This window comes from Electrophorus electricus, chromosome 12 (assembly GCF_041902795.1).
Source record: "Electrophorus electricus isolate QZ-2024a chromosome 12, ASM4190279v1, whole genome shotgun sequence".
Taxonomy (NCBI): domain Eukaryota; kingdom Metazoa; phylum Chordata; class Actinopteri; order Gymnotiformes; family Gymnotidae; genus Electrophorus; species Electrophorus electricus.
Genome location: NC_137508.1, coordinates 18,429,743 through 18,573,398, shown reverse-complemented (window position 1 = coordinate 18,573,398; position 143,656 = coordinate 18,429,743).

Below are 143,656 nucleotides of genomic sequence, written 5' to 3'. Positions count from 1 at the left end.
CTTATAATGCATTCCCTTTTAGTCTAAACATGATCTCTTGCCCTGCAACAGTGTTTAAGGTGAATACAAAGCTGTTTCATTGTGTGAAAAAGGTAAAGAACAGAGTTTCAAAGTAAAGATTCTTCTTATAATGCATTCCCTTTTAGTCTAAACATGATCTCTTGCCCTGCAACAGTGTTTAAGGTGAATACAAAGCTGTTTCATAGTGTGAAAAAGGTAAAGAACAGAGTTTCAAAGTAAAGATTCTTCTTATAATGCATTCCCTTTTAGTCTAAACATGATCTCTTGCCCTGCAACATTGTTTAAGGTGAATACAAAGCTGTTTTATAGTGTGAAAAAGGTAAAGAACAGAGTTTCAAAGTAAAGATTCTTCTTATAATGCATTCCCTTTTAGTCTAAAACACGATCTCTTGCCCTGAAACAGTGTTTAAGGTGAATACAAAGCTGTTTCATAGTGTGAAAAAGGTAAAGAACAGAGTTTCAAAGTAAAGATTCTTCTTATAATGCATTCCCTTTTAGTCTAAAACACAATCTCTTGCCCTGAAACAGTGTTTAAGGTGAATACAAAGCTGTTTCATAGTGTGAAAAAGGTAAAGAACAGAGTTTCAAAGTAAAGATTCTTCTTATAATGCATTCCCTTTTAGTCTAAACATGATCTCTTGCCCTGCAACAGTGTTTAAGGTGAATACAAAGCTGTTTCATAGTGTGAAAAAGGTAAAGAACAGAGTTTCAAAGTAAAGATTCTTCTTATAATGCATTCCCTTTTAGTCTAAAACACAATCTCTTGCCCTGAAACAGTGTTTAAGGTGAATACAAAGCTGTTTCATAGTGTGAAAAAGGTAAAGAACAGTTTCAAAGTAAAGATTCTTCTTATAATGCATTCCCATTTAGTCTAAAACACAATCTCTTGCCCTGAAACAGTGTTTAAGGTGAATACAAAGCTGTTTCATAGTGTGAAAAAGGTAAAGAACAGAGTTTCAAAGTAAAGATTCTTCTTATAATGCATTCCCTTTTAGTCTAAACATGATCTCTTGCCCTGCAACAGTGTTCAAGGTGAATACAAAGCTGTTTCATAGTGTGAAAAACGTAAAGAACAGAGTTTCAAAGTAAAGATTCTTCTTATAATGCATTCCCTTTTAGTCTAAACATGATCTCTTGCCCTGCAACAGTGTTTAAGGTGAATACAAAGCTGATTCATTGTGTGAAAAAGGTAAAGAACAGAGTTTCAAAGTAAAGATTCTTCTTATAATGCATTCCCTTTTAGTCTAAACATGATCTCTTGCCCTGCAACAGTGTTTAAGGTGAATACAAAGCTGTTTCATAGTGTGAAAAAGGTAAAGAACAGAGTTTCAAAGTAAAGATTCTTCTTATAATGCATTCCCTTTTAGTCTAAACATGATCTCTTGCCCTGCAACAGTGTTTAAGGTGAATACAAAGCTGTTTCATAGTGTGAAAAAGGTAAAGAACAGAGTTTCAAAGTAAAGATTCTTCTTATAATGCATTCCCTTTTAGTCTAAAACACGATCTCTTGCCCTGAAACAGTGTTTAAGGTGAATACAAAGCTGTTTCATAGTGTGAAAAAGGTAAAGAACAGTTTCAAAGTAAAGATTCTTCTTATAATGCATTCCCTTTTAGTCTAAAACACAATCTCTTGCCCTGAAACAGTGTTTAAGGTGAATACAAAGCTGTTTCATAGTGTGAAAAAGGTAAAGAACAGAGTTTCAAAGTAAAGATTCTTCTTATAATGCATTCCCTTTTAGTCTAAACATGATCTCTTGCCCTGCAACAGTGTTTAAGGTGAATACAAAGCTGTTTCATAGTGTGAAAAAGGTAAAGAACAGAGTTTCAAAGTAAAGATTCTTCTTATAATGCATTCCCTTTTAGTCTAAAACACAATCTCTTGCCCTGAAACAGTGTTTAAGGTGAATACAAAGCTGTTTCATAGTGTGAAAAAGGTAAAGAACAGAGTTTCAAAGTAAAGATTCTTCTTATAATGCATTCCCTTTTAGTCTAAAACACAATCTCTTGCCCTGAAACAGTGTTTAAGTTGTTCAATTTGGTTAAAAACAATATTTCTTGCTCTGAAACTATGTATAAACCAATTATAATGCGTGGAAACGTTGCCTCCTTGTGGTTAGAGGTGTAAAAACAGAGTTGCAATTACTTTCAAGGGTCACATTAGAACCATGTTAAAACAACTTGTTTCTCCCCTGTATAAACTCTTTTCACTTGAAATATGTGTTTTCTTAGGATATTGTAAGTTGTTCAGTTTGGTTAAAAACAATATTTCTTGCTCTGAAACGCTGTATAAGCCGATTACAATGCATAGAAACCCTGTTTCGTTGTGGTGAAACGTGTTCAAACAGAGTTGCAATTACTTTAATTGGTCATATTACAAACAACTTGATGTCCCCTTGTTATAAACTCTTTTCATTTGAAATATGTGTTTTCTTAACATATTGTAAGTTATTCAGTATGGTTAAAAACAAGATGTCTAGCTCTGAAACAGTGTTTAAGGTGAATACAAAGCTGTTTCATAGTGTGAAAAAGGTAAAGAACAGAGTTTCAAAGTAAAGATTCTTCTTAGAATGCATTCCCTTTTAGTCTAAAACACAATCTCTTACCCTGAAACAGTGTTTAAGGTGAATACAAAGCTGTTTCATAGTGTGAAAAAGGTAAAGAACAGTTTCAAAGTAAAGATTCTTCTTATAATGCATTCCCTTTTAGTCTAAAACACAATCTCTTGCCCTTAAACAGTGTTTAAGGTGAATACAAAGCTGTTTCATAGTGTGAAAAAGGTAAAGAACAGAGTTTCAAAGTAAAGATTCTTCTTACAATGCATTCCCTTTTAGTCTAAACATGATCTCTTGCCCTGCAACAGTGTTTAAGGTGAATACAAAGCTGTTTCATTGTGTGAAAAAGGTAAAGAACAGAGTTTCAAAGTAAAGATTCTTCTTATAATGCATTCCCTTTTAGTCTAAACATGATCTCTTGCCCTGCAACAGTGTTTAAGGTGAATACAAAGCTGTTTCATTGTGTGAAAAAGGTAAAGAACAGAGTTTCAAAGTAAATATTCTTCTTATAATGCATTCCCTTTTAGTCTAAAACACAATCTCTTGCCCTGAAACAGTGTTTAAGGTGAATACAAAGCTGTTTCATAGTGTGAAAAAGGTAAAGAACAGAGTTTCAAAGTAAAGATTCTTCTTATAATGCATTCCCTTTTAGTTTAAACATGATCTCTTGCCCTGCAACAGTGTTTAAGGTGAATACAAAGCTGTTTCATAGTGTGAAAAAGGTAAAGAACAGAGTTTCAAAGTAAATATTCTTCTTATAATGCATTCCCTTTTAGTCTAAAACACAATCTCTTGCCCTGAAACAGTGTTTAAGGTGAATACAAAGCTGTTTCATAGTGTGAAAAAGGTAAAGAACAGAGTTTCAAAGTAAAGATTCTTCTTATAATGCATTCCCTTTTAGTTTAAACATGATCTCTTGCCCTGCACCAGTGTTCAAGGTGAATACAAAGCTGTTTCATAGTGTGAAAAAGGTAAAGAACAGAGTTTCAAAGTAAAGATTCTTCTTATAATGCATTCCCTTTTAGTCTAAACATGATCTCTTGCCCTGCAACAGTGTTTAAGGTGAATACAAAGCTGTTTCATAGTGTGAAAAAGGTAAAGAACAGAGTTTCAAAGTAAAGATTCTTCTTATAATGCATTCCCTTTTAGTCTAAAACACAATCTCTTGCCCTGAAACAGTGTTTAAGGTGAATACAAAGCTGTTTCATAGTGTGAAAAAGGTAAAGAACAGAGTTTCAAAGTAAAGATTCTTCTTATAATGCATTCCCTTTTAGTCTAAACATGATCTCTTGCCCTGCAACAGTGTTTAAGGTGAATACAAAGCTGTTTCATAGTGTGAAAAAGGTAAAGAACAGAGTTTCAAAGTAAAGATTCTTCTTATAATGCATTCCCTTTTAGTCTAAAACACAATCTCTTGCCCTGAAACAGTGATTAAGGTGAATACAAAGCTGTTTCATAGTGTGAAAAAGGTAAAGAACAGAGTTTCAAAGTAAAGATTCTTCTTATAATGCATTCCCTTTTTGTCTAAACATGATCTCTTGCCCTGCAACAGTGTTTAAGGTGAATACAAAGCTGTTTCATAGTGTGAAAAAGGTAAAGAACAGAGTTTCAAAGTAAAGATTCTTCTTATAATGCATTCCCTTTTAGTCTAAAACACAATCTCTTGCCCTGAAACAGTGTTTAAGGTGAATACAAAGCTGTTTCATAGTGTGAAAAAGGTAAAGAACAGAGTTTCAAAGTAAAGATTCTTCTTATAATGCATTCCCTTTTAGTCTAAACATGATCTCTTGCCCTGCAACAGTGTTTAAGGTGAATACAAAGCTGTTTCATAGTGTGAAAAAGGTAAAGAACAGAGTTTCAAAGTAAAGATTCTTCTTATAATGCATTCCCTTTTAGTCTAAACATGATCTCTTGCCCTGCAACAGTGTTTAAGGTGAATACAAAGCTGATTCATTGTGTGAAAAAGGTAAAGAACAGAGTTTCAAAGTAAAGATTCTTCTTATAATGCATTCCCTTTTAGTCTAAAACACAATCTCTTGCCCTGAAACAGTGTTTAAGGTGAATACAAAGCTGTTTCATAGTGTGAAAAAGGTAAAGAACAGAGTTTCAAAGTAAAGATTCTTCTTATAATGCATTCCCTTTTAGTCTAAAACACGATCGCTTGCCCTGAAACAGTGTTTAAGCTGAATACAAAGCTGTTTCATAGTGTGAAAAAGGTAAAGAACAGAGTTTCAAAGTAAAGATTCTTCTTATAATGCATTCCCTTTTAGTTTAAACATGATCTCTTGCCCTGCAACAGTGTTTAAGGTGAATACAAAGCTGTTTCATAGTGTGAAAAAGGTAAAGAACAGAGTTTCAAAGTAAATATTCTTCTTATAATGCATTCCCTTTTAGTCTAAAACACAATCTCTTGCCCTGAAACAGTGTTTAAGGTGAATACAAAGCTGTTTCATAGTGTGAAAAAGGTAAAGAACAGAGTTTCAAAGTAAAGATTCTTCTTATAATGCATTCCCTTTTAGTTTAAACATGATCTCTTGCCCTGCACCAGTGTTCAAGGTGAATACAAAGCTGTTTCATAGTGTGAAAAAGGTAAAGAACAGAGTTTCAAAGTAAAGATTCTTCTTATAATGCATTCCCTTTTAGTCTAAACATGATCTCTTGCCCTGCAACAGTGTTTAAGGTGAATACAAAGCTGTTTCATAGTGTGAAAAAGGTAAAGAACAGAGTTTCAAAGTAAAGATTCTTCTTATAATGCATTCCCTTTTAGTCTAAAACACAATCTCTTGCCCTGAAACAGTGTTTAAGGTGAATACAAAGCTGTTTCATAGTGTGAAAAAGGTAAAGAACAGAGTTTCAAAGTAAAGATTCTTCTTATAATGCATTCCCTTTTAGTCTAAACATGATCTCTTGCCCTGCAACAGTGTTTAAGGTGAATACAAAGCTGTTTCATAGTGTGAAAAAGGTAAAGAACAGAGTTTCAAAGTAAAGATTCTTCTTATAATGCATTCCCTTTTAGTCTAAAACACAATCTCTTGCCCTGAAACAGTGATTAAGGTGAATACAAAGCTGTTTCATAGTGTGAAAAAGGTAAAGAACAGAGTTTCAAAGTAAAGATTCTTCTTATAATGCATTCCCTTTTTGTCTAAACATGATCTCTTGCCCTGCAACAGTGTTTAAGGTGAATACAAAGCTGTTTCATAGTGTGAAAAAGGTAAAGAACAGAGTTTCAAAGTAAAGATTCTTCTTATAATGCATTCCCTTTTAGTCTAAAACACAATCTCTTGCCCTGAAACAGTGTTTAAGGTGAATACAAAGCTGTTTCATAGTGTGAAAAAGGTAAAGAACAGAGTTTCAAAGTAAAGATTCTTCTTATAATGCATTCCCTTTTAGTCTAAACATGATCTCTTGCCCTGCAACAGTGTTTAAGGTGAATACAAAGCTGTTTCATAGTGTGAAAAAGGTAAAGAACAGAGTTTCAAAGTAAAGATTCTTCTTATAATGCATTCCCTTTTAGTCTAAACATGATCTCTTGCCCTGCAACAGTGTTTAAGGTGAATACAAAGCTGTTTCATTGTGTGAAAAAGGTAAAGAACAGAGTTTCAAAGTAAAGATTCTTCTTATAATGCATTCCCTTTTAGTCTAAAACACAATCTCTTGCCCTGAAACAGTGTTTAAGGTGAATACAAAGCTGTTTCATAGTGTGAAAAAGGTAAAGAACAGAGTTTCAAAGTAAAGATTCTTCTTATAATGCATTCCCTTTTAGTCTAAACATGATCTCTTGCCCTGCAACAGTGTTTAAGCTGAATACAAAGCTGTTTCATAGTGTGAAAAAGGTAAAGAACAGAGTTTCAAAGTAAAGATTCTTCTTATAATGCATTCCCTTTTAGTCTAAAACACGATCGCTTGCCCTGAAACAGTGTTTAAGCTGAATACAAAGCTGTTTCATAGTGTGAAAAAGGTAAAGAACAGAGTTTCAAAGTAAAGATTCTTCTTATAATGCATTCCCTTTTAGTCTAAAACACGATCGCTTGCCCTGAAACAGTGTTTAAGGTGAATACAAAGCTGTTTCATAGTGTGAAAAAGGTAAAGAACAGTTTCAAAGTAAAGATTCTTCTTATAATGCATTCCCTTTTAGTCTAAAACACAATCTCTTGCCCTGAAACAGTGTTTAAGGTGAATACAAAGCTGTTTCATAGTGTGAAAAAGGTAAAGAACAGAGTTTCAAAGTAAAGATTCTTCTTATAATGCATTCCCTTTTAGTCTAAACATGATCTCTTGCCCTGCAACAGTGTTCAAGGTGAATACAAAGCTGTTTCATAGTGTGAAAAAGGTAAAGAACAGAGTTTCAAAGTAAAGATTCTTCTTATAATGCATTCCCTTTTAGTCTAAACATGATCTCTTGCCCTGCAACAGTGTTTAAGGTGAATACAAAGCTGTTTCATTGTGTGAAAAAGGTAAAGAACAGAGTTTCAAAGTAAAGATTCTTCTTATAATGCATTCCCTTTTAGTTTAAACATGATCTCTTGCCCTGCACCAGTGTTCAAGGTGAATACAAAGCTGTTTCATAGTGTGAAAAAGGTAAAGAACAGAGTTTCAAAGTAAAGATTCTTCTTATAATGCATTCCCTTTTAGTCTAAACATGATCTCTTGCCCTGCAACAGTGTTTAAGGTGAATACAAAGCTGTTTCATAGTGTGAAAAAGGTAAAGAACAGAGTTTCAAAGTAAAGATTCTTCTTATAATGCATTCCCTTTTAGTCTAAAACACAATCTCTTGCCCTGAAACAGTGTTTAAGGTGAATACAAAGCTGTTTCATAGTGTGAAAAAGGTAAAGAACAGAGTTTCAAAGTAAAGATTCTTCTTATAATGCATTCCCTTTTAGTCTAAACATGATCTCTTGCCCTGCAACAGTGTTTAAGGTGAATACAAAGCTGTTTCATAGTGTGAAAAAGGTAAAGAACAGAGTTTCAAAGTAAAGATTCTTCTTATAATGCATTCCCTTTTAGTCTAAAACACAATCTCTTGCCCTGAAACAGTGATTAAGGTGAATACAAAGCTGTTTCATAGTGTGAAAAAGGTAAAGAACAGAGTTTCAAAGTAAAGATTCTTCTTATAATGCATTCCCTTTTTGTCTAAACATGATCTCTTGCCCTGCAACAGTGTTTAAGGTGAATACAAAGCTGTTTCATAGTGTGAAAAAGGTAAAGAACAGAGTTTCAAAGTAAAGATTCTTCTTATAATGCATTCCCTTTTAGTCTAAAACACAATCTCTTGCCCTGAAACAGTGTTTAAGGTGAATACAAAGCTGTTTCATAGTGTGAAAAAGGTAAAGAACAGAGTTTCAAAGTAAAGATTCTTCTTATAATGCATTCCCTTTTAGTCTAAACATGATCTCTTGCCCTGCAACAGTGTTTAAGGTGAATACAAAGCTGTTTCATAGTGTGAAAAAGGTAAAGAACAGAGTTTCAAAGTAAAGATTCTTCTTATAATGCATTCCCTTTTAGTCTAAACATGATCTCTTGCCCTGCAACAGTGTTTAAGGTGAATACAAAGCTGTTTCATTGTGTGAAAAAGGTAAAGAACAGAGTTTCAAAGTAAAGATTCTTCTTATAATGCATTCCCTTTTAGTCTAAAACACAATCTCTTGCCCTGAAACAGTGTTTAAGGTGAATACAAAGCTGTTTCATAGTGTGAAAAAGGTAAAGAACAGAGTTTCAAAGTAAAGATTCTTCTTATAATGCATTCCCTTTTAGTCTAAACATGATCTCTTGCCCTGCAACAGTGTTTAAGCTGAATACAAAGCTGTTTCATAGTGTGAAAAAGGTAAAGAACAGAGTTTCAAAGTAAAGATTCTTCTTATAATGCATTCCCTTTTAGTCTAAAACACGATCGCTTGCCCTGAAACAGTGTTTAAGCTGAATACAAAGCTGTTTCATAGTGTGAAAAAGGTAAAGAACAGAGTTTCAAAGTAAAGATTCTTCTTATAATGCATTCCCTTTTAGTCTAAACATGATCTCTTGCCCTGCAACAGTGTTTAAGGTGAATACAAAGCTGTTTCATTGTGTGAAAAAGGTAAAGAACAGAGTTTCAAAGTAAAGATTCTTCTTATAATGCATTCCCTTTTAGTCTAAACATGATCTCTTGCCCTGCAACAGTGTTTAAGGTGAATACAAAGCTGTTTCATAGTGTGAAAAAGGTAAAGAACAGAGTTTCAAAGTAAAGATTCTTCTTATAATGCATTCCCTTTTAGTCTAAACATGATCTCTTGCCCTGCAACATTGTTTAAGGTGAATACAAAGCTGTTTTATAGTGTGAAAAAGGTAAAGAACAGAGTTTCAAAGTAAAGATTCTTCTTATAATGCATTCCCTTTTAGTCTAAAACACGATCTCTTGCCCTGAAACAGTGTTTAAGGTGAATACAAAGCTGTTTCATAGTGTGAAAAAGGTAAAGAACAGAGTTTCAAAGTAAAGATTCTTCTTATAATGCATTCCCTTTTAGTCTAAAACACAATCTCTTGCCCTGAAACAGTGTTTAAGGTGAATACAAAGCTGTTTCATAGTGTGAAAAAGGTAAAGAACAGAGTTTCAAAGTAAAGATTCTTCTTATAATGCATTCCCTTTTAGTCTAAACATGATCTCTTGCCCTGCAACAGTGTTTAAGGTGAATACAAAGCTGTTTCATAGTGTGAAAAAGGTAAAGAACAGAGTTTCAAAGTAAAGATTCTTCTTATAATGCATTCCCTTTTAGTCTAAAACACAATCTCTTGCCCTGAAACAGTGTTTAAGGTGAATACAAAGCTGTTTCATAGTGTGAAAAAGGTAAAGAACAGTTTCAAAGTAAAGATTCTTCTTATAATGCATTCCCTTTTAGTCTAAACATGATCTCTTGCCCTGCAACAGTGTTTAAGGTGAATACAAAGCTGTTTCATTGTGTGAAAAAGGTAAAGAACAGAGTTTCAAAGTAAAGATTCTTCTTATAATGCATTCCCTTTTAGTCTAAACATGATCTCTTGCCCTGCAACAGTGTTTAAGGTGAATACAAAGCTGTTTCATAGTGTGAAAAAGGTAAAGAACAGAGTTTCAAAGTAAAGATTCTTCTTATAATGCATTCCCTTTTAGTCTAAAACACAATCTCTTGCCCTGAAACAGTGTTTAAGCTGAATACAAAGCTGTTTCATAGTGTGAAAAAGGTAAAGAACAGAGTTTCAAAGTAAAGATTCTTCTTATAATGCATTCCCTTTTAGTTTAAACATGATCTCTTGCCCTGCAACAGTGTTTAAGGTGAATACAAAGCTGTTTCATAGTGTGAAAAAGGTAAAGAACAGAGTTTCAAAGTAAAGATTCTTCTTATAATGCATTCCCTTTTAGTCTAAACATGATCTCTTGCCCTGCAACAGTGTTTAAGGTGAATACAAAGCTGTTTCATAGTGTGAAAAAGGTAAAGAACAGAGTTTCAAAGTAAAGATTCTTCTTATAATGCATTCCCTTTTAGTCTAAAACACAATCTCTTGCCCTGAAACAGTGTTTAAGGTGAATACAAAGCTGTTTCATAGTGTGAAAAAGGTAAAGAACAGAGTTTCAAAGTAAAGATTCTTCATATAATGCATTCCCTTTTAGTCTAAACATGATCTCTTGCCCTGCAACAGTGTTCAAGGTGAATACAAAGCTGTTTCATAGTGTGAAAAAGGTAAAGAACAGAGTTTCAAAGTAAAGATTCTTCTTATAATGCATTCCCTTTTAGTCTAAACATGATCTCTTGCCCTGCAACAGTGTTTAAGGTGAATACAAAGCTGTTTCATTGTGTGAAAAAGGTAAAGAACAGAGTTTCAAAGTAAAGATTCTTCTTATAATGCATTCCCTTTTAGTCTAAACATGATCTCTTGCCCTGCAACAGTGTTTAAGGTGAATACAAAGCTGTTTCATAGTGTGAAAAAGGTAAAGAACAGAGTTTCAAAGTAAAGATTCTTCTTATAATGCATTCCCTTTTAGTCTAAACATGATCTCTTGCCCTGCAACATTGTTTAAGGTGAATACAAAGCTGTTTTATAGTGTGAAAAAGGTAAAGAACAGAGTTTCAAAGTAAAGATTCTTCTTATAATGCATTCCCTTTTAGTCTAAAACACGATCTCTTGCCCTGAAACAGTGTTTAAGGTGAATACAAAGCTGTTTCATAGTGTGAAAAAGGTAAAGAACAGAGTTTCAAAGTAAAGATTCTTCTTATAATGCATTCCCTTTTAGTCTAAAACACAATCTCTTGCCCTGAAACAGTGTTTAAGGTGAATACAAAGCTGTTTCATAGTGTGAAAAAGGTAAAGAACAGAGTTTCAAAGTAAAGATTCTTCTTATAATGCATTCCCTTTTAGTCTAAACATGATCTCTTGCCCTGCAACAGTGTTTAAGGTGAATACAAAGCTGTTTCATTGTGTGAAAAAGGTAAAGAACAGAGTTTCAAAGTAAAGATTCTTCTTATAATGCATTCCCTTTTAGTCTAAACATGATCTCTTGCCCTGCAACAGTGTTTAAGGTGAATACAAAGCTGTTTCATAGTGTGAAAAAGGTAAAGAACAGAGTTTCAAAGTAAAGTTTCTTCTTATAATGCATTCCCTTTTAGTCTAAAACACAATCTCTTGCCCTGAAACAGTGTTTAAGGTGAATACAAAGCTGTTTCATAGTGTGAAAAAGGTAAAGAACAGTTTCAAAGTAAAGATTCTTCTTATAATGCATTCCCTTTTAGTCTAAACATGATCTCTTGCCCTGCAACAGTGTTTAAGGTGAATACAAAGCTGTTTCATTGTGTGAAAAAGGTAAAGAACAGAGTTTCAAAGTAAAGATTCTTCTTATAATGCATTCCCTTTTAGTCTAAACATGATCTCTTGCCCTGCAACAGTGTTTAAGGTGAATACAAAGCTGTTTCATAGTGTGAAAAAGGTAAAGAACAGAGTTTCAAAGTAAAGATTCTTCTTATAATGCATTCCCTTTTAGACTAAAACACAATCTCTTGCCCTGAAACAGTGTTTAAGCTGAATACAAAGCTGTTTCATAGTGTGAAAAAGGTAAAGAACAGAGTTTCAAAGTAAAGATTCTTCTTATAATGCATTCCCTTTTAGTTTAAACATGATCTCTTGCCCTGCAACAGTGTTTAAGGTGAATACAAAGCTGTTTCATAGTGTGAAAAAGGTAAAGAACAGAGTTTCAAAGTAAAGATTCTTCTTATAATGCATTCCCTTTTAGTCTAAACATGATCTCTTGCCCTGCAACAGTGTTTAAGGTGAATACAAAGCTGTTTCATAGTGTGAAAAAGGTAAAGAACAGAGTTTCAAAGTAAAGATTCTTCTTATAATGCATTCCCTTTTAGTCTAAAACACAATCTCTTGCCCTGAAACAGTGATTAAGGTGAATACAAAGCTGTTTCATAGTGTGAAAAAGGTAAAGAACAGAGTTTCAAAGTAAAGATTCTTCTTATAATGCATTCCCTTTTTGTCTAAACATGATCTCTTGCCCTGCAACAGTGTTTAAGGTGAATACAAAGCTGTTTCATAGTGTGAAAAAGGTAAAGAACAGAGTTTCAAAGTAAAGATTCTTCTTATAATGCATTCCCTTTTAGTCTAAAACACAATCTCTTGCCCTGAAACAGTGTTTAAGGTGAATACAAAGCTGTTTCATAGTGTGAAAAAGGTAAAGAACAGAGTTTCAAAGTAAAGATTCTTCTTATAATGCATTCCCTTTTAGTCTAAACATGATCTCTTGCCCTGCAACAGTGTTTAAGGTGAATACAAAGCTGTTTCATTGTGTGAAAAAGGTAAAGAACAGAGTTTCAAAGTAAAGATTCTTCTTATAATGCATTCCCTTTTAGTCTAAAACACAATCTCTTGCCCTGAAACAGTGTTTAAGGTGAATACAAAGCTGTTTCATAGTGTGAAAAAGGTAAAGAACAGAGTTTCAAAGTAAAGATTCTTCTTATAATGCATTCCCTTTTAGTCTAAACATGATCTCTTGCCCTGCAACAGTGTTTAAGCTGAATACAAAGCTGTTTCATAGTGTGAAAAAGGTGAAGAACAGAGTTTCAAAGTAAAGATTCTTCTTATAATGCATTCCCTTTTAGTCTAAAACACGATCGCTTGCCCTGAAACAGTGTTTAAGGTGAATACAAAGCTGTTTCATAGTGTGAAAAAGGTAAAGAACAGTTTCAAAGTAAAGATTCTTCTTATAATGCATTCCCTTTTAGTCTAAAACACAATCTCTTGCCCTGAAACAGTGTTTAAGGTGAATACAAAGCTGTTTCATAGTGTGAAAAAGGTAAAGAACAGAGTTTCAAAGTAAAGATTCTTCTTATAATGCATTCCCTTTTAGTCTAAACATGATCTCTTGCCCTGCAACAGTGTTCAAGGTGAATACAAAGCTGTTTCATAGTGTGAAAAAGGTAAAGAACAGAGTTTCAAAGTAAAGATTCTTCTTATAATGCATTCCCTTTTAGTCTAAACATGATCTCTTGCCCTGCAACAGTGTTTAAGGTGAATACAAAGCTGTTTCATTGTGTGAAAAAGGTAAAGAACAGAGTTTCAAAGTAAAGATTCTTCTTATAATGCATTCCCTTTTAGTCTAAACATGATCTCTTGCCCTGCAACAGTGTTTAAGGTGAATACAAAGCTCTTTCATAGTGTGAAAAAGGTAAAGAACAGAGTTTCAAAGTAAAGATTCTTCTTATAATGCATTCCCTTTTAGTCTAAACATGATCTCTTGCCCTGCAACATTGTTTAAGGTGAATACAAAGCTGTTTCATAGTGTGAAAAAGGTAAAGAACAGAGTTTCAAAGTAAAGATTCTTCTTATAATGCATTCCCTTTTAGTCTAAACATGATCTCTTGCCCTGCAACAGTGTTTAAGGTGAATACAAAGCTGTTTCATAGTGTGAAAAAGGTAAAGAACAGAGTTTCAAAGTAAAGATTCTTCTTATAATGCATTCCCTTTTAGTCTAAACATGATCTCTTGCCCTGCAACAGTGTTTAAGGTGAATACAAAGCTGTTTCATTGTGTGAAAAAGGTAAAGAACAGAGTTTCAAAGTAAAGATTCTTCTTATAATGCATTCCCTTTTAGTCTAAAACACAATCTCTTGCCCTGAAACAGTGTTTAAGGTGAATACAAAGCTGTTTCATAGTGTGAAAAAGGTAAAGAACAGAGTTTCAAAGTAAAGATTCTTCTTATAATGCATTCCCTTTTAGTCTAAACATGATCTCTTGCCCTGCAACAGTGTTTAAGCTGAATACAAAGCTGTTTCATAGTGTGAAAAAGGTAAAGAACAGAGTTTTAAAGTAAAGATTCTTCTTATAATGCATTCCCTTTTAGTCTAAAACACGATCGCTTGCCCTGAAACAGTGTTTAAGCTGAAGACAAAGCTGTTTCATAGTGTGAAAAAGGTAAAGAACAGAGTTTCAAAGTAAAGATTCTTCTTATAATGCATTCCCTTTTAGTCTAAAACACGATCGCTTGCCCTGAAACAGTGTTTAAGGTGAATACAAAGCTGTTTCATAGTGTGAAAAAGGTAAAGAACAGTTTCAAAGTAAAGATTCTTCTTATAATGCATTCCCTTTTAGTCTAAAACACAATCTCTTGCCCTGAAACAGTGTTTAAGGTGAATACAAAGCTGTTTCATAGTGTGAAAAAGGTAAAGAACAGAGTTTCAAAGTAAAGATTCTTCTTATAATGCATTCCCTTTTAGTCTAAACATGATCTCTTGCCCTGCAACAGTGTTCACGGTGAATACAAAGCTGTTTCATAGTGTGAAAAAGGTAAAGAACAGAGTTTCAAAGTAAAGATTCTTCTTATAATGCATTCCCTTTTAGTCTAAACATGATCTCTTGCCCTGCAACAGTGTTTAAGGTGAATACAAAGCTGTTTCATTGTGTGAAAAAGGTAAAGAACAGAGTTTCAAAGTAAAGATTCTTCTTATAATGCATTCCCTTTTAGTCTAAACATGATCTCTTGCCCTGCAACAGTGTTTAAGGTGAATACAAAGCTGTTTCATAGTGTGAAAAAGGTAAAGAACAGAGTTTCAAAGTAAAGATTCTTCTTATAATGCATTCCCTTTTAGTCTAAACATGATCTCTTGCCCTGCAACATTGTTTAAGGTGAATACAAAGCTGTTTTATAGTGTGAAAAAGGTAAAGAACAGAGTTTCAAAGTAAAGATTCTTCTTATAATGCATTCCCTTTTAGTCTAAAACACGATCTCTTGCCCTGAAACAGTGTTTAAGGTGAATACAAAGCTGTTTCATAGTGTGAAAAAGGTAAAGAACAGAGTTTCAAAGTAAAGATTCTTCTTATAATGCATTCCCTTTTAGTCTAAACATGATCTCTTGCCCTGCAACAGTGTTTAAGGTGAATACAAAGCTGTTTCATAGTGTGAAAAAGGTAAAGAACAGAGTTTCAAAGTAAAGATTCTTCTTATAATGCATTCCCTTTTAGTCTAAAACACAATCTCTTGCCCTGAAACAGTGATTAAGGTGAATACAAAGCTGTTTCATAGTGTGAAAAAGGTAAAGAACAGAGTTTCAAAGTAAAGATTCTTCTTATAATGCATTCCCTTTTTGTCTAAACATGATCTCTTGCCCTGCAACAGTGTTTAAGGTGAATACAAAGCTGTTTCATAGTGTGAAAAAGGTAAAGAACAGAGTTTCAAAGTAAAGATTCTTCTTATAATGCATTCCCTTTTAGTCTAAAACACAATCTCTTGCCCTGAAACAGTGTTTAAGGTGAATACAAAGCTGTTTCATAGTGTGAAAAAGGTAAAGAACAGAGTTTCAAAGTAAAGATTCTTCTTATAATGCATTCCCTTTTAGTCTAAACATGATCTCTTGCCCTGCAACAGTGTTTAAGGTGAATACAAAGCTGTTTCATTGTGTGAAATAGGTAAAGAACAGAGTTTCAAAGTAAAGATTCTTCTTATAATGCATTCCCTTTTAGTCTAAAACACAATCTCTTGCCCTGAAACAGTGTTTAAGGTGAATACAAAGCTGTTTCATAGTGTGAAAAAGGTAAAGAACAGAGTTTCAAAGTAAAGATTCTTCTTATAATGCATTCCCTTTTAGTCTAAACATGATCTCTTGCCCTGCAACAGTGTTTAAGCTGAATACAAAGCTGTTTCATAGTGTGAAAAAGGTAAAGAACAGAGTTTCAAAGTAAAGATTCTTCTTATAATGCATTCCCTTTTAGTCTAAAACACGATCGCTTGCCCTGAAACAGTGTTTAAGGTGAATACAAAGCTGTTTCATAGTGTGAAAAAGGTAAAGAACAGTTTCAAAGTAAAGATTCTTCTTATAATGCATTCCCTTTTAGTCTAAAACACAATCTCTTGCCCTGAAACAGTGTTTAAGGTGAATACAAAGCTGTTTCATAGTGTGAAAAAGGTAAAGAACAGAGTTTCAAAGTAAAGATTCTTCTTATAATGCATTCCCTTTTAGTCTAAACATGATCTCTTGCCCTGCAACAGTGTTCAAGGTGAATACAAAGCTGTTTCATAGTGTGAAAAAGGTAAAGAACAGAGTTTCAAAGTAAAGATTCTTCTTATAATGCATTCCCTTTTAGTCTAAACATGATCTCTTGCCCTGCAACAGTGTTTAAGGTGAATACAAAGCTGTTTCATTGTGTGAAAAAGGTAAAGAACAGAGTTTCAAAGTAAAGATTCTTCTTATAATGCATTCCCTTTTAGTCTAAACATGATCTCTTGCCCTGCAACAGTGTTTAAGGTGAATACAAAGCTGTTTCATAGTGTGAAAAAGGTAAAGAACAGAGTTTCAAAGTAAAGATTCTTCTTATAATGCATTCCCTTTTAGTCTAAACATGATCTCTTGCCCTGCAACATTGTTTAAGGTGAATACAAAGCTGTTTTATAGTGTGAAAAAGGTAAAGAACAGAGTTTCAAAGTAAAGATTCTTCTTATAATGCATTCCCTTTTAGTCTAAAACACGATCTCTTGCCCTGAAACAGTGTTTAAGGTGAATACAAAGCTGTTTCATAGTCTGAAAAAGGTAAAGAACAGAGTTTCAAAGTAAAGATTCTTCTTATAATGCATTCCCTTTTAGTCTAAAACACAATCTCTTGCCCTGAAACAGTGTTTAAGGTGAATACAAAGCTGTTTCATAGTGTGAAAAAGGTAAAGAACAGAGTTTCAAAGTAAAGATTCTTCTTATAATGCATTCCCTTTTAGTCTAAACATGATCTCTTGCCCTGCAACAGTGTTTAAGGTGAATACAAAGCTGTTTCATTGTGTGAAAAAGGTAAAGAACAGAGTTTCAAAGTAAAGATTCTTCTTATAATGCATTCCCTTTTAGTCTAAACATGATCTCTTGCCCTGCAACAGTGTTTAAGGTGAATACAAAGCTGTTTCATAGTGTGAAAAAGGTAAAGAACAGAGTTTCAAAGTAAAGTTTCTTCTTATAATGCATTCCCTTTTAGTCTAAAACACAATCTCTTGCCCTGAAACAGTGTTTAAGGTGAATACAAAGCTGTTTCATAGTGTGAAAAAGGTAAAGAACAGTTTCAAAGTAAAGATTCTTCTTATAATGCATTCCCTTTTAGTCTAAACATGATCTCTTGCCCTGCAACAGTGTTTAAGGTGAATACAAAGCTGTTTCATTGTGTGAAAAAGGTAAAGAACAGAGTTTCAAAGTAAAGATTCTTCTTATAATGCATTCCCTTTTAGTCTAAACATGATCTCTTGCCCTGCAACAGTGTTTAAGGTGAATACAAAGCTGTTTCATAGTGTGAAAAAGGTAAAGAACAGAGTTTCAAAGTAAAGATTCTTCTTATAATGCATTCCCTTTTAGTCTAAAACACAATCTCTTGCCCTGAAACAGTGTTTAAGCTGAATACAAAGCTGTTTCATAGTGTGAAAAAGGTAAAGAACAGAGTTTCAAAGTAAAGATTCTTCTTATAATGCATTCCCTTTTAGTTTAAACATGATCTCTTGCCCTGCAACAGTGTTTAAGGTGAATACAAAGCTGTTTCATAGTGTGAAAAAGGTAAAGAACAGAGTTTCAAAGTAAAGATTCTTCTTATAATGCATTCCCTTTTAGTCTAAACATGATCTCTTGCCCTGCAACAGTGTTTAAGGTGAATACAAAGCTGTTTCATAGTGTGAAAAAGGTAAAGAACAGAGTTTCAAAGTAAAGATTCTTCTTATAATGCATTCCCTTTTTGTCTAAACATGATCTCTTGCCCTGCAACAGTGTTTAAGGTGAATACAAAGCTGTTTCATAGTGTGAAAAAGGTAAAGAACAGAGTTTCAAAGTAAAGATTCTTCTTATAATGCATTCCCTTTTAGTCTAAAACACAATCTCTTGCCCTGAAACAGTGTTTAAGGTGAATACAAAGCTGTTTCATAGTGTGAAAAAGGTAAAGAACAGAGTTTCAAAGTAAAGATTCTTCTTATAATGCATTCCCTTTTAGTCTAAACATGATCTCTTGCCCTGCAACAGTGTTTAAGGTGAATACAAAGCTGTTTCATTGTGTGAAAAAGGTAAAGAACAGAGTTTCAAAGTAAAGATTCTTCTTATAATGCATTCCCTTTTAGTCTAAAACACAATCTCTTGCCCTGAAACAGTGTTTAAGGTGAATACAAAGCTGTTTCATAGTGTGAAAAAGGTAAAGAACAGAGTTTCAAAGTAAAGATTCTTCTTATAATGCATTCCCTTTTAGTCTAAACATGATCTCTTGCCCTGCAACAGTGTTTAAGCTGAATACAAAGCTATTTCATAGTGTGAAAAAGGTAAAGAACAGAGTTTCAAAGTAAAGATTCTTCTTATAATGCATTCCCTTTTAGTCTAAAACACGATCGCTTGCCCTGAAACAGTGTTTAAGGTGAATACAAAGCTGTTTCATAGTGTGAAAAAGGTAAAGAACAGTTTCAAAGTAAAGATTCTTCTTATAATGCATTCCCTTTTAGTCTAAAACACAATCTCTTGCCCTGAAACAGTGTTTAAGGTGAATACAAAGCTGTTTCATAGTGTGAAAAAGGTAAAGAACAGAGTTTCAAAGTAAAGATTCTTCTTATAATGCATTCCCTTTTAGTCTAAACATGATCTCTTGCCCTGCAACAGTGTTCAAGGTGAATACAAAGCTGTTTCATAGTGTGAAAAAGGTAAAGAACAGAGTTTCAAAGTAAAGATTCTTCTTATAATGCATTCCCTTTTAGTCTAAACATGATCTCTTGCCCTGCAACAGTGTTTAAGGTGAATACAAAGCTGTTTCATTGTGTGAAAAAGGTAAAGAACAGAGTTTCAAAGTAAAGATTCTTCTTATAATGCATTCCCTTTTAGTCTAAACATGATCTCTTGCCCTGCAACAGTGTTTAAGGTGAATACAAAGCTCTTTCATAGTGTGAAAAAGGTAAAGAACAGAGTTTCAAAGTAAAGATTCTTCTTATAATGCATTCCCTTTTAGTCTAAACATGATCTCTTGCCCTGCAACATTGTTTAAGGTGAATACAAAGCTGTTTCATAGTGTGAAAAAGGTAAAGAACAGAGTTTCAAAGTAAAGATTCTTCTTATAATGCATTCCCTTTTAGTCTAAACATGATCTCTTGCCCTGCAACAGTGTTTAAGGTGAATACAAAGCTGTTTCATAGTGTGAAAAAGGTAAAGAACAGAGTTTCAAAGTAAAGATTCTTCTTATAATGCATTCCCTTTTAGTCTAAACATGATCTCTTGCCCTGCAACAGTGTTTAAGGTGAATACAAAGCTGTTTCATTGTGTGAAAAAGGTAAAGAACAGAGTTTCAAAGTAAAGATTCTTCTTATAATGCATTCCCTTTTAATCTAAAACACAATCTCTTGCCCTGAAACAGTGTTTAAGGTGAATACAAAGCTGTTTCATAGTGTGAAAAAGGTAAAGAACAGAGTTTCAAAGTAAAGATTCTTCTTATAATGCATTCCCTTTTAGTCTAAACATGATCTCTTGCCCTGCAACAGTGTTTAAGCTGAATACAAAGCTGTTTCATAGTGTGAAAAAGGTAAAGAACAGAGTTTCAAAGTAAAGATTCTTCTTATAATGCATTCCCTTTTAGTCTAAAACACGATCGCTTGCCCTGAAACAGTGTTTAAGCTGAATACAAAGCTGTTTCATAGTGTGAAAAAGGTAAAGAACAGAGTTTCAAAGTAAAGATTCTTCTTATAATGCATTCCCTTTTAGTCTAAACATGATCTCTTGCCCTGCAACAGTGTTTAAGGTGAATACAAAGCTGTTTCATAGTGTGAAAAAGGTAAAGAACAGAGTTTCAAAGTAAAGATTCTTCTTATAATGCATTCCCTTTTAGTCTAAACATGATCTCTTGCCCTGCAACAGTGTTTAAGGTGAATACAAAGCTGTTTCATAGTGTGAAAAAGGTAAAGAACAGAGTTTCAAAGTAAAGATTCTTCTTATAATGCATTCCCTTTTAGTCTAAAACACAATCTCTTGCCCTGAAACAGTGTTTAAGCTGAATACAAAGCTGTTTCATAGTGTGAAAAAGGTAAAGAACAGAGTTTCAAAGTAAAGATTCTTCTTATAATGCATTCCCTTTTAGTTTAAACATGATCTCTTGCCCTGCAACAGTGTTTAAGGTGAATACAAAGCTGTTTCATAGTGTGAAAAAGGTAAAGAACAGAGTTTCAAAGTAAAGATTCTTCTTATAATGCATTCCCTTTTAGTCTAAACATGATCTCTTGCCCTGCAACAGTGTTTAAGGTGAATACAAAGCTGTTTCATAGTGTGAAAAAGGTAAAGAACAGAGTTTCAAAGTAAAGATTCTTCTTATAATGCATTCCCTTTTAGTCTAAAACACAATCTCTTGCCCTGAAACAGTGATTAAGGTGAATACAAAGCTGTTTCATAGTGTGAAAAAGGTAAAGAACAGAGTTTCAAAGTAAAGATTCTTCTTATAATGCATTCCCTTTTTGTCTAAACATGATCTCTTGCCCTGCAACAGTGTTTAAGGTGAATACAAAGCTGTTTCATAGTGTGAAAAAGGTAAAGAACAGAGTTTCAAAGTAAAGATTCTTCTTATAATGCATTCCCTTTTAGTCTAAAACACAATCTCTTGCCCTGAAACAGTGTTTAAGGTGAATACAAAGCTGTTTCATAGTGTGAAAAAGGTAAAGAACAGAGTTTCAAAGTAAAGATTCTTCTTATAATGCATTCCCTTTTAGTCTAAACATGATCTCTTGCCCTGCAACAGTGTTTAAGGTGAATACAAAGCTGTTTCATTGTGTGAAAAAGGTAAAGAACAGAGTTTCAAAGTAAAGATTCTTCTTATAATGCATTCCCTTTTAGTCTAAAACACAATCTCTTGCCCTGAAACAGTGTTTAAGGTGAATACAAAGCTGTTTCATAGTGTGAAAAAGGTAAAGAACAGAGTTTCAAAGTAAAGATTCTTCTTATAATGCATTCCCTTTTAGTCTAAACATGATCTCTTGCCCTGCAACAGTGTTTAAGCTGAATTCAAAGCTGTTTCATAGTGTGAAAAAGGTAAAGAACAGAGTTTCAAAGTAAAGATTCTTCTTATAATGCATTCCCTTTTAGTCTAAAACACGATCGCTTGCCCTGAAACAGTGTTTAAGGTGAATACAAAGCTGTTTCATAGTGTGAAAAAGGTAAAGAACAGTTTCAAAGTAAAGATTCTTCTTATAATGCATTCCCTTTTAGTCTAAAACACAATCTCTTGCCCTGAAACAGTGTTTAAGGTGAATACAAAGCTGTTTCATAGTGTGAAAAAGGTAAAGAACAGAGTTTCAAAGTAAAGATTCTTCTTATAATGCATTCCCTTTTAGTCTAAACATGATCTCTTGCCCTGCAACAGTGTTCAAGGTGAATACAAAGCTGTTTCATAGTGTGAAAAAGGTAAAGAACAGAGTTTCAAAGTAAAGATTCTTCTTATAATGCATTCCCTTTTAGTCTAAACATGATCTCTTGCCCTGCAACAGTGTTTAAGGTGAATACAAAGCTGTTTCATTGTGTGAAAAAGGTAAAGAACAGAGTTTCAAAGTAAAGATTCTTCTTATAATGCATTCCCTTTTAGTCTAAACATGATCTCTTGCCCTGCAACAGTGTTTAAGGTGAATACAAAGCTCTTTCATAGTGTGAAAAAGGTAAAGAACAGAGTTTCAAAGTAAAGATTCTTCTTATAATGCATTCCCTTTTAGTCTAAACATGATCTCTTGCCCTGCAACATTGTTTAAGGTGAATACAAAGCTGTTTCATAGTGTGAAAAAGGTAAAGAACAGAGTTTCAAAGTAAAGATTCTTCTTATAATGCATTCCCTTTTAGTCTAAACATGATCTCTTGCCCTGCAACAGTGTTTAAGGTGAATACAAAGCTGTTTCATAGTGTGAAAAAGGTAAAGAACAGAGTTTCAAAGTAAAGATTCTTCTTATAATGCATTCCCTTTTAGTCTAAACATGATCTCTTGCCCTGCAACAGTGTTTAAGGTGAATACAAAGCTGTTTCATTGTGTGAAAAAGGTAAAGAACAGAGTTTCAAAGTAAAGATTCTTCTTATAATGCATTCCCTTTTAGTCTAAAACACAATCTCTTGCCCTGAAACAGTGTTTAAGGTGAATACAAAGCTGTTTCATAGTGTGAAAAAGGTAAAGAACAGAGTTTCAAAGTAAAGATTCTTCTTACAATGCATTCCCTTTTAGTCTAAACATGATCTCTTGCCCTGCAACAGTGTTTAAGGTGAATACAAAGCTGTTTCATTGTGTGAAAAAGGTAAAGAACAGAGTTTCAAAGTAAAGATTCTTCTTATAATGCATTCCCTTTTAGTCTAAACATGATCTCTTGCCCTGCAACAGTGTTTAAGGTGAATACAAAGCTGTTTCATTGTGTGAAAAAGGTAAAGAACAGAGTTTCAAAGTAAATATTCTTCTTATAATGCATTCCCTTTTAGTCTAAAACACAATCTCTTGCCCTGAAACAGTGTTTAAGGTGAATACAAAGCTGTTTCATAGTGTGAAAAAGGTAAAGAACAGAGTTTCAAAGTAAAGATTCTTCTTATAATGCATTCCCTTTTAGTTTAAACATGATCTCTTGCCCTGCAACAGTGTTTAAGGTGAATACAAAGCTGTTTCATAGTGTGAAAAAGGTAAAGAACAGAGTTTCAAAGTAAATATTCTTCTTATAATGCATTCCCTTTTAGTCTAAACATGATCTCTTGCCCTGCAACAGTGTTTAAGGTGAATACAAAGCTGTTTCATAGTGTGAAAAAGGTAAAGAACAGAGTTTCAAAGTAAAGATTCTTCTTATAATGCATTCCCTTTTAGTCTAAAACACAATCTCTTGCCCTGAAACAGTGATTAAGGTGAATACAAAGCTGTTTCATAGTGTGAAAAAGGTAAAGAACAGAGTTTCAAAGTAAAGATTCTTCTTATAATGCATTCCCTTTTTGTCTAAACATGATCTCTTGCCCTGCAACAGTGTTTAAGGTGAATACAAAGCTGTTTCATAGTGTGAAAAAGGTAAAGAACAGAGTTTCAAAGTAAAGATTCTTCTTATAATGCATTCCCTTTTAGTCTAAAACACAATCTCTTGCCCTGAAACAGTGTTTAAGGTGAATACAAAGCTGTTTCATAGTGTGAAAAAGGTAAAGAACAGAGTTTCAAAGTAAAGATTCTTCTTATAATGCATTCCCTTTTAGTCTAAACATGATCTCTTGCCCTGCAACAGTGTTTAAGGTGAATACAAAGCTGTTTCATTGTGTGAAAAAGGTAAAGAACAGAGTTTCAAAGTAAAGATTCTTCTTATAATGCATTCCCTTTTAGTCTAAAACACAATCTCTTGCCCTGAAACAGTGTTTAAGGTGAATACAAAGCTGTTTCATAGTGTGAAAAAGGTAAAGAACAGAGTTTCAAAGTAAAGATTCTTCTTATAATGCATTCCCTTTTAGTCTAAACATGATCTCTTGCCCTGCAACAGTGTTTAAGCTGAATACAAAGCTGTTTCATAGTGTGAAAAAGGTAAAGAACAGAGTTTCAAAGTAAAGATTCTTCTTATAATGCATTCCCTTTTAGTCTAAAACACGATCGCTTGCCCTGAAACAGTGTTTAAGGTGAATACAAAGCTGTTTCATAGTGTGAAAAAGGTAAAGAACAGAGTTTCAAAGTAAAGATTCTTCTTATAATGCATTCCCTTTTAGTCTAAACATGATCTCTTGCCCTGCAACAGTGTTCAAGGTGAATACAAAGCTGTTTCATAGTGTGAAAAAGGTAAAGAACAGAGTTTCAAAGTAAAGATTCTTCTTATAATGCATTCCCTTTTAGTCTAAACATGATCTCTTGCCCTGCAACAGTGTTTAAGCTGAATACAAAGCTGTTTCATAGTGTGAAAAAGGTAAAGAACAGAGTTTCAAAGTAAAGATTCTTCTTATAATGCATTCCCTTTTAGTCTAAAACACGATCGCTTGCCCTGAAACAGTGTTTAAGGTGAATACAAAGCTGTTTCATAGTGTGAAAAAGGTAAAGAACAGTTTCAAAGTAAAGATTCTTCTTATAATGCATTCCCTTTTAGTCTAAAACACAATCTCTTGCCCTGAAACAGTGTTTAAGGTGAATACAAAGCTGTTTCATAGTGTGAAAAAGGTAAAGAACAGAGTTTCAAAGTAAAGATTCTTCTTATAATGCATTCCCTTTTAGTCTAAACATGATCTCTTGCCCTGCAACAGTGTTTAAGGTGAATACAAAGCTGTTTCATTGTGTGAAAAAGGTAAAGAACAGAGTTTCAAAGTAAAGATTCTTCTTATAATGCATTCCCTTTTAGTCTAAACATGATCTCTTGCCCTGCAACAGTGTTTAAGGTGAATACAAAGCTCTTTCATAGTGTGAAAAAGGTAAAGAACAGAGTTTCAAAGTAAAGATTCTTCTTATAATGCATTCCCTTTTAGTCTAAACATGATCTCTTGCCCTGCAACATTGTTTAAGGTGAATACAAAGCTGTTTCATAGTGTGAAAAAGGTAAAGAACAGAGTTTCAAAGTAAAGATTCTTCTTATAATGCATTCCCTTTTAGTCTAAACATGATCTCTTGCCCTGCAACAGTGTTTAAGGTGAATACAAAGCTGTTTCATAGTGTGAAAAAGGTAAAGAACAGAGTTTCAAAGTAAAGATTCTTCTTATAATGCATTCCCTTTTAGTCTAAACATGATCTCTTGCCCTGCAACAGTGTTTAAGGTGAATACAAAGCTGTTTCATTGTGTGAAAAAGGTAAAGAACAGAGTTTCAAAGTAAAGATTCTTCTTATAATGCATTCCCTTTTAGTCTAAAACACAATCTCTTGCCCTGAAACAGTGTTTAAGGTGAATACAAAGCTGTTTCATAGTGTGAAAAAGGTAAAGAACAGAGTTTCAAAGTAAAGATTCTTCTTACAATGCATTCCCTTTTAGTCTAAACATGATCTCTTGCCCTGCAACAGTGTTTAAGGTGAATACAAAGCTGTTTCATTGTGTGAAAAAGGTAAAGAACAGAGTTTCAAAGTAAAGATTCTTCTTATAATGCATTCCCTTTTAGTCTAAACATGATCTCTTGCCCTGCAACAGTGTTTAAGGTGAATACAAAGCTGTTTCATTGTGTGAAAAAGGTAAAGAACAGAGTTTCAAAGTAAATATTCTTCTTATAATGCATTCCCTTTTAGTCTAAAACACAATCTCTTGCCCTGAAACAGTGTTTAAGGTGAATACAAAGCTGTTTCATAGTGTGAAAAAGGTAAAGAACAGAGTTTCAAAGTAAAGATTCTTCTTATAATGCATTCCCTTTTAGTTTAAACATGATCTCTTGCCCTGCAACAGTGTTTAAGGTGAATACAAAGCTGTTTCATAGTGTGAAAAAGGTAAAGAACAGAGTTTCAAAGTAAATATTCTTCTTATAATGCATTCCCTTTTAGTCTAAAACACAATCTCTTGCCCTGAAACAGTGTTTAAGGTGAATACAAAGCTGTTTCATAGTGTGAAAAAGGTAAAGAACAGAGTTTCAAAGTAAAGATTCTTCTTATAATGCATTCCCTTTTAGTTTAAACATGATCTCTTGCCCTGCAACAGTGTTCAAGGTGAATACAAAGCTGTTTCATAGTGTGAAAAAGGTAAAGAACAGAGTTTCAAAGTAAAGATTCTTCTTATAATGCATTCCCTTTTAGTCTAAACATGATCTCTTGCCCTGCAACAGTGTTTAAGGTGAATAGAAAGCTGTTTCATAGTGTGAAAAAGGTAAAGAACAGAGTTTCAAAGTAAAGATTCTTCTTATAATGCATTCCCTTTTAGTCTAAAACACAATCTCTTGCCCTGAAACAGTGTTTAAGGTGAATACAAAGCTGTTTCATAGTGTGAAAAAGGTAAAGAACAGAGTTTCAAAGTAAAGATTCTTCTTATAATGCATTCCCTTTTAGTCTAAACATGATCTCTTGCCCTGCAACAGTGTTTAAGGTGAATACAAAGCTGTTTCATAGTGTGAAAAAGGTAAAGAACAGAGTTTCAAAGTAAAGATTCTTCTTATAATGCATTCCCTTTTAGTCTAAAACACAATCTCTTGCCCTGAAACAGTGATTAAGGTGAATACAAAGCTGTTTCATAGTGTGAAAAAGGTAAAGAACAGAGTTTCAAAGTAAAGATTCTTCTTATAATGCATTCCCTTTTTGTCTAAACATGATCTCTTGCCCTGCAACAGTGTTTAAGGTGAATACAAAGCTGTTTCATAGTGTGAAAAAGGTAAAGAACAGAGTTTCAAAGTAAAGATTCTTCTTATAATGCATTCCCTTTTAGTCTAAAACACAATCTCTTGCCCTGAAACAGTGTTTAAGGTGAATACAAAGCTGTTTCATAGTGTGAAAAAGGTAAAGAACAGAGTTTCAAAGTAAAGATTCTTCTTATAATGCATTCCCTTTTAGTCTAAACATGATCTCTTGCCCTGCAACAGTGTTTAAGGTGAATACAAAGCTGTTTCATAGTGTGAAAAAGGTAAAGAACAGAGTTTCAAAGTAAAGATTCTTCTTATAATGCATTCCCTTTTAGTCTAAACATGATCTCTTGCCCTGCAACAGTGTTTAAGGTGAATACAAAGCTGTTTCATAGTGTGAAAAAGGTAAAGAACAGAGTTTCAAAGTAAAGATTCTTCTTATAATGCATTCCCTTTTAGTCTAAAACACGATCTCTTGCCCTGAAACAGTGTTTAAGGTGAATACAAAGCTGTTTCATAGTGTGAAAAAGGTAAAGAACAGTTTCAAAGTAAAGATTCTTCTTATAATGCATTCCCATTTAGTCTAAAACACAATCTCTTGCCCTGAAACAGTGTTTAAGGTGAATACAAAGCTGTTTCATAGTGTGAAAAAGGTAAAGAACAGAGTTTCAAAGTAAAGATTCTTCTTATAATGCATTCCCTTTTAGTCTAAACATGATCTCTTGCCCTGCAACAGTGTTCAAGGTGAATACAAAGCTGTTTCATAGTGTGAAAAAGGTAAAGAACAGAGTTTCAAAGTAAAGATTCTTCTTATAATGCATTCCCTTTTAGTCTAAACATGATCTCTTGCCCTGCAACAGTGTTTAAGGTGAATACAAAGCTGTTTCATTGTGTGAAAAAGGTAAAGAACAGAGTTTCAAAGTAAAGATTCTTCTTATAATGCATTCCCTTTTAGTCTAAACATGATCTCTTGCCCTGCAACAGTGTTTAAGGTGAATACAAAGCTGTTTCATAGTGTGAAAAAGGTAAAGAACAGAGTTTCAAAGTAAAGATTCTTCTTATAATGCATTCCCTTTTAGTCTAAACATGATCTCTTGCCCTGCAACAGTGTTTAAGGTGAATACAAAGCTGTTTCATAGTGTGAAAAAGGTAAAGAACAGTTTCAAAGTAAAGATTCTTCTTATAATGCATTCCCTTTTAGTCTAAAACACAATCTCTTGCCCTGAAACAGTGTTTAAGGTGAATACAAAGCTGTTTCATAGTGTGAAAAAGGTAAAGAACAGAGTTTCAAAGTAAAGATTCTTCTTATAATGCATTCCCTTTTAGTCTAAACATGATCTCTTGCTCTGCAACAGTGTTTAAGGTGAATACAAAGCTGTTTCATAGTGTGAAAAAGGTAAAGAACAGAGTTTCAAAGTAAAGATTCTTCTTATAATGCATTCCCTTTTAGTCTAAAACACAATCTCTTGCCCTGAAACAGTGTTTAAGGTGAATACAAAGCTGTTTCATAGTGTGAAAAAGGTAAAGAACAGAGTTTCAAAGTAAAGATTCTTCTTATAATGCATTCCCTTTTAGTCTAAAACACAATCTCTTGCCCTGAAACAGTGTTTAAGTTGTTCAATTTGGTTAAAAACAATATTTCTTGCTCTGAAACTATGTATAAACCAATTATAATGCGTGGAAACGTTGCCTCCTTGTGGTTAGAGGTGTAAAAACAGAGTTACAATTACTTTCAAGGGTCACATTAGAACCATGTTAAAACAACTTGTTTCTCCCCTGTATAAACTCTTTTCACTTGAAATATGTGTTTTCTTAGGATATTGTAAGTTGTTCAGTTTGGTTAAAAACAATATTTCTTGCTCTGAAACGCTGTATAAGCCGATTACAATGCATAGAAACCCTGTTTCGTTGTGGTGAAACGTGTTCAAACAGAGTTGCAATTACTTTAATTGGTCATATTACAAACAACTTGATGTCCCCTTGTTATAAACTCTTTTCATTTGAAATATGTGTTTTCTTAACATATTGTAAGTTATTCAGTTTGGTTAAAAACAAGATGTCTAGCTCTGAAACAGTGTTTAAGGTGAATACAAAGCTGTTTCATTGTGTGAAAAAGGTAAAGAACAGAGTTTCAAAGTAAAGATTCTTCTTAGAATGCATTCCCTTTTAGTCTAAAACACAATCTCTTACCCTGAAACAGTGTTTAAGGTGAATACAAAGCTGTTTCATAGTGTGAAAAAGGTAAAGAACAGTTTCAAAGTAAAGATTCTTCTTATAATGCATTCCCTTTTAGTCTAAAACACAATCTCTTGCCCTTAAACAGTGTTTAAGGTGAATACAAAGCTGTTTCATAGTGTGAAAAAGGTAAAGAACAGAGTTTCAAAGTAAAGATTCTTCTTAGAATGCATTCCCTTTTAGTCTAAAACACAATCTCTTGCCCTGAAACAGTGTTTAAGGTGAATACAAAGCTGTTTCATAGTGTGAAAAAGGTAAAGAACAGAGTTTCAAAGTAAAGATTCTTCTTATAATGCATTCCCTTTTAGTTTAAACATGATCTCTTGCCCTGCAACAGTGTTCAAGGTGAATACAAAGCTGTTTCATAGTGTGAAAAAGGTAAAGAACAGAGTTTCAAAGTAAAGATTCTTCTTATAATGCATTCCCTTTTAGTCTAAACATGATCTCTTGCCCTGCAACAGTGTTTAAGGTGAATACAAAGCTGTTTCATAGTGTGAAAAAGGTAAAGAACAGAGTTTCAAAGTAAAGATTCTTCTTATAATGCATTCCCTTTTAGTCTAAAACACGATCTCTTGCCCTGAAACAGTGTTTAAGGTGAATACAAAGCTGTTTCATAGTGTGAAATAGGTAAAGAACAGTTTCAAAGTAAAGATTCTTCTTATAATGCATTCCCTTTTAGTCTAAAACACAATCTCTTGCCCTGAAACAGTGTTTAAGGTGAATACAAAGCTGTTTCATAGTGTGAAAAAGGTAAAGAACAGAGTTTCAAAGTAAAGATTCTTCTTATAATGCATTCCCTTTTAGTCTAAACATGATCTCTTGCCCTGCAACAGTGTTTAAGGTGAATACAAAGCTGTTTCATTGTGTGAAAAAGGTAAAGAACAGAGTTTCAAAGTAAAGATTCTTCTTATAATGCATTCCCTTTTAGTCTAAACATGATCTCTTGCCCTGCAACAGTGTTTAAGGTGAATACAAAGCTGTTTCATAGTGTGAAAAAGGTAAAGAACAGAGTTTCAAAGTAAAGATTCTTCTTATAATGCATTCCCTTTTAGTCTAAAACACAATCTCTTGCCCTGAAACAGTGTTTAAGTTGTTCAATTTGGTTAAAAACAATATTTCTTGCTCTGAAACTATGTATAAGCCAATTATAATGCGTGGAAACGTTGCCTCCTTGTGGTTAGAGGTGTAAAAACAGAGTTGCAATTACTTTCAAGGGTCACATTAGAACCATGTTAAAACAACTTGTTTCTCCCCTGTATAAACTCTTTTCACTTGAAATATGTGTTTTCTTAGGATATTGTAAGTTGTTCAGTTTGGTTAAAAACAATATTTCTTGCTCTGAAACGCTGTATAAGCCGATTACAATGCATAGAAACCCTGTTTCGTTGTGGTGAAACGTGTTCAAACAGAGTTGCAATTACTTTAATTGGTCATATTACAAACAACTTGATGTCCCCTTGTTATAAACTCTTTTCATTTGAAATATGTGTTTTCTTAACATATTGTAAGTTATTCAGTTTGGTTAAAAACAAGATGTCTAGCTCTGAAACAGTGTTTAAGGTGAATACAAAGCTGTTTCATAGTGTGAAAAAGGTAAAGAACAGAGTTTCAAAGTAAAGATTCTTCTTAGAATGCATTCCCTTTTAGTCTAAAACACAATCTCTTACCCTGAAACAGTGTTTAAGGTGAATACAAAGCTGTTTCATAGTGTGAAAAAGGTAAAGAACAGTTTCAAAGTAAAGATTCTTCTTATAATGCATTCCCTTTTAGTCTAAAACACAATCTCTTGCCCTTAAACAGTGTTTAAGGTGAATACAAAGCTGTTTCATAGTGTGAAAAAGGTAAAGAACAGAGTTTCAAAGTAAAGATTCTTCTTACAATGCATTCCCTTTTAGTCTAAACATGATCTCTTGCCCTGCAACAGTGTTTAAGGTGAATACAAAGCTGTTTCATTGTGTGAAAAAGGTAAAGAACAGAGTTTCAAAGTAAAGATTCTTCTTATAATGCATTCCCTTTTAGTCTAAACATGATCTCTTGCCCTGCAACAGTGTTTAAGGTGAATACAAAGCTGTTTCATTGTGTGAAAAAGGTAAAGAACAGAGTTTCAAAGTAAATATTCTTCTTATAATGCATTCCCTTTTAGTCTAAAACACAATCTCTTGCCCTGAAACAGTGTTTAAGGTGAATACAAAGCTGTTTCATAGTGTGAAAAAGGTAAAGAACAGAGTTTCAAAGTAAAGATTCTTCTTATAATGCATTCCCTTTTAGTTTAAACATGATCTCTTGCCCTGCAACAGTGTTTAAGGTGAATACAAAGCTGTTTCATAGTGTGAAAAAGGTAAAGAACAGAGTTTCAAAGTAAATATTCTTCTTATAATGCATTCCCTTTTAGTCTAAAACACAATCTCTTGCCCTGAAACAGTATTTAAGGTGAATACAAAGCTGTTTCATAGTGTGAAAAAGGTAAAGAACAGAGTTTCAAAGTAAAGATTCTTCTTATAATGCATTCCCTTTTAGTTTAAACATGATCTCTTGCCCTGCAACAGTGTTCAAGGTGAATACAAAGCTGTTTCATAGTGTGAAAAAGGTAAAGAAGAGAGTTTCAAAGTAAAGATTCTTCTTATAATGCATTCCCTTTTAGTCTAAACATGATCTCTTGCCCTGCAACAGTGTTTAAGGTGAATACAAAGCTGTTTCATAGTGTGAAAAAGGTAAAGAACAGAGTTTCAAAGTAAAGATTCTTCTTATAATGCATTCCCTTTTAGTCTAAACATGATCTCTTGCCCTGCAACAGTGTTTAAGCTGAATACAAAGCTGTTTCATAGTGTGAAAAAGGTAAAGAACAGAGTTTCAAAGTAAAGATTCTTCTTATAATGCATTCCCTTTTAGTCTAAAACACGATCGCTTGCCCTGAAACAGTGTTTAAGGTGAATACAAAGCTGTTTCATAGTGTGAAAAAGGTAAAGAACAGTTTCAAAGTAAAGATTCTTCTTATAATGCATTCCCTTTTAGTCTAAAACACAATCTCTTGCCCTGAAACAGTGTTTAAGGTGAATACAAAGCTGTTTCATAGTGTGAAAAAGGTAAAGAACAGAGTTTCAAAGTAAAGATTCTTCTTATAATGCATTCCCTTTTAGTCTAAACATGATCTCTTGCCCTGCAACAGTGTTTAAGGTGAATACAAAGCTGTTTCATTGTGTGAAAAAGGTAAAGAACAGAGTTTCAAAGTAAAGATTCTTCTTATAATGCATTCCCTTTTAGTCTAAACATGATCTCTTGCCCTGCAACAGTGTTTAAGGTGAATACAAAGCTCTTTCATAGTGTGAAAAAGGTAAAGAACAGAGTTTCAAAGTAAAGATTCTTCTTATAATGCATTCCCTTTTAGTCTAAACATGATCTCTTGCCCTGCAACATTGTTTAAGGTGAATACAAAGCTGTTTCATAGTGTGAAAAAGGTAAAGAACAGAGTTTCAAAGTAAAGATTCTTCTTATAATGCATTCCCTTTTAGTCTAAACATGATCTCTTGCCCTGCAACAGTGTTTAAGGTGAATACAAAGCTGTTTCATAGTGTGAAAAAGGTAAAGAACAGAGTTTCAAAGTAAAGATTCTTCTTATAATGCATTCCCTTTTAGTCTAAACATGATCTCTTGCCCTGCAACAGTGTTTAAGGTGAATACAAAGCTGTTTCATTGTGTGAAAAAGGTAAAGAACAGAGTTTCAAAGTAAAGATTCTTCTTATAATGCATTCCCTTTTAGTCTAAAACACAATCTCTTGCCCTGAAACAGTGTTTAAGGTGAATACAAAGCTGTTTCATAGTGTGAAAAAGGTAAAGAACAGAGTTTCAAAGTAAAGATTCTTCTTACAATGCATTCCCTTTTAGTCTAAACATGATCTCTTGCCCTGCAACAGTGTTTAAGGTGAATACAAAGCTGTTTCATTGTGTGAAAAAGGTAAAGAACAGAGTTTCAAAGTAAAGATTCTTCTTATAATGCATTCCCTTTTAGTCTAAACATGATCTCTTGCCCTGCAACAGTGTTTAAGGTGAATACAAAGCTGTTTCATTGTGTGAAAAAGGTAAAGAACAGAGTTTCAAAGTAAATATTCTTCTTATAATGCATTCCCTTTTAGTCTAAAACACAATCTCTTGCCCTGAAACAGTGTTTAAGGTGAATACAAAGCTGTTTCATAGTGTGAAAAAGGTAAAGAACAGAGTTTCAAAGTAAAGATTCTTCTTATAATGCATTCCCTTTTAGTTTAAACATGATCTCTTGCCCTGCAACAGTGTTTAAGGTGAATACAAAGCTGTTTCATAGTGTGAAAAAGGTAAAGAACAGAGTTTCAAAGTAAATATTCTTCTTATAATGCATTCCCTTTTAGTCTAAAACACAATCTCTTGCCCTGAAACAGTGTTTAAGGTGAATACAAAGCTGTTTCATAGTGTGAAAAAGGTAAAGAACAGAGTTTCAAAGTAAAGATTCTTCTTATAATGCATTCCCTTTTAGTTTAAACATGATCTCTTGCCCTGCAACAGTGTTCAAGGTGAATACAAAGCTGTTTCATAGTGTGAAAAAGGTAAAGAACAGAGTTTCAAAGTAAAGATTCTTCTTATAATGCATTCCCTTTTAGTCTAAACATGATCTCTTGCCCTGCAACAGTGTTTAAGGTGAATAGAAAGCTGTTTCATAGTGTGAAAAAGGTAAAGAACAGAGTTTCAAAGTAAAGATTCTTCTTATAATGCATTCCCTTTTAGTCTAAAACACAATCTCTTGCCCTGAAACAGTGTTTAAGGTGAATACAAAGCTGTTTCATAGTGTGAAAAAGGTAAAGAACAGAGTTTCAAAGTAAAGATTCTTCTTATAATGCATTCCCTTTTAGTCTAAACATGATCTCTTGCCCTGCAACAGTGTTTAAGGTGAATACAAAGCTGTTTCATAGTGTGAAAAAGGTAAAGAACAGAGTTTCAAAGTAAAGATTCTTCTTATAATGCATTCCCTTTTAGTCTAAAACACAATCTCTTGCCCTGAAACAGTGATTAAGGTGAATACAAAGCTGTTTCATAGTGTGAAAAAGGTAAAGAACAGAGTTTCAAAGTAAAGATTCTTCTTATAATGCATTCCCTTTTTGTCTAAACATGATCTCTTGCCCTGCAACAGTGTTTAAGGTGAATACAAAGCTGTTTCATAGTGTGAAAAAGGTAAAGAACAGAGTTTCAAAGTAAAGATTCTTCTTATAATGCATTCCCTTTTAGTCTAAAACACAATCTCTTGCCCTGAAACAGTGTTTAAGGTGAATACAAAGCTGTTTCATAGTGTGAAAAAGGTAAAGAACAGAGTTTCAAAGTAAAGATTCTTCTTATAATGCATTCCCTTTTAGTCTAAACATGATCTCTTGCCCTGCAACAGTGTTTAAGGTGAATACAAAGCTGTTTCATAGTGTGAAAAAGGTAAAGAACAGAGTTTCAAAGTAAAGATTCTTCTTATAATGCATTCCCTTTTAGTCTAAACATGATCTCTTGCCCTGCAACAGTGTTTAAGGTGAATACAAAGCTGTTTCATAGTGTGAAAAAGGTAAAGAACAGAGTTTCAAAGTAAAGATTCTTCTTATAATGCATTCCCTTTTAGTCTAAAACACGATCTCTTGCCCTGAAACAGTGTTTAAGGTGAATACAAAGCTGTTTCATAGTGTGAAAAAGGTAAAGAACAGTTTCAAAGTAAAGATTCTTCTTATAATGCATTCCCATTTAGTCTAAAACACAATCTCTTGCCCTGAAACAGTGTTTAAGGTGAATACAAAGCTGTTTCATAGTGTGAAAAAGGTAAAGAACAGAGTTTCAAAGTAAAGATTCTTCTTATAATGCATTCCCTTTTAGTCTAAACATGATCTCTTGCCCTGCAACAGTGTTCAAGGTGAATACAAAGCTGTTTCATAGTGTGAAAAAGGTAAAGAACAGAGTTTCAAAGTAAAGATTCTTCTTATAATGCATTCCCTTTTAGTCTAAACATGATCTCTTGCCCTGCAACAGTGTTTAAGGTGAATACAAAGCTGTTTCATTGTGTGAAAAAGGTAAAGAACAGAGTTTCAAAGTAAAGATTCTTCTTATAATGCATTCCCTTTTAGTCTAAACATGATCTCTTGCCCTGCAACAGTGTTTAAGGTGAATACAAAGCTGTTTCATAGTGTGAAAAAGGTAAAGAACAGAGTTTCAAAGTAAAGATTCTTCTTATAATGCATTCCCTTTTAGTCTAAACATGATCTCTTGCCCTGCAACAGTGTTTAAGGTGAATACAAAGCTGTTTCATAGTGTGAAAAAGGTAAAGAACAGTTTCAAAGTAAAGATTCTTCTTATAATGCATTCCCTTTTAGTCTAAAACACAATCTCTTGCCCTGAAACAGTGTTTAAGGTGAATACAAAGCTGTTTCATAGTGTGAAAAAGGTAAAGAACAGAGTTTCAAAGTAAAGATTCTTCTTATAATGCATTCCCTTTTAGTCTAAACATGATCTCTTGCTCTGCAACAGTGTTTAAGGTGAATACAAAGCTGTTTCATAGTGTGAAAAAGGTAAAGAACAGAGTTTCAAAGTAAAGATTCTTCTTATAATGCATTCCCTTTTAGTCTAAAACACAATCTCTTGCCCTGAAACAGTGTTTAAGGTGAATACAAAGCTGTTTCATAGTGTGAAAAAGGTAAAGAACAGAGTTTCAAAGTAAAGATTCTTCTTATAATGCATTCCCTTTTAGTCTAAAACACAATCTCTTGCCCTGAAACAGTGTTTAAGTTGTTCAATTTGGTTAAAAACAATATTTCTTGCTCTGAAACTATGTATAAACCAATTATAATGCGTGGAAACGTTGCCTCCTTGTGGTTAGAGGTGTAAAAACAGAGTTACAATTACTTTCAAGGGTCACATTAGAACCATGTTAAAACAACTTGTTTCTCCCCTGTATAAACTCTTTTCACTTGAAATATGTGTTTTCTTAGGATATTGTAAGTTGTTCAGTTTGGTTAAAAACAATATTTCTTGCTCTGAAACGCTGTATAAGCCGATTACAATGCATAGAAACCCTGTTTCGTTGTGGTGAAACGTGTTCAAACAGAGTTGCAATTACTTTAATTGGTCATATTACAAACAACTTGATGTCCCCTTGTTATAAACTCTTTTCATTTGAAATATGTGTTTTCTTAACATATTGTAAGTTATTCAGTTTGGTTAAAAACAAGATGTCTAGCTCTGAAACAGTGTTTAAGGTGAATACAAAGCTGTTTCATTGTGTGAAAAAGGTAAAGAACAGAGTTTCAAAGTAAAGATTCTTCTTAGAATGCATTCCCTTTTAGTCTAAAACACAATCTCTTACCCTGAAACAGTGTTTAAGGTGAATACAAAGCTGTTTCATAGTGTGAAAAAGGTAAAGAACAGTTTCAAAGTAAAGATTCTTCTTATAATGCATTCCCTTTTAGTCTAAAACACAATCTCTTGCCCTTAAACAGTGTTTAAGGTGAATACAAAGCTGTTTCATAGTGTGAAAAAGGTAAAGAACAGAGTTTCAAAGTAAAGATTCTTCTTAGAATGCATTCCCTTTTAGTCTAAAACACAATCTCTTGCCCTGAAACAGTGTTTAAGGTGAATACAAAGCTGTTTCATAGTGTGAAAAAGGTAAAGAACAGAGTTTCAAAGTAAAGATTCTTCTTATAATGCATTCCCTTTTAGTTTAAACATGATCTCTTGCCCTGCAACAGTGTTCAAGGTGAATACAAAGCTGTTTCATAGTGTGAAAAAGGTAAAGAACAGAGTTTCAAAGTAAAGATTCTTCTTATAATGCATTCCCTTTTAGTCTAAACATGATCTCTTGCCCTGCAACAGTGTTTAAGGTGAATACAAAGCTGTTTCATAGTGTGAAAAAGGTAAAGAACAGAGTTTCAAAGTAAAGATTCTTCTTATAATGCATTCCCTTTTAGTCTAAAACACGATCTCTTGCCCTGAAACAGTGTTTAAGGTGAATACAAAGCTGTTTCATAGTGTGAAATAGGTAAAGAACAGTTTCAAAGTAAAGATTCTTCTTATAATGCATTCCCTTTTAGTCTAAAACACAATCTCTTGCCCTGAAACAGTGTTTAAGGTGAATACAAAGCTGTTTCATAGTGTGAAAAAGGTAAAGAACAGAGTTTCAAAGTAAAGATTCTTCTTATAATGCATTCCCTTTTAGTCTAAACATGATCTCTTGCCCTGCAACAGTGTTTAAGGTGAATACAAAGCTGTTTCATTGTGTGAAAAAGGTAAAGAACAGAGTTTCAAAGTAAAGATTCTTCTTATAATGCATTCCCTTTTAGTCTAAACATGATCTCTTGCCCTGCAACAGTGTTTAAGGTGAATACAAAGCTGTTTCATAGTGTGAAAAAGGTAAAGAACAGAGTTTCAAAGTAAAGATTCTTCTTATAATGCATTCCCTTTTAGTCTAAAACACAATCTCTTGCCCTGAAACAGTGTTTAAGTTGTTCAATTTGGTTAAAAACAATATTTCTTGCTCTGAAACTATGTATAAGCCAATTATAATGCGTGGAAACGTTGCCTCCTTGTGGTTAGAGGTGTAAAAACAGAGTTGCAATTACTTTCAAGGGTCACATTAGAACCATGTTAAAACAACTTGTTTCTCCCCTGTATAAACTCTTTTCACTTGAAATATGTGTTTTCTTAGGATATTGTAAGTTGTTCAGTTTGGTTAAAAACAATATTTCTTGCTCTGAAACGCTGTATAAGCCGATTACAATGCATAGAAACCCTGTTTCGTTGTGGTGAAACGTGTTCAAACAGAGTTGCAATTACTTTAATTGGTCATATTACAAACAACTTGATGTCCCCTTGTTATAAACTCTTTTCATTTGAAATATGTGTTTTCTTAACATATTGTAAGTTATTCAGTTTGGTTAAAAACAAGATGTCTAGCTCTGAAACAGTGTTTAAGGTGAATACAAAGCTGTTTCATAGTGTGAAAAAGGTAAAGAACAGAGTTTCAAAGTAAAGATTCTTCTTAGAATGCATTCCCTTTTAGTCTAAAACACAATCTCTTACCCTGAAACAGTGTTTAAGGTGAATACAAAGCTGTTTCATAGTGTGAAAAAGGTAAAGAACAGTTTCAAAGTAAAGATTCTTCTTATAATGCATTCCCTTTTAGTCTAAAACACAATCTCTTGCCCTTAAACAGTGTTTAAGGTGAATACAAAGCTGTTTCATAGTGTGAAAAAGGTAAAGAACAGAGTTTCAAAGTAAAGATTCTTCTTACAATGCATTCCCTTTTAGTCTAAACATGATCTCTTGCCCTGCAACAGTGTTTAAGGTGAATACAAAGCTGTTTCATTGTGTGAAAAAGGTAAAGAACAGAGTTTCAAAGTAAAGATTCTTCTTATAATGCATTCCCTTTTAGTCTAAACATGATCTCTTGCCCTGCAACAGTGTTTAAGGTGAATACAAAGCTGTTTCATTGTGTGAAAAAGGTAAAGAACAGAGTTTCAAAGTAAATATTCTTCTTATAATGCATTCCCTTTTAGTCTAAAACACAATCTCTTGCCCTGAAACAGTGTTTAAGGTGAATACAAAGCTGTTTCATAGTGTGAAAAAGGTAAAGAACAGAGTTTCAAAGTAAAGATTCTTCTTATAATGCATTCCCTTTTAGTTTAAACATGATCTCTTGCCCTGCAACAGTGTTTAAGGTGAATACAAAGCTGTTTCATAGTGTGAAAAAGGTAAAGAACAGAGTTTCAAAGTAAATATTCTTCTTATAATGCATTCCCTTTTAGTCTAAAACACAATCTCTTGCCCTGAAACAGTATTTAAGGTGAATACAAAGCTGTTTCATAGTGTGAAAAAGGTAAAGAACAGAGTTTCAAAGTAAAGATTCTTCTTATAATGCATTCCCTTTTAGTTTAAACATGATCTCTTGCCCTGCAACAGTGTTCAAGGTGAATACAAAGCTGTTTCATAGTGTGAAAAAGGTAAAGAAGAGAGTTTCAAAGTAAAGATTCTTCTTATAATGCATTCCCTTTTAGTCTAAACATGATCTCTTGCCCTGCAACAGTGTTTAAGGTGAATACAAAGCTGTTTCATAGTGTGAAAAAGGTAAAGAACAGAGTTTCAAAGTAAAGATTCTTCTTATAATGCATTCCCTTTTAGTCTAAAACACAATCTCTTGCCCTGAAACAGTGTTTAAGGTGAATACAAAGCTGTTTCATAGTGTGAAAAAGGTAAAGAACAGAGTTTCAAAGTAAAGATTCTTCTTATAATGCATTCCCTTTTAGTCTAAACATGATCTCTTGCCCTGCAACAGTGTTTAAGGTGAATACAAAGCTGTTTCATAGTGTGAAAAAGGTAAAGAACAGAGTTTCAAAGTAAAGATTCTTCTTATAATGCATTCCCTTTTAGTCTAAAACACAATCTCTTGCCCTGAAACAGTGATTAAGGTGAATACAAAGCTGTTTCATAGTGTGAAAAAGGTAAAGAACAGAGTTTCAAAGTAAAGATTCTTCTTATAATGCATTCCCTTTTTGTCTAAACATGATCTCTTGCCCTGCAACAGTGTTTAAGGTGAATACAAAGCTGTTTCATAGTGTGAAAAAGGTAAAGAACAGAGTTTCAAAGTAAAGATTCTTCTTATAATGCATTCCCTTTTAGTCTAAACATGATCTCTTGCCCTGCAACAGTGTTTAAGGTGAATACAAAGCTGTTTCATTGTGTGAAAAAGGTAAAGAACAGAGTTTCAAAGTAAAGATTCTTCTTATAATGCATTCCCTTTTAGTCTAAACATGATCTCTTGCCCTGCAACAGTGTTTAAGGTGAATACAAAGCTGTTTCATAGTGTGAAAAAGGTAAAGAACAGAGTTTCAAAGTAAAGATTCTTCTTATAATGCATTCCCTTTTAGTCTAAAACACAATCTCTTGCCCTGAAACAGTGTTTAAGGTGAATACAAAGCTGTTTCATAGTGTGAAAAAGGTAAAGAACAGAGTTTCAAAGTAAAGATTCTTCTTATAATGCATTCCCTTTTAGTCTAAACATGATCTCTTGCCCTGCAACAGTGTTTAAGGTGAATACAAAGCTGTTTCATAGTGTGAAAAAGGTAAAGAACAGAGTTTCAAAGTAAAGATTCTTCTTATAATGCATTCCCTTTTAGTCTAAAACACAATCTCTTGCCCTGAAACAGTGATTAAGGTGAATACAAAGCTGTTTCATAGTGTGAAAAAGGTAAAGAACAGAGTTTCAAAGTAAAGATTCTTCTTATAATGCATTCCCTTTTTGTCTAAACATGATCTCTTGCCCTGCAACAGTGTTTAAGGTGAATACAAAGCTGTTTCATAGTGTGAAAAAGGTAAAGAACAGAGTTTCAAAGTAAAGATTCTTCTTATAATGCATTCCCTTTTAGTCTAAAACACAATCTCTTGCCCTGAAACAGTGTTTAAGGTGAATACAAAGCTGTTTCATAGTGTGAAAAAGGTAAAGAACAGAGTTTCAAAGTAAAGATTCTTCTTATAATGCATTCCCTTTTAGTCTAAACATGATCTCTTGCCCTGCAACAGTGTTTAAGCTGAATACAAAGCTGTTTCATAGTGTGAAAAAGGTAAAGAACAGAGTTTCAAAGTAAAGATTCTTCTTATAATGCATTCCCTTTTAGTCTAAAACACGATCGCTTGCCCTGAAACAGTGTTTAAGGTGAATACAAAGCTGTTTCATAGTGTGAAAAAGGTAAAGAACAGTTTCAAAGTAAAGATTCTTCTTATAATGCATTCCCTTTTAGTCTAAAACACAATCTCTTGCCCTGAAACAGTGTTTAAGGTGAATACAAAGCTGTTTCATAGTGTGAAAAAGGTAAAGAACAGAGTTTCAAAGTAAAGATTCTTCTTATAATGCATTCCCTTTTAGTCTAAACATGATCTCTTGCCCTGCAACAGTGTTCAAGGTGAATACAAAGCTGTTTCATAGTGTGAAAAAGGTAAAGAACAGAGTTTCAAAGTAAAGATTCTTCTTATAATGCATTCCCTTTTAGTCTAAACATGATCTCTTGCCCTGCAACAGTGTTTAAGGTGAATACAAAGCTGTTTCATTGTGTGAAAAAGGTAAAGAACAGAGTTTCAAAGTAAAGATTCTTCTTATAATGCATTCCCTTTTAGTCTAAACATGATCTCTTGCCCTGCAACAGTGTTTAAGGTGAATACAAAGCTCTTTCATAGTGTGAAAAAGGTAAAGAACAGAGTTTCAAAGTAAAGATTCTTCTTATAATGCATTCCCTTTTAGTCTAAACATGATCTCTTGCCCTGCAACATTGTTTAAGGTGAATACAAAGCTGTTTCATAGTGTGAAAAAGGTAAAGAACAGAGTTTCAAAGTAAAGATTCTTCTTATAATGCATTCCCTTTTAGTCTAAAACACGATCTCTTGCCCTGAAACAGTGTTTAAGGTGAATACAAAGCTGTTTCATAGTGTGAAAAAGGTAAAGAACAGAGTTTCAAAGTAAAGATTCTTCTTATAATGCATTCCCTTTTAGTCTAAACATGATCTCTTGCCCTGCAACAGTGTTTAAGGTGAATACAAAGCTGTTTCATTGTGTGAAAAAGGTAAAGAACAGAGTTTCAAAGTAAAGATTCTTCTTATAATGCATTCCCTTTTAGTCTAAACATGATCTCTTGCCCTGCAACAGTGTTTAAGGTGAATACAAAGCTGTTTCATAGTGTGAAAAAGGTAAAGAACAGAGTTTCAAAGTAAAGATTCTTCTTATAATGCATTCCCTTTTAGTCTAAAACACAATCTCTTGCCCTGAAACAGTGTTTAAGGTGAATACAAAGCTGTTTCATAGTGTGAAAAAGGTAAAGAACAGTTTCAAAGTAAAGATTCTTCTTATAATGCATTCCCTTTTAGTCTAAAACACAATCTCTTGCCCTGAAACAGTGTTTAAGGTGAATACAAAGCTGTTTCATAGTGTGAAAAAGGTAAAGAACAGAGTTTCAAAGTAAAGATTCTTCTTATAATGCATTCCCTTTTAGTCTAAACATGATCTCTTGCCCTGCAACAGTGTTCAAGGTGAATACAAAGCTGTTTCATAGTGTGAAAAAGGTAAAGAACAGAGTTTCAAAGTAAAGATTCTTCTTATAATGCATTCCCTTTTAGTCTAAACATGATCTCTTGCCCTGCAACAGTGTTTAAGGTGAATACAAAGCTGTTTCATTGTGTGAAAAAGGTAAAGAACAAAGTTTCAAAGTAAAGATTCTTCTTATAATGCATTCCCTTTTAGTCTAAACATGATCTCTTGCCCTGCAACAGTGTTTAAGGTGAATACAAAGCTGTTTCATAGTGTGAAAAAGGTAAAGAACAGAGTTTCAAAGTAAAGATTCTTCTTATAATGCATTCCCTTTTAGTCTAAACATGATCTCTTGCCCTGCAACATTGTTTAAGGTGAATACAAAGCTGTTTCATAGTGTGAAAAAGGTAAAGAACAGAGTTTCAAAGTAAAGATTCTTCTTATAATGCATTCCCTTTTAGTCTAAAACACGATCTCTTGCCCTGAAACAGTGTTTAAGGTGAATACAAAGCTGTTTCATAGTGTGAAAAAGGTAAAGAACAGAGTTTCAAAGTAAAGATTCTTCTTATAATGCATTCCCTTTTAGTCTAAAACACAATCTCTTGCCCTGAAACAGTGTTTAAGGTGAATACAAAGCTGTTTCATAGTGTGAAAAAGGTAAAGAACAGAGTTTCAAAGTAAAGATTCTTCTTATAATGCATTCCCTTTTAGTCTAAACATGATCTCTTGCCCTGCAACAGTGTTTAAGGTGAATACAAAGCTGTTTCATTGTGTGAAAAAGGTAAAGAACAGAGTTTCAAAGTAAAGATTCTTCTTATAATGCATTCCCTTTTAGTCTAAACATGATCTCTTGCCCTGCAACAGTGTTTAAGGTGAATACAAAGCTGTTTCATAGTGTGAAAAAGGTAAAGAACAGAGTTTCAAAGTAAAGATTCTTCTTATAATGCATTCCCTTTTAGTCTAAAACACAATCTCTTGCCCTGAAACAGTGTTTAAGGTGAATACAAAGCTGTTTCATAGTGTGAAAAAGGTAAAGAACAGTTTCAAAGTAAAGATTCTTCTTATAATGCATTCCCTTTTAGTCTAAACATGATCTCTTGCCCTGCAACAGTGTTTAAGGTGAATACAAAGCTGTTTCATTGTGTGAAAAAGGTAAAGAACAGAGTTTCAAAGTAAAGATTCTTCTTATAATGCATTCCCTTTTAGTCTAAACATGATCTCTTGCCCTGCAACAGTGTTTAAGGTGAATACAAAGCTGTTTCATAGTGTGAAAAAGGTAAAGAACAGAGTTTCAAAGTAAAGATTCTTCTTATAATGCATTCCCTTTTAATGTAAAACACAATCTCTTGCCCTGAAACAGTGTTTAAGGTGAATACAAAGCTGTTTCATAGTGTGAAAAAGGTAAAGAACAGAGTTTCAAAGTAAAGATTCTTCTTATAATGCATTCCCTTTTAGTCTAAACATGATCTCTTGCCCTGCAACAGTGTTTAAGGTGAATACAAAGCTGTTTCATAGTGTGAAAAAGGTAAAGAACAGAGTTTCAAAGTAAAGATTCTTCTTATAATGCATTCCCTTTTAGTCTAAACATGATCTCTTGCCCTGCAACAGTGTTTAAGGTGAATACAAAGCTGTTTCATTGTGTGAAAAAGGTAAAGAACAGAGTTTCAAAGTAAAGATTCTTCTTATAATGCATTCCCTTTTAGTCTAAAACACAATCTCTTGCCCTGAAACAGTGTTTAAGGTGAATACAAAGCTGTTTCATAGAGTGAAAAAGGTAAAGAACAGAGTTTCAAAGTAAAGATTCTTCTTATAATGCATACCCTTTTAGTCTAAACATGATCTCTTGCCCTGCAACAGTGTTTAAGCTGAATACAAAGCTGTTTCATAGTGTGAAAAAGGTAAAGAACAGAGTTTCAAAGTAAAGATTCTTCTTATAATGCATTCCCTTTTAGTCTAAAACACGATCTCTTGCCCTGAAACAGTGTTTAAGGTGAATACAAAGCTGTTTCATAGTGTGAAAAAGGTAAAGAACAGTTTCAAAGTAAAGATTCTTCTTATAATGCATTCCCTTTTAGTCTAAAACACAATCTCTTGCCCTGAAACAGTGTTTAAGGTGAATACAAAGCTGTTTCATAGTGTGAAAAAGGTAAAGAACAGAGTTTCAAAGTAAAGATTCTTCTTATAATGCATTCCCTTTTAGTCTAAACATGATCTCTTGCCCTGCAACAGTGTTTAAGGTGAATACAAAGCTGTTTCATAGTGTGAAAAAGGTAAAGAACAGAGTTTCAAAGTAAAGATTCTTCTTATAATGCATTCCCTTTTAGTCTAAAACACAATCTCTTGCCCTGAAACAGTGTTTAAGGTGAATACAAAGCTGTTTCATAGTGTGAAAAAGGTAAAGAACAGAGTTTCAAAGTAAAGATTCTTCTTATAATGCATTCCCTTTTAGTCTAAACATGATCTCTTGCCCTGCAACAGTGTTTAAGGTGAATACAAAGCTGTTTCATAGTGTGAAAAAGGTAAAGAACAGAGTTTCAAAGTAAAGATTCTTCTTATAATGCATTCCCTTTTAGTCTAAAACACGATCGCTTGCCCTGAAACAGTGTTTAAGGTGAATACAAAGCTGTTTCATAGTGTGAAAAAGGTAAAGAACAGTTTCAAAGTAAAGATTCTTCTTATAATGCATTCCCTTTTAGTCTAAAACACAATCTCTTGCCCTGAAACAGTGTTTAAGGTGAATACAAAGCTGTTTCATAGTGTGAAAAAGGTAAAGAACAGAGTTTCAAAGTAAAGATTCTTCTTATAATGCATTCCCTTTTAGTCTAAACATGATCTCTTGCCCTGCAACAGTGTTCAAGGTGAATACAAAGCTGTTTCATAGTGTGAAAAAGGTAAAGAACAGAGTTTCAAAGTAAAGATTCTTCTTATAATGCATTCCCTTTTAGTCTAAACATGATCTCTTGCCCTGCAACAGTGTTTAAGGTGAATACAAAGCTGTTTCATTGTGTGAAAAAGGTAAAGAACAGAGTTTCAAAGTAAAGATTCTTCTTATAATGCATTCCCTTTTAGTCTAAACATGATCTCTTGCCCTGCAACAGTGTTTAAGGTGAATACAAAGCTGTTTCATAGTGTGAAAAAGGTAAAGAACAGAGTTTCAAAGTAAAGATTCTTCTTATAATGCATTCCCTTTTAGTCTAAACATGATCTCTTGCCCTGCAACATTGTTTAAGGTGAATACAAAGCTGTTTCATAGTGTGAAAAAGGTAAAGAACAGAGTTTCAAAGTAAAGATTCTTCTTATAATGCATTCCCTTTTAGTCTAAAACACGATCTCTTGCCCTGAAACAGTGTTTAAGGTGAATACAAAGCTGTTTCATAGTGTGAAAAAGGTAAAGAACAGAGTTTCAAAGTAAAGATTCTTCTTATAATGCATTCCCTTTTAGTCTAAACATGATCTCTTGCCCTGCAACAGTGTTTAAGGTGAATACAAAGCTGTTTCATAGTGTGAAAAAGGTAAAGAACAGAGTTTCAAAGTAAAGATTCTTCTTATAATGCATTCCCTTTTAGTCTAAAACACAATCTCTTGCCCTGAAACAGTGTTTAAGGTGAATACAAAGCTGTTTCATAGTGTGAAAAAGGTAAAGAACAGTTTCAAAGTAAAGATTCTTCTTATAATGCATTCCCTTTTAGTCTAAACATGATCTCTTGCCCTGCAACAGTGTTTAAGGTGAATACAAAGCTGTTTCATAGTGTGAAAAAGGTAAAGAACAGAGTTTCAAAGTAAAGATTCTTCTTATAATGCATTCCCTTTTAGTCTAAAACACAATCTCTTGCCCTGAAACAGTGTTTAAGGTGAATACAAAGCTGTTTCATAGTGTGAAAAAGGTAAAGAACAGAGTTTCAAAGTAAAGATTCTTCTTATAATGCATTCCCTTTTAGTCTAAACATGATCTCTTGCCCTGCAACAGTGTTTAAGGTGAATACAAAGCTGTTTCATAGTGTGAAAAAGGTAAAGAACAGAGTTTCAAAGTAAAGATTCTTCTTATAATGCATTCCCTTTTAGTCTAAACATGATCTCTTGCCCTGCAACAGTGTTTAAGGTTAATACAAAGCTGTTTCATAGTGTGAAAAAGGTAAAGAACAGAGTTTCAAAGTAAAGATTCTTCTTATAATGCATTCCCTTTTAGTCTAAAACACAATCTCTTGCCCTGAAACACTGTTTAAGGTGAATACAAAGCTGTTTCATAGTGTGAAAAAGGTAAAGAACAGAGTTTCAAAGTAAAGATTCTTCTTATAATGCATTCCCTTTTAGTCTAAACATAATCTCTTGCCCTGCAACAGTGTTTAAGGTGAATACAAAGCTGTTTCATTGTGTGAAAAAGGTAAAGAACAGAGTTTCAAAGTAAAGATTCTTCTTATAATGCATTCCCTTTTAGTCTAAAACACAATCTCTTGCCCTGAAACAGTGTTTAAGGTGAATACAAAGCTGTTTCATAGTGTGAAAAAGGTAAAGAACAGAGTTTCAAAGTAAAGATTCTTCTTATAATGCATTCCCTTTTAGTCTAAACATGATCTCTTGCCCTGCAACAGTGTTTAAGCTGAATACAAAGCTGTTTCATAGTGTGAAAAAGGTAAAGAACAGAGTTTCAAAGTAAAGATTCTTCTTATAATGCATTCCCTTTTAGTCTAAAACACGATCGCTTGCCCTGAAACAGTGTTTAAGGTGAATACAAAGCTGTTTCATAGTGTGAAAAAGGTAAAGAACAGTTTCAAAGTAAAGATTCTTCTTATAATGCATTCCCTTTTAGTCTAAAACACAATCTCTTGCCCTGAAACAGTGTTTAAGGTGAATACAAAGCTGTTTCATAGTGTGAAAAAGGTAAAGAACAGAGTTTCAAAGTAAAGATTCTTCTTATAATGCATTCCCTTTTAGTCTAAACATGATCTCTTGCCCTGCAACAGTGTTCAAGGTGAATACAAAGCTGTTTCATAGTGTGAAAAAGGTAAAGAACAGAGTTTCAAAGTAAAGATTCTTCTTATAATGCATTCCCTTTTAGTCTAAACATGATCTCTTGCCCTGCAACAGTGTTTAAGGTGAATACAAAGCTGTTTCATAGTGTGAAAAAGGTAAAGAACAGAGTTTCAAAGTAAAGATTCTTCTTATAATGCATTCCCTTTTAGTCTAAACATGATCTCTTGCCCTGCAACAGTGTTTAAGGTTAATACAAAGCTGTTTCATAGTGTGAAAAAGGTAAAGAACAGAGTTTCAAAGTAAAGATTCTTCTTATAATGCATTCCCTTTTAGTCTAAAACACAATCTCTTGCCCTGAAACAGTGTTTAAGGTGAATACAAAGCTGTTTCATAGTGTGAAAAAGGTAAAGAACAGAGTTTCAAAGTAAAGATTCTTCTTATAATGCATTCCCTTTTAGTCTAAACATGATCTCTTGCCCTGCAACAGTGTTTAAGCTGAATACAAAGCTGTTTCATAGTGTGAAAAAGGTAAAGAACAGAGTTTCAAAGTAAAGATTCTTCTTATAATGCATTCCCTTTTAGTCTAAAACACGATCGCTTGCCCTGAAACAGTGTTTAAGGTGAATACAAAGCTGTTTCATAGTGTGAAAAAGGTAAAGAACAGTTTCAAAGTAAAGATTCTTCTTATAATGCATTCCCTTTTAGTCTAAAACACAATCTCTTGCCCTGAAACAGTGTTTAAGGTGAATACAAAGCTGTTTCATAGTGTGAAAAAGGTAAAGAACAGAGTTTCAAAGTAAAGATTCTTCTTATAATGCATTCCCTTTTAGTCTAAACATGATCTCTTGCCCTGCAACAGTGTTCAAGGTGAATACAAAGCTGTTTCATAGTGTGAAAAAGGTAAAGAACAGAGTTTCAAAGTAAAGATTCTTCTTATAATGCATTCCCTTTTAGTCTAAACATGATCTCTTGCCCTGCAACAGTGTTTAAGGTGAATACAAAGCTGTTTCATTGTGTGAAAAAGGTAAAGAACAGAGTTTCAAAGTAAAGATTCTTCTTATAATGCATTCCCTTTTAGTCTAAACATGATCTCTTGCCCTGCAACAGTGTTTAAGGTGAATACAAAGCTGTTTCATAGTGTGAAAAAGGTAAAGAACAGAGTTTCAAAGTAAAGATTCTTCTTATAATGCATTCCCTTTTAGTCTAAACATGATCTCTTGCCCTGAAACAGTGTTTAAGGTGAATACAAAGCTGTTTCATAGTGTGAAAAAGGTAAAGAACAGAGTTTCAAAGTAAAGATTCTTCTTATAATGCATTCCCTTTTAGTCTAAAACACGATCTCTTGCCCTGAAACAGTGTTTAAGGTGAATACAAAGCTGTTTCATAGTGTGAAAAAGGTAAAGAACAGTTTCAAAGTAAAGATTCTTCTTATAATGCATTCCCTTTTAGTCTAAAACACAATCTCTTGCCCTGAAACAGTGTTTAAGGTGAATACAAAGCTGTTTCATAGTGTGAAAAAGGTAAAGAACAGAGTTTCAAAGTAAAGATTCTTCTTATAATGCATTCCCTTTTAGTCTAAACATGATCTCTTGCCCTGCAACAGTGTTCAAGGTGAATACAAAGCTGTTTCATAGTGTGAAAAAGGTAAAGAACAGAGTTTCAAAGTAAAGATTCTTCTTATAATGCATTCCCTTTTAGTCTAAACATGATCTCTTGCCCTGCAACAGTGTTTAAGGTGAATACAAAGCTGTTTCATAGTGTGAAAAAGGTAAAGAACAGAGTTTCAAAGTAAAGATTCTTCTTATAATGCATTCCCTTTTAGTCTAAACATGATCTCTTGCCCTGCAACAGTGTTTAAGGTTAATACAAAGCTGTTTCATAGTGTGAAAAAGGTAAAGAACAGAGTTTCAAAGTAAAGATTCTTCTTATAATGCATTCCCTTTTAGTCTAAAACACAATCTCTTGCCCTGAAACAGTGTTTAAGGTGAATACAAAGCTGTTTCATAGTGTGAAAAAGGTAAAGAACAGAGTTTCAAAGTAAAGATTCTTCTTATAATGCATTCCCTTTTAGTCTAAACATGATCTCTTGCCCTGCAACAGTGTTTAAGCTGAATACAAAGCTGTTTCATAGTGTGAAAAAGGTAAAGAACAGAGTTTCAAAGTAAAGATTCTTCTTATAATGCATTCCCTTTTAGTCTAAAACACGATCGCTTGCCCTGAAACAGTGTTTAAGGTGAATACAAAGCTGTTTCATAGTGTGAAAAAGGTAAAGAACAGAGTTTCAAAGTAAAGATTCTTCTTATAATGCATTCCCTTTTAGTCTAAACATGATCTCTTGCCCTGCAACAGTGTTCAAGGTGAATACAAAGCTGTTTCATAGTGTGAAAAAGGTAAAGAACAGAGTTTCAAAGTAAAGATTCTTCTTATAATGCATTCCCTTTTAGTCTAAACATGATCTCTTGCCCTGCAACAGTGTTTAAGGTGAATACAAAGCTGTTTCATTGTGTGAAAAAGGTAAAGAACAAAGTTTCAAAGTAAAGATTCTTCTTATAATGCATTCCCTTTTAGTCTAAACATGATCTCTTGCCCTGCAACAGTGTTTAAGGTGAATACAAAGCTGTTTCATAGTGTGAAAAAGGTAAAGAACAGAGTTTCAAAGTAAAGATTCTTCTTATAATGCATTCCCTTTTAGTCTAAACATGATCTCTTGCCCTGCAACATTGTTTAAGGTGAATACAAAGCTGTTTCATAGTGTGAAAAAGGTAAAGAACAGAGTTTCAAAGTAAAGATTCTTCTTATAATGCATTCCCTTTTAGTCTAAAACACGATCTCTTGCCCTGAAACAGTGTTTAAGGTGAATACAAAGCTGTTTCATAGTGTGAAAAAGGTAAAGAACAGAGTTTCAAAGTAAAGATTCTTCTTATAATGCATTCCCTTTTAGTCTAAAACACAATCTCTTGCCCTGAAACAGTGTTTAAGGTGAATACAAAGCTGTTTCATAGTGTGAAAAAGGTAAAGAACAGAGTTTCAAAGTAAAGATTCTTCTTATAATGCATTCCCTTTTAGTCTAAACATGATCTCTTGCCCTGCAACAGTGTTTAAGGTGAATACAAAGCTGTTTCATTGTGTGAAAAAGGTAAAGAACAGAGTTTCAAAGTAAAGATTCTTCTTATAATGCATTCCCTTTTAGTCTAAACATGATCTCTTGCCCTGCAACAGTGTTTAAGGTGAATACAAAGCTGTTTCATAGTGTGAAAAAGGTAAAGAACAGAGTTTCAAAGTAAAGATTCTTCTTATAATGCATTCCCTTTTAGTCTAAAACACAATCTCTTGCCCTGAAACAGTGTTTAAGGTGAATACAAAGCTGTTTCATAGTGTGAAAAAGGTAAAGAACAGTTTCAAAGTAAAGATTCTTCTTATAATGCATTCCCTTTTAGTCTAAACATGATCTCTTGCCCTGCAACAGTGTTTAAGGTGAATACAAAGCTGTTTCATTGTGTGAAAAAGGTAAAGAACAGAGTTTCAAAGTAAAGATTCTTCTTATAATGCATTCCCTTTTAGTCTAAACATGATCTCTTGCCCTGCAACAGTGTTTAAGGTGAATACAAAGCTGTTTCATAGTGTGAAAAAGGTAAAGAACAGAGTTTCAAAGTAAAGATTCTTCTTATAATGCATTCCCTTTTAATGTAAAACACAATCTCTTGCCCTGAAACAGTGTTTAAGGTGAATACAAAGCTGTTTCATAGTGTGAAAAAGGTAAAGAACAGAGTTTCAAAGTAAAGATTCTTCTTATAATGCATTCCCTTTTAGTCTAAACATGATCTCTTGCCCTGCAACAGTGTTTAAGGTGAATACAAAGCTGTTTCATAGTGTGAAAAAGGTAAAGAACAGAGTTTCAAAGTAAAGATTCTTCTTATAATGCATTCCCTTTTAGTCTAAACATGATCTCTTGCCCTGCAACAGTGTTTAAGGTGAATACAAAGCTGTTTCATTGTGTGAAAAAGGTAAAGAACAGAGTTTCAAAGTAAAGATTCTTCTTATAATGCATTCCCTTTTAGTCTAAAACACAATCTCTTGCCCTGAAACAGTGTTTAAGGTGAATACAAAGCTGTTTCATAGAGTGAAAAAGGTAAAGAACAGAGTTTCAAAGTAAAGATTCTTCTTATAATGCATACCCTTTTAGTCTAAACATGATCTCTTGCCCTGCAACAGTGTTTAAGCTGAATACAAAGCTGTTTCATAGTGTGAAAAAGGTAAAGAACAGAGTTTCAAAGTAAAGATTCTTCTTATAATGCATTCCCTTTTAGTCTAAAACACGATCTCTTGCCCTGAAACAGTGTTTAAGGTGAATACAAAGCTGTTTCATAGTGTGAAAAAGGTAAAGAACAGTTTCAAAGTAAAGATTCTTCTTATAATGCATTCCCTTTTAGTCTAAAACACAATCTCTTGCCCTGAAACAGTGTTTAAGGTGAATACAAAGCTGTTTCATAGTGTGAAAAAGGTAAAGAACAGAGTTTCAAAGTAAAGATTCTTCTTATAATGCATTCCCTTTTAGTCTAAAACACAATCTCTTGCCCTGAAACAGTGATTAAGGTGAATACAAAGCTGTTTCATAGTGTGAAAAAGGTAAAGAACAGAGTTTCAAAGTAAAGATTCTTCTTATAATGCATTCCCTTTTTGTCTAAACATGATCTCTTGCCCTGCAACAGTGTTTAAGGTGAATACAAAGCTGTTTCATAGTGTGAAAAAGGTAAAGAACAGAGTTTCAAAGTAAAGATTCTTCTTATAATGCATTCCCTTTTAGTCTAAAACACAATCTCTTGCCCTGAAACAGTGTTTAAGGTGAATACAAAGCTGTTTCATAGTGTGAAAAAGGTAAAGAACAGAGTTTCAAAGTAAAGATTCTTCTTATAATGCATTCCCTTTTAGTCTAAACATGATCTCTTGCCCTGCAACAGTGTTTAAGGTGAATACAAAGCTGTTTCATAGTGTGAAAAAGGTAAAGAACAGAGTTTCAAAGTAAAGATTCTTCTTATAATGCATTCCCTTTTAGTCTAAAACACAATCTCTTGCCCTGAAACAGTGTTTAAGGTGAATACAAAGCTGTTTCATAGTGTGAAAAAGGTAAAGAACAGAGTTTCAAAGTAAAGATTCTTCTTATAATGCATTCCCTTTTAGTCTAAACATGATCTCTTGCCCTGCAACAGTGTTTAAGGTGAATACAAAGCTGTTTCATAGTGTGAAAAAGGTAAAGAACAGAGTTTCAAAGTAAAGATTCTTCTTATAATGCATTCCCTTTTAGTCTAAAACACGATCGCTTGCCCTGAAACAGTGTTTAAGGTGAATACAAAGCTGTTTCATAGTGTGAAAAAGGTAAAGAACAGTTTCAAAGTAAAGATTCTTCTTATAATGCATTCCCTTTTAGTCTAAAACACAATCTCTTGCCCTGAAACAGTGTTTAAGGTGAATACAAAGCTGTTTCATAGTGTGAAAAAGGTAAAGAACAGAGTTTCAAAGTAAAGATTCTTCTTATAATGCATTCCCTTTTAGTCTAAACATGATCTCTTGCCCTGCAACAGTGTTCAAGGTGAATACAAAGCTGTTTCATAGTGTGAAAAAGGTAAAGAACAGAGTTTCAAAGTAAAGATTCTTCTTATAATGCATTCCCTTTTAGTCTAAACATGATCTCTTGCCCTGCAACAGTGTTTAAGGTGAATACAAAGCTGTTTCATTGTGTGAAAAAGGTAAAGAACAGAGTTTCAAAGTAAAGATTCTTCTTATAATGCATTCCCTTTTAGTCTAAACATGATCTCTTGCCCTGCAACAGTGTTTAAGGTGAATACAAAGCTGTTTCATAGTGTGAAAAAGGTAAAGAACAGAGTTTCAAAGTAAAGATTCTTCTTATAATGCATTCCCTTTTAGTCTAAACATGATCTCTTGCCCTGCAACATTGTTTAAGGTGAATACAAAGCTGTTTCATAGTGTGAAAAAGGTAAAGAACAGAGTTTCAAAGTAAAGATTCTTCTTATAATGCATTCCCTTTTAGTCTAAAACACGATCTCTTGCCCTGAAACAGTGTTTAAGGTGAATACAAAGCTGTTTCATAGTGTGAAAAAGGTAAAGAACAGAGTTTCAAAGTAAAGATTCTTCTTATAATGCATTCCCTTTTAGTCTAAACATGATCTCTTGCCCTGCAACAGTGTTTAAGGTGAATACAAAGCTGTTTCATAGTGTGAAAAAGGTAAAGAACAGAGTTTCAAAGTAAAGATTCTTCTTATAATGCATTCCCTTTTAGTCTAAAACACAATCTCTTGCCCTGAAACAGTGTTTAAGGTGAATACAAAGCTGTTTCATAGTGTGAAAAAGGTAAAGAACAGTTTCAAAGTAAAGATTCTTCTTATAATGCATTCCCTTTTAGTCTAAACATGATCTCTTGCCCTGCAACAGTGTTTAAGGTGAATACAAAGCTGTTTCATAGTGTGAAAAAGGTAAAGAACAGAGTTTCAAAGTAAAGATTCTTCTTATAATGCATTCCCTTTTAGTCTAAACATGATCTCTTGCCCTGCAACAGTGTTTAAGGTGAATACAAAGCTGTTTCATTGTGTGAAAAAGGTAAAGAACAGAGTTTCAAAGTAAAGATTCTTCTTATAATGCATTCCCTTTTAGTCTAAAACACAATCTCTTGCCCTGAAACAGTGTTTAAGGTGAATACAAAGCTGTTTCATAGAGTGAAAAAGGTAAAGAACAGAGTTTCAAAGTAAAGATTCTTCTTATAATGCATACCCTTTTAGTCTAAACATGATCTCTTGCCCTGCAACAGTGTTTAAGCTGAATACAAAGCTGTTTCATAGTGTGAAAAAGGTAAAGAACAGAGTTTCAAAGTAAAGATTCTTCTTATAATGCATTCCCTTTTAGTCTAAAACACGATCTCTTGCCCTGAAACAGTGTTTAAGGTGAATACAAAGCTGTTTCATAGTGTGAAAAAGGTAAAGAACAGTTTCAAAGTAAAGATTCTTCTTATAATGCATTCCCTTTTAGTCTAAAACACAATCTCTTGCCCTGAAACAGTGTTTAAGGTGAATACAAAGCTGTTTCATAGTGTGAAAAAGGTAAAGAACAGAGTTTCAAAGTAAAGATTCTTCTTATAATGCATTCCCTTTTAGTCTAAAACACAATCTCTTGCCCTGAAACAGTGATTAAGGTGAATACAAAGCTGTTTCATAGTGTGAAAAAGGTAAAGAACAGAGTTTCAAAGTAAAGATTCTTCTTATAATGCATTCCCTTTTTGTCTAAACATGATCTCTTGCCCTGCAACAGTGTTTAAGGTGAATACAAAGCTGTTTCATAGTGTGAAAAAGGTAAAGAACAGAGTTTCAAAGTAAAGATTCTTCTTATAATGCATTCCCTTTTAGTCTAAAACACAATCTCTTGCCCTGAAACAGTGTTTAAGGTGAATACAAAGCTGTTTCATAGTGTGAAAAAGGTAAAGAACAGAGTTTCAAAGTAAAGATTCTTCTTATAATGCATTCCCTTTTAGTCTAAACATGATCTCTTGCCCTGCAACAGTGTTTAAGGTGAATACAAAGCTGTTTCATAGTGTGAAAAAGGTAAAGAACAGAGTTTCAAAGTAAAGATTCTTCTTATAATGCATTCCCTTTTAGTCTAAAACACAATCTCTTGCCCTGAAACAGTGTTTAAGGTGAATACAAAGCTGTTTCATAGTGTGAAAAAGGTAAAGAACAGAGTTTCAAAGTAAAGATTCTTCTTATAATGCATTCCCTTTTAGTCTAAACATGATCTCTTGCCCTGCAACAGTGTTTAAGGTGAATACAAAGCTGTTTCATAGTGTGAAAAAGGTAAAGAACAGAGTTTCAAAGTAAAGATTCTTCTTATAATGCATTCCCTTTTAGTCTAAAACACGATCGCTTGCCCTGAAACAGTGTTTAAGGTGAATACAAAGCTGTTTCATAGTGTGAAAAAGGTAAAGAACAGTTTCAAAGTAAAGATTCTTCTTATAATGCATTCCCTTTTAGTCTAAAACACAATCTCTTGCCCTGAAACAGTGTTTAAGGTGAATACAAAGCTGTTTCATAGTGTGAAAAAGGTAAAGAACAGAGTTTCAAAGTAAAGATTCTTCTTATAATGCATTCCCTTTTAGTCTAAACATGATCTCTTGCCCTGCAACAGTGTTCAAGGTGAATACAAAGCTGTTTCATAGTGTGAAAAAGGTAAAGAACAGAGTTTCAAAGTAAAGATTCTTCTTATAATGCATTCCCTTTTAGTCTAAACATGATCTCTTGCCCTGCAACAGTGTTTAAGGTGAATACAAAGCTGTTTCATTGTGTGAAAAAGGTAAAGAACAGAGTTTCAAAGTAAAGATTCTTCTTATAATGCATTCCCTTTTAGTCTAAACATGATCTCTTGCCCTGCAACAGTGTTTAAGGTGAATACAAAGCTGTTTCATAGTGTGAAAAAGGTAAAGAACAGAGTTTCAAAGTAAAGATTCTTCTTATAATGCATTCCCTTTTAGTCTAAACATGATCTCTTGCCCTGCAACATTGTTTAAGGTGAATACAAAGCTGTTTCATAGTGTGAAAAAGGTAAAGAACAGAGTTTCAAAGTAAAGATTCTTCTTATAATGCATTCCCTTTTAGTCTAAAACACGATCTCTTGCCCTGAAACAGTGTTTAAGGTGAATACAAAGCTGTTTCATAGTGTGAAAAAGGTAAAGAACAGAGTTTCAAAGTAAAGATTCTTCTTATAATGCATTCCCTTTTAGTCTAAACATGATCTCTTGCCCTGCAACAGTGTTTAAGGTGAATACAAAGCTGTTTCATAGTGTGAAAAAGGTAAAGAACAGAGTTTCAAAGTAAAGATTCTTCTTATAATGCATTCCCTTTTAGTCTAAAACACAATCTCTTGCCCTGAAACAGTGTTTAAGGTGAATACAAAGCTGTTTCATAGTGTGAAAAAGGTAAAGAACAGTTTCAAAGTAAAGATTCTTCTTATAATGCATTCCCTTTTAGTCTAAACATGATCTCTTGCCCTGCAACAGTGTTTAAGGTGAATACAAAGCTGTTTCATAGTGTGAAAAAGGTAAAGAACAGAGTTTCAAAGTAAAGATTCTTCTTATAATGCATTCCCTTTTAGTCTAAAACACAATCTCTTGCCCTGAAACAGTGTTTAAGGTGAATACAAAGCTGTTTCATAGTGTGAAAAAGGTAAAGAACAGAGTTTCAAAGTAAAGATTCTTCTTATAATGCATTCCCTTTTAGTCTAAACATGATCTCTTGCCCTGCAACAGTGTTTAAGGTGAATACAAAGCTGTTTCATAGTGTGAAAAAGGTAAAGAACAGAGTTTCAAAGTAAAGATTCTTCTTATAATGCATTCCCTTTTAGTCTAAACATGATCTCTTGCCCTGCAACAGTGTTTAAGGTTAATACAAAGCTGTTTCATAGTGTGAAAAAGGTAAAGAACAGAGTTTCAAAGTAAAGATTCTTCTTATAATGCATTCCCTTTTAGTCTAAAACACAATCTCTTGCCCTGAAACACTGTTTAAGGTGAATACAAAGCTGTTTCATAGTGTGAAAAAGGTAAAGAACAGAGTTTCAAAGTAAAGATTCTTCTTATAATGCATTCCCTTTTAGTCTAAACATAATCTCTTGCCCTGCAACAGTGTTTAAGGTGAATACAAAGCTGTTTCATTGTGTGAAAAAGGTAAAGAACAGAGTTTCAAAGTAAAGATTCTTCTTATAATGCATTCCCTTTTAGTCTAAAACACAATCTCTTGCCCTGAAACAGTGTTTAAGGTGAATACAAAGCTGTTTCATAGTGTGAAAAAGGTAAAGAACAGAGTTTCAAAGTAAAGATTCTTCTTATAATGCATTCCCTTTTAGTCTAAACATGATCTCTTGCCCTGCAACAGTGTTTAAGCTGAATACAAAGCTGTTTCATAGTGTGAAAAAGGTAAAGAACAGAGTTTCAAAGTAAAGATTCTTCTTATAATGCATTCCCTTTTAGTCTAAAACACGATCGCTTGCCCTGAAACAGTGTTTAAGGTGAATACAAAGCTGTTTCATAGTGTGAAAAAGGTAAAGAACAGTTTCAAAGTAAAGATTCTTCTTATAATGCATTCCCTTTTAGTCTAAAACACAATCTCTTGCCCTGAAACAGTGTTTAAGGTGAATACAAAGCTGTTTCATAGTGTGAAAAAGGTAAAGAACAGAGTTTCAAAGTAAAGATTCTTCTTATAATGCATTCCCTTTTAGTCTAAACATGATCTCTTGCCCTGCAACAGTGTTCAAGGTGAATACAAAGCTGTTTCATAGTGTGAAAAAGGTAAAGAACAGAGTTTCAAAGTAAAGATTCTTCTTATAATGCATTCCCTTTTAGTCTAAACATGATCTCTTGCCCTGCAACAGTGTTTAAGGTGAATACAAAGCTGTTTCATAGTGTGAAAAAGGTAAAGAACAGAGTTTCAAAGTAAAGATTCTTCTTATAATGCATTCCCTTTTAGTCTAAACATGATCTCTTGCCCTGCAACAGTGTTTAAGGTTAATACAAAGCTGTTTCATAGTGTGAAAAAGGTAAAGAACAGAGTTTCAAAGTAAAGATTCTTCTTATAATGCATTCCCTTTTAGTCTAAAACACAATCTCTTGCCCTGAAACAGTGTTTAAGGTGAATACAAAGCTGTTTCATAGTGTGAAAAAGGTAAAGAACAGAGTTTCAAAGTAAAGATTCTTCTTATAATGCATTCCCTTTTAGTCTAAACATGATCTCTTGCCCTGCAACAGTGTTTAAGCTGAATACAAAGCTGTTTCATAGTGTGAAAAAGGTAAAGAACAGAGTTTCAAAGTAAAGATTCTTCTTATAATGCATTCCCTTTTAGTCTAAAACACGATCGCTTGCCCTGAAACAGTGTTTAAGGTGAATACAAAGCTGTTTCATAGTGTGAAAAAGGTAAAGAACAGTTTCAAAGTAAAGATTCTTCTTATAATGCATTCCCTTTTAGTCTAAAACACAATCTCTTGCCCTGAAACAGTGTTTAAGGTGAATACAAAGCTGTTTCATAGTGTGAAAAAGGTAAAGAACAGAGTTTCAAAGTAAAGATTCTTCTTATAATGCATTCCCTTTTAGTCTAAACATGATCTCTTGCCCTGCAACAGTGTTCAAGGTGAATACAAAGCTGTTTCATAGTGTGAAAAAGGTAAAGAACAGAGTTTCAAAGTAAAGATTCTTCTTATAATGCATTCCCTTTTAGTCTAAACATGATCTCTTGCCCTGCAACAGTGTTTAAGGTGAATACAAAGCTGTTTCATTGTGTGAAAAAGGTAAAGAACAGAGTTTCAAAGTAAAGATTCTTCTTATAATGCATTCCCTTTTAGTCTAAACATGATCTCTTGCCCTGCAACAGTGTTTAAGGTGAATACAAAGCTGTTTCATAGTGTGAAAAAGGTAAAGAACAGAGTTTCAAAGTAAAGATTCTTCTTATAATGCATTCCCTTTTAGTCTAAACATGATCTCTTGCCCTGAAACAGTGTTTAAGGTGAATACAAAGCTGTTTCATAGTGTGAAAAAGGTAAAGAACAGAGTTTCAAAGTAAAGATTCTTCTTATAATGCATTCCCTTTTAGTCTAAAACACGATCTCTTGCCCTGAAACAGTGTTTAAGGTGAATACAAAGCTGTTTCATAGTGTGAAAAAGGTAAAGAACAGTTTCAAAGTAAAGATTCTTCTTATAATGCATTCCCTTTTAGTCTAAAACACAATCTCTTGCCCTGAAACAGTGTTTAAGGTGAATACAAAGCTGTTTCATAGTGTGAAAAAGGTAAAGAACAGAGTTTCAAAGTAAAGATTCTTCTTATAATGCATTCCCTTTTAGTCTAAACATGATCTCTTGCCCTGCAACAGTGTTCAAGGTGAATACAAAGCTGTTTCATAGTGTGAAAAAGGTAAAGAACAGAGTTTCAAAGTAAAGATTCTTCTTATAATGCATTCCCTTTTAGTCTAAACATGATCTCTTGCCCTGCAACAGTGTTTAAGGTGAATACAAAGCTGTTTCATAGTGTGAAAAAGGTAAAGAACAGAGTTTCAAAGTAAAGATTCTTCTTATAATGCATTCCCTTTTAGTCTAAACATGATCTCTTGCCCTGCAACAGTGTTTAAGGTTAATACAAAGCTGTTTCATAGTGTGAAAAAGGTAAAGAACAGAGTTTCAAAGTAAAGATTCTTCTTATAATGCATTCCCTTTTAGTCTAAAACACAATCTCTTGCCCTGAAACAGTGTTTAAGGTGAATACAAAGCTGTTTCATAGTGTGAAAAAGGTAAAGAACAGAGTTTCAAAGTAAAGATTCTTCTTATAATGCATTCCCTTTTAGTCTAAACATGATCTCTTGCCCTGCAACAGTGTTTAAGCTGAATACAAAGCTGTTTCATAGTGTGAAAAAGGTAAAGAACAGAGTTTCAAAGTAAAGATTCTTCTTATAATGCATTCCCTTTTAGTCTAAAACACGATCGCTTGCCCTGAAACAGTGTTTAAGGTGAATACAAAGCTGTTTCATAGTGTGAAAAAGGTAAAGAACAGTTTCAAAGTAAAGATTCTTCTTATAATGCATTCCCTTTTAGTCTAAAACACAATCTCTTGCCCTGAAACAGTGTTTAAGGTGAATACAAAGCTGTTTCATAGTGTGAAAAAGGTAAAGAACAGAGTTTCAAAGTAAAGATTCTTCTTATAATGCATTCCCTTTTAGTCTAAACATGATCTCTTGCCCTGCAACAGTGTTCAAGGTGAATACAAAGCTGTTTCATAGTGTGAAAAAGGTAAAGAACAGAGTTTCAAAGTAAAGATTCTTCTTATAATGCATTCCCTTTTAGTCTAAACATGATCTCTTGCCCTGCAACAGTGTTTAAGGTGAATACAAAGCTGTTTCATTGTGTGAAAAAGGTAAAGAACAGAGTTTCAAAGTAAAGATTCTTCTTATAATGCATTCCCTTTTAGTCTAAACATGATCTCTTGCCCTGCAACAGTGTTTAAGGTGAATACAAAGCTGTTTCATAGTGTGAAAAAGGTAAAGAACAGAGTTTCAAAGTAAAGATTCTTCTTATAATGCATTCCCTTTTAGTCTAAACATGATCTCTTGCCCTGAAACAGTGTTTAAGGTGAATACAAAGCTGTTTCATAGTGTGAAAAAGGTAAAGAACAGAGTTTCAAAGTAAAGATTCTTCTTATAATGCATTCCCTTTTAGTCTAAAACACGATCTCTTGCCCTGAAACAGTGTTTAAGGTGAATACAAAGCTGTTTCATAGTGTGAAAAAGGTAAAGAACAGAGTTTCAAAGTAAAGATTCTTCTTATAATGCATTCCCTTTTAGTCTAAAACACAATCTCTTGCCCTGAAACAGTGTTTAAGGTGAATACAAAGCTGTTTCATAGTGTGAAAAAGGTAAAGAACAGAGTTTCAAAGTAAAGATTCTTCTTATAATGCATTCCCTTTTAGTCTAAACATGATCTCTTGCCCTGCAACAGTGTTTAAGGTGAATACAAAGCTGTTTCATTGTGTGAAAAAGGTAAAGAACAGAGTTTCAAAGTAAAGATTCTTCTTATAATGCATTCCCTTTTAGTCTAAACATGATCTCTTGCCCTGCAACAGTGTTTAAGGTGAATACAAAGCTGTTTCATAGTGTGAAAAAGGTAAAGAACAGAGTTTCAAAGTAAAGATTCTTCTTATAATGCATTCCCTTTTAGTCTAAAACACAATCTCTTGCCCTGAAACAGTGTTTAAGGTGAATACAAAGCTGTTTCATAGTGTGAAAAAGGTAAAGAACAGTTTCAAAGTAAAGATTCTTCTTATAATGCATTCCCTTTTAGTCTAAACATGATCTCTTGCCCTGCAACAGTGTTTAAGGTGAATACAAAGCTGTTTCATTGTGTGAAAAAGGTAAAGAACAGAGTTTCAAAGTAAAGATTCTTCTTATAATGCATTCCCTTTTAGTCTAAACATGATCTCTTGCCCTGCAACAGTGTTTAAGGTGAATACAAAGCTGTTTCATAGTGTGAAAAAGGTAAAGAACAGAGTTTCAAAGTAAAGATTCTTCTTATAATGCATTCCCTTTTAATGTAAAACACAATCTCTTGCCCTGAAACAGTGTTTAAGGTGAATACAAAGCTGTTTCATAGTGTGAAAAAGGTAAAGAACAGAGTTTCAAAGTAAAGATTCTTCTTATAATGCATTCCCTTTTAGTCTAAACATGATCTCTTGCCCTGCAACAGTGTTTAAGGTGAATACAAAGCTGTTTCATAGTGTGAAAAAGGTAAAGAACAGAGTTTCAAAGTAAAGATTCTTCTTATAATGCATTCCCTTTTAGTCTAAACATGATCTCTTGCCCTGCAACAGTGTTTAAGGTGAATACAAAGCTGTTTCATTGTGTGAAAAAGGTAAAGAACAGAGTTTCAAAGTAAAGATTCTTCTTATAATGCATTCCCTTTTAGTCTAAAACACAATCTCTTGCCCTGAAACAGTGTTTAAGGTGAATACAAAGCTGTTTCATAGAGTGAAAAAGGTAAAGAACAGAGTTTCAAAGTAAAGATTCTTCTTATAATGCATACCCTTTTAGTCTAAACATGATCTCTTGCCCTGCAACAGTGTTTAAGCTGAATACAAAGCTGTTTCATAGTGTGAAAAAGGTAAAGAACAGAGTTTCAAAGTAAAGATTCTTCTTATAATGCATTCCCTTTTAGTCTAAAACACGATCTCTTGCCCTGAAACAGTGTTTAAGGTGAATACAAAGCTGTTTCATAGTGTGAAAAAGGTAAAGAACAGTTTCAAAGTAAAGATTCTTCTTATAATGCATTCCCTTTTAGTCTAAAACACAATCTCTTGCCCTGAAACAGTGTTTAAGGTGAATACAAAGCTGTTTCATAGTGTGAAAAAGGTAAAGAACAGAGTTTCAAAGTAAAGATTCTTCTTATAATGCATTCCCTTTTAGTCTAAAACACAATCTCTTGCCCTGAAACAGTGATTAAGGTGAATACAAAGCTGTTTCATAGTGTGAAAAAGGTAAAGAACAGAGTTTCAAAGTAAAGATTCTTCTTATAATGCATTCCCTTTTTGTCTAAACATGATCTCTTGCCCTGCAACAGTGTTTAAGGTGAATACAAAGCTGTTTCATAGTGTGAAAAAGGTAAAGAACAGAGTTTCAAAGTAAAGATTCTTCTTATAATGCATTCCCTTTTAGTCTAAAACACAATCTCTTGCCCTGAAACAGTGTTTAAGGTGAATACAAAGCTGTTTCATAGTGTGAAAAAGGTAAAGAACAGAGTTTCAAAGTAAAGATTCTTCTTATAATGCATTCCCTTTTAGTCTAAACATGATCTCTTGCCCTGCAACAGTGTTTAAGGTGAATACAAAGCTGTTTCATAGTGTGAAAAAGGTAAAGAACAGAGTTTCAAAGTAAAGATTCTTCTTATAATGCATTCCCTTTTAGTCTAAAACACAATCTCTTGCCCTGAAACAGTGTTTAAGGTGAATACAAAGCTGTTTCATAGTGTGAAAAAGGTAAAGAACAGAGTTTCAAAGTAAAGATTCTTCTTATAATGCATTCCCTTTTAGTCTAAACATGATCTCTTGCCCTGCAACAGTGCTTAAGGTGAATACAAAGCTGTTTCATAGTGTGAAAAAGGTAAAGAACAGAGTTTCAAAGTAAAGATTCTTCTTATAATGCATTCCCTTTTAGTCTAAAACACGATCGCTTGCCCTGAAACAGTGTTTAAGGTGAATACAAAGCTGTTTCATAGTGTGAAAAAGGTAAAGAACAGTTTCAAAGTAAAGATTCTTCTTATAATGCATTCCCTTTTAGTCTAAAACACAATCTCTTGCCCTGAAACAGTGTTTAAGGTGAATACAAAGCTGTTTCATAGTGTGAAAAAGGTAAAGAACAGAGTTTCAAAGTAAAGATTCTTCTTATAATGCATTCCCTTTTAGTCTAAACATGATCTCTTGCCCTGCAACAGTGTTCAAGGTGAATACAAAGCTGTTTCATAGTGTGAAAAAGGTAAAGAACAGAGTTTCAAAGTAAAGATTCTTCTTATAATGCATTCCCTTTTAGTCTAAACATGATCTCTTGCCCTGCAACAGTGTTTAAGGTGAATACAAAGCTGTTTCATTGTGTGAAAAAGGTAAAGAACAGAGTTTCAAAGTAAAGATTCTTCTTATAATGCATTCCCTTTTAGTCTAAACATGATCTCTTGCCCTGCAACAGTGTTTAAGGTGAATACAAAGCTGTTTCATAGTGTGAAAAAGGTAAAGAACAGAGTTTCAAAGTAAAGATTCTTCTTATAATGCATTCCCTTTTAGTCTAAACATGATCTCTTGCCCTGCAACATTGTTTAAGGTGAATACAAAGCTGTTTCATAGTGTGAAAAAGGTAAAGAACAGAGTTTCAAAGTAAAGATTCTTCTTATAATGCATTCCCTTTTAGTCTAAAACACGATCTCTTGCCCTGAAACAGTGTTTAAGGTGAATACAAAGCTGTTTCATAGTGTGAAAAAGGTAAAGAACAGAGTTTCAAAGTAAAGATTCTTCTTATAATGCATTCCCTTTTAGTCTAAACATGATCTCTTGCCCTGCAACAGTGTTTAAGGTGAATACAAAGCTGTTTCATAGTGTGAAAAAGGTAAAGAACAGAGTTTCAAAGTAAAGATTCTTCTTATAATGCATTCCCTTTTAGTCTAAAACACAATCTCTTGCCCTGAAACAGTGTTTAAGGTGAATACAAAGCTGTTTCATAGTGTGAAAAAGGTAAAGAACAGTTTCAAAGTAAAGATTCTTCTTATAATGCATTCCCTTTTAGTCTAAACATGATCTCTTGCCCTGCAACAGTGTTTAAGGTGAATACAAAGCTGTTTCATTGTGTGAAAAAGGTAAAGAACAGAGTTTCAAAGTAAAGATTCTTCTTATAATGCATTCCCTTTTAGTCTAAACATGATCTCTTGCCCTGCAACAGTGTTTAAGGTGAATACAAAGCTGTTTCATAGTGTGAAAAAGGTAAAGAACAGAGTTTCAAAGTAAAGATTCTTCTTATAATGCATTCCCTTTTAGTCTAAAACACAATCTCTTGCCCTGAAACAGTGTTTAAGGTGAATACAAAGCTGTTTCATAGTGTGAAAAAGGTAAAGAACAGAGTTTCAAAGTAAAGATTCTTCTTATAATGCATTCCCTTTTAGTCTAAACATGATCTCTTGCCCTGCAACAGTGTTTAAGGTGAATACAAAGCTGTTTCATAGTGTGAAAAAGGTAAAGAACAGAGTTTCAAAGTAAAGATTCTTCTTATAATGCATTCCCTTTTAGTCTAAACATGATCTCTTGCCCTGCAACAGTGTTTAAGGTTAATACAAAGCTGTTTCATAGTGTGAAAAAGGTAAAGAACAGAGTTTCAAAGTAAAGATTCTTCTTATAATGCATTCCCTTTTAGTCTAAAACACAATCTCTTGCCCTGAAACACTGTTTAAGGTGAATACAAAGCTGTTTCATAGTGTGAAAAAGGTAAAGAACAGAGTTTCAAAGTAAAGATTCTTCTTATAATGCATTCCCTTTTAGTCTAAACATAATCTCTTGCCCTGCAACAGTGTTTAAGGTGAATACAAAGCTGTTTCATTGTGTGAAAAAGGTAAAGAACAGAGTTTCAAAGTAAAGATTCTTCTTATAATGCATTCCCTTTTAGTCTAAAACACAATCTCTTGCCCTGAAACAGTGTTTAAGGTGAATACAAAGCTGTTTCATAGTGTGAAAAAGGTAAAGAACAGAGTTTCAAAGTAAAGATTCTTCTTATAATGCATTCCCTTTTAGTCTAAACATGATCACTTGCCCTGCAACAGTGTTTAAGCTGAATACAAAGCTGTTTCATAGTGTGAAAAAGGTAAAGAACAGAGTTTCAAAGTAAAGATTCTTCTTATAATGCATTCCCTTTTAGTCTAAAACACGATCGCTTGCCCTGAAACAGTGTTTAAGGTGAATACAAAGCTGTTTCATAGTGTGAAAAAGGTAAAGAACAGTTTCAAAGTAAAGATTCTTCTTATAATGCATTCCCTTTTAGTCTAAAACACAATCTCTTGCCCTGAAACAGTGTTTAAGGTGAATACAAAGCTGTTTCATAGTGTGAAAAAGGTAAAGAACAGAGTTTCAAAGTAAAGATTCTTCTTATAATGCATTCCCTTTTAGTCTAAACATGATCTCTTGCCCTGCAACAGTGTTCAAGGTGAATACAAAGCTGTTTCATAGTGTGAAAAAGGTAAAGAACAGAGTTTCAAAGTAAAGATTCTTCTTATAATGCATTCCCTTTTAGTCTAAACATGATCTCTTGCCCTGCAACAGTGTTTAAGGTGAATACAAAGCTGTTTCATAGTGTGAAAAAGGTAAAGAACAGAGTTTCAAAGTAAAGATTCTTCTTATAATGCATTCCCTTTTAGTCTAAACATGATCTCTTGCCCTGCAACAGTGTTTAAGGTTAATACAAAGCTGTTTCATAGTGTGAAAAAGGTAAAGAACAGAGTTTCAAAGTAAAGATTCTTCTTATAATGCATTCCCTTTTAGTCTAAAACACAATCTCTTGCCCTGAAACAGTGTTTAAGGTGAATACAAAGCTGTTTCATAGTGTGAAAAAGGTAAAGAACAGAGTTTCAAAGTAAAGATTCTTCTTATAATGCATTCCCTTTTAGTCTAAACATGATCTCTTGCCCTGCAACAGTGTTTAAGCTGAATACAAAGCTGTTTCATAGTGTGAAAAAGGTAAAGAACAGAGTTTCAAAGTAAAGATTCTTCTTATAATGCATTCCCTTTTAGTCTAAAACACGATCGCTTGCCCTGAAACAGTGTTTAAGGTGAATACAAAGCTGTTTCATAGTGTGAAAAAGGTAAAGAACAGTTTCAAAGTAAAGATTCTTCTTATAATGCATTCCCTTTTAGTCTAAAACACAATCTCTTGCCCTGAAACAGTGTTTAAGGTGAATACAAAGCTGTTTCATAGTGTGAAAAAGGTAAAGAACAGAGTTTCAAAGTAAAGATTCTTCTTATAATGCATTCCCTTTTAGTCTAAACATGATCTCTTGCCCTGCAACAGTGTTCAAGGTGAATACAAAGCTGTTTCATAGTGTGAAAAAGGTAAAGAACAGAGTTTCAAAGTAAAGATTCTTCTTATAATGCATTCCCTTTTAGTCTAAACATGATCTCTTGCCCTGCAACAGTGTTTAAGGTGAATACAAAGCTGTTTCATTGTGTGAAAAAGGTAAAGAACAGAGTTTCAAAGTAAAGATTCTTCTTATAATGCATTCCCTTTTAGTCTAAACATGATCTCTTGCCCTGCAACAGTGTTTAAGGTGAATACAAAGCTGTTTCATAGTGTGAAAAAGGTAAAGAACAGAGTTTCAAAGTAAAGATTCTTCTTATAATGCATTCCCTTTTAGTCTAAACATGATCTCTTGCCCTGAAACAGTGTTTAAGGTGAATACAAAGCTGTTTCATAGTGTGAAAAAGGTAAAGAACAGAGTTTCAAAGTAAAGATTCTTCTTATAATGCATTCCCTTTTAGTCTAAAACACAATCTCTTGCCCTGAAACAGTGTTTAAGGTGAATACAAAGCTGTTTCATAGTGTGAAAAAGGTAAAGAACAGAGTTTCAAAGTAAAGATTCTTCTTATAATGCATTCCCTTTTAGTCTAAACATGATCTCTTGCCCTGCAACAGTGTTTAAGGTGAATACAAAGCTGTTTCATAGTGTGAAAAAGGTAAAGAGCAGAGTTTCAAAGTAAAGATTCTTCTTATAATGCATTCCCTTTTAGTCTAAAACACAATCTCTTGCCCTGAAACAGTGTTTAAGGTGAATACAAAGCTGTTTCATAGTGTGAAAAAGGTAAAGAACAGTTTCAAAGTAAAGATTCTTCTTATAATGCATTCCCTTTTAGTCTAAACATGATCTCTTGCCCTGCAACAGTGTTTAAGGTGAATACAAAGCTGTTTCATTGTGTGAAAAAGGTAAAGAACAGAGTTTCAAAGTAAAGATTCTTCTTATAATGCATTCCCTTTTAGTCTAAACATGATCTCTTGCCCTGCAACAGTGTTTAAGGTAAATACAAAGCTGTTTCATAGTGTGAAAAAGGTAAAGAACAGAGTTTCAAAGTAAAGATTCTTCTTATAATGCATTCCCTTTTAGTCTAAAACACAATCTCTTGCCCTGAAACAGTGTTTAAGGTGAATACAAAGCTGTTTCATAGTGTGAAAAAGGTAAAGAACAGAGTTTCAAAGTAAAGATTCTTCTTATAATGCATTCCCTTTTAGTTTAAACATGATCTCTTGCCCTGCAACAGTGTTTAAGGTGAATACAAAGCTGTTTCATAGTGTGAAAAAGGTAAAGAACAGAGTTTCAAAGTAAAGATTCTTCTTATAATGCATTCCCTTTTAGTCTAAACATGATCTCTTGCCCTGCAACAGTGTTTAAGGTGAATACAAAGCTGTTTCATAGTGTGAAAAAGGTAAAGAACAGAGTTTCAAAGTAAAGATTCTTCTTATAATGCATTCCCTTTTAATCTAAAACACAATCTCTTGCCCTGAAACAGTGTTTAAGGTGAATACAAAGCTGTTTCATAGTGTGAAAAAGGTAAAGAACAGAGTTTCAAAGTAAAGATTCTTCTTATAATGCATTCCCTTTTAGTCTAAACATGATCTCTTGCCCTGCAACAGTGTTTAAGGTGAATACAAAGCTGTTTCATAGTGTGAAAAAGGTAAAGAACAGAGTTTCAAAGTAAAGATTCTTCTTATAATGCATTCCCTTTTAGTCTAAACATGATCTCTTGCCCTGCAACAGTGTTTAAGGTGAATACAAAGCTGTTTCATTGTGTGAAAAAGGTAAAGAACAGAGTTTCAAAGTAAAGATTCTTCTTATAATGCATTCCCTTTTAGTCTAAAACACAATCTCTTGCCCTGAAACAGTGTTTAAGGTGAATACAAAGCTGTTTCATAGAGTGAAAAAGGTAAAGAACAGAGTTTCAAAGTAAAGATTCTTCTTATAATGCATACCCTTTTAGTCTAAACATGATCTCTTGCCCTGCAACAGTGTTTAAGCTGAATACAAAGCTGTTTCATAGTGTGAAAAAGGTAAAGAACAGAGTTTCAAAGTAAAGATTCTTCTTATAATGCATTCCCTTTTAGTCTAAAACACGATCTCTTGCCCTGAAACAGTGTTTAAGGTGAATACAAAGCTGTTTCATAGTGTGAAAAAGGTAAAGAACAGTTTCAAAGTAAAGATTCTTCTTATAATGCATTCCCTTTTAGTCTAAAACACAATCTCTTGCCCTGAAACAGTGTTTAAGGTGAATACAAAGCTGTTTCATAGTGTGAAAAAGGTAAAGAACAGAGTTTCAAAGTAAAGATTCTTCTTATAATGCATTCCCTTTTAGTCTAAACATGATCTCTTGCCCTGCAACAGTGTTTAAGGTGAATACAAAGCTGTTTCATTGTGTGAAAAAGGTAAAGAACAGAGTTTCAAAGTAAAGATTCTTCTTATAATGCATTCCCTTTTAGTCTAAACATGATCTCTTGCCCTGCAACAGTGTTTAAGGTGAATACAAAGCTGTTTCATAGTGTGAAAAAGGTAAAGAACAGAGTTTCAAAGTAAAGATTCTTCTTATAATGCATTCCCTTTTAGTCTAAAACACAATCTCTTGCCCTGAAACAGTGTTTAAGGTGAATACAAAGCTGTTTCATAGTGTGAAAAAGGTAAAGAACAGAGTTTCAAAGTAAAGATTCTTCTTATAATGCATTCCCTTTTAGTCTAAAACACAATCTCTTGCCCTGAAACAGTGTTTAAGGTGAATACAAAGCTGTTTCATAGTGTGAAAAAGGTAAAGAACAGAGTTTCAAAGTAAAGATTCTTCTTATAATGCATTCCCTTTTAGTCTAAACATGATCTCTTGCCCTGCAACAGTGTTTAAGGTGAATACAAAGCTGTTTCATAGTGTGAAAAAGGTAAAGAACAGAGTTTCAAAGTAAAGATTCTCCTTATAATGCATTCCCTTTTAGTCTAAACATGATCTCTTGCCCTGCAACAGTGTTTAAGGTGAATACAAAGCTGTTTCATAGTGTGAAAAAGGTAAAGAACAGAGTTTCAAAGTAAAGATTCTTCTTATAATGCATTCCCTTTTAGTCTAAAACACAATCTCTTGCCCTGAAACAGTGTTTAAGGTGAATACAAAGCTGTTTCATAGTGTGAAAAAGGTAAAGAACAGAGTTTCAAAGTAAAGATTCTTCTTATAATGCATTCCCTTTTAGTCTAAAACACAATCTCTTGCCCTGAAACAGTGTTTAAGGTGAATACAAAGCTGTTTCATAGTGTGAAAAAGGTAAAGAACCGAGTTTCAAAGTAAAGATTCTTCTTATAATGCATTCCCTTTTAGTCTAAACATGATCTCTTGCCCTGCAACAGTGTTTAAGGTGAATACAAAGCTGTTTCATAGTGTGAAAAAGGTAAAGAACAGAGTTTCAAAGTAAAGATTCTTCTTATAATGCATTCCCTTTTAGTCTAAACATGATCTCTTGCCCTGCAACAATGTTTAAGGTGAATACAAAGCTGTTTCATTGTGTGAAAAAGGTAAAGAACAGAGTTTCAAAGTAAAGATTCTTCTTATAATGCATTCCCTTTTAGTCTAAAACACAATCTCTTGCCCTGAAACAGTGTTTAAGGTGAATACAAAGCTGTTTCATAGTGTGAAAAAGGTAAAGAACAGAGTTTCAAAGTAAAGATTCTTCTTATAATGCATTCCCTTTTAGTCTAAACATGATCTCTTGCCCTGCAACAGTGTTTAAGGTGAATACAAAGCTGTTTCATAGTGTGAAAAAGGTAAAGAACAGAGTTTCAAAGTAAAGATTCTTCTTATAATGCATTCCCTTTTAGTCTAAACATGATCTCTTGCCCTGCAACAATGTTTAAGGTGAATACAAAGCTGTTTCATTGTGTGAAAAAGGTAAAGAACAGAGTTTCAAAGTAAAGATTCTTCTTATAATGCATTCCCTTTTAGCCTAAAACACAATCTCTTGCCCTGAAACAGTGTTTAAGGTGAATACAAAGCTGTTTCATAGTGTGAAAAAGGTAAAGAACAGAGTTTCAAAGTAAAGATTCTTCTTATAATGCATTCCCTTTTAGTCTAAATATGATCTCTTGCCCTGCAACAGTGTTTAAGGTGAATACAAAGCTGTTTCATTGTGTGAAAAAGGTAAAGAACAGAGTTTCAAAGTAAAGATTCTTCTTATAATGCATTCCCTTTTAGTCTAAACATGATCTCTTGCCCTGCAACAGTGTTTAAGGTGAATACAAAGCTGTTTCATAGTGTGAAAAAGGTAAAGAACAGAGTTTCAAAGTAAAGATTCTTCTTATAATGCATTCCCTTTTAGTCTAAAACACAATCTCTTGCCCTGAAACAGTGTTTAAGGTGAATACAAAGCTGTTTCATAGTGTGAAAAAGGTAAAGAACAGAGTTTCAAAGTAAAGATTCTTCTTATAATGCATTCCCTTTTAGTCTAAAACACAATCTCTTGCCCTGAAACAGTGTTTAAGGTGAATACAAAGCTGTTTCATAGTGTGAAAAAGGTAAAGAACAGAGTTTCAAAGTAAAGATTCTTCTTATAATGCATTCCCTTTTAGTCTAAAACACAATCTCTTGCCCTGAAACAGTGTTTAAGGTGAATACAAAGCTGTTTCATAGTGTGAAAAAGGTAAAGAACAGAGTTTCAAAGTAAAGATTCTTCTTATAATGCATTCCCTTTTAGTCTAAAACACAATCTCTTGCCCTGAAACAGTGTTTAAGGTGAATACAAAGCTGTTTCATAGTGTGAAAAAGGTAAAGAACAGAGTTTCAAAGTAAAGATTCTTCTTATAATGCATTCCCTTTTAGTCTAAACATGATCTCTTGCCCTGCAACAGTGTTTAAGGTGAATACAAAGCTGTTTCATAGTGTGAAAAAGGTAAAGAACAGAGTTTCAAAGTAAAGATTCTTCTTATAATGCATTCCCTTTTAGTCTAAACATGATCTCTTGCCCTGCAACAGTGTTTAAGGTGAATACAAAGCTGTTTCATTGTGTGAAAAAGGTAAAGAACAGAGTTTCAAAGTAAAGATTCTTCTTATAATGCATTCCCTTTTAGTCTAAAACACAATCTCTTGCCCTGAAACAGTGTTTAAGGTGAATACAAAGCTGTTTCATAGTGTGAAAAAGGTAAAGAACAGAGTTTCAAAGTAAAGATTCTTCTTATAATGCATACCCTTTTAGTCTAAACATGATCTCTTGCCCTGCAACAGTGTTTAAGGTGAATACAAAGCTGTTTCATTGTGTGAAAAAGGTAAAGAACAGAGTTTCAAAGTAAAGATTCTTCTTATAATGCATTCCCTTTTAGTCTAAACATGATCTCTTGCCCTGCAACAGTGTTTAAGGTGAATACAAAGCTGTTTCATAGTGTGAAAAAGGTAAAGAACAGAGTTTCAAAGTAAAGATTCTTCTTATAATGCATTCCCTTTTAGTCTAAAACACAATCTCTTGCCCTGAAACAGTGTTTAAGGTGAATACAAAGCTGTTTCATAGTGTGAAAAAGGTAAAGAACAGAGTTTCAAAGTAAAGATTCTTCTTATAATGCATTCCCTTTTAGTCTAAAACACAATCTCTTGCCCTGAAACAGTGTTTAAGGTGAATACAAAGCTGTTTCATAGTGTGAAAAAGGTAAAGAACAGAGTTTCAAAGTAAAGATTCTTCTTATAATGCATTCCCTTTTAGTCTAAACATGATCTCTTGCCCTGCAACAGTGTTTAAGGTGAATACAAAGCTGTTTCATAGTGTGAAAAAGGTAAAGAACAGAGTTTCAAAGTAAAGATTCTTCTTATAATGCATTCCCTTTTAGTCTAAACATGATCTCTTGCCCTGCAACAGTGTTTAAGGTGAATACAAAGCTGTTGCATTGTGTGAAAAAGGTAAAGAACAGAGTTTCAAAGTAAAGATTCTTCTTATAATGCATTCCCTTTTAGTCTAAACATGATCTCTTGCCCTGCAACAGTGTTTAAGGTGAATACAAAGCTGTTTCATAGTGTGAAAAAGGTAAAGAACAGAGTTTCAAAGTAAAGATTCTTCTTATAATGCATTCCCTTTTAGTCTAAAACACAATCTCTTGCCCTGAAACAGTGTTTAAGTTGTTCAATTTGGTTAAAAACAATATTTCTTGCTCTGAAACTATGTATAAGCCAATTATAATGCGTGGAAACGTTGCCTCCTTGTGGTTAGAGGTGTAAAAACAGAGTTGCAATTACTTTAATTGGTCATATTACAAACAACTTGATGTCCCCTTGTTATAAACTCTTTTCATTTGAAATATGTGTTTTCTTAACATATTGTAAGTTATTCAGTTTGGTTAAAAACAAGATGTCTAGCTCTGAAACAGTGTTTAAGGTGAATACAAAGCTGTTTCATAGTGTGAAAAAGGTAAAGAACAGAGTTTCTAAGTAAAGATTCTTCTTATAATGCATTCCCTTTTAGTCTAAAACACAATCTCTTACCCTGAAACAGTGTTTAAGGTGAATACAAAGCTGTTTCATAGTGTGAAAAAGGTAAAGAACAGAGTTTCAAAGTAAAGATTCTTCTTATAATGCATTCCCTTTTAGTTTAAACATGATCTCTTGCCCTGCAACAGTGTTTAAGGTGAATACAAAGCTGTTTCATAGTGTGAAAAAGGTAAAGAACAGAGTTTCAAAGTAAAGATTCTTCTTATAATGCATTCCCTTTTAGTCTAAACATGATCTCTTGCCCTGCAACAGTGTTTAAGGTGAATACAAAGCTGTTTCATAGTGTGAAAAAGGTAAAGAACAGAGTTTCAAAGTAAAGATTCTTCTTATAATGCATTCCCTTTTAATCTAAAACACAATCTCTTGCCCTGAAACAGTGTTTAAGGTGAATACAAAGCTGTTTCATAGTGTGAAAAAGGTAAAGAACAGAGTTTCAAAGTAAAGATTCTTCTTATAATGCATTCCCTTTTAGTCTAAACATGATCTCTTGCCCTGCAACAGTGTTTAAGGTGAATACAAAGCTGTTTCATAGTGTGAAAAAGGTAAAGAACAGAGTTTCAAAGTAAAGATTCTTCTTATAATGCATTCCCTTTTAGTCTAAACATGATCTCTTGCCCTGCAACAGTGTTTAAGGTGAATACAAAGCTGTTTCATTGTGTGAAAAAGGTAAAGAACAGAGTTTCAAAGTAAAGATTCTTCTTATAATGCATTCCCTTTTAGTCTAAAACACAATCTCTTGCCCTGAAACAGTGTTTAAGGTGAATACAAAGCTGTTTCATAGAGTGAAAAAGGTAAAGAACAGAGTTTCAAAGTAAAGATTCTTCTTATAATGCATTCCCTTTTAGTCTAAAACACGATCTCTTGCCCTGAAACAGTGTTTAAGGTGAATACAAAGCTGTTTCATAGTGTGAAAAAGGTAAAGAACAGTTTCAAAGTAAAGATTCTTCTTATAATGCATTCCCTTTTAGTCTAAAACACAATCTCTTGCCCTGAAACAGTGTTTAAGGTGAATACAAAGCTGTTTCATAGTGTGAAAAAGGTAAAGAACAGAGTTTCAAAGTAAAGATTCTTCTTATAATGCATTCCCTTTTAGTCTAAACATGATCTCTTGCCCTGCAACAGTGTTTAAGGTGAATACAAAGCTGTTTCATTGTGTGAAAAAGGTAAAGAACAGAGTTTCAAAGTAAAGATTCTTCTTATAATGCATTCCCTTTTAGTCTAAACATGATCTCTTGCCCTGCAACAGTGTTTAAGGTGAATACAAAGCTGTTTCATAGTGTGAAAAAGGTAAAGAACAGAGTTTCAAAGTAAAGATTCTTCTTATAATGCATTCCCTTTTAGTCTAAAACACAATCTCTTGCCCTGAAACAGTGTTTAAGGTGAATACAAAGCTGTTTCATAGTGTGAAAAAGGTAAAGAACAGAGTTTCAAAGTAAAGATTCTTCTTAGAATGCATTCCCTTTTAGTCTAAAACACAATCTCTTGCCCTGAAACAGTGTTTAAGGTGAATACAAAGCTGTTTCATAGTGTGAAAAAGGTAAAGAACAGAGTTTCAAAGTAAAGATTCTTCTTATAATGCATTCCCTTTTAGTCTAAACATGATCTCTTGCCCTGCAACAGTGTTTAAGGTGAATACAAAGCTGTTTCATAGTGTGAAAAAGGTAAAGAACAGAGTTTCAAAGTAAAGATTCTCCTTATAATGCATTCCCTTTTAGTCTAAACATGATCTCTTGCCCTGCAACAGTGTTTAAGGTGAATACAAAGCTGTTTCATAGTGTGAAAAAGGTAAAGAACAGAGTTTCAAAGTAAAGATTCTTCTTATAATGCATTCCCTTTTAGTCTAAAACACAATCTCTTGCCCTGAAACAGTGTTTAAGGTGAATACAAAGCTGTTTCATAGTGTGAAAAAGGTAAAGAACAGAGTTTCAAAGTAAAGATTCTTCTTATAATGCATTCCCTTTTAGTCTAAAACACAATCTCTTGCCCTGAAACAGTGTTTAAGGTGAATACAAAGCTGTTTCATAGTGTGAAAAAGGTAAAGAACCGAGTTTCAAAGTAAAGATTCTTCTTATAATGCATTCCCTTTTAGTCTAAACATGATCTCTTGCCCTGCAACAGTGTTTAAGGTGAATACAAAGCTGTTTCATAGTGTGAAAAAGGTAAAGAACAGAGTTTCAAAGTAAAGATTCTTCTTATAATGCATTCCCTTTTAGTCTAAACATGATCTCTTGCCCTGCAACAATGTTTAAGGTGAATACAAAGCTGTTTCATTGTGTGAAAAAGGTAAAGAACAGAGTTTCAAAGTAAAGATTCTTCTTATAATGCATTCCCTTTTAGTCTAAAACACAATCTCTTGCCCTGAAACAGTGTTTAAGGTGAATACAAAGCTGTTTCATAGTGTGAAAAAGGTAAAGAACAGAGTTTCAAAGTAAAGATTCTTCTTATAATGCATTCCCTTTTAGTCTAAACATGATCTCTTGCCCTGCAACAGTGTTTAAGGTGAATACAAAGCTGTTTCATAGTGTGAAAAAGGTAAAGAACAGAGTTTCAAAGTAAAGATTCTTCTTATAATGCATTCCCTTTTAGTCTAAACATGATCTCTTGCCCTGCAACAATGTTTAAGGTGAATACAAAGCTGTTTCATTGTGTGAAAAAGGTAAAGAACAGAGTTTCAAAGTAAAGATTCTTCTTATAATGCATTCCCTTTTAGCCTAAAACACAATCTCTTGCCCTGAAACAGTGTTTAAGGTGAATACAAAGCTGTTTCATAGTGTGAAAAAGGTAAAGAACAGAGTTTCAAAGTAAAGATTCTTCTTATAATGCATTCCCTTTTAGTCTAAACATGATCTCTTGCCCTGCAACAGTGTTTAAGGTGAATACAAAGCTGTTTCATAGTGTGAAAAAGGTAAAGAACAGAGTTTCAAAGTAAAGATTCTTCTTATAATGCATTCCCTTTTAGTCTAAACATGATCTCTTGCCCTGCAACAGTGTTTAAGGTGAATACAAAGCTGTTTCATTGTGTGAAAAAGGTAAAGAACAGAGTTTCAAAGTAAAGATTCTTCTTATAATGCATTCCCTTTTAGTCTAAAACACAATCTCTTGCCCTGAAACAGTGTTTAAGGTGAATACAAAGCTGTTTCATAGTGTGAAAAAGGTAAAGAACAGAGTTTCAAAGTAAAGATTCTTCTTATAATGCATACCCTTTTAGTCTAAACATGATCTCTTGCCCTGCAACAGTGTTTAAGCTGAATACAAAGCTGTTTCATAGTGTGAAAAAGGTAAAGAACAGTTTCAAAGTAAAGATTCTTCTTATAATGCATTCCCTTTTAGTCTAAAACACGATCTCTTGCCCTGAAACAGTGTTTAAGGTGAATACAAAGCTGTTTCATAGTGTGAAAAAGGTAAAGAACAGTTTCAAAGTAAAGATTCTTCTTATAATGCATTCCCTTTTAGTCTAAAACACAATCTCTTGCCCTGAAACAGTGTTTAAGGTGAATACAAAGCTGTTTCATAGTGTGAAAAAGGTAAAGAACAGAGTTTCAAAGTAAAGATTCTTCTTATAATGCATTCCCTTTTAGTCTAAACATGATCTCTTGCCCTGCAACAGTGTTTAAGGTGAATACAAAGCTGTTTCATTGTGTGAAAAAGGTAAAGAACAGAGTTTCAAAGTAAAGATTCTTCTTATATTGCATTCCCTTTTAGTCTAAACATGATCTCTTGCCCTGCAACAGTGTTTAAGGTGAATACAAAGCTGTTTCATAGTGTGAAAAAGGTAAAGAACAGAGTTTCAAAGTAAAGATTCTTCTTATAATGCATTCCCTTTTAGTCTAAAACACAATCTCTTGCCCTGAAACAGTGTTTAAGGTGAATACAAAGCTGTTTCATAGTGTGAAAAAGGTAAAGAACAGAGTTTCAAAGTAAAGATTCTTCTTATAATGCATTCCCTTTTAGTCTAAACATGATCTCTTGCCCTGCAACAGTGTTTAAGGTGAATACAAAGCTGTTTCATAGTGTGAAAAAGGTAAAGAACAGAGTTTCAAAGTAAAGATTCTTCTTATAATGCATTCCCTTTTAGTCTAAACATGATCTCTTGCCCTGCAACAGTGTTTAAGGTGAATACAAAGCTGTTTCATAGTGTGAAAAAGGTAAAGAACAGAGTTTCAAAGTAAAGATTCTTCTTATAATGCATTCCCTTTTAGTCTAAACATGATCTCTTGCCCTGCAACAGTGTTTAAGGTGAATACAAAGCTGTTTCATTGTGTGAAAAAGGTAAAGAACAGAGTTTCAAAGTAAAGATTCTTCTTATAATGCATTCCCTTTTAGTCTAAAACACAATCTCTTGCCCTGAAACAGTGTTTAAGGTGAATACAAAGCTGTTTCATAGTGTGAAAAAGGTAAAGAACAGAGTTTCAAAGTAAAGATTCTTCTTATAATGCATACCCTTTTAGTCTAAACATGATCTCTTGCCCTGCAACAGTGTTTAAGCTGAATACAAAGCTGTTTCATAGTGTGAAAAAGGTAAAGAACAGAGTTTCAAAGTAAAGATTCTTCTTATAATGCATTCCCTTTTAGTCTAAAACACGATCTCTTGCCCTGAAACAGTGTTTAAGGTGAATACAAAGCTGTTTCATAGTGTGAAAAAGGTAAAGAACAGTTTCAAAGTAAAGATTCTTCTTATAATGCATTCCCTTTTAGTCTAAAACACAATCTCTTGCCCTGAAACAGTGTTTAAGGTGAATACAAAGCTGTTTCATAGTGTGAAAAAGGTAAAGAACAGAGTTTCAAAGTAAAGATTCTTCTTATAATGCATTCCCTTTTAGTCTAAATATGATCTCTTGCCCTGCAACAGTGTTTAAGGTGAATACAAAGCTGTTTCATTGTGTGAAAAAGGTAAAGAACAGAGTTTCAAAGTAAAGATTCTTCTTATAATGCATTCCCTTTTAGTCTAAACATGATCTCTTGCCCTGCAACAGTGTTTAAGGTGAATACAAAGCTGTTTCATAGTGTGAAAAAGGTAAAGAACAGAGTTTCAAAGTAAAGATTCTTCTTATAATGCATTCCCTTTTAGTCTAAAACACAATCTCTTGCCCTGAAACAGTGTTTAAGGTGAATACAAAGCTGTTTCATAGTGTGAAAAAGGTAAAGAACAGAGTTTCAAAGTAAAGATTCTTCTTATAATGCATTCCCTTTTAGTCTAAAACACAATCTCTTGCCCTGAAACAGTGTTTAAGGTGAATACAAAGCTGTTTCATAGTGTGAAAAAGGTAAAGAACAGAGTTTCAAAGTAAAGATTCTTCTTATAATGCATTCCCTTTTAGTCTAAACATGATCTCTTGCCCTGCAACAGTGTTTAAGGTGAATACAAAGCTGTTTCATAGTGTGAAAAAGGTAAAGAACAGAGTTTCAAAGTAAAGATTCTTCTTATAATGCATTCCCTTTTAGTCTAAACATGATCTCTTGCCCTGCAACAGTGTTTAAGGTGAATACAAAGCTGTTTCATAGTGTGAAAAAGGTAAAGAACAGAGTTTCAAAGTAAAGATTCTTCTTATAATGCATTCCCTTTTAGTCTAAACATGATCTCTTGCCCTGCAACAGTGTTTAAGGTGAATACAAAGCTGTTTCATTGTGTGAAAAAGGTAAAGAACAGAGTTTCAAAGTAAAGATTCTTCTTATAATGCATTCCCTTTTAGTCTAAAACACAATCTCTTGCCCTGAAACAGTGTTTAAGGTGAATACAAAGCTGTTTCATAGTGTGAAAAAGGTAAAGAACAGAGTTTCAAAGTAAAGATTCTTCTTATAATGCATACCCTTTTAGTCTAAACATGATCTCTTGCCCTGCAACAGTGTTTAAGCTGAATACAAAGCTGTTTCATAGTGTGAAAAAGGTAAAGAACAGAGTTTCAAAGTAAAGATTCTTCTTATAATGCATTCCCTTTTAGTCTAAAACACGATCTCTTGCCCTGAAACAGTGTTTAAGGTGAATACAAAGCTGTTTCATAGTGTGAAAAAGGTAAAGAACAGTTTCAAAGTAAAGATTCTTCTTATAATGCATTCCCTTTTAGTCTAAAACACAATCTCTTGCCCTGAAACAGTGTTTAAGGTGAATACAAAGCTGTTTCATAGTGTGAAAAAGGTAAAGAACAGAGTTTCAAAGTAAAGATTCTTCTTATAATGCATTCCCTTTTAGTCTAAATATGATCTCTTGCCCTGCAACAGTGTTTAAGGTGAATACAAAGCTGTTTCATTGTGTGAAAAAGGTAAAGAACAGAGTTTCAAAGTAAAGATTCTTCTTATAATGCATTCCCTTTTAGTCTAAACATGATCTCTTGCCCTGCAACAGTGTTTAAGGTGAATACAAAGCTGTTTCATAGTGTGAAAAAGGTAAAGAACAGAGTTTCAAAGTAAAGATTCTTCTTATAATGCATTCCCTTTTAGTCTAAAACACAATCTCTTGCCCTGAAACAGTGTTTAAGGTGAATACAAAGCTGTTTCATAGTGTGAAAAAGGTAAAGAACAGAGTTTCAAAGTAAAGATTCTTCTTATAATGCATTCCCTTTTAGTCTAAAACACAATCTCTTGCCCTGAAACAGTGTTTAAGGTGAATACAAAGCTGTTTCATAGTGTGAAAAAGGTAAAGAACAGAGTTTCAAAGTAAAGATTCTTCTTATAATGCATTCCCTTTTAGTCTAAAACACAATCTCTTGCCCTGAAACAGTGTTTAAGGTGAATACAAAGCTGTTTCATAGTGTGAAAAAGGTAAAGAACAGAGTTTCAAAGTAAAGATTCTTCTTATAATGCATTCCCTTTTAGTCTAAAACACAATCTCTTGCCCTGAAACAGTGTTTAAGGTGAATACAAAGCTGTTTCATAGTGTGAAAAAGGTAAAGAACAGAGTTTCAAAGTAAAGATTCTTCTTATAATGCATTCCCTTTTAGTCTAAACATGATCTCTTGCCCTGCAACAGTGTTTAAGGTGAATACAAAGCTGTTTCATAGTGTGAAAAAGGTAAAGAACAGAGTTTCAAAGTAAAGATTCTTCTTATAATGCATTCCCTTTTAGTCTAAACATGATCTCTTGCCCTGCAACAGTGTTTAAGGTGAATACAAAGCTGTTTCATTGTGTGAAAAAGGTAAAGAACAGAGTTTCAAAGTAAAGATTCTTCTTATAATGCATTCCCTTTTAGTCTAAAACACAATCTCTTGCCCTGAAACAGTGTTTAAGGTGAATACAAAGCTGTTTCATAGTGTGAAAAAGGTAAAGAACAGAGTTTCAAAGTAAAGATTCTTCTTATAATGCATACCCTTTTAGTCTAAACATGATCTCTTGCCCTGCAACAGTGTTTAAGGTGAATACAAAGCTGTTTCATTGTGTGAAAAAGGTAAAGAACAGAGTTTCAAAGTAAAGATTCTTCTTATAATGCATTCCCTTTTAGTCTAAACATGATCTCTTGCCCTGCAACAGTGTTTAAGGTGAATACAAAGCTGTTTCATAGTGTGAAAAAGGTAAAGAACAGAGTTTCAAAGTAAAGATTCTTCTTATAATGCATTCCCTTTTAGTCTAAAACACAATCTCTTGCCCTGAAACAGTGTTTAAGGTGAATACAAAGCTGTTTCATAGTGTGAAAAAGGTAAAGAACAGAGTTTCAAAGTAAAGATTCTTCTTATAATGCATTCCCTTTTAGTCTAAAACACAATCTCTTGCCCTGAAACAGTGTTTAAGGTGAATACAAAGCTGTTTCATAGTGTGAAAAAGGTAAAGAACAGAGTTTCAAAGTAAAGATTCTTCTTATAATGCATTCCCTTTTAGTCTAAACATGATCTCTTGCCCTGCAACAGTGTTTAAGGTGAATACAAAGCTGTTTCATAGTGTGAAAAAGGTAAAGAACAGAGTTTCAAAGTAAAGATTCTTCTTATAATGCATTCCCTTTTAGTCTAAACATGATCTCTTGCCCTGCAACAGTGTTTAAGGTGAATACAAAGCTGTTGCATTGTGTGAAAAAGGTAAAGAACAGAGTTTCAAAGTAAAGATTCTTCTTATAATGCATTCCCTTTTAGTCTAAACATGATCTCTTGCCCTGCAACAGTGTTTAAGGTGAATACAAAGCTGTTTCATAGTGTGAAAAAGGTAAAGAACAGAGTTTCAAAGTAAAGATTCTTCTTATAATGCATTCCCTTTTAGTCTAAAACACAATCTCTTGCCCTGAAACAGTGTTTAAGGTGAATACAAAGCTGTTTCATAGTGTGAAAAAAGTAAAGAACAGAGTTTCAAAGTAAAGATTCTTCTTATAATGCATTCCCTTTTAGTCTAAAACACAATCTCTTGCCCTGAAACAGTGTTTAAGGTGAATACAAAGCTGTTTCATAGTGTGAAAAAGGTAAAGAACAGAGTTTCAAAGTAAAGATTCTTCTTATAATGCATTCCCTTTTAGTCTAAAACACAATCTCTTGCCCTGAAACAGTGTTTAAGGTGAATACAAAGCTGTTTCATAGTGTGAAAAAGGTAAAGAACAGAGTTTCAAAGTAAAGATTCTTCTTATAATGCATTCCCTTTTAGTCTAAACATGATCTCTTGCCCTGCAACAGTGTTTAAGGTGAATACAAAGCTGTTTCATTGTGTGAAAAAGGTAAAGAACAGAGTTTCAAAGTAAAGATTCTTCTTATATTGCATTCCCTTTTAGTCTAAACATGATCTCTTGCCCTCCAACAGTGTTTAAGCTGAATACAAAGCTGTTTCATAGTGTGAAAAAGGTAAAGAACAGTTTCAAAGTAAAGATTCTTCTTATAATGCATTCCCTTTTAGTCTAAAACACGATCTCTTGCCCTGAAACAGTGTTTAAGGTGAATACAAAGCTGTTTCATAGTGTGAAAAAGGTAAAGAACAGTTTCAAAGTAAAGATTCTTCTTATAATGCATTCCCTTTTAGTCTAAAACACAATCTCTTGCCCTGAAACAGTGTTTAAGGTGAATACAAAGCTGTTTCATAGTGTGAAAAAGGTAAAGAACAGAGTTTCAAAGTAAAGATTCTTCTTATAATGCATTCCCTTTTAGTCTAAACATGATCTCTTGCCCTGCAACAGTGTTTAAGGTGAATACAAAGCTGTTTCATTGTGTGAAAAAGGTAAAGAACAGAGTTTCAAAGTAAAGATTCTTCTTATATTGCATTCCCTTTTAGTCTAAACATGATCTCTTGCCCTGCAACAGTGTTTAAGGTGAATACAAAGCTGTTTCATAGTGTGAAAAAGGTAAAGAACAGAGTTTCAAAGTAAAGATTCTTCTTATAATGCATTCCCTTTTAGTCTAAAACACAATCTCTTGCCCTGAAACAGTGTTTAAGGTGAATACAAAGCTGTTTCATAGTGTGAAAAAGGTAAAGAACAGAGTTTCAAAGTAAAGATTCTTCTTATAATGCATTCCCTTTTAGTCTAAAACACAATCTCTTGCCCTGAAACAGTGTTTAAGGTGAATACAAAGCTGTTTCATAGTGTGAAAAAGGTAAAGAACAGAGTTTCAAAGTAAAGATTCTTCTTATAATGCATTCCCTTTTAGTCTAAACATGATCTCTTGCCCTGCAACAGTGTTTAAGGTGAATACAAAGCTGTTTCATAGTGTGAAAAAGGTAAAGAACAGAGTTTCAAAGTAAAGATTCTTCTTATAATGCATTCCCTTTTAGTCTAAACATGATCTCTTGCCCTGCAACAGTGTTTAAGGTGAATACAAAGCTGTTTCATTGTGTGAAAAAGGTAAAGAACAGAGTTTCAAAGTAAAGATTCTTCTTATAATGCATTCCCTTTTAGTCTAAAACACAATCTCTTGCCCTGAAACAGTGTTTAAGGTGAATACAAAGCTGTTTCATAGTGTGAAAAAGGTAAAGAACAGAGTTTCAAAGTAAAGATTCTTCTTATAATGCATACCCTTTTAGTCTAAACATGATCTCTTGCCCTGCAACAGTGTTTAAGCTGAATACAAAGCTGTTTCATAGTGTGAAAAAGGTAAAGAACAGAGTTTCAAAGTAAAGATTCTTCTTATAATGCATTCCCTTTTAGTCTAAAACACGATCTCTTGCCCTGAAACAGTGTTTAAGGTGAATACAAAGCTGTTTCATAGTGTGAAAAAGGTAAAGAACAGTTTCAAAGTAAAGATTCTTCTTATAATGCATTCCCTTTTAGTCTAAAACACAATCTCTTGCCCTGAAACAGTGTTTAAGGTGAATACAAAGCTGTTTCATAGTGTGAAAAAGGTAAAGAACAGAGTTTCAAAGTAAAGATTCTTCTTATAATGCATTCCCTTTTAGTCTAAATATGATCTCTTGCCCTGCAACAGTGTTTAAGGTGAATACAAAGCTGTTTCATTGTGTGAAAAAGGTAAAGAACAGAGTTTCAAAGTAAAGATTCTTCTTATAATGCATTCCCTTTTAGTCTAAACATGATCTCTTGCCCTGCAACAGTGTTTAAGGTGAATACAAAGCTGTTTCATAGTGTGAAAAAGGTAAAGAACAGAGTTTCAAAGTAAAGATTCTTCTTATAATGCATTCCCTTTTAGTCTAAAACACAATCTCTTGCCCTGAAACAGTGTTTAAGGTGAATACAAAGCTGTTTCATAGTGTGAAAAAGGTAAAGAACAGAGTTTCAAAGTAAAGATTCTTCTTATAATGCATTCCCTTTTAGTCTAAAACACAATCTCTTGCCCTGAAACAGTGTTTAAGGTGAATACAAAGCTGTTTCATAGTGTGAAAAAGGTAAAGAACAGAGTTTCAAAGTAAAGATTCTTCTTATAATGCATTCCCTTTTAGTCTAAAACACAATCTCTTGCCCTGAAACAGTGTTTAAGGTGAATACAAAGCTGTTTCATAGTGTGAAAAAGGTAAAGAACAGAGTTTCAAAGTAAAGATTCTTCTTATAATGCATTCCCTTTTAGTCTAAAACACAATCTCTTGCCCTGAAACAGTGTTTAAGGTGAATACAAAGCTGTTTCATAGTGTGAAAAAGGTAAAGAACAGAGTTTCAAAGTAAAGATTCTTCTTATAATGCATTCCCTTTTAGTCTAAACATGATCTCTTGCCCTGCAACAGTGTTTAAGGTGAATACAAAGCTGTTTCATAGTGTGAAAAAGGTAAAGAACAGAGTTTCAAAGTAAAGATTCTTCTTATAATGCATTCCCTTTTAGTCTAAACATGATCTCTTGCCCTGCAACAGTGTTTAAGGTGAATACAAAGCTGTTTCATTGTGTGAAAAAGGTAAAGAACAGAGTTTCAAAGTAAAGATTCTTCTTATAATGCATTCCCTTTTAGTCTAAAACACAATCTCTTGCCCTGAAACAGTGTTTAAGGTGAATACAAAGCTGTTTCATAGTGTGAAAAAGGTAAAGAACAGAGTTTCAAAGTAAAGATTCTTCTTATAATGCATACCCTTTTAGTCTAAACATGATCTCTTGCCCTGCAACAGTGTTTAAGGTGAATACAAAGCTGTTTCATTGTGTGAAAAAGGTAAAGAACAGAGTTTCAAAGTAAAGATTCTTCTTATAATGCATTCCCTTTTAGTCTAAACATGATCTCTTGCCCTGCAACAGTGTTTAAGGTGAATACAAAGCTGTTTCATAGTGTGAAAAAGGTAAAGAACAGAGTTTCAAAGTAAAGATTCTTCTTATAATGCATTCCCTTTTAGTCTAAAACACAATCTCTTGCCCTGAAACAGTGTTTAAGGTGAATACAAAGCTGTTTCATAGTGTGAAAAAGGTAAAGAACAGAGTTTCAAAGTAAAGATTCTTCTTATAATGCATTCCCTTTTAGTCTAAAACACAATCTCTTGCCCTGAAACAGTGTTTAAGGTGAATACAAAGCTGTTTCATAGTGTGAAAAAGGTAAAGAACAGAGTTTCAAAGTAAAGATTCTTCTTATAATGCATTCCCTTTTAGTCTAAACATGATCTCTTGCCCTGCAACAGTGTTTAAGGTGAATACAAAGCTGTTTCATAGTGTGAAAAAGGTAAAGAACAGAGTTTCAAAGTAAAGATTCTTCTTATAATGCATTCCCTTTTAGTCTAAACATGATCTCTTGCCCTGCAACAGTGTTTAAGGTGAATACAAAGCTGTTGCATTGTGTGAAAAAGGTAAAGAACAGAGTTTCAAAGTAAAGATTCTTCTTATAATGCATTCCCTTTTAGTCTAAACATGATCTCTTGCCCTGCAACAGTGTTTAAGGTGAATACAAAGCTGTTTCATAGTGTGAAAAAGGTAAAGAACAGAGTTTCAAAGTAAAGATTCTTCTTATAATGCATTCCCTTTTAGTCTAAAACACAATCTCTTGCCCTGAAACAGTGTTTAAGTTGTTCAATTTGGTTAAAAACAATATTTCTTGCTCTGAAACTATGTATAAGCCAATTATAATGCGTGGAAACGTTGCCCCCTTGTGGTTAGAGGTGTAAAAACAGAGTTGCAATTACTTTAATTGGTCATATTACAAACAACTTGATGTCCCCTTGTTATAAACTCTTTTCATTTGAAATATGTGTTTTCTTAACATATTGTAAGTTATTCAGTTTGGTTAAAAACAAGATGTCTAGCTCTGAAACAGTGTTTAAGGTGAATACAAAGCTGTTTCATAGTGTGAAAAAGGTAAAGAACAGAGTTTCTAAGTAAAGATTCTTCTTATAATGCATTCCCTTTTAGTCTAAAACACAATCTCTTACCCTGAAACAGTGTTTAAGGTGAATACAAAGCTGTTTCATAGTGTGAAAAAGGTAAAGAACAGAGTTTCAAAGTAAAGATTCTTCTTATAATGCATTCCCTTTTAGTCTAAAACACAATCTCTTGCCCTGAAACAGTGTTTAAGTTGTTCAATTTGGTTAAAAACAATATTTCTTGCTCTGAAACTATGTATAAGCCAATTATAATGCGTGGAAACGTTGCCTCCTTGTGGTTAGAGGTGTAAAAACAGAGTTGCAATTACTTTAATTGGTCATATTACAAACAACTTGATGTCCCCTTGTTATAAACTCTTTTCATTTGAAATATGTGTTTTCTTAACATATTGTAAGTTATTCAGTTTGGTTAAAAACAAGATGTCTAGCTCTGAAACAGTGTTTAAGGTGAATACAAAGCTGTTTCATAGTGTGAAAAAGGTAAAGAACAGAGTTTCTAAGTAAAGATTCTTCTTATAATGCATTCCCTTTTAGTCTAAAACACAATCTCTTACCCTGAAACAGTGTTTAAGGTGAATACAAAGCTGTTTCATAGTGTGAAAAAGGTAAAGAACAGAGTTTCAAAGTAAAGATTCTTCTTATAATGCATTCCCTTTTAGTCTAAAACACAATCTCTTGCCCTGAAACAGTGTTTAAGGTGAATACAAAGCTGTTTCATAGTGTGAAAAAAGTAAAGAACAGAGTTTCAAAGTAAAGATTCTTCTTATAATGCATTCCCTTTTAGTCTAAAACACAATCTCTTGCCCTGAAACAGTGTTTAAGGTGAATACAAAGCTGTTTCATAGTGTGAAAAAGGTAAAGAACAGAGTTTCAAAGTAAAGATTCTTCTTATAATGCATTCCCTTTTAGTCTAAAACACAATCTCTTGCCCTGAAACAGTGTTTAAGGTGAATACAAAGCTGTTTCATAGTGTGAAAAAGGTAAAGAACAGAGTTTCAAAGTAAAGATTCTTCTTATAATGCATTCCCTTTTAGTCTAAAACACAATCTCTTGCCCTGAAACAGTGTTTAAGTTGTTCAGTTTGGTTAAAAACACTATTTCTTGCTCTGAAACTATGTATAAGCCAATTATAATGCGTGGAAACGTTGCCTCCTTGTGGTTAGAGGTGTAAAAACAGAGTTGCAATTACTTTCAAGGGTCACATTAGAACCATGTTAAAACAACTTGTTTCTCCCCTGTATAAACTCTTTTCACTTGAAATATGTGTTTTCTTAGGATATTGTAAGTTGTTCAGTTTGGTTAAAAACAATATTTCTTGCTCTGAAACGCTGTAGAAGCCGATTACAATGCATAGAAACCCTGTTTCGTTGTGGTGAAACGTGTTCAAACAGAGTTGCAATTACTTTAATTGGTCATATTAAAACAACTTGATGTCCCCTTGTTATAAACTCTTTTCATTTGAAATATGTGTTTTCTTAACATATTGTAAGTTATTCAGTTTGGTTAAAAACAAGATGTCTAGCTCTGAAACAGTGTTTAAGGTGAATACAAAGCTGTTTCATAGTGTGAAAAAGGTAAAGAACAGAGTTTCAAAGTAAAGATTCTTCTTATAATGCATTCCCTTTTAGTCTAAAACACAATCTCTTGCCCTGAAACAGTGTTTAAGTTGTTCAGTTTGGTTAAAAACAATATTTCTTGCTCTGAAACTATGTATAAACCAATTATAATGCGTGGAAACGTTGCCTCCTTGTGGTTAGAGGTGTAAAAACAGAGTTGCAATTACTTTCAAGGGTCACATTAGAACCATGTTAAAACAATTTGTTTCTCCCCTGTATAAACTCTTTTCACTTGAAATATGTGTTTTCTGAGGATATTGTAAGTTGTTCAGTTTGGTTAAAAACAATATTTCTTGCTCTGAAACGCTGTATAAGCCGATTACAATGCATAGAAACCCTGTTTCGTTGTGGTGAAACGTGTTCAAACAGAGTTGCAATTACTTTAATTGGTCATATTACAAACAACTTGATGTCCCCTTGTTATAAACTCTTTTCATTTGAAATATGTGTTTTCTTAACATATTGTAAGTTATTCAGTTTGGTTAAAAACAAGCTGTCTAGCTCTGAAACAGTGTTTAAGGTGAATACAAAGCTGTTTCATAGTGTGAAAAAGGTAAAGAACAGAGTTTCAAAGTAAAGATTCTTCTTATAATGCATTCCCTTTTAGTCTAAACATGATCTCTTGCCCTGCAACAGTGTTTAAGGTGAATACAAAGCTGTTTCATTGTGTGAAAAAGGTAAAGAACAGAGTTTCAAAGTAAAGATTCTTCTTATAATGCATTCCCTTTTAGTCTAAACATGATCTCTTGCCCTGCAACAGTGTTTAAGGTGAATACAAAGCTGTTTCATAGTGTGAAAAAGGTAAAGAACAGAGTTTCAAAGTAAAGATTCTTCTTATAATGCATTCCCTTTTAGTCTAAACATGATCTCTTGCCCTGCAACAGTGTTTAAGGTGAATACAAAGCTGTTTCATAGTGTGAAAAAGGTAAAGAACAGAGTTTCAAAGTAAAGATTCTTCTTATAATGCATTCCCTTTTAGTCTAAAACACAATCTCTTGCCCTGCAACAGTGTTTAAGGTGAATACAAAGCTGTTTCATAGTGTGAAAAAGGTAAAGAACAGAGTTTCAAAGTAAAGATTCTTCTTATAATGCATTCCCTTTTAGTCTAAAACACAATCTCTTGCCCTGAAACAGTGTTTAAGGTGAATACAAAGCTGTTTCATAGTGTGAAAAAGGTAAAGAACAGAGTTTCAAAGTAAAGATTCTTCTTATAATGCATTCCCTTTTAGTCTAAACATGATCTCTTGCCCTGCAACAGTGTTTAAGGTGAATACAAAGCTGTTTCATAGTGTGAAAAAGGTAAAGAACAGAGTTTCAAAGTAAAGATTCTTCTTATAATGCATTCCCTTTTAGTCTAAAACACAATCTCTTGCCCTGAAACAGTGTTTAAGGTGAATACAAAGCTGTTTCATAGTGTGAAAAAGGTAAAGAACAGTTTCAAAGTAAAGATTCTTCTTATAATGCATTCCCTTTTAGTCTAAACATGATCTCTTGCCCTGCAACAGTGTTTAAGGTGAATACAAAGCTGTTTCATTGTGTGAAAAAGGTAAAGAACAGAGTTTCAAAGTAAAGATTCTTCTTATAATGCATTCCCTTTTAGTCTAAACATGATCTCTTGCCCTGCAACAGTGTTTAAGGTGAATACAAAGCTGTTTCATAGTGTGAAAAAGGTAAAGAACAGAGTTTCAAAGTAAAGATTCTTCTTATAATGCATTCCCTTTTAGTCTAAAACACAATCTCTTGCCCTGAAACAGTGTTTAAGGTGAATACAAAGCTGTTTCATAGTGTGAAAAAGGTAAAGAACAGAGTTTCAAAGTAAAGATTCTTCTTATAATGCATTCCCTTTTAGTCTAAACATGATCTCTTGCCCTGCAACAGTGTTTAAGGTGAATACAAAGCTGTTTCATAGTGTGAAAAAGGTAAAGAACAGAGTTTCAAAGTAAAGATTCTTCTTATAATGCATTCCCTTTTAGTCTAAACATGATCTCTTGCCCTGCAACAGTGTTTAAGGTGAATACAAAGCTGTTTCATAGTGTGAAAAAGGTAAAGAACAGAGTTTCAAAGTAAAGATTCTTCTTATAATGCATTCCCTTTTAGTCTAAAACACAATCTCTTGCCCTGAAACAGTGTTTAAGGTGAATACAAAGCTGTTTCATAGTGTGAAAAAGGTAAAGAACAGAGTTTCAAAGTAAAGATTCTTCTTATAATGCATTCCCTTTTAGTCTAAACATGATCTCTTGCCCTGCAACAGTGTTTAAGGTGAATACAAAGCTGTTTCATAGTGTGAAAAAGGTAAAGAACAGAGTTTCAAAGTAAAGATTCTTCTTATAATGCATTCCCTTTTAGTCTAAACATGATCTCTTGCCCTGCAACAGTGTTTAAGGTTAATACAAAGCTGTTTCATAGTGTGAAAAAGGTAAAGAACAGAGTTTCAAAGTAAAGATTCTTCTTATAATGCATTCCCTTTTAGTCTAAAACACAATCTCTTGCCCTGAAACACTGTTTAAGGTGAATACAAAGCTGTTTCATAGTGTGAAAAAGGTAAAGAACAGAGTTTCAAAGTAAAGATTCTTCTTATAATGCATTCCCTTTTAGTCTAAACATAATCTCTTGCCCTGCAACAGTGTTTAAGGTGAATACAAAGCTGTTTCATTGTGTGAAAAAGGTAAAGAACAGAGTTTCAAAGTAAAGATTCTTCTTATAATGCATTCCCTTTTAGTCTAAAACACAATCTCTTGCCCTGAAACAGTGTTTAAGGTGAATACAAAGCTGTTTCATAGTGTGAAAAAGGTAAAGAACAGAGTTTCAAAGTAAAGATTCTTCTTATAATGCATTCCCTTTTAGTCTAAACATGATCTCTTGCCCTGCAACAGTGTTTAAGCTGAATACAAAGCTGTTTCATAGTGTGAAAAAGGTAAAGAACAGAGTTTCAAAGTAAAGATTCTTCTTATAATGCATTCCCTTTTAGTCTAAAACACGATCGCTTGCCCTGAAACAGTGTTTAAGGTGAATACAAAGCTGTTTCATAGTGTGAAAAAGGTAAAGAACAGTTTCAAAGTAAAGATTCTTCTTATAATGCATTCCCTTTTAGTCTAAAACACAATCTCTTGCCCTGAAACAGTGTTTAAGGTGAATACAAAGCTGTTTCATAGTGTGAAAAAGGTAAAGAACAGAGTTTCAAAGTAAAGATTCTTCTTATAATGCATTCCCTTTTAGTCTAAACATGATCTCTTGCCCTGCAACAGTGTTCAAGGTGAATACAAAGCTGTTTCATAGTGTGAAAAAGGTAAAGAACAGAGTTTCAAAGTAAAGATTCTTCTTATAATGCATTCCCTTTTAGTCTAAACATGATCTCTTGCCCTGCAACAGTGTTTAAGGTGAATACAAAGCTGTTTCATAGTGTGAAAAAGGTAAAGAACAGAGTTTCAAAGTAAAGATTCTTCTTATAATGCATTCCCTTTTAGTCTAAACATGATCTCTTGCCCTGCAACAGTGTTTAAGGTTAATACAAAGCTGTTTCATAGTGTGAAAAAGGTAAAGAACAGAGTTTCAAAGTAAAGATTCTTCTTATAATGCATTCCCTTTTAGTCTAAAACACAATCTCTTGCCCTGAAACAGTGTTTAAGGTGAATACAAAGCTGTTTCATAGTGTGAAAAAGGTAAAGAACAGAGTTTCAAAGTAAAGATTCTTCTTATAATGCATTCCCTTTTAGTCTAAACATGATCTCTTGCCCTGCAACAGTGTTTAAGGTGAATACAAAGCTGTTTCATAGTGTGAAAAAGGTAAAGAACAGTTTCAAAGTAAAGATTCTTCTTATAATGCATTCCCTTTTAGTCTAAAACACAATCTCTTGCCCTGAAACAGTGTTTAAGGTGAATACAAAGCTGTTTCATAGTGTGAAAAAGGTAAAGAACAGAGTTTCAAAGTAAAGATTCTTCTTATAATGCATTCCCTTTTAGTCTAAACATGATCTCTTGCCCTGCAACAGTGTTCAAGGTGAATACAAAGCTGTTTCATAGTGTGAAAAAGGTAAAGAACAGAGTTTCAAAGTAAAGATTCTTCTTATAATGCATTCCCTTTTAGTCTAAACATGATCTCTTGCCCTGCAACAGTGTTTAAGGTGAATACAAAGCTGTTTCATTGTGTGAAAAAGGTAAAGAACAGAGTTTCAAAGTAAAGATTCTTCTTATAATGCATTCCCTTTTAGTCTAAACATGATCTCTTGCCCTGCAACAGTGTTTAAGGTGAATACAAAGCTGTTTCATAGTGTGAAAAAGGTAAAGAACAGAGTTTCAAAGTAAAGATTCTTCTTATAATGCATTCCCTTTTAGTCTAAACATGATCTCTTGCCCTGAAACAGTGTTTAAGGTGAATACAAAGCTGTTTCATAGTGTGAAAAAGGTAAAGAACAGAGTTTCAAAGTAAAGATTCTTCTTATAATGCATTCCCTTTTAGTCTAAAACACAATCTCTTGCCCTGAAACAGTGTTTAAGGTGAATACAAAGCTGTTTCATAGTGTGAAAAAGGTAAAGAACAGAGTTTCAAAGTAAAGATTCTTCTTATAATGCATTCCCTTTTAGTCTAAAACACAATCTCTTGCCCTGAAACAGTGTTTAAGGTGAATACAAAGCTGTTTCATAGTGTGAAAAAGGTAAAGAACAGTTTCAAAGTAAAGATTCTTCTTATAATGCATTCCCTTTTAGTCTAAACATGATCTCTTGCCCTGCAACAGTGTTTAAGGTGAATACAAAGCTGTTTCATTGTGTGAAAAAGGTAAAGAACAGAGTTTCAAAGTAAAGATTCTTCTTATAATGCATTCCCTTTTAGTCTAAACATGATCTCTTGCCCTGCAACAGTGTTTAAGGTGAATACAAAGCTGTTTCATAGTGTGAAAAAGGTAAAGAACAGAGTTTCAAAGTAAAGATTCTTCTTATAATGCATTCCCTTTTAGTCTAAAACACAATCTCTTGCCCTGAAACAGTGTTTAAGGTGAATACAAAGCTGTTTCATAGTGTGAAAAAGGTAAAGAACAGAGTTTCAAAGTAAAGATTCTTCTTATAATGCATTCCCTTTTAGTTTAAACATGATCTCTTGCCCTGCAACAGTGTTTAAGGTGAATACAAAGCTGTTTCATAGTGTGAAAAAGGTAAAGAACAGAGTTTCAAAGTAAAGATTCTTCTTATAATGCATTCCCTTTTAGTCTAAACATGATCTCTTGCCCTGCAACAGTGTTTAAGGTGAATACAAAGCTGTTTCATAGTGTGAAAAAGGTAAAGAACAGAGTTTCAAAGTAAAGATTCTTCTTATAATGCATTCCCTTTTAATCTAAAACACAATCTCTTGCCCTGAAACAGTGTTTAAGGTGAATACAAAGCTGTTTCATAGTGTGAAAAAGGTAAAGAACAGAGTTTCAAAGTAAAGATTCTTCTTATAATGCATTCCCTTTTAGTCTAAACATGATCTCTTGCCCTGCAACAGTGTTTAAGGTGAATACAAAGCTGTTTCATAGTGTGAAAAAGGTAAAGAACAGAGTTTCAAAGTAAAGATTCTTCTTATAATGCATTCCCTTTTAGTCTAAACATGATCTCTTGCCCTGCAACAGTGTTTAAGGTGAATACAAAGCTGTTTCATTGTGTGAAAAAGGTAAAGAACAGAGTTTCAAAGTAAAGATTCTTCTTATAATGCATTCCCTTTTAGTCTAAAACACAATCTCTTGCCCTGAAACAGTGTTTAAGGTGAATACAAAGCTGTTTCATAGAGTGAAAAAGGTAAAGAACAGAGTTTCAAAGTAAAGATTCTTCTTATAATGCATACCCTTTTAGTCTAAACATGATCTCTTGCCCTGCAACAGTGTTTAAGCTGAATACAAAGCTGTTTCATAGTGTGAAAAAGGTAAAGAACAGAGTTTCAAAGTAAAGATTCTTCTTATAATGCATTCCCTTTTAGTCTAAAACACGATCTCTTGCCCTGAAACAGTGTTTAAGGTGAATACAAAGCTGTTTCATAGTGTGAAAAAGGTAAAGAACAGTTTCAAAGTAAAGATTCTTCTTATAATGCATTCCCTTTTAGTCTAAAACACAATCTCTTGCCCTGAAACAGTGTTTAAGGTGAATACAAAGCTGTTTCATAGTGTGAAAAAGGTAAAGAACAGAGTTTCAAAGTAAAGATTCTTCTTATAATGCATTCCCTTTTAGTCTAAACATGATCTCTTGCCCTGAAACAGTGTTTAAGGTGAATACAAAGCTGTTTCATAGTGTGAAAAAGGTAAAGAACAGAGTTTCAAAGTAAAGATTCTTCTTATAATGCATTCCCTTTTAGTCTAAACATGATCTCTTGCCCTGCAACAGTGTTTAAGGTGAATACAAAGCTGTTTCATAGTGTGAAAAAGGTAAAGAACAGAGTTTCAAAGTAAAGATTCTTCTTATAATGCATTCCCTTTTAGTCTAAACATGATCTCTTGCCCTGCAACAGTGTTTAAGGTGAATACAAAGCTGTTTCATAGTGTGAAAAAGGTAAAGAACAGAGTTTCAAAGTAAAGATTCTTCTTATAATGCATTCCCTTTTAGTCTAAAACACAATCTCTTGCCCTGAAACACTGTTTAAGGTGAATACAAAGCTGTTTCATAGTGTGAAAAAGGTAAAGAACAGAGTTTCAAAGTAAAGATTCTTCTTATAATGCATTCCCTTTTAGTCTAAACATGATCTCTTGCCCTGCAACAGTGTTTAAGGTGAATACAAAGCTGTTTCATTGTGTGAAAAAGGTAAAGAACAGAGTTTCAAAGTAAAGATTCTTCTTATAATGCATTCCCTTTTAGTCTAAAACACAATCTCTTGCCCTGAAACAGTGTTTAAGGTGAATACAAAGCTGTTTCATAGTGTGAAAAAGGTAAAGAACAGAGTTTCAAAGTAAAGATTCTTCTTATAATGCATTCCCTTTTAGTCTAAACATGATCTCTTGCCCTGCAACAGTGTTTAAGCTGAATACAAAGCTGTTTCATAGTGTGAAAAAGGTAAAGAACAGAGTTTCAAAGTAAAGATTCTTCTTATAATGCATTCCCTTTTAGTCTAAAACACGATCGCTTGCCCTGAAACAGTGTTTAAGGTGAATACAAAGCTGTTTCATAGTGTGAAAAAGGTAAAGAACAGTTTCAAAGTAAAGATTCTTCTTATAATGCATTCCCTTTTAGTCTAAAACACAATCTCTTGCCCTGAAACAGTGTTTAAGGTGAATACAAAGCTGTTTCATAGTGTGAAAAAGGTAAAGAACAGAGTTTCAAAGTAAAGATTCTTCTTATAATGCATTCCCTTTTAGTCTAAACATGATCTCTTGCCCTGCAACAGTGTTCAAGGTGAATACAAAGCTGTTTCATAGTGTGAAAAAGGTAAAGAACAGAGTTTCAAAGTAAAGATTCTTCTTATAATGCATTCCCTTTTAGTCTAAACATGATCTCTTGCCCTGCAACAGTGTTTAAGGTGAATACAAAGCTGTTTCATAGTGTGAAAAAGGTAAAGAACAGAGTTTCAAAGTAAAGATTCTTCTTATAATGCATTCCCTTTTAGTCTAAACATGATCTCTTGCCCTGCAACAGTGTTTAAGGTTAATACAAAGCTGTTTCATAGTGTGAAAAAGGTAAAGAACAGAGTTTCAAAGTAAAGATTCTTCTTATAATGCATTCCCTTTTAGTCTAAAACACAATCTCTTGCCCTGAAACAGTGTTTAAGGTGAATACAAAGCTGTTTCATAGTGTGAAAAAGGTAAAGAACAGAGTTTCAAAGTAAAGATTCTTCTTATAATGCATTCCCTTTTAGTCTAAACATGATCTCTTGCCCTGCAACAGTGTTTAAGGTGAATACAAAGCTGTTTCATAGTGTGAAAAAGGTAAAGAACAGTTTCAAAGTAAAGATTCTTCTTATAATGCATTCCCTTTTAGTCTAAAACACAATCTCTTGCCCTGAAACAGTGTTTAAGGTGAATACAAAGCTGTTTCATAGTGTGAAAAAGGTAAAGAACAGAGTTTCAAAGTAAAGATTCTTCTTATAATGCATTCCCTTTTAGTCTAAACATGATCTCTTGCCCTGCAACAGTGTTCAAGGTGAATACAAAGCTGTTTCATAGTGTGAAAAAGGTAAAGAACAGAGTTTCAAAGTAAAGATTCTTCTTATAATGCATTCCCTTTTAGTCTAAACATGATCTCTTGCCCTGCAACAGTGTTTAAGGTGAATACAAAGCTGTTTCATTGTGTGAAAAAGGTAAAGAACAGAGTTTCAAAGTAAAGATTCTTCTTATAATGCATTCCCTTTTAGTCTAAACATGATCTCTTGCCCTGCAACAGTGTTTAAGGTGAATACAAAGCTGTTTCATAGTGTGAAAAAGGTAAAGAACAGAGTTTCAAAGTAAAGATTCTTCTTATAATGCATTCCCTTTTAGTCTAAACATGATCTCTTGCCCTGAAACAGTGTTTAAGGTGAATACAAAGCTGTTTCATAGTGTGAAAAAGGTAAAGAACAGAGTTTCAAAGTAAAGATTCTTCTTATAATGCATTCCCTTTTAGTCTAAAACACAATCTCTTGCCCTGAAACAGTGTTTAAGGTGAATACAAAGCTGTTTCATAGTGTGAAAAAGGTAAAGAACAGAGTTTCAAAGTAAAGATTCTTCTTATAATGCATTCCCTTTTAGTCTAAAACACAATCTCTTGCCCTGAAACAGTGTTTAAGGTGAATACAAAGCTGTTTCATAGTGTGAAAAAGGTAAAGAACAGTTTCAAAGTAAAGATTCTTCTTATAATGCATTCCCTTTTAGTCTAAACATGATCTCTTGCCCTGCAACAGTGTTTAAGGTGAATACAAAGCTGTTTCATTGTGTGAAAAAGGTAAAGAACAGAGTTTCAAAGTAAAGATTCTTCTTATAATGCATTCCCTTTTAGTCTAAACATGATCTCTTGCCCTGCAACAGTGTTTAAGGTGAATACAAAGCTGTTTCATAGTGTGAAAAAGGTAAAGAACAGAGTTTCAAAGTAAAGATTCTTCTTATAATGCATTCCCTTTTAGTCTAAAACACAATCTCTTGCCCTGAAACAGTGTTTAAGGTGAATACAAAGCTGTTTCATAGTGTGAAAAAGGTAAAGAACAGAGTTTCAAAGTAAAGATTCTTCTTATAATGCATTCCCTTTTAGTTTAAACATGATCTCTTGCCCTGCAACAGTGTTTAAGGTGAATACAAAGCTGTTTCATAGTGTGAAAAAGGTAAAGAACAGAGTTTCAAAGTAAAGATTCTTCTTATAATGCATTCCCTTTTAGTCTAAACATGATCTCTTGCCCTGCAACAGTGTTTAAGGTGAATACAAAGCTGTTTCATAGTGTGAAAAAGGTAAAGAACAGAGTTTCAAAGTAAAGATTCTTCTTATAATGCATTCCCTTTTAATCTAAAACACAATCTCTTGCCCTGAAACAGTGTTTAAGGTGAATACAAAGCTGTTTCATAGTGTGAAAAAGGTAAAGAACAGAGTTTCAAAGTAAAGATTCTTCTTATAATGCATTCCCTTTTAGTCTAAACATGATCTCTTGCCCTGCAACAGTGTTTAAGGTGAATACAAAGCTGTTTCATAGTGTGAAAAAGGTAAAGAACAGAGTTTCAAAGTAAAGATTCTTCTTATAATGCATTCCCTTTTAGTCTAAACATGATCTCTTGCCCTGCAACAGTGTTTAAGGTGAATACAAAGCTGTTTCATTGTGTGAAAAAGGTAAAGAACAGAGTTTCAAAGTAAAGATTCTTCTTATAATGCATTCCCTTTTAGTCTAAAACACAATCTCTTGCCCTGAAACAGTGTTTAAGGTGAATACAAAGCTGTTTCATAGAGTGAAAAAGGTAAAGAACAGAGTTTCAAAGTAAAGATTCTTCTTATAATGCATACCCTTTTAGTCTAAACATGATCTCTTGCCCTGCAACAGTGTTTAAGCTGAATACAAAGCTGTTTCATAGTGTGAAAAAGGTAAAGAACAGAGTTTCAAAGTAAAGATTCTTCTTATAATGCATTCCCTTTTAGTCTAAAACACGATCTCTTGCCCTGAAACAGTGTTTAAGGTGAATACAAAGCTGTTTCATAGTGTGAAAAAGGTAAAGAACAGTTTCAAAGTAAAGATTCTTCTTATAATGCATTCCCTTTTAGTCTAAAACACAATCTCTTGCCCTGAAACAGTGTTTAAGGTGAATACAAAGCTGTTTCATAGTGTGAAAAAGGTAAAGAACAGAGTTTCAAAGTAAAGATTCTTCTTATAATGCATTCCCTTTTAGTCTAAACATGATCTCTTGCCCTGAAACAGTGTTTAAGGTGAATACAAAGCTGTTTCATAGTGTGAAAAAGGTAAAGAACAGAGTTTCAAAGTAAAGATTCTTCTTATAATGCATTCCCTTTTAGTCTAAACATGATCTCTTGCCCTGCAACAGTGTTTAAGGTGAATACAAAGCTGTTTCATAGTGTGAAAAAGGTAAAGAACAGAGTTTCAAAGTAAAGATTCTTCTTATAATGCATTCCCTTTTAGTCTAAACATGATCTCTTGCCCTGCAACAGTGTTTAAGGTGAATACAAAGCTGTTTCATAGTGTGAAAAAGGTAAAGAACAGAGTTTCAAAGTAAAGATTCTTCTTATAATGCATTCCCTTTTAGTCTAAAACACAATCTCTTGCCCTGAAACACTGTTTAAGGTGAATACAAAGCTGTTTCATAGTGTGAAAAAGGTAAAGAACAGAGTTTCAAAGTAAAGATTCTTCTTATAATGCATTCCCTTTTAGTCTAAACATGATCTCTTGCCCTGCAACAGTGTTTAAGGTGAATACAAAGCTGTTTCATTGTGTGAAAAAGGTAAAGAACAGAGTTTCAAAGTAAAGATTCTTCTTATAATGCATTCCCTTTTAGTCTAAACCACAATCTCTTGCCCTGAAACAGTGTTTAAGGTGAATACAAAGCTGTTTCATAGTGTGAAAAAGGTAAAGAACAGAGTTTCAAAGTAAAGATTCTTCTTATAATGCATTCCCTTTTAGTCTAAACATGATCTCTTGCCCTGCAACAGTGTTTAAGCTGAATACAAAGCTGTTTCATAGTGTGAAAAAGGTAAAGAACAGAGTTTCAAAGTAAAGATTCTTCTTATAATGCATTCCCTTTTAGTCTAAAACACGATCGCTTGCCCTGAAACAGTGTTTAAGGTGAATACAAAGCTGTTTCATAGTGTGAAAAAGGTAAAGAACAGTTTCAAAGTAAAGATTCTTCTTATAATGCATTCCCTTTTAGTCTAAAACACGATCTCTTGCCCTGAAACAGTGTTTAAGGTGAATACAAAGCTGTTTCATAGTGTGAAAAAGGTAAAGAACAGAGTTTCAAAGTAAAGATTCTTCTTATAATGCATTCCCTTTTAGTCTAAACATGATCTCTTGCCCTGCAACAGTGTTCAAGGTGAATACAAAGCTGTTTCATAGTGTGAAAAAGGTAAAGAACAGAGTTTCAAAGTAAAGATTCTTCTTATAATGCATTCCCTTTTAGTCTAAACATGATCTCTTGCCCTGCAACAGTGTTTAAGGTGAATACAAAGCTGTTTCATAGTGTGAAAAAGGTAAAGAACAGAGTTTCAAAGTAAAGATTCTTCTTATAATGCATTCCCTTTTAGTCTAAACATGATCTCTTGCCCTGCAACAGTGTTTAAGGTTAATACAAAGCTGTTTCATAGTGTGAAAAAGGTAAAGAACAGAGTTTCAAAGTAAAGATTCTTCTTATAATGCATTCCCTTTTAGTCTAAAACACAATCTCTTGCCCTGAAACAGTGTTTAAGGTGAATACAAAGCTGTTTCATAGTGTGAAAAAGGTAAAGAACAGAGTTTCAAAGTAAAGATTCTTCTTATAATGCATTCCCTTTTAGTCTAAACATGATCTCTTGCCCTGCAACAGTGTTTAAGGTGAATACAAAGCTGTTTCATAGTGTGAAAAAGGTAAAGAACAGTTTCAAAGTAAAGATTCTTCTTATAATGCATTCCCTTTTAGTCTAAAACACAATCTCTTGCCCTGAAACAGTGTTTAAGGTGAATACAAAGCTGTTTCATAGTGTGAAAAAGGTAAAGAACAGAGTTTCAAAGTAAAGATTCTTCTTATAATGCATTCCCTTTTAGTCTAAACATGATCTCTTGCCCTGCAACAGTGTTCAAGGTGAATACAAAGCTGTTTCATAGTGTGAAAAAGGTAAAGAACAGAGTTTCAAAGTAAAGATTCTTCTTATAATGCATTCCCTTTTAGTCTAAACATGATCTCTTGCCCTGCAACAGTGTTTAAGGTGAATACAAAGCTGTTTCATTGTGTGAAAAAGGTAAAGAACAGAGTTTCAAAGTAAAGATTCTTCTTATAATGCATTCCCTTTTAGTCTAAACATGATCTCTTGCCCTGCAACAGTGTTTAAGGTGAATACAAAGCTGTTTCATAGTGTGAAAAAGGTAAAGAACAGAGTTTCAAAGTAAAGATTCTTCTTATAATGCATTCCCTTTTAGTCTAAACATGATCTCTTGCCCTGAAACAGTGTTTAAGGTGAATACAAAGCTGTTTCATAGTGTGAAAAAGGTAAAGAACAGAGTTTCAAAGTAAAGATTCTTCTTATAATGCATTCCCTTTTAGTCTAAAACACAATCTCTTGCCCTGAAACAGTGTTTAAGGTGAATACAAAGCTGTTTCATAGTGTGAAAAAGGTAAAGAACAGAGTTTCAAAGTAAAGATTCTTCTTATAATGCATTCCCTTTTAGTCTAAAACACAATCTCTTGCCCTGAAACAGTGTTTAAGGTGAATACAAAGCTGTTTCATAGTGTGAAAAAGGTAAAGAACAGTTTCAAAGTAAAGATTCTTCTTATAATGCATTCCCTTTTAGTCTAAACATGATCTCTTGCCCTGCAACAGTGTTTAAGGTGAATACAAAGCTGTTTCATTGTGTGAAAAAGGTAAAGAACAGAGTTTCAAAGTAAAGATTCTTCTTATAATGCATTCCCTTTTAGTCTAAACATGATCTCTTGCCCTGCAACAGTGTTTAAGGTGAATACAAAGCTGTTTCATAGTGTGAAAAAGGTAAAGAACAGAGTTTCAAAGTAAAGATTCTTCTTATAATGCATTCCCTTTTAGTCTAAAACACAATCTCTTGCCCTGAAACAGTGTTTAAGGTGAATACAAAGCTGTTTCATAGTGTGAAAAAGGTAAAGAACAGAGTTTCAAAGTAAAGATTCTTCTTATAATGCATTCCCTTTTAGTTTAAACATGATCTCTTGCCCTGAAACAGTGTTTAAGGTGAATACAAAGCTGTTTCATAGTGTGAAAAAGGTAAAGAACAGAGTTTCAAAGTAAAGATTCTTCTTATAATGCATTCCCTTTTAGTCTAAACATGATCTCTTGCCCTGCAACAGTGTTTAAGGTGAATACAAAGCTGTTTCATAGTGTGAAAAAGGTAAAGAACAGAGTTTCAAAGTAAAGATTCTTCTTATAATGCATTCCCTTTTAATCTAAAACACAATCTCTTGCCCTGAAACAGTGTTTAAGGTGAATACAAAGCTGTTTCATAGTGTGAAAAAGGTAAAGAACAGAGTTTCAAAGTAAAGATTCTTCTTATAATGCATTCCCTTTTAGTCTAAACATGATCTCTTGCCCTGCAACAGTGTTTAAGGTGAATACAAAGCTGTTTCATAGTGTGAAAAAGGTAAAGAACAGAGTTTCAAAGTAAAGATTCTTCTTATAATGCATTCCCTTTTAGTCTAAACATGATCTCTTGCCCTGCAACAGTGTTTAAGGTGAATACAAAGCTGTTTCATTGTGTGAAAAAGGTAAAGAACAGAGTTTCAAAGTAAAGATTCTTCTTATAATGCATTCCCTTTTAGTCTAAAACACAATCTCTTGCCCTGAAACAGTGTTTAAGGTGAATACAAAGCTGTTTCATAGAGTGAAAAAGGTAAAGAACAGAGTTTCAAAGTAAAGATTCTTCTTATAATGCATACCCTTTTAGTCTAAACATGATCTCTTGCCCTGCAACAGTGTTTAAGCTGAATACAAAGCTGTTTCATAGTGTGAAAAAGGTAAAGAACAGAGTTTCAAAGTAAAGATTCTTCTTATAATGCATTCCCTTTTAGTCTAAAACACGATCTCTTGCCCTGAAACAGTGTTTAAGGTGAATACAAAGCTGTTTCATAGTGTGAAAAAGGTAAAGAACAGTTTCAAAGTAAAGATTCTTCTTATAATGCATTCCCTTTTAGTCTAAAACACAATCTCTTGCCCTGAAACAGTGTTTAAGGTGAATACAAAGCTGTTTCATAGTGTGAAAAAGGTAAAGAACAGAGTTTCAAAGTAAAGATTCTTCTTATAATGCATTCCCTTTTAGTCTAAACATGATCTCTTGCCCTGAAACAGTGTTTAAGGTGAATACAAAGCTGTTTCATAGTGTGAAAAAGGTAAAGAACAGAGTTTCAAAGTAAAGATTCTTCTTATAATGCATTCCCTTTTAGTCTAAACATGATCTCTTGCCCTGCAACAGTGTTTAAGGTGAATACAAAGCTGTTTCATAGTGTGAAAAAGGTAAAGAACAGAGTTTCAAAGTAAAGATTCTTCTTATAATGCATTCCCTTTTAGTCTAAACATGATCTCTTGCCCTGCAACAGTGTTTAAGGTTAATACAAAGCTGTTTCATAGTGTGAAAAAGGTAAATAACAGAGTTTCAAAGTAAAGATTCTTCTTATAATGCATTCCCTTTTAGTCTAAAACACAATCTCTTGCCCTGAAACACTGTTTAAGGTGAATACAAAGCTGTTTCATAGTGTGAAAAAGGTAAAGAACAGAGTTTCAAAGTAAAGATTCTTCTTATAATGCATTCCCTTTTAGTCTAAACATAATCTCTTGCCCTGCAACAGTGTTTAAGGTGAATACAAAGCTGTTTCATTGTGTGAAAAAGGTAAAGAACAGAGTTTCAAAGTAAAGATTCTTCTTATAATGCATTCCCTTTTAGTCTAAAACACAATCTCTTGCCCTGAAACAGTGTTTAAGGTGAATACAAAGCTGTTTCATAGTGTGAAAAAGGTAAAGAACAGAGTTTCAAAGTAAAGATTCTTCTTATAATGCATTCCCTTTTAGTCTAAACATGATCTCTTGCCCTGCAACAGTGTTTAAGCTGAATACAAAGCTGTTTCATAGTGTGAAAAAGGTAAAGAACAGAGTTTCAAAGTAAAGATTCTTCTTATAATGCATTCCCTTTTAGTCTAAAACACGATCGCTTGCCCTGAAACAGTGTTTAAGGTGAATACAAAGCTGTTTCATAGTGTGAAAAAGGTAAAGAACAGTTTCAAAGTAAAGATTCTTCTTATAATGCATTCCCTTTTAGTCTAAAACACAATCTCTTGCCCTGAAACAGTGTTTAAGGTGAATACAAAGCTGTTTCATAGTGTGAAAAAGGTAAAGAACAGAGTTTCAAAGTAAAGATTCTTCTTATAATGCATTCCCTTTTAGTCTAAACATGATCTCTTGCCCTGCAACAGTGTTCAAGGTGAATACAAAGCTGTTTCATAGTGTGAAAAAGGTAAAGAACAGAGTTTCAAAGTAAAGATTCTTCTTATAATGCATTCCCTTTTAGTCTAAACATGATCTCTTGCCCTGCAACAGTGTTTAAGGTGAATACAAAGCTGTTTCATAGTGTGAAAAAGGTAAAGAACAGAGTTTCAAAGTAAAGATTCTTCTTATAATGCATTCCCTTTTAGTCTAAACATGATCTCTTGCCCTGCAACAGTGTTTAAGGTTAATACAAAGCTGTTTCATAGTGTGAAAAAGGTAAAGAACAGAGTTTCAAAGTAAAGATTCTTCTTATAATGCATTCCCTTTTAGTCTAAAACACAATCTCTTGCCCTGAAACAGTGTTTAAGGTGAATACAAAGCTGTTTCATAGTGTGAAAAAGGTAAAGAACAGAGTTTCAAAGTAAAGATTCTTCTTATAATGCATTCCCTTTTAGTCTAAACATGATCTCTTGCCCTGCAACAGTGTTTAAGGTGAATACAAAGCTGTTTCATAGTGTGAAAAAGGTAAAGAACAGTTTCAAAGTAAAGATTCTTCTTATAATGCATTCCCTTTTAGTCTAAAACACAATCTCTTGCCCTGAAACAGTGTTTAAGGTGAATACAAAGCTGTTTCATAGTGTGAAAAAGGTAAAGAACAGAGTTTCAAAGTAAAGATTCTTCTTATAATGCATTCCCTTTTAGTCTAAACATGATCTCTTGCCCTGCAACAGTGTTCAAGGTGAATACAAAGCTGTTTCATAGTGTGAAAAAGGTAAAGAACAGAGTTTCAAAGTAAAGATTCTTCTTATAATGCATTCCCTTTTAGTCTAAACATGATCTCTTGCCCTGCAACAGTGTTTAAGGTGAATACAAAGCTGTTTCATTGTGTGAAAAAGGTAAAGAACAGAGTTTCAAAGTAAAGATTCTTCTTATAATGCATTCCCTTTTAGTCTAAACATGATCTCTTGCCCTGCAACAGTGTTTAAGGTGAATACAAAGCTGTTTCATAGTGTGAAAAAGGTAAAGAACAGAGTTTCAAAGTAAAGATTCTTCTTATAATGCATTCCCTTTTAGTCTAAACATGATCTCTTGCCCTGAAACAGTGTTTAAGGTGAATACAAAGCTGTTTCATAGTGTGAAAAAGGTAAAGAACAGAGTTTCAAAGTAAAGATTCTTCTTATAATGCATTCCCTTTTAGTCTAATACACAATCTCTTGCCCTGAAACAGTGTTTAAGGTGAATACAAAGCTGTTTCATAGTGTGAAAAAGGTAAAGAACAGAGTTTCAAAGTAAAGATTCTTCTTATAATGCATTCCCTTTTAGTCTAAACATGATCTCTTGCCCTGCAACAGTGTTTAAGGTGAATACAAAGCTGTTTCATAGTGTGAAAAAGGTAAAGAACAGAGTTTCAAAGTAAAGATTCTTCTTATAATGCATTCCCTTTTAGTCTAAAACACAATCTCTTGCCCTGAAACAGTGTTTAAGGTGAATACAAAGCTGTTTCATAGTGTGAAAAAGGTAAAGAACAGTTTCAAAGTAAAGATTCTTCTTATAATGCATTCCCTTTTAGTCTAAACATGATCTCTTGCCCTGCAACAGTGTTTAAGGTGAATACAAAGCTGTTTCATTGTGTGAAAAAGGTAAAGAACAGAGTTTCAAAGTAAAGATTCTTCTTATAATGCATTCCCTTTTAGTCTAAACATGATCTCTTGCCCTGCAACAGTGTTTAAGGTGAATACAAAGCTGTTTCATAGTGTGAAAAAGGTAAAGAACAGAGTTTCAAAGTAAAGATTCTTCTTATAATGCATTCCCTTTTAGTCTAAAACACAATCTCTTGCCCTGAAACAGTGTTTAAGGTGAATACAAAGCTGTTTCATAGTGTGAAAAAGGTAAAGAACAGAGTTTCAAAGTAAAGATTCTTCTTATAATGCATTCCCTTTTAGTTTAAACATGATCTCTTGCCCTGCAACAGTGTTTAAGGTGAATACAAAGCTGTTTCATAGTGTGAAAAAGGTAAAGAACAGAGTTTCAAAGTAAAGATTCTTCTTATAATGCATTCCCTTTTAGTCTAAACATGATCTCTTGCCCTGCAACAGTGTTTAAGGTGAATACAAAGCTGTTTCATAGTGTGAAAAAGGTAAAGAACAGAGTTTCAAAGTAAAGATTCTTCTTATAATGCATTCCCTTTTAATCTAAAACACAATCTCTTGCCCTGAAACAGTGTTTAAGGTGAATACAAAGCTGTTTCATAGTGTGAAAAAGGTAAAGAACAGAGTTTCAAAGTAAAGATTCTTCTTATAATGCATTCCCTTTTAGTCTAAACATGATCTCTTGCCCTGCAACAGTGTTTAAGGTGAATACAAAGCTGTTTCATAGTGTGAAAAAGGTAAAGAACAGAGTTTCAAAGTAAAGATTCTTCTTATAATGCATTCCCTTTTAGTCTAAACATGATCTCTTGCCCTGCAACAGTGTTTAAGGTGAATACAAAGCTGTTTCATTGTGTGAAAAAGGTAAAGAACAGAGTTTCAAAGTAAAGATTCTTCTTATAATGCATTCCCTTTTAGTCTAAAACACAATCTCTTGCCCTGAAACAGTGTTTAAGGTGAATACAAAGCTGTTTCATAGAGTGAAAAAGGTAAAGAACAGAGTTTCAAAGTAAAGATTCTTCTTATAATGCATACCCTTTTAGTCTAAACATGATCTCTTGCCCTGCAACAGTGTTTAAGCTGAATACAAAGCTGTTTCATAGTGTGAAAAAGGTAAAGAACAGAGTTTCAAAGTAAAGATTCTTCTTATAATGCATTCCCTTTTAGTCTAAAACACGATCTCTTGCCCTGAAACAGTGTTTAAGGTGAATACAAAGCTGTTTCATAGTGTGAAAAAGGTAAAGAACAGTTTCAAAGTAAAGATTCTTCTTATAATGCATTCCCTTTTAGTCTAAAACACAATCTCTTGCCCTGCAACAGTGTTTAAGGTGAATACAAAGCTGTTTCATAGTGTGAAAAAGGTAAAGAACAGAGTTTCAAAGTAAAGATTCTTCTTATAATGCATTCCCTTTTAGTCTAAACATGATCTCTTGCCCTGCAACAGTGTTTAAGGTGAATACAAAGCTGTTTCATTGTGTGAAAAAGGTAAAGAACAGAGTTTCAAAGTAAAGATTCTTCTTATAATGCATTCCCTTTTAGTCTAAACATGATCTCTTGCCCTGCAACAGTGTTTAAGGTGAATACAAAGCTGTTTCATAGTGTGAAAAAGGTAAAGAACAGAGTTTCAAAGTAAAGATTCTTCTTATAATGCATTCCCTTTTAGTCTAAAACACAATCTCTTGCCCTGAAACAGTGTTTAAGGTGAATACAAAGCTGTTTCATAGTGTGAAAAAGGTAAAGAACAGAGTTTCAAAGTAAAGATTCTTCTTATAATGCATTCCCTTTTAGTCTAAAACACAATCTCTTGCCCTGAAACAGTGTTTAAGGTGAATACAAAGCTGTTTCATAGTGTGAAAAAGGTAAAGAACAGAGTTTCAAAGTAAAGATTCTTCTTATAATGCATTCCCTTTTAGTCTAAACATGATCTCTTGCCCTGCAACAGTGTTTAAGGTGAATACAAAGCTGTTTCATAGTGTGAAAAAGGTAAAGAACAGAGTTTCAAAGTAAAGATTCTTCTTATAATGCATTCCCTTTTAGTCTAAACATGATCTCTTGCCCTGCAACAGTGTTTAAGGTGAATACAAAGCTGTTTCATAGTGTGAAAAAGGTAAAGAACAGAGTTTCAAAGTAAAGATTCTTCTTATAATGCATTCCCTTTTAGTCTAAACATGATCTCTTGCCCTGCAACAGTGTTTAAGGTGAATACAAAGCTGTTTCATAGTGTGAAAAAGGTAAAGAACAGAGTTTCAAAGTAAAGATTCTTCTTATAATGCATTCCCTTTTAATCTAAAACACAATCTCTTGCCCTGAAACAGTGTTTAAGGTGAATACAAAGCTGTTTCATAGTGTGAAAAAGGTAAAGAACAGAGTTTCAAAGTAAAGATTCTTCTTATAATGCATTCCCTTTTAGTCTAAACATGATCTCTTGCCCTGCAACAGTGTTTAAGGTGAATACAAAGCTGTTTCATAGTGTGAAAAAGGTAAAGAACAGAGTTTCAAAGTAAAGATTCTTCTTATAATGCATTCCCTTTTAGTCTAAACATGATCTCTTGCCCTGCAACAGTGTTTAAGGTGAATACAAAGCTGTTTCATTGTGTGAAAAAGGTAAAGAACAGAGTTTCAAAGTAAAGATTCTTCTTATAATGCATTCCCTTTTAGTCTAAAACACAATCTCTTGCCCTGAAACAGTGTTTAAGGTGAATACAAAGCTGTTTCATAGAGTGAAAAAGGTAAAGAACAGAGTTTCAAAGTAAAGATTCTTCTTATAATGCATACCCTTTTAGTCTAAACATGATCTCTTGCCCTGCAACAGTGTTTAAGCTGAATACAAAGCTGTTTCATAGTGTGAAAAAGGTAAAGAACAGAGTTTCAAAGTAAAGATTCTTCTTATAATGCATTCCCTTTTAGTCTAAAACACGATCTCTTGCCCTGAAACAGTGTTTAAGGTGAATACAAAGCTGTTTCATAGTGTGAAAAAGGTAAAGAACAGTTTCAAAGTAAAGATTCTTCTTATAATGCATTCCCTTTTAGTCTAAAACACAATCTCTTGCCCTGAAACAGTGTTTAAGGTGAATACAAAGCTGTTTCATAGTGTGAAAAAGGTAAAGAACAGAGTTTCAAAGTAAAGATTCTTCTTATAATGCATTCCCTTTTAGTCTAAACATAATCTCTTGCCCTGCAACAGTGTTTAAGGTGAATACAAAGCTGTTTCATTGTGTGAAAAAGGTAAAGAACAGAGTTTCAAAGTAAAGATTCTTCTTATAATGCATTCCCTTTTAGTCTAAAACACAATCTCTTGCCCTGAAACAGTGTTTAAGGTGAATACAAAGCTGTTTCATAGTGTGAAAAAGGTAAAGAACAGAGTTTCAAAGTAAAGATTCTTCTTATAATGCATTCCCTTTTAGTCTAAACATGATCTCTTGCCCTGCAACAGTGTTTAAGCTGAATACAAAGCTGTTTCATAGTGTGAAAAAGGTAAAGAACAGAGTTTCAAAGTAAAGATTCTTCTTATAATGCATTCCCTTTTAGTCTAAACATGATCTCTTGCCCTGCAACAGTGTTTAAGGTGAATACAAAGCTGTTTCATAGTGTGAAAAAGGTAAAGAACAGAGTTTCAAAGTAAAGATTCTTCTTATAATGCATTCCCTTTTAGTCTAAAACACAATCTCTTGCCCTGAAACAGTGTTTAAGGTGAATACAAAGCTGTTTCATAGTGTGAAAAAGGTAAAGAACAGAGTTTCAAAGTAAAGATTCTTCTTATAATGCATTCCCTTTTAGTCTAAAACACAATCTCTTGCCCTGAAACAGTGTTTAAGGTGAATACAAAGCTGTTTCATAGTGTGAAAAAGGTAAAGAACAGAGTTTCAAAGTAAAGATTCTTCTTATAATGCATTCCCTTTTAGTCTAAACATGATCTCTTGCCCTGCAACAGTGTTTAAGGTGAATACAAAGCTGTTTCATAGTGTGAAAAAGGTAAAGAACAGAGTTTCAAAGTAAAGATTCTTCTTATAATGCATTCCCTTTTAGTCTAAACATGATCTCTTGCCCTGCAACAGTGTTTAAGGTGAATACAAAGCTGTTTCATAGTGTGAAAAAGGTAAAGAACAGAGTTTCAAAGTAAAGATTCTTCTTATAATGCATTCCCTTTTAGTCTAAAACACAATCTCTTGCCCTGAAACAGTGTTTAAGGTGAATTCAAAGCTGTTTCATAGTGTGAAAAAGGTAAAGAACAGAGTTTCAAAGTAAAGATTCTTCTTATAATGCATTCCCTTTTAGTCTAAAACACAATCTCTTGCCCTGAAACAGTGTTTAAGGTGAATACAAAGCTGTTTCATAGTGTGAAAAAGGTAAAGAACCGAGTTTCAAAGTAAAGATTCTTCTTATAATGCATTCCCTTTTAGTCTAAACATGATCTCTTGCCCTGCAACAGTGTTTAAGGTGAATACAAAGCTGTTTCATAGTGTGAAAAAGGTAAAGAACAGAGTTTCAAAGTAAAGATTCTTCTTATAATGCATTCCCTTTTAGTCTAAACATGATCTCTTGCCCTGCAACAATGTTTAAGGTGAATACAAAGCTGTTTCATTGTGTGAAAAAGGTAAAGAACAGTTTCAAAGTAAAGATTCTTCTTATAATGCATTCCCTTTTAGTCTAAAACACAATCTCTTGCCCTGAAACAGTGTTTAAGGTGAATACAAAGCTGTTTCATAGTGTGAAAAAGGTAAAGAACAGAGTTTCAAAGTAAAGATTCTTCTTATAATGCATTCCCTTTTAGTCTAAACATGATCTCTTGCCCTGCAACAGTGTTTAAGGTGAATACAAAGCTGTTTCATAGTGTGAAAAAGGTAAAGAACAGAGTTTCAAAGTAAAGATTCTTCTTATAATGCATTCCCTTTTAGTCTAAACATGATCTCTTGCCCTGCAACAGTGTTTAAGGTGAATACAAAGCTGTTTCATAGTGTGAAAAAGGTAAAGAACAGAGTTTCAAAGTAAAGATTCTTCTTATAATGCATTCCCTTTTAGTCTAAACATGATCTCTTGCCCTGCAACAGTGTTTAAGGTGAATACAAAGCTGTTTCATAGTGTGAAAAAGGTAAAGAACAGAGTTTCAAAGTAAAGATTCTTCTTATAATGCATTCCCTTTTAATCTAAAACACAATCTCTTGCCCTGAAACAGTGTTTAAGGTGAATACAAAGCTGTTTCATAGTGTGAAAAAGGTAAAGAACAGAGTTTCAAAGTAAAGATTCTTCTTATAATGCATTCCCTTTTAGTCTAAACATGATCTCTTGCCCTGCAACAGTGTTTAAGGTGAATACAAAGCTGTTTCATAGTGTGAAAAAGGTAAAGAACAGAGTTTCAAAGTAAAGATTCTTCTTATAATGCATTCCCTTTTAGTCTAAACATGATCTCTTGCCCTGCAACAGTGTTTAAGGTGAATACAAAGCTGTTTCATTGTGTGAAAAAGGTAAAGAACAGAGTTTCAAAGTAAAGATTCTTCTTATAATGCATTCCCTTTTAGTCTAAAACACAATCTCTTGCCCTGAAACAGTGTTTAAGGTGAATACAAAGCTGTTTCATAGAGTGAAAAAGGTAAAGAACAGAGTTTCAAAGTAAAGATTCTTCTTATAATGCATACCCTTTTAGTCTAAACATGATCTCTTGCCCTGCAACAGTGTTTAAGCTGAATACAAAGCTGTTTCATAGTGTGAAAAAGGTAAAGAACAGAGTTTCAAAGTAAAGATTCTTCTTATAATGCATTCCCTTTTAGTCTAAAACACGATCTCTTGCCCTGAAACAGTGTTTAAGGTGAATACAAAGCTGTTTCATAGTGTGAAAAAGGTAAAGAACAGTTTCAAAGTAAAGATTCTTCTTATAATGCATTCCCTTTTAGTCTAAAACACAATCTCTTGCCCTGAAACAGTGTTTAAGGTGAATACAAAGCTGTTTCATAGTGTGAAAAAGGTAAAGAACAGAGTTTCAAAGTAAAGATTCTTCTTATAATGCATTCCCTTTTAGTCTAAACATAATCTCTTGCCCTGCAACAGTGTTTAAGGTGAATACAAAGCTGTTTCATTGTGTGAAAAAGGTAAAGAACAGAGTTTCAAAGTAAAGATTCTTCTTATAATGCATTCCCTTTTAGTCTAAAACACAATCTCTTGCCCTGAAACAGTGTTTAAGGTGAATACAAAGCTGTTTCATAGTGTGAAAAAGGTAAAGAACAGAGTTTCAAAGTAAAGATTCTTCTTATAATGCATTCCCTTTTAGTCTAAACATGATCTCTTGCCCTGCAACAGTGTTTAAGCTGAATACAAAGCTGTTTCATAGTGTGAAAAAGGTAAAGAACAGAGTTTCAAAGTAAAGATTCTTCTTATAATGCATTCCCTTTTAGTCTAAACATGATCTCTTGCCCTGCAACAGTGTTTAAGGTGAATACAAAGCTGTTTCATAGTGTGAAAAAGGTAAAGAACAGAGTTTCAAAGTAAAGATTCTTCTTATAATGCATTCCCTTTTAGTCTAAAACACAATCTCTTGCCCTGAAACAGTGTTTAAGGTGAATACAAAGCTGTTTCATAGTGTGAAAAAGGTAAAGAACAGAGTTTCAAAGTAAAGATTCTTCTTATAATGCATTCCCTTTTAGTCTAAAACACAATCTCTTGCCCTGAAACAGTGTTTAAGGTGAATACAAAGCTGTTTCATAGTGTGAAAAAGGTAAAGAACAGAGTTTCAAAGTAAAGATTCTTCTTATAATGCATTCCCTTTTAGTCTAAACATGATCTCTTGCCCTGCAACAGTGTTTAAGGTGAATACAAAGCTGTTTCATAGTGTGAAAAAGGTAAAGAACAGAGTTTCAAAGTAAAGATTCTTCTTATAATGCATTCCCTTTTAGTCTAAACATGATCTCTTGCCCTGCAACAGTGTTTAAGGTGAATACAAAGCTGTTTCATAGTGTGAAAAAGGTAAAGAACAGAGTTTCAAAGTAAAGATTCTTCTTATAATGCATTCCCTTTTAGTCTAAAACACAATCTCTTGCCCTGAAACAGTGTTTAAGGTGAATTCAAAGCTGTTTCATAGTGTGAAAAAGGTAAAGAACAGAGTTTCAAAGTAAAGATTCTTCTTATAATGCATTCCCTTTTAGTCTAAAACACAATCTCTTGCCCTGAAACAGTGTTTAAGGTGAATACAAAGCTGTTTCATAGTGTGAAAAAGGTAAAGAACCGAGTTTCAAAGTAAAGATTCTTCTTATAATGCATTCCCTTTTAGTCTAAACATGATCTCTTGCCCTGCAACAGTGTTTAAGGTGAATACAAAGCTGTTTCATAGTGTGAAAAAGGTAAAGAACAGAGTTTCAAAGTAAAGATTCTTCTTATAATGCATTCCCTTTTAGTCTAAACATGATCTCTTGCCCTGCAACAATGTTTAAGGTGAATACAAAGCTGTTTCATTGTGTGAAAAAGGTAAAGAACAGTTTCAAAGTAAAGATTCTTCTTATAATGCATTCCCTTTTAGTCTAAAACACAATCTCTTGCCCTGAAACAGTGTTTAAGGTGAATACAAAGCTGTTTCATAGTGTGAAAAAGGTAAAGAACAGAGTTTCAAAGTAAAGATTCTTCTTATAATGCATTCCCTTTTAGTCTAAACATGATCTCTTGCCCTGCAACAGTGTTTAAGGTGAATACAAAGCTGTTTCATAGTGTGAAAAAGGTAAAGAACAGAGTTTCAAAGTAAAGATTCTTCTTATTATGCATTCCCTTTTAGTCTAAACATGATCTCTTGCCCTGCAACAATGTTTAAGGTGAATACAAAGCTGTTTCATTGTGTGAAAAAGGTAAAGAACAGAGTTTCAAAGTAAAGATTCTTCTTATAATGCATTCCCTTTTAGTCTAAAACACAATCTCTTGCCCTGAAACAGTGTTTAAGGTGAATACAAAGCTGTTTCATAGTGTGAAAAAGGTAAAGAACAGAGTTTCAAAGTAAAGATTCTTCTTATAATGCATTCCCTTTTAGTCTAAACATGATCTCTTGCCCTGCAACAGTGTTTAAGGTGAATACAAAGCTGTTTCATAGTGTGAAAAAGGTAAAGAACAGAGTTTCAAAGTAAAGATTCTTCTTATAATGCATTCCCTTTTAGTCTAAACATGATCTCTTGCCCTGCAACAGTGTTACAAAGTGAATACAAAGCTGTTTCATTGTGTGAAAAAGGTAAAGAACAGAGTTTCAAAGTAAAGATTCTTCTTATAATGCATTCCCTTTTAGTCTAAAACACAATCTCTTGCCCTGAAACAGTGTTTAAGGTGAATACAAAGCTGTTTCATAGTGTGAAAAAGGTAAAGAACAGAGTTTCAAAGTAAAGATTCTTCTTATAATGCATTCCCTTTTAGTCTAAACATGATCTCTTGCCCTGCAACAGTGTTTAAGGTGAATACAAAGCTGTTTCATTGTGTGAAAAAGGTAAAGAACAGAGTTTCAAAGTAAAGATTCTTCTTATAATGCATTCCCTTTTAGTCTAAAACACAATCTCTTGCCCTGAAACAGTGTTTAAGGTGAATACAAAGCTGTTTCATAGTGTGAAAAAGGTAAAGAACAGAGTTTCAAAGTAAAGATTCTTCTTATAATGCATACCCTTTTAGTCTAAACATGATCTCTTGCCCTGCAACAGTGCTTAAGCTGAATACAAAGCTGTTTCATAGTGTGAAAAAGGTAAAGAACAGTTTCAAAGTAAAGATTCTTCTTATAATGCATTCCCTTTTAGTCTAAAACACGATCTCTTGCCCTGAAACAGTGTTTAAGGTGAATACAAAGCTGTTTCATAGTGTGAAAAAGGTAAAGAACAGTTTCAAAGTAAAGATTCTTCTTATAATGCATTCCCTTTTAGTCTAAAACACAATCTCTTGCCCTGAAACAGTGTTTAAGGTGAATACAAAGCTGTTTCATAGTGTGAAAAAGGTAAAGAACAGAGTTTCAAAGTAAAGATTCTTCTTATAATGCATTCCCTTTTAGTCTAAACATGATCTCTTGCCCTGCAACAGTGTTTAAGGTGAATACAAAGCTGTTTCATTGTGTGAAAAAGGTAAAGAACAGAGTTTCAAAGTAAAGATTCTTCTTATAATGCATTCCCTTTTAGTCTAAACATGATCTCTTGCCCTGCAACAGTGTTTAAGGTGAATACAAAGCTGTTTCATAGTGTGAAAAAGGTAAAGAACAGAGTTTCAAAGTAAAGATTCTTCTTATAATGCATTCCCTTTTAGTCTAAAACACAATCTCTTGCCCTGAAACAGTGTTTAAGGTGAATACAAAGCTGTTTCATAGTGTGAAAAAGGTAAAGAACAGAGTTTCAAAGTAAAGATTCTTCTTATAATGCATTCCCTTTTAGTCTAAAACACAATCTCTTGCCCTGAAACAGTGTTTAAGGTGAATACAAAGCTGTTTCATAGTGTGAAAAAGGTAAAGAACAGAGTTTCAAAGTAAAGATTCTTCTTATAATGCATTCCCTTTTAGTCTAAACATGATCTCTTGCCCTGCAACAGTGTTTAAGGTGAATACAAAGCTGTTTCATAGTGTGAAAAAGGTAAAGAACAGAGTTTCAAAGTAAAGATTCTTCTTATAATGCATTCCCTTTTAGTCTAAACATGATCTCTTGCCCTGCAACAGTGTTTAAGGTGAATACAAAGCTGTTTCATTGTGTGAAAAAGGTAAAGAACAGAGTTTCAAAGTAAAGATTCTTCTTATAATGCATTCCCTTTTAGTCTAAAACACAATCTCTTGCCCTGAAACAGTGTTTAAGGTGAATACAAAGCTGTTTCATAGTGTGAAAAAGGTAAAGAACAGAGTTTCAAAGTAAAGATTCTTCTTATAATGCATACCCTTTTAGTCTAAACATGATCTCTTGCCCTGCAACAGTGTTTAAGCTGAATACAAAGCTGTTTCATAGTGTGAAAAAGGTAAAGAACAGAGTTTCAAAGTAAAGATTCTTCTTATAATGCATTCCCATTTAGTCTAAAACACGATCTCTTGCCCTGAAACAGTGTTTAAGGTGAATACAAAGCTGTTTCATAGTGTGAAAAAGGTAAAGAACAGTTTCAAAGTAAAGATTCTTCTTATAATGCATTCCCTTTTAGTCTAAAACACAATCTCTTGCCCTGAAACAGTGTTTAAGGTGAATACAAAGCTGTTTCATAGTGTGAAAAAGGTAAAGAACAGAGTTTCAAAGTAAAGATTCTTCTTATAATGCATTCCCTTTTAGTCTAAATATGATCTCTTGCCCTGCAACAGTGTTTAAGGTGAATACAAAGCTGTTTCATTGTGTGAAAAAGGTAAAGAACAGAGTTTCAAAGTAAAGATTCTTCTTATAATGCATTCCCTTTTAGTCTAAACATGATCTCTTGCCCTGCAACAGTGTTTAAGGTGAATACAAAGCTGTTTCATAGTGTGAAAAAGGTAAAGAACAGAGTTTCAAAGTAAAGATTCTTCTTATAATGCATTCCCTTTTAGTCTAAAACACAATCTCTTGCCCTGAAACAGTGTTTAAGGTGAATACAAAGCTGTTTCATAGTGTGAAAAAGGTAAAGAACAGAGTTTCAAAGTAAAGATTCTTCTTATAATGCATTCCCTTTTAGTCTAAAACACAATCTCTTGCCCTGAAACAGTGTTTAAGGTGAATACAAAGCTGTTTCATAGTGTGAAAAAGGTAAAGAACAGAGTTTCAAAGTAAAGATTCTTCTTATAATGCATTCCCTTTTAGTCTAAACATGATCTCTTGCCCTGCAACAGTGTTTAAGGTGAATACAAAGCTGTTTCATAGTGTGAAAAAGGTAAAGAACAGAGTTTCAAAGTAAAGATTCTTCTTATAATGCATTCCCTTTTAGTCTAAACATGATCTCTTGCCCTGCAACAGTGTTTAAGGTGAATACAAAGCTGTTTCATTGTGTGAAAAAGGTAAAGAACAGAGTTTCAAAGTAAAGATTCTTCTTATAATGCATTCCCTTTTAGTCTAAAACACAATCTCTTGCCCTGAAACAGTGTTTAAGGTGAATACAAAGCTGTTTCATAGTGTGAAAAAGGTAAAGAACAGAGTTTCAAAGTAAAGATTCTTCTTATAATGCATACCCTTTTAGTCTAAACATGATCTCTTGCCCTGCAACAGTGTTTAAGGTGAATACAAAGCTGTTTCATTGTGTGAAAAAGGTAAAGAAAAGAGTTTCAAAGTAAAGATTCTTCTTATAATGCATTCCCTTTTAGTCTAAACATGATCTCTTGCCCTGCAACAGTGTTTAAGGTGAATACAAAGCTGTTTCATAGTGTGAAAAAGGTAAAGAACAGAGTTTCAAAGTAAAGATTCTTCTTATAATGCATTCCCTTTTAGTCTAAAACACAATCTCTTGCCCTGAAACAGTGTTTAAGGTGAATACAAAGCTGTTTCATAGTGTGAAAAAGGTAAAGAACAGAGTTTCAAAGTAAAGATTCTTCTTATAATGCATTCCCTTTTAGTCTAAAACACAATCTCTTGCCCTGAAACAGTGTTTAAGGTGAATACAAAGCTGTTTCATAGTGTAAAAAAGATAAAGAACAGAGTTTCAAAGTAAAGATTCTTCTTATAATGCATTCCCTTTTAGTCTAAACATGATCTCTTGCCCTGCAACAGTGTTTAAGGTGAATACAAAGCTGTTTCATAGTGTGAAAAAGGTAAAGAACAGAGTTTCAAAGTAAAGATTCTTCTTATAATGCATTCCCTTTTAGTCTAAACATGATCTCTTGCCCTGCAACAGTGTTTAAGGTGAATACAAAGCTGTTGCATTGTGTGAAAAAGGTAAAGAACAGAGTTTCAAAGTAAAGATTCTTCTTATAATGCATTCCCTTTTAGTCTAAACATGATCTCTTGCCCTGCAACAGTGTTTAAGGTGAATACAAAGCTGTTTCATAGTGTGAAAAAGGTAAAGAACAGAGTTTCAAAGTAAAGATTCTTCTTATAATGCATTCCCTTTTAGTCTAAAACACAATCTCTTGCCCTGAAACAGTGTTTAAGTTGTTCAATTTGGTTAAAAACAATATTTCTTGCTCTGAAACTATGTATAAGCCAATTATAATGCGTGGAAACGTTGCCTCCTTGTGGTTAGAGGTGTAAAAACAGAGTTGCAATTACTTTAATTGGTCATATTACAAACAACTTGATGTCCCCTTGTTATAAACTCTTTTCATTTGAAATATGTGTTTTCTTAACATATTGTAAGTTATTCAGTTTGGTTAAAAACAAGATGTCTAGCTCTGAAACAGTGTTTAAGGTGAATACAAAGCTGTTTCATAGTGTGAAAAAGGTAAAGAACAGAGTTTCTAAGTAAAGATTCTTCTTATAATGCATTCCCTTTTAGTCTAAAACACAATCTCTTACCCTGAAACAGTGTTTAAGGTGAATACAAAGCTGTTTCATAGTGTGAAAAAGGTAAAGAACAGAGTTTCAAAGTAAAGATTCTTCTTATAATGCATTCCCTTTTAGTCTAAAACACAATCTCTTGCCCTGAAACAGTGTTTAAGGTGAATACAAAGCTGTTTCATAGTGTGAAAAAAGTAAAGAACAGAGTTTCAAAGTAAAGATTCTTCTTATAATGCATTCCCTTTTAGTCTAAAACACAATCTCTTGCCCTGAAACAGTGTTTAAGGTGAATACAAAGCTGTTTCATAGTGTGAAAAAGGTAAAGAACAGAGTTTCAAAGTAAAGATTCTTCTTATAATGCATTCCCTTTTAGTCTAAAACACAATCTCTTGCCCTGAAACAGTGTTTAAGGTGAATACAAAGCTGTTTCATAGTGTGAAAAAGGTAAAGAACAGAGTTTCAAAGTAAAGATTCTTCTTATAATGCATTCCCTTTTAGTCTAAAACACAATCTCTTGCCCTGAAACAGTGTTTAAGTTGTTCAGTTTGGTTAAAAACAATATTTCTTGCTCTGAAACTATGTATAAACCAATTATAATGCGTGGAAACGTTGCCTCCTTGTGGTTAGAGATGTAAAAACAGAGTTGCAATTACTTTCAAGGGTCACATTAGAACCATGTTAAAACAATTTGTTTCTCCCCTGTATAAACTCTTTTCACTTGAAATATGTGTTTTCTGAGGATATTGTAAGTTGTTCAGTTTGGTTAAAAACAATATTTCTTGCTCTGAAACGCTGTATAAGCCGATTACAATGCATAGAAACCCTGTTTCGTTGTGGTGAAACGTGTTCAAACAGAGTTGCAATTACTTTAATTGGTCATATTACAAACAACTTGATGTCCCCTTGTTATAAACTCTTTTCATTTGAAATATGTGTTTTCTTAACATATTGTAAGTTATTCAGTTTGGTTAAAAACAAGCTGTCTAGCTCTGAAACAGTGTTTAAGGTGAATACAAAGCTGTTTCATAGTGTGAAAAAGGTAAAGAACAGAGTTTCAAAGTAAAGATTCTTCTTATAATGCATTCCCTTTTAGTCTAAACATGATCTCTTGCCCTGCAACAGTGTTTAAGGTGAATACAAAGCTGTTTCATTGTGTGAAAAAGGTAAAGAACAGAGTTTCAAAGTAAAGATTCTTCTTATAATGCATTCCCTTTTAGTCTAAACATGATCTCTTGCCCTGCAACAGTGTTTAAGGTGAATACAAAGCTGTTTCATAGTGTGAAAAAGGTAAAGAACAGAGTTTCAAAGTAAAGATTCTTCTTATAATGCATTCCCTTTTAGTCTAAACATGATCTCTTGCCCTGCAACAGTGTTTAAGGTGAATACAAAGCTGTTTCATAGTGTGAAAAAGGTAAAGAACAGAGTTTCAAAGTAAAGATTCTTCTTATAATGCATTCCCTTTTAATCTAAAACACAATCTCTTGCCCTGAAACAGTGTTTAAGGTGAATACAAAGCTGTTTCATAGTGTGAAAAAGGTAAAGAACAGAGTTTCAAAGTAAAGATTCTTCTTATAATGCATTCCCTTTTAGTCTAAACATGATCTCTTGCCCTGCAACAGTGTTTAAGGTGAATACAAAGCTGTTTCATAGTGTGAAAAAGGTAAAGAACAGAGTTTCAAAGTAAAGATTCTTCTTATAATGCATTCCCTTTTAGTCTAAACATGATCTCTTGCCCTGCAACAGTGTTTAAGGTGAATACAAAGCTGTTTCATTGTGTGAAAAAGGTAAAGAACAGAGTTTCAAAGTAAAGATTCTTCTTATAATGCATTCCCTTTTAGTCTAAAACACAATCTCTTGCCCTGAAACAGTGTTTAAGGTGAATACAAAGCTGTTTCATAGAGTGAAAAAGGTAAAGAACAGAGTTTCAAAGTAAAGATTCTTCTTATAATGCATACCCTTTTAGTCTAAACATGATCTCTTGCCCTGCAACAGTGTTTAAGCTGAATACAAAGCTGTTTCATAGTGTGAAAAAGGTAAAGAACAGAGTTTCAAAGTAAAGATTCTTCTTATAATGCATTCCCTTTTAGTCTAAAACACGATCTCTTGCCCTGAAACAGTGTTTAAGGTGAATACAAAGCTGTTTCATAGTGTGAAAAAGGTAAAGAACAGTTTCAAAGTAAAGATTCTTCTTATAATGCATTCCCTTTTAGTCTAAAACACAATCTCTTGCCCTGAAACAGTGTTTAAGGTGAATACAAAGCTGTTTCATAGTGTGAAAAAGGTAAAGAACAGAGTTTCAAAGTAAAGATTCTTCTTATAATGCATTCCCTTTTAGTCTAAACATGATCTCTTGCCCTGCTACAGTGTTTAAGGTGAATACAAAGCTGTTTCATTGTGTGAAAAAGGTAAAGAACAGAGTTTCAAAGTAAAGATTCTTCTTATAATGCATTCCCTTTTAGTCTAAAACACAATCTCTTGCCCTGAAACAGTGTTTAAGGTGAATACAAAGCTGTTTCATAGTGTGAAAAAGGTAAAGAACAGAGTTTCAAAGTAAAGATTCTTCTTATAATGCATTCCCTTTTAGTCTAAACATGATCTCTTGCCCTGCTACAGTGTTTAAGGTGAATACAAAGCTGTTTCATTGTGTGAAAAAGGTAAAGAACAGAGTTTCAAAGTAAAGATTCTTCTTATAATGCATTCCCTTTTAGTCTAAACATGATCTCTTGCCCTGCAACAGTGTTTAAGGTGAATACAAAGCTGTTTCATAGTGTGGAAAAGGTAAAGAACAGAGTTTCAAAGTAAAGATTCTTCTTATAATGCATTCCCTTTTAGTCTAAACATGATCTCTTGCCCTGCAACAGTGTTTAAGGTGAATACAAAGCTGTTTCATTGTGTGAAAAAGGTAAAGAACAGAGTTTCAAAGTAAAGATTCTTCTTATAATGCATTCCCTTTTAGTCTAAACATGATCTCTTGCCCTGCAACAGTGTTTAAGGTGAATACAAAGCTGTTTCATAGTGTGAAAAAGGTAAAGAACAGAGTTTCAAAGTAAAGATTCTTCTTATAATGCATTCCCTTTTAGTCTAAAACACAATCTCTTGCCCTGAAACAGTGTTTAAGGTGAATACAAAGCTGTTTCATAGTGTGAAAAAGGTAAAGAACAGAGTTTCAAAGTAAAGATTCTTCTTATAATGCATTCCCTTTTAGTCTAAACATGATCTCTTGCCCTGCAACAATGTTTAAGGTGAATACAAAGCTGTTTCATTGTGTGAAAAAGGTAAAGAACAGAGTTTCAAAGTAAAGATTCTTCTTATAATGCATTCCCTTTTAGTCTAAAACACAATCTCTTGCCCTGAAACAGTGTTTAAGTTGTTCAGTTTGGTTAAAAACACTATTTCTTGCTCTGAAACTATGTATAAGCCAATTATAATGCGTGGAAACGTTGCCTCCTTGTGGTTAGAGGTGTAAAAACAGAGTTGCAATTACTTTCAAGGGTCACATTAGAACCATGTTAAAACAACTTGTTTCTCCCCTGTATAAACTCTTTTCACTTGAAATATGTGTTTTCTTAGGATATTGTAAGTTGTTCAGTTTGGTTAAAAACAATATTTCTTGCTCTGAAACGCTGTAGAAGCCGATTACAATGCATAGAAACCCTGTTTCGTTGTGGTGAAACGTGTTCAAACAGAGTTGCAATTACTTTAATTGGTCATATTAAAACAACTTGATGTCCCCTTGTTATAAACTCTTTTCATTTGAAATATGTGTTTTCTTAACATATTGTAAGTTATTCAGTTTGGTTAAAAACAAGATGTCTAGCTCTGAAACAGTGTTTAAGGTGAATACAAAGCTGTTTCATAGTGTGAAAAAGGTAAAGAACAGAGTTTCAAAGTAAAGATTCTTCTTATAATGCATTCCCTTTTAGTCTAAAACACAATCTCTTGCCCTGAAACAGTGTTTAAGTTGTTCAGTTTGGTTAAAAACAATATTTCTTGCTCTGAAACTATGTATAAACCAATTATAATGCGTGGAAACGTTGCCTCCTTGTGGTTAGAGGTGTAAAAACAGAGTTGCAATTACTTTCAAGGGTCACATTAGAACCATGTTAAAACAATTTGTTTCTCCCCTGTATAAACTCTTTTCACTTGAAATATGTGTTTTCTGAGGATATTGTAAGTTGTTCAGTTTGGTTAAAAACAATATTTCTTGCTCTGAAACGCTGTATAAGCCGATTACAATGCATAGAAACCCTGTTTCGTTGTGGTGAAACGTGTTCAAACAGAGTTGCAATTACTTTAATTGGTCATATTACAAACAACTTGATGTCCCCTTGTTATAAACTCTTTTCATTTGAAATATGTGTTTTCTTAACATATTGTAAGTTATTCAGTTTGGTTAAAAACAAGCTGTCTAGCTCTGAAACAGTGTTTAAGGTGAATACAAAGCTGTTTCATAGTGTGAAAAAGGTAAAGAACAGAGTTTCAAAGTAAAGATTCTTCTTATAATGCATTCCCTTTTAGTCTAAACATGATCTCTTGCCCTGCTACAGTGTTTAAGGTGAATACAAAGCTGTTTCATTGTGTGAAAAAGGTAAAGAACAGAGTTTCAAAGTAAAGATTCTTCTTATAATGCATTCCCTTTTAGTCTAAACATGATCTCTTGCCCTGCAACAGTGTTTAAGGTGAATACAAAGCTGTTTCATAGTGTGAAAAAGGTAAAGAACAGAGTTTCAAAGTAAAGATTCTTCTTATAATGCATTCCCTTTTAGTCTAAACATGATCTCTTGCCCTGCAACAGTGTTTAAGGTGAATACAAAGCTGTTTCATTGTGTGAAAAAGGTAAAGAACAGAGTTTCAAAGTAAAGATTCTTCTTATAATGCATTCCCTTTTAGTCTAAACATGATCTCTTGCCCTGCAACAGTGTTTAAGGTGAATACAAAGCTGTTTCATAGTGTGAAAAAGGTAAAGAACAGAGTTTCAAAGTAAAGATTCTTCTTATAATGCATTCCCTTTTAGTCTAAAACACAATCTCTTGCCCTGAAACAGTGTTTAAGTTGTTCAATTTGGTTAAAAACAATATTTCTTGCTCTGAAACTATGTATAAGCGAATTATAATGCGTGGAAACGTTGCCTCCTTGTGGTTAGAGGTGTAAAAACAGAGTTGCAATTACTTTAATTGGTCATATTACAAACAACTTGATGTCCCCTTGTTATAAACTCTTTTCATTTGAAATATGTGTTTTCTTAACATATTGTAAGTTATTCAGTTTGGTTAAAAACAAGATGTCTAGCTCTGAAACAGTGTTTAAGGTGAATACAAAGCTGTTTCATAGTGTGAAAAAGGTAAAGAACAGAGTTTCTAAGTAAAGATTCTTCTTATAATGCATTCCCTTTTAGTCTAAAACACAATCTCTTACCCTGAAACAGTGTTTAAGGTGAATACAAAGCTGTTTCATAGTGTGAAAAAGGTAAAGAACAGAGTTTCTAAGTAAAGATTCTTCTTATAATGCATTCCCTTTTAGTCTAAAACACAATCTCTTACCCTGAAACAGTGTTTAAGGTGAATACAAAGCTGTTTCATAGTGTGAAAAAGGTAAAGAACAGAGTTTCAAAGTAAAGATTCTTCTTATAATGCATTCCCTTTTAGTCTAAAACACAATCTCTTGCCCTGAAACAGTGTTTAAGGTGAATACAAAGCTGTTTCATAGTGTGAAAAAAGTAAAGAACAGAGTTTCAAAGTAAAGATTCTTCTTATAATGCATTCCCTTTTAGTCTAAAACACAATCTCTTGCCCTGAAACAGTGTTTAAGGTGAATACAAAGCTGTTTCATAGTGTGAAAAAGGTAAAGAACAGAGTTTCAAAGTAAAGATTCTTCTTATAATGCATTCCCTTTTAGTCTAAAACACAATCTCTTGCCCTGAAACAGTGTTTAAGGTGAATACAAAGCTGTTTCATAGTGTGAAAAAGGTAAAGAACAGAGTTTCAAAGTAAAGATTCTTCTTATAATGCATTCCCTTTTAGTCTAAAACACAATCTCTTGCCCTGAAACAGTGTTTAAGTTGTTCAGTTTGGTTAAAAACACTATTTCTTGCTCTGAAACTATGTATAAGCCAATTATAATGCGTGGAAACGTTGCCTCCTTGTGGTTAGAGGTGTAAAAACAGAGTTGCAATTACTTTCAAGGGTCACATTAGAACCATGTTAAAACAACTTGTTTCTCCCCTGTATAAACTCTTTTCACTTGAAATATGTGTTTTCTTAGGATATTGTAAGTTGTTCAGTTTGGTTAAAAACAATATTTCTTGCTCTGAAACGCTGTAGAAGCCGATTACAATGCATAGAAACCCTGTTTCGTTGTGGTGAAACGTGTTCAAACAGAGTTGCAATTACTTTAATTGGTCATATTAAAACAACTTGATGTCCCCTTGTTATAAACTCTTTTCATTTGAAATATGTGTTTTCTTAACATATTGTAAGTTATTCAGTTTGGTTAAAAACAAGATGTCTAGCTCTGAAACAGTGTTTAAGGTGAATACAAAGCTGTTTCATAGTGTGAAAAAGGTAAAGAACAGAGTTTCTAAGTAAAGATTCTTCTTATAATGCATTCCCTTTTAGTCTAAAACACAATCTCTTACCCTGAAACAGTGTTTAAGGTGAATACAAAGCTGTTTCATAGTGTGAAAAAGGTAAAGAACAGAGTTTCTAAGTAAAGATTCTTCTTATAATGCATTCCCTTTTAGTCTAAAACACAATCTCTTACCCTGAAACAGTGTTTAAGGTGAATACAAAGCTGTTTCATAGTGTGAAAAAGGTAAAGAACAGAGTTTCTAAGTAAAGATTCTTCTTATAATGCATTCCCTTTTAGTCTAAAACACAATCTCTTACCCTGAAACAGTGTTTAAGGTGAATACAAAGCTGTTTCATAGTGTGAAAAAGGTAAAGAACAGAGTTTCAAAGTAAAGATTCTTCTTATAATGCATTCCCTTTTAGTCTAAAACACAATCTCTTGCCCTGAAACAGTGTTTAAGGTGAATACAAAGCTGTTTCATAGTGTGAAAAAAGTAAAGAACAGAGTTTCAAAGTAAAGATTCTTCTTATAATGCATTCCCTTTTAGTCTAAAACACAATCTCTTGCCCTGAAACAGTGTTTAAGGTGAATACAAAGCTGTTTCATAGTGTGAAAAAGGTAAAGAACAGAGTTTCAAAGTAAAGATTCTTCTTATAATGCATTCCCTTTTAGTCTAAAACACAATCTCTTGCCCTGAAACAGTGTTTAAGGTGAATACAAAGCTGTTTCATAGTGTGAAAAAGGTAAAGAACAGAGTTTCAAAGTAAAGATTCTTCTTATAATGCATTCCCTTTTAGTCTAAAACACAATCTCTTGCCCTGAAACAGTGTTTAAGTTGTTCAGTTTGGTTAAAAACACTATTTCTTGCTCTGAAACTATGTATAAGCCAATTATAATGCGTGGAAACGTTGCCTCCTTGTGGTTAGAGGTGTAAAAACAGAGTTGCAATTACTTTCAAGGGTCACATTAGAACCATGTTAAAACAACTTGTTTCTCCCCTGTATAAACTCTTTTCACTTGAAATATGTGTTTTCTTAGGATATTGTAAGTTGTTCAGTTTGGTTAAAAACAATATTTCTTGCTCTGAAACGCTGTAGAAGCCGATTACAATGCATAGAAACCCTGTTTCGTTGTGGTGAAACGTGTTCAAACAGAGTTGCAATTACTTTAATTGGTCATATTAAAACAACTTGATGTCCCCTTGTTATAAACTCTTTTCATTTGAAATATGTGTTTTCTTAACATATTGTAAGTTATTCAGTTTGGTTAAAAACAAGATGTCTAGCTCTGAAACAGTGTTTAAGGTGAATACAAAGCTGTTTCATAGTGTGAAAAAGGTAAAGAACAGAGTTTCAAAGTAAAGATTCTTCTTATAATGCATTCCCTTTTAGTCTAAAACACAATCTCTTGCCCTGAAACAGTGTTTAAGTTGTTCAGTTTGGTTAAAAACAATATTTCTTGCTCTGAAACTATGTATAAACCAATTATAATGCGTGGAAACGTTGCCTCCTTGTGGTTAGAGGTGTAAAAACAGAGTTGCAATTACTTTCAAGGGTCACATTAGAACCATGTTAAAACAATTTGTTTCTCCCCTGTATAAACTCTTTTCACTTGAAATATGTGTTTTCTGAGGATATTGTAAGTTGTTCAGTTTGGTTAAAAACAATATTTCTTGCTCTGAAACGCTGTATAAGCCGATTACAATGCATAGAAACCCTGTTTCGTTGTGGTGAAACGTGTTCAAACAGAGTTGCAATTACTTTAATTGGTCATATTACAAACAACTTGATGTCCCCTTGTTATAAACTCTTTTCATTTGAAATATGTGTTTTCTTAACATATTGTAAGTTATTCAGTTTGGTTAAAAACAAGCTGTCTAGCTCTGAAACAGTGTTTAAGGTGAATACAAAGCTGTTTCATAGTGTGAAAAAGGTAAAGAACAGAGTTTCAAAGTAAAGATTCTTCTTATAATGCATTCCCTTTTAGTCTAAACATGATCTCTTGCCCTGCTACAGTGTTTAAGGTGAATACAAAGCTGTTTCATTGTGTGAAAAAGGTAAAGAACAGAGTTTCAAAGTAAAGATTCTTCTTATAATGCATTCCCTTTTAGTCTAAACATGATCTCTTGCCCTGCAACAGTGTTTAAGGTGAATACAAAGCTGTTTCATAGTGTGAAAAAGGTAAAGAACAGAGTTTCAAAGTAAAGATTCTTCTTATAATGCATTCCCTTTTAGTCTAAACATGATCTCTTGCCCTGCAACAGTGTTTAAGGTGAATACAAAGCTGTTTCATTGTGTGAAAAAGGTAAAGAACAGAGTTTCAAAGTAAAGATTCTTCTTATAATGCATTCCCTTTTAGTCTAAACATGATCTCTTGCCCTGCAACAGTGTTTAAGGTGAATACAAAGCTGTTTCATAGTGTGAAAAAGGTAAAGAACAGAGTTTCAAAGTAAAGATTCTTCTTATAATGCATTCCCTTTTAGTCTAAAACACAATCTCTTGCCCTGAAACAGTGTTTAAGTTGTTCAATTTGGTTAAAAACAATATTTCTTGCTCTGAAACTATGTATAAGCCAATTATAATGCGTGGAAACGTTGCCTCCTTGTGGTTAGAGGTGTAAAAACAGAGTTGCAATTACTTTAATTGGTCATATTACAAACAACTTGATGTCCCCTTGTTATAAACTCTTTTCATTTGAAATATGTGTTTTCTTAACATATTGTAAGTTATTCAGTTTGGTTAAAAACAAGATGTCTAGCTCTGAAACAGTGTTTAAGGTGAATACAAAGCTGTTTCATAGTGTGAAAAAGGTAAAGAACAGAGTTTCTAAGTAAAGATTCTTCTTATAATGCATTCCCTTTTAGTCTAAAACACAATCTCTTACCCTGAAACAGTGTTTAAGGTGAATACAAAGCTGTTTCATAGTGTGAAAAAGGTAAAGAACAGAGTTTCTAAGTAAAGATTCTTCTTATAATGCATTCCCTTTTAGTCTAAAACACAATCTCTTGCCCTGAAACAGTGTTTAAGGTGAATACAAAGCTGTTTCATAGTGTGAAAAAGGTAAAGAACAGAGTTTCAAAGTAAAGATTCTTCTTATAATGCATTCCCTTTTAGTCTAAAACACAATCTCTTGCCCTGAAACAGTGTTTAAGTTGTTCAGTTTGGTTAAAAACACTATTTCTTGCTCTGAAACTATGTATAAGCCAATTATAATGCGTGGAAACGTTGCCTCCTTGTGGTTAGAGGTGTAAAAACAGAGTTGCAATTACTTTCAAGGGTCACATTAGAACCATGTTAAAACAACTTGTTTCTCCCCTGTATAAACTCTTTTCACTTGAAATATGTGTTTTCTTAGGATATTGTAAGTTGTTCAGTTTGGTTAAAAACAATATTTCTTGCTCTGAAACGCTGTAGAAGCCGATTACAATGCATAGAAACCCTGTTTCGTTGTGGTGAAACGTGTTCAAACAGAGTTGCAATTACTTTAATTGGTCATATTAAAACAACTTGATGTCCCCTTGTTATAAACTCTTTTCATTTGAAATATGTGTTTTCTTAACATATTGTAAGTTATTCAGTTTGGTTAAAAACAAGATGTCTAGCTCTGAAACAGTGTTTAAGGTGAATACAAAGCTGTTTCATAGTGTGAAAAAGGTAAAGAACAGAGTTTCAAAGTAAAGATTCTTCTTATAATGCATTCCCTTTTAGTCTAAAACACAATCTCTTGCCCTGAAACAGTGTTTAAGTTGTTCAATTTGGTTAAAAACAATATTTCTTGCTCTGAAACTATGTATAAGCGAATTATAATGCGTGGAAACGTTGCCTCCTTGTGGTTAGAGGTGTAAAAACAGAGTTGCAATTACTTTAATTGGTCATATTACAAACAACTTGATGTCCCCTTGTTATAAACTCTTTTCATTTGAAATATGTGTTTTCTTAACATATTGTAAGTTATTCAGTTTGGTTAAAAACAAGATGTCTAGCTCTGAAACAGTGTTTAAGGTGAATACAAAGCTGTTTCATAGTGTGAAAAAGGTAAAGAACAGAGTTTCTAAGTAAAGATTCTTCTTATAATGCATTCCCTTTTAGTCTAAAACACAATCTCTTACCCTGAAACAGTGTTTAAGGTGAATACAAAGCTGTTTCATAGTGTGAAAAAGGTAAAGAACAGAGTTTCTAAGTAAAGATTCTTCTTATAATGCATTCCCTTTTAGTCTAAAACACAATCTCTTACCCTGAAACAGTGTTTAAGGTGAATACAAAGCTGTTTCATAGTGTGAAAAAGGTAAAGAACAGAGTTTCTAAGTAAAGATTCTTCTTATAATGCATTCCCTTTTAGTCTAAAACACAATCTCTTACCCTGAAACAGTGTTTAAGGTGAATACAAAGCTGTTTCATAGTGTGAAAAAGGTAAAGAACAGAGTTTCAAAGTAAAGATTCTTCTTATAATGCATTCCCTTTTAGTCTAAAACACAATCTCTTGCCCTGAAACAGTGTTTAAGGTGAATACAAAGCTGTTTCATAGTGTGAAAAAAGTAAAGAACAGAGTTTCAAAGTAAAGATTCTTCTTATAATGCATTCCCTTTTAGTCTAAAACACAATCTCTTGCCCTGAAACAGTGTTTAAGGTGAATACAAAGCTGTTTCATAGTGTGAAAAAGGTAAAGAACAGAGTTTCAAAGTAAAGATTCTTCTTATAATGCATTCCCTTTTAGTCTAAAACACAATCTCTTGCCCTGAAACAGTGTTTAAGGTGAATACAAAGCTGTTTCATAGTGTGAAAAAGGTAAAGAACAGAGTTTCAAAGTAAAGATTCTTCTTATAATGCATTCCCTTTTAGTCTAAAACACAATCTCTTGCCCTGAAACAGTGTTTAAGTTGTTCAGTTTGGTTAAAAACACTATTTCTTGCTCTGAAACTATGTATAAGCCAATTATAATGCGTGGAAACGTTGCCTCCTTGTGGTTAGAGGTGTAAAAACAGAGTTGCAATTACTTTCAAGGGTCACATTAGAACCATGTTAAAACAACTTGTTTCTCCCCTGTATAAACTCTTTTCACTTGAAATATGTGTTTTCTTAGGATATTGTAAGTTGTTCAGTTTGGTTAAAAACAATATTTCTTGCTCTGAAACGCTGTAGAAGCCGATTACAATGCATAGAAACCCTGTTTCGTTGTGGTGAAACGTGTTCAAACAGAGTTGCAATTACTTTAATTGGTCATATTAAAACAACTTGATGTCCCCTTGTTATAAACTCTTTTCATTTGAAATATGTGTTTTCTTAACATATTGTAAGTTATTCAGTTTGGTTAAAAACAAGATGTCTAGCTCTGAAACAGTGTTTAAGGTGAATACAAAGCTGTTTCATAGTGTGAAAAAGGTAAAGAACAGAGTTTCAAAGTAAAGATTCTTCTTATAATGCATTCCCTTTTAGTCTAAAACACAATCTCTTGCCCTGAAACAGTGTTTAAGTTGTTCAGTTTGGTTAAAAACAATATTTCTTGCTCTGAAACTATGTATAAACCAATTATAATGCGTGGAAACGTTGCCTCCTTGTGGTTAGAGGTGTAAAAACAGAGTTGCAATTACTTTCAAGGGTCACATTAGAACCATGTTAAAACAATTTGTTTCTCCCCTGTATAAACTCTTTTCACTTGAAATATGTGTTTTCTGAGGATATTGTAAGTTGTTCAGTTTGGTTAAAAACAATATTTCTTGCTCTGAAACGCTGTATAAGCCGATTACAATGCATAGAAACCCTGTTTCGTTGTGGTGAAACGTGTTCAAACAGAGTTGCAATTACTTTAATTGGTCATATTACAAACAACTTGATGTCCCCTTGTTATAAACTCTTTTCATTTGAAATATGTGTTTTCTTAACATATTGTAAGTTATTCAGTTTGGTTAAAAACAAGCTGTCTAGCTCTGAAACAGTGTTTAAGGTGAATACAAAGCTGTTTCATAGTGTGAAAAAGGTAAAGAACAGAGTTTCAAAGTAAAGATTCTTCTTATAATGCATTCCCTTTTAGTCTAAACATGATCTCTTGCCCTGCTACAGTGTTTAAGGTGAATACAAAGCTGTTTCATTGTGTGAAAAAGGTAAAGAACAGAGTTTCAAAGTAAAGATTCTTCTTATAATGCATTCCCTTTTAGTCTAAACATGATCTCTTGCCCTGCAACAGTGTTTAAGGTGAATACAAAGCTGTTTCATAGTGTGAAAAAGGTAAAGAACAGAGTTTCAAAGTAAAGATTCTTCTTATAATGCATTCCCTTTTAGTCTAAACATGATCTCTTGCCCTGCAACAGTGTTTAAGGTGAATACAAAGCTGTTTCATTGTGTGAAAAAGGTAAAGAACAGAGTTTCAAAGTAAAGATTCTTCTTATAATGCATTCCCTTTTAGTCTAAACATGATCTCTTGCCCTGCAACAGTGTTTAAGGTGAATACAAAGCTGTTTCATAGTGTGAAAAAGGTAAAGAACAGAGTTTCAAAGTAAAGATTCTTCTTATAATGCATTCCCTTTTAGTCTAAAACACAATCTCTTGCCCTGAAACAGTGTTTAAGTTGTTCAATTTGGTTAAAAACAATATTTCTTGCTCTGAAACTATGTATAAGCCAATTATAATGCGTGGAAACGTTGCCTCCTTGTGGTTAGAGGTGTAAAAACAGAGTTGCAATTACTTTAATTGGTCATATTACAAACAACTTGATGTCCCCTTGTTATAAACTCTTTTCATTTGAAATATGTGTTTTCTTAACATATTGTAAGTTATTCAGTTTGGTTAAAAACAAGATGTCTAGCTCTGAAACAGTGTTTAAGGTGAATACAAAGCTGTTTCATAGTGTGAAAAAGGTAAAGAACAGAGTTTCTAAGTAAAGATTCTTCTTATAATGCATTCCCTTTTAGTCTAAAACACAATCTCTTACCCTGAAACAGTGTTTAAGGTGAATACAAAGCTGTTTCATAGTGTGAAAAAGGTAAAGAACAGAGTTTCTAAGTAAAGATTCTTCTTATAATGCATTCCCTTTTAGTCTAAAACACAATCTCTTACCCTGAAACAGTGTTTAAGGTGAATACAAAGCTGTTTCATAGTGTGAAAAAGGTAAAGAACAGAGTTTCAAAGTAAAGATTCTTCTTATAATGCATTCCCTTTTAGTCTAAAACACAATCTCTTGCCCTGAAACAGTGTTTAAGGTGAATACAAAGCTGTTTCATAGTGTGAAAAAAGTAAAGAACAGAGTTTCAAAGTAAAGATTCTTCTTATAATGCATTCCCTTTTAGTCTAAAACACAATCTCTTGCCCTGAAACAGTGTTTAAGGTGAATACAAAGCTGTTTCATAGTGTGAAAAAGGTAAAGAACAGAGTTTCAAAGTAAAGATTCTTCTTATAATGCATTCCCTTTTAGTCTAAACATGATCTCTTGCCCTGCAACAGTGTTTAAGGTGAATACAAAGCTGTTTCATTGTGTGAAAAAGGTAAAGAACAGAGTTTCAAAGTAAAGATTCTTCTTATAATGCATTCCCTTTTAGTCTAAACATGATCTCTTGCCCTGCAACAGTGTTTAAGGTGAATACAAAGCTGTTTCATAGTGTGAAAAAGGTAAAGAACAGAGTTTCAAAGTAAAGATTCTTCTTATAATGCATTCCCTTTTAGTCTAAACATGATCTCTTGCCCTGCAACAGTGTTTAAGGTGAATACAAAGCTGTTTCATAGTGTGAAAAAGGTAAAGAACAGAGTTTCAAAGTAAAGATTCTTCTTATAATGCATTCCCTTTTAGTCTAAAACACAATCTCTTGCCCTGAAACAGTGTTTAAGGTGAATACAAAGCTGTTTCATAGTGTGAAAAAGGTAAAGAACAGAGTTTCAAAGTAAAGATTCTTCTTATAATGCATTCCCTTTTAGTCTAAACATGATCTCTTGCCCTGCAACAGTGTTTAAGGTGAATACAAAGCTGTTTCATAGTGTGAAAAAGGTAAAGAACAGAGTTTCAAAGTAAAGATTCTTCTTATAATGCATTCCCTTTTAGTCTAAACATGATCTCTTGCCCTGCAACAGTGTTTAAGGTGAATACAAAGCTGTTTCATTGTGTGAAAAAGGTAAAGAACAGAGTTTCAAAGTAAAGATTCTTCTTATAATGCATTCCCTTTTAGTCTAAACATGATCTCTTGCCCTGCAACAGTGTTTAAGGTGAATACAAAGCTGTTTCATAGTGTGAAAAAGGTAAAGAACAGAGTTTCAAAGTAAAGATTCTTCTTATAATGCATTCCCTTTTAGTCTAAAACACAATCTCTTGCCCTGAAACAGTGTTTAAGTTGTTCAATTTGGTTAAAAACAATATTTCTTGCTCTGAAACTATGTATAAGCCAATTATAATGCGTGGAAACGTTGCCTCCTTGTGTTTAGAGGTGTAAAAACAGAGTTGCAATTACTTTAATTGGTCATATTACAAACAACTTGATGTCCCCTTGTTATAAACTCTTTTCATTTGAAATATGTGTTTTCTTAACATATTGTAAGTTATTCAGTTTGGTTAAAAACAAGATGTCTAGCTCTGAAACAGTGTTTAAGGTGAATACAAAGCTGTTTCATAGTGTGAAAAAGGTAAAGAACAGAGTTTCTAAGTAAAGATTCTTCTTATAATGCATTCCCTTTTAGTCTAAAACACAATCTCTTACCCTGAAACAGTGTTTAAGGTGAATACAAAGCTGTTTCATAGTGTGAAAAAGGTAAAGAACAGAGTTTCTAAGTAAAGATTCTTCTTATAATGCATTCCCTTTTAGTCTAAAACACAATCTCTTACCCTGAAACAGTGTTTAAGGTGAATACAAAGCTGTTTCATAGTGTGAAAAAGGTAAAGAACAGAGTTTCAAAGTAAAGATTCTTCTTATAATGCATTCCCTTTTAGTCTAAAACACAATCTCTTGCCCTGAAACAGTGTTTAAGGTGAATACAAAGCTGTTTCATAGTGTGAAAAAAGTAAAGAACAGAGTTTCAAAGTAAAGATTCTTCTTATAATGCATTCCCTTTTAGTCTAAAACACAATCTCTTGCCCTGAAACAGTGTTTAAGGTGAATACAAAGCTGTTTCATAGTGTGAAAAAGGTAAAGAACAGAGTTTCAAAGTAAAGATTCTTCTTATAATGCATTCCCTTTTAGTCTAAAACACAATCTCTTGCCCTGAAACAGTGTTTAAGGTGAATACAAAGCTGTTTCATAGTGTGAAAAAGGTAAAGAACAGAGTTTCAAAGTAAAGATTCTTCTTATAATGCATTCCCTTTTAGTCTAAAACACAATCTCTTGCCCTGAAACAGTGTTTAAGTTGTTCAGTTTGGTTAAAAACACTATTTCTTGCTCTGAAACTATGTATAAGCCAATTATAATGCGTGGAAACGTTGCCTCCTTGTGGTTAGAGGTGTAAAAACAGAGTTGCAATTACTTTCAAGGGTCACATTAGAACCATGTTAAAACAACTTGTTTCTCCCCTGTATAAACTCTTTTCACTTGAAATATGTGTTTTCTTAGGATATTGTAAGTTGTTCAGTTTGGTTAAAAACAATATTTCTTGCTCTGAAACGCTGTAGAAGCCGATTACAATGCATAGAAACCCTGTTTCGTTGTGGTGAAACGTGTTCAAACAGAGTTGCAATTACTTTAATTGGTCATATTAAAACAACTTGATGTCCCCTTGTTATAAACTCTTTTCATTTGAAATATGTGTTTTCTTAACATATTGTAAGTTATTCAGTTTGGTTAAAAACAAGATGTCTAGCTCTGAAACAGTGTTTAAGGTGAATACAAAGCTGTTTCATAGTGTGAAAAAGGTAAAGAACAGAGTTTCAAAGTAAAGATTCTTCTTATAATGCATTCCCTTTTAGTCTAAAACACAATCTCTTGCCCTGAAACAGTGTTTAAGTTGTTCAGTTTGGTTAAAAACAATATTTCTTGCTCTGAAACTATGTATAAACCAATTATAATGCGTGGAAACGTTGCCTCCTTGTGGTTAGAGGTGTAAAAACAGAGTTGCAATTACTTTCAAGGGTCACATTAGAACCATGTTAAAACAATTTGTTTCTCCCCTGTATAAACTCTTTTCACTTGAAATATGTGTTTTCTGAGGATATTGTAAGTTGTTCAGTTTGGTTAAAAACAATATTTCTTGCTCTGAAACGCTGTATAAGCCGATTACAATGCATAGAAACCCTGTTTCGTTGTGGTGAAACGTGTTCAAACAGAGTTGCAATTACTTTAATTGGTCATATTACAAACAACTTGATGTCCCCTTGTTATAAACTCTTTTCATTTGAAATATGTGTTTTCTTAACATATTGTAAGTTATTCAGTTTGGTTAAAAACAAGCTGTCTAGCTCTGAAACAGTGTTTAAGGTGAATACAAAGCTGTTTCATAGTGTGAAAAAGGTAAAGAACAGAGTTTCAAAGTAAAGATTCTTCTTATAATGCATTCCCTTTTAGTCTAAACATGATCTCTTGCCCTGCTACAGTGTTTAAGGTGAATACAAAGCTGTTTCATTGTGTGAAAAAGGTAAAGAACAGAGTTTCAAAGTAAAGATTCTTCTTATAATGCATTCCCTTTTAGTCTAAACATGATCTCTTGCCCTGCAACAGTGTTTAAGGTGAATACAAAGCTGTTTCATAGTGTGAAAAAGGTAAAGAACAGAGTTTCAAAGTAAAGATTCTTCTTATAATGCATTCCCTTTTAGTCTAAACATGATCTCTTGCCCTGCAACAGTGTTTAAGGTGAATACAAAGCTGTTTCATTGTGTGAAAAAGGTAAAGAACAGAGTTTCAAAGTAAAGATTCTTCTTATAATGCATTCCCTTTTAGTCTAAACATGATCTCTTGCCCTGCAACAGTGTTTAAGGTGAATACAAAGCTGTTTCATAGTGTGAAAAAGGTAAAGAACAGAGTTTCAAAGTAAAGATTCTTCTTATAATGCATTCCCTTTTAGTCTAAAACACAATCTCTTGCCCTGAAACAGTGTTTAAGTTGTTCAATTTGGTTAAAAACAATATTTCTTGCTCTGAAACTATGTATAAGCGAATTATAATGCGTGGAAACGTTGCCTCCTTGTGGTTAGAGGTGTAAAAACAGAGTTGCAATTACTTTAATTGGTCATATTACAAACAACTTGATGTCCCCTTGTTATAAACTCTTTTCATTTGAAATATGTGTTTTCTTAACATATTGTAAGTTATTCAGTTTGGTTAAAAACAAGATGTCTAGCTCTGAAACAGTGTTTAAGGTGAATACAAAGCTGTTTCATAGTGTGAAAAAGGTAAAGAACAGAGTTTCTAAGTAAAGATTCTTCTTATAATGCATTCCCTTTTAGTCTAAAACACAATCTCTTACCCTGAAACAGTGTTTAAGGTGAATACAAAGCTGTTTCATAGTGTGAAAAAGGTAAAGAACAGAGTTTCTAAGTAAAGATTCTTCTTATAATGCATTCCCTTTTAGTCTAAAACACAATCTCTTACCCTGAAACAGTGTTTAAGGTGAATACAAAGCTGTTTCATAGTGTGAAAAAGGTAAAGAACAGAGTTTCAAAGTAAAGATTCTTCTTATAATGCATTCCCTTTTAGTCTAAAACACAATCTCTTGCCCTGAAACAGTGTTTAAGGTGAATACAAAGCTGTTTCATAGTGTGAAAAAAGTAAAGAACAGAGTTTCAAAGTAAAGATTCTTCTTATAATGCATTCCCTTTTAGTCTAAAACACAATCTCTTGCCCTGAAACAGTGTTTAAGGTGAATACAAAGCTGTTTCATAGTGTGAAAAAGGTAAAGAACAGAGTTTCAAAGTAAAGATTCTTCTTATAATGCATTCCCTTTTAGTCTAAAACACAATCTCTTGCCCTGAAACAGTGTTTAAGGTGAATACAAAGCTGTTTCATAGTGTGAAAAAGGTAAAGAACAGAGTTTCAAAGTAAAGATTCTTCTTATAATGCATTCCCTTTTAGTCTAAAACACAATCTCTTGCCCTGAAACAGTGTTTAAGTTGTTCAGTTTGGTTAAAAACACTATTTCTTGCTCTGAAACTATGTATAAGCCAATTATAATGCGTGGAAACGTTGCCTCCTTGTGGTTAGAGGTGTAAAAACAGAGTTGCAATTACTTTCAAGGGTCACATTAGAACCATGTTAAAACAACTTGTTTCTCCCCTGTATAAACTCTTTTCACTTGAAATATGTGTTTTCTTAGGATATTGTAAGTTGTTCAGTTTGGTTAAAAACAATATTTCTTGCTCTGAAACGCTGTAGAAGCCGATTACAATGCATAGAAACCCTGTTTCGTTGTGGTGAAACGTGTTCAAACAGAGTTGCAATTACTTTAATTGGTCATATTAAAACAACTTGATGTCCCCTTGTTATAAACTCTTTTCATTTGAAATATGTGTTTTCTTAACATATTGTAAGTTATTCAGTTTGGTTAAAAACAAGATGTCTAGCTCTGAAACAGTGTTTAAGGTGAATACAAAGCTGTTTCATAGTGTGAAAAAGGTAAAGAACAGAGTTTCAAAGTAAAGATTCTTCTTATAATGCATTCCCTTTTAGTCTAAAACACAATCTCTTGCCCTGAAACAGTGTTTAAGTTGTTCAGTTTGGTTAAAAACAATATTTCTTGCTCTGAAACTATGTATAAACCAATTATAATGCGTGGAAACGTTGCCTCCTTGTGGTTAGAGGTGTAAAAACAGAGTTGCAATTACTTTCAAGGGTCACATTAGAACCATGTTAAAACAATTTGTTTCTCCCCTGTATAAACTCTTTTCACTTGAAATATGTGTTTTCTGAGGATATTGTAAGTTGTTCAGTTTGGTTAAAAACAATATTTCTTGCTCTGAAACGCTGTATAAGCCGATTACAATGCATAGAAACCCTGTTTCGTTGTGGTGAAACGTGTTCAAACAGAGTTGCAATTACTTTAATTGGTCATATTACAAACAACTTGATGTCCCCTTGTTATAAACTCTTTTCATTTGAAATATGTGTTTTCTTAACATATTGTAAGTTATTCAGTTTGGTTAAAAACAAGCTGTCTAGCTCTGAAACAGTGTTTAAGGTGAATACAAAGCTGTTTCATAGTGTGAAAAAGGTAAAGAACAGAGTTTCAAAGTAAAGATTCTTCTTATAATGCATTCCCTTTTAGTCTAAACATGATCTCTTGCCCTGCTACAGTGTTTAAGGTGAATACAAAGCTGTTTCATTGTGTGAAAAAGGTAAAGAACAGAGTTTCAAAGTAAAGATTCTTCTTATAATGCATTCCCTTTTAGTCTAAACATGATCTCTTGCCCTGCAACAGTGTTTAAGGTGAATACAAAGCTGTTTCATAGTGTGAAAAAGGTAAAGAACAGAGTTTCAAAGTAAAGATTCTTCTTATAATGCATTCCCTTTTAGTCTAAACATGATCTCTTGCCCTGCAACAGTGTTTAAGGTGAATACAAAGCTGTTTCATTGTGTGAAAAAGGTAAAGAACAGAGTTTCAAAGTAAAGATTCTTCTTATAATGCATTCCCTTTTAGTCTAAACATGATCTCTTGCCCTGCAACAGTGTTTAAGGTGAATACAAAGCTGTTTCATAGTGTGAAAAAGGTAAAGAACAGAGTTTCAAAGTAAAGATTCTTCTTATAATGCATTCCCTTTTAGTCTAAAACACAATCTCTTGCCCTGAAACAGTGTTTAAGTTGTTCAATTTGGTTAAAAACAATATTTCTTGCTCTGAAACTATGTATAAGCGAATTATAATGCGTGGAAACGTTGCCTCCTTGTGGTTAGAGGTGTAAAAACAGAGTTGCAATTACTTTAATTGGTCATATTACAAACAACTTGATGTCCCCTTGTTATAAACTCTTTTCATTTGAAATATGTGTTTTCTTAACATATTGTAAGTTATTCAGTTTGGTTAAAAACAAGATGTCTAGCTCTGAAACAGTGTTTAAGGTGAATACAAAGCTGTTTCATAGTGTGAAAAAGGTAAAGAACAGAGTTTCTAAGTAAAGATTCTTCTTATAATGCATTCCCTTTTAGTCTAAAACACAATCTCTTACCCTGAAACAGTGTTTAAGGTGAATACAAAGCTGTTTCATAGTGTGAAAAAGGTAAAGAACAGAGTTTCTAAGTAAAGATTCTTCTTATAATGCATTCCCTTTTAGTCTAAAACACAATCTCTTACCCTGAAACAGTGTTTAAGGTGAATACAAAGCTGTTTCATAGTGTGAAAAAGGTAAAGAACAGAGTTTCAAAGTAAAGATTCTTCTTATAATGCATTCCCTTTTAGTCTAAAACACAATCTCTTGCCCTGAAACAGTGTTTAAGGTGAATACAAAGCTGTTTCATAGTGTGAAAAAAGTAAAGAACAGAGTTTCAAAGTAAAGATTCTTCTTATAATGCATTCCCTTTTAGTCTAAAACACAATCTCTTGCCCTGAAACAGTGTTTAAGGTGAATACAAAGCTGTTTCATAGTGTGAAAAAGGTAAAGAACAGAGTTTCAAAGTAAAGATTCTTCTTATAATGCATTCCCTTTTAGTCTAAAACACAATCTCTTGCCCTGAAACAGTGTTTAAGGTGAATACAAAGCTGTTTCATAGTGTGAAAAAGGTAAAGAACAGAGTTTCAAAGTAAAGATTCTTCTTATAATGCATTCCCTTTTAGTCTAAAACACAATCTCTTGCCCTGAAACAGTGTTTAAGTTGTTCAGTTTGGTTAAAAACACTATTTCTTGCTCTGAAACTATGTATAAGCCAATTATAATGCGTGGAAACGTTGCCTCCTTGTGGTTAGAGGTGTAAAAACAGAGTTGCAATTACTTTCAAGGGTCACATTAGAACCATGTTAAAACAACTTGTTTCTCCCCTGTATAAACTCTTTTCACTTGAAATATGTGTTTTCTTAGGATATTGTAAGTTGTTCAGTTTGGTTAAAAACAATATTTCTTGCTCTGAAACGCTGTAGAAGCCGATTACAATGCATAGAAACCCTGTTTCGTTGTGGTGAAACGTGTTCAAACAGAGTTGCAATTACTTTAATTGGTCATATTAAAACAACTTGATGTCCCCTTGTTATAAACTCTTTTCATTTGAAATATGTGTTTTCTTAACATATTGTAAGTTATTCAGTTTGGTTAAAAACAAGATGTCTAGCTCTGAAACAGTGTTTAAGGTGAATACAAAGCTGTTTCATAGTGTGAAAAAGGTAAAGAACAGAGTTTCAAAGTAAAGATTCTTCTTATAATGCATTCCCTTTTAGTCTAAAACACAATCTCTTGCCCTGAAACAGTGTTTAAGTTGTTCAATTTGGTTAAAAACAATATTTCTTGCTCTGAAACTATGTATAAGCGAATTATAATGCGTGGAAACGTTGCCTCCTTGTGGTTAGAGGTGTAAAAACAGAGTTGCAATTACTTTAATTGGTCATATTACAAACAACTTGATGTCCCCTTGTTATAAACTCTTTTCATTTGAAATATGTGTTTTCTTAACATATTGTAAGTTATTCAGTTTGGTTAAAAACAAGATGTCTAGCTCTGAAACAGTGTTTAAGGTGAATACAAAGCTGTTTCATAGTGTGAAAAAGGTAAAGAACAGAGTTTCTAAGTAAAGATTCTTCTTATAATGCATTCCCTTTTAGTCTAAAACACAATCTCTTACCCTGAAACAGTGTTTAAGGTGAATACAAAGCTGTTTCATAGTGTGAAAAAGGTAAAGAACAGAGTTTCTAAGTAAAGATTCTTCTTATAATGCATTCCCTTTTAGTCTAAAACACAATCTCTTACCCTGAAACAGTGTTTAAGGTGAATACAAAGCTGTTTCATAGTGTGAAAAAGGTAAAGAACAGAGTTTCAAAGTAAAGATTCTTCTTATAATGCATTCCCTTTTAGTCTAAAACACAATCTCTTGCCCTGAAACAGTGTTTAAGGTGAATACAAAGCTGTTTCATAGTGTGAAAAAAGTAAAGAACAGAGTTTCAAAGTAAAGATTCTTCTTATAATGCATTCCCTTTTAGTCTAAAACACAATCTCTTGCCCTGAAACAGTGTTTAAGGTGAATACAAAGCTGTTTCATAGTGTGAAAAAGGTAAAGAACAGAGTTTCAAAGTAAAGATTCTTCTTATAATGCATTCCCTTTTAGTCTAAAACACAATCTCTTGCCCTGAAACAGTGTTTAAGGTGAATACAAAGCTGTTTCATAGTGTGAAAAAGGTAAAGAACAGAGTTTCAAAGTAAAGATTCTTCTTATAATGCATTCCCTTTTAGTCTAAAACACAATCTCTTGCCCTGAAACAGTGTTTAAGTTGTTCAGTTTGGTTAAAAACACTATTTCTTGCTCTGAAACTATGTATAAGCCAATTATAATGCGTGGAAACGTTGCCTCCTTGTGGTTAGAGGTGTAAAAACAGAGTTGCAATTACTTTCAAGGGTCACATTAGAACCATGTTAAAACAACTTGTTTCTCCCCTGTATAAACTCTTTTCACTTGAAATATGTGTTTTCTTAGGATATTGTAAGTTGTTCAGTTTGGTTAAAAACAATATTTCTTGCTCTGAAACGCTGTAGAAGCCGATTACAATGCATAGAAACCCTGTTTCGTTGTGGTGAAACGTGTTCAAACAGAGTTGCAATTACTTTAATTGGTCATATTAAAACAACTTGATGTCCCCTTGTTATAAACTCTTTTCATTTGAAATATGTGTTTTCTTAACATATTGTAAGTTATTCAGTTTGGTTAAAAACAAGATGTCTAGCTCTGAAACAGTGTTTAAGGTGAATACAAAGCTGTTTCATAGTGTGAAAAAGGTAAAGAACAGAGTTTCAAAGTAAAGATTCTTCTTATAATGCATTCCCTTTTAGTCTAAAACACAATCTCTTGCCCTGAAACAGTGTTTAAGTTGTTCAGTTTGGTTAAAAACAATATTTCTTGCTCTGAAACTATGTATAAACCAATTATAATGCGTGGAAACGTTGCCTCCTTGTGGTTAGAGGTGTAAAAACAGAGTTGCAATTACTTTCAAGGGTCACATTAGAACCATGTTAAAACAATTTGTTTCTCCCCTGTATAAACTCTTTTCACTTGAAATATGTGTTTTCTGAGGATATTGTAAGTTGTTCAGTTTGGTTAAAAACAATATTTCTTGCTCTGAAACGCTGTATAAGCCGATTACAATGCATAGAAACCCTGTTTCGTTGTGGTGAAACGTGTTCAAACAGAGTTGCAATTACTTTAATTGGTCATATTACAAACAACTTGATGTCCCCTTGTTATAAACTCTTTTCATTTGAAATATGTGTTTTCTTAACATATTGTAAGTTATTCAGTTTGGTTAAAAACAAGCTGTCTAGCTCTGAAACAGTGTTTAAGGTGAATACAAAGCTGTTTCATAGTGTGAAAAAGGTAAAGAACAGAGTTTCAAAGTAAAGATTCTTCTTATAATGCATTCCCTTTTAGTCTAAACATGATCTCTTGCCCTGCAACAGTGTTTAAGGTGAATACAAAGCTGTTTCATTGTGTGAAAAAGGTAAAGAACAGAGTTTCAAAGTAAAGATTCTTCTTATAATGCATTCCCTTTTAGTCTAAACATGATCTCTTGCCCTGCAACAGTGTTTAAGGTGAATACAAAGCTGTTTCATAGTGTGAAAAAGGTAAAGAACAGAGTTTCAAAGTAAAGATTCTTCTTATAATGCATTCCCTTTTAGTCTAAAACACAATCTCTTGCCCTGAAACAGTGTTTAAGGTGAATACAAAGCTGTTTCATAGTGTGAAAAAGGTAAAGAACAGAGTTTCAAAGTAAAGATTCTTCTTATAATGCATTCCCTTTTAGTCTAAACATGATCTCTTGCCCTGCAACAGTGTTTAAGGTGAATACAAAGCTGTTTCATAGTGTGAAAAAGGTAAAGAACAGAGTTTCAAAGTAAAGATTCTTCTTATAATGCATTCCCTTTTAGTCTAAAACACAATCTCTTGCCCTGAAACAGTGTTTAAGGTGAATACAAAGCTGTTTCATTGTGTGAAAAAGGTAAAGAACAGAGTTTCAAAGTAAAGATTCTTCTTATAATGCATTCCCTTTTAGTCTAAACATGATCTCTTGCCCTGCAACAGTGTTTAAGGTGAATACAAAGCTGTTTCATAGTGTGAAAAAGGTAAAGAACAGAGTTTCAAAGTAAAGATTCTTCTTATAATGCATTCCCTTTTAGTCTAAACATGATCTCTTGCCCTGCAACAGTGTTTAAGGTGAATACAAAGCTGTTTCATTGTGTGAAAAAGGTAAAGAACAGAGTTTCAAAGTAAAGATTCTTCTTATAATGCATTCCCTTTTAGTCTAAACATGATCTCTTGCCCTGCAACAGTGTTTAAGGTGAATACAAAGCTGTTTCATAGTGTGAAAAAGGTAAAGAACAGAGTTTCAAAGTAAAGATTCTTCTTATAATGCATTCCCTTTTAGTCTAAAACACAATCTCTTGCCCTGAAACAGTGTTTAAGTTGTTCAATTTGGTTAAAAACAATATTTCTTGCTCTGAAACTATGTATAAGCCAATTATAATGCGTGGAAACGTTGCCTCCTTGTGGTTAGAGGTGTAAAAACAGAGTTGCAATTACTTTAATTGGTCATATTACAAACAACTTGATGTCCCCTTGTTATAAACTCTTTTCATTTGAAATATGTGTTTTCTTAACATATTGTAAGTTATTCAGTTTGGTTAAAAACAAGATGTCTAGCTCTGAAACAGTGTTTAAGGTGAATACAAAGCTGTTTCATAGTGTGAAAAAGGTAAAGAACAGAGTTTCTAAGTAAAGATTCTTCTTATAATGCATTCCCTTTTAGTCTAAAACACAATCTCTTACCCTGAAACAGTGTTTAAGGTGAATACAAAGCTGTTTCATAGTGTGAAAAAGGTAAAGAACAGAGTTTCAAAGTAAAGATTCTTCTTATAATGCATTCCCTTTTAGTCTAAAACACAATCTCTTGCCCTGAAACAGTGTTTAAGGTGAATACAAAGCTGTTTCATAGTGTGAAAAAGGTAAAGAACAGAGTTTCAAAGTAAAGATTCTTCTTATAATGCATTCCCTTTTAGTCTAAACATGATCTCTTGCCCTGCTACAGTGTTTAAGGTGAATACAAAGCTGTTTCATTGTGTGAAAAAGGTAAAGAACAGAGTTTCAAAGTAAAGATTCTTCTTATAATGCATTCCCTTTTAGTCTAAACATGATCTCTTGCCCTGCAACAGTGTTTAAGGTGAATACAAAGCTGTTTCATAGTGTGAAAAAGGTAAAGAACAGAGTTTCAAAGTAAAGATTCTTCTTATAATGCATTCCCTTTTAGTCTAAAACACAATCTCTTGCCCTGAAACAGTGTTTAAGGTGAATACAAAGCTGTTTCATAGTGTGAAAAAAGTAAAGAACAGAGTTTCAAAGTAAAGATTCTTCTTATAATGCATTCCCTTTTAGTCTAAAACACAATCTCTTGCCCTGAAACAGTGTTTAAGGTGAATACAAAGCTGTTTCATAGTGTGAAAAAGGTAAAGAACAGAGTTTCAAAGTAAAGATTCTTCTTATAATGCATTCCCTTTTAGTCTAAAACACAATCTCTTGCCCTGAAACAGTGTTTAAGGTGAATACAAAGCTGTTTCATAGTGTGAAAAAGGTAAAGAACAGAGTTTCAAAGTAAAGATTCTTCTTATAATGCATTCCCTTTTAGTCTAAAACACAATCTCTTGCCCTGAAACAGTGTTTAAGTTGTTCAGTTTGGTTAAAAACAATATTTCTTGCTCTGAAACTATGTATAAACCAATTATAATGCGTGGAAACGTTGCCTCCTTGTGGTTAGAGGTGTAAAAACAGAGTTGCAATTACTTTCAAGGGTCACATTAGAACCATGTTAAAACAATTTGTTTCTCCCCTGTATAAACTCTTTTCACTTGAAATATGTGTTTTCTGAGGATATTGTAAGTTGTTCAGTTTGGTTAAAAACAATATTTCTTGCTCTGAAACGCTGTATAAGCCGATTACAATGCATAGAAACCCTGTTTCGTTGTGGTGAAACGTGTTCAAACAGAGTTGCAATTACTTTAATTGGTCATATTACAAACAACTTGATGTCCCCTTGTTATAAACTCTTTTCATTTGAAATATGTGTTTTCTTAACATATTGTAAGTTATTCAGTTTGGTTAAAAACAAGCTGTCTAGCTCTGAAACAGTGTTTAAGGTGAATACAAAGCTGTTTCATAGTGTGAAAAAGGTAAAGAACAGAGTTTCAAAGTAAAGATTCTTCTTATAATGCATTCCCTTTTAGTCTAAACATGATCTCTTGCCCTGCAACAGTGTTTAAGGTGAATACAAAGCTGTTTCATTGTGTGAAAAAGGTAAAGAACAGAGTTTCAAAGTAAAGATTCTTCTTATAATGCATTCCCTTTTAGTCTAAACATGATCTCTTGCCCTGCAACAGTGTTTAAGGTGAATACAAAGCTGTTTCATAGTGTGAAAAAGGTAAAGAACAGAGTTTCAAAGTAAAGATTCTTCTTATAATGCATTCCCTTTTAGTCTAAACATGATCTCTTGCCCTGCAACAGTGTTTAAGGTGAATACAAAGCTGTTTCATAGTGTGAAAAAGGTAAAGAACAGAGTTTCAAAGTAAAGATTCTTCTTATAATGCATTCCCTTTTAGTCTAAACATGATCTCTTGCCCTGCAACAGTGTTTAAGGTGAATACAAAGCTGTTTCATAGTGTGAAAAAGGTAAAGAACAGAGTTTCAAAGTAAAGATTCTTCTTATAATGCATTCCCTTTTAGTCTAAAACACAATCTCTTGCCCTGAAACAGTGTTTAAGGTGAATACAAAGCTGTTTCATAGTGTGAAAAAGGTAAAGAACAGAGTTTCAAAGTAAAGATTCTTCTTATAATGCATTCCCTTTTAGTCTAAACATGATCTCTTGCCCTGCTACAGTGTTTAAGGTGAATACAAAGCTGTTTCATTGTGTGAAAAAGGTAAAGAACAGAGTTTCAAAGTAAAGATTCTTCTTATAATGCATTCCCTTTTAGTCTAAACATGATCTCTTGCCCTGCAACAGTGTTTAAGGTGAATACAAAGCTGTTTCATAGTGTGAAAAAGGTAAAGAACAGAGTTTCAAAGTAAAGATTCTTCTTATAATGCATTCCCTTTTAGTCTAAACATGATCTCTTG